The 144,179-nt window shown below is 34.8% G+C and overlaps 1 protein-coding gene and 1 long non-coding RNA gene across 2 annotated transcripts; both read right to left on the bottom strand.

Annotated features, from left to right (window-relative positions):
- Window positions 1–6,818: 6,818 nt before the first annotated feature.
- On the bottom strand, window positions 6,819–20,600 carry LOC145241549 (uncharacterized). Its single transcript, XR_013862572.1, has 3 exons — window positions 18,967–20,600; window positions 8,487–8,614; window positions 6,819–6,938 (listed from the first exon to the last, which is right to left on the bottom strand). It is a non-coding gene; the product is annotated as an uncharacterized LOC145241549 (long non-coding RNA).
- Window positions 20,601–34,691: 14,091 nt separating this feature from the next.
- On the bottom strand, window positions 34,692–141,039 carry LOC145241548 (pleckstrin homology domain-containing family A member 8-like). Its single transcript, XM_080104616.1, has 12 exons — window positions 140,913–141,039; window positions 73,864–73,980; window positions 68,223–68,378; window positions 61,229–61,356; window positions 58,977–59,141; window positions 53,021–53,055; window positions 51,388–51,672; window positions 48,985–49,070; window positions 42,921–42,979; window positions 41,135–41,262; window positions 39,745–39,877; window positions 34,692–35,708 (listed from the first exon to the last, which is right to left on the bottom strand). The coding sequence occupies exons 1-12, from the start codon at window positions 140,971–140,973 to the stop codon at window positions 35,511–35,513; spliced, it is 1,551 nt and encodes a 516-aa protein (XP_079960742.1). The 5' UTR covers window positions 140,974–141,039; the 3' UTR covers window positions 34,692–35,510.
- Window positions 141,040–144,179: the final 3,140 nt, after the last annotated feature.

Genomic DNA, 144,179 nt, shown 5'->3' with positions numbered 1-144,179 from the left:
AAGTACTCGCATTGGGATGCGACATTGCAGCAATGGGACAGAGATTAGAGCTCGGCCGACAGTGTGGGACTTATTAGATTTCAGTCTCTTTTTTATCCTGTCTGAGCGAGAGACTAGTGGTAGATGCATAAGCTCAGATGTGACATGGGCGAATTCTAGTTATGTAAAGATATGGGATGCTCTCTGGTGTGAATAATCTTCTAGAGGGAGCCCACCTTCTTTGAAACGCAATGTAACTGGTGAATTCTATCTAAACTTTTCTCTGTCTCATGACTTCTTCCAAATTTTCACCTTTCCCACACGCTTTCCTAGTAATGACCTTCATCAACTATTCTTACTTTATCTTGATCTTGATCTCACTCCTATTCTTGATTCCTATGTAATGTACCATAGGTTCATCTCCTAGTGGTACTGCTAAGGAGGTTACTTGCTGGCTTCTTGATGGAATTGGCAACTTTATTCCTCATCGTTACTTTCAATCCAAACCTCCTCCTCATTGGTTTTCATCTGCTCTGCTTCTACCATTACTCACCGTAACCATTACTTTAATCAGTAGCGTTAGGGTGGTTCTGATACAATCATACAGAAGAGCTCTCAATATCTATGTGTATATATAACCATTGTTTTGATGCGTAACACCAAGGGAAATAATTCAGTATATTTTCAAGTAAATGTCAATATCATTTATTAAATGCTTTCTTTTTAGATCTTTTTTTAATTTCTTTTGTTGTCTACTATTTTGTCTAATAACTTGTCAAAAATTGAACTCTTTGCTTACAGATTTTTTTACTTTTTATTTCTATTTATTTGTTGTCTGAAATATTTTCTAATAATTTGTCTAAAATCTGTGAGTGATCTGATATGTCATTTTTTCTTTTAGATCTTTCTTATTTTTTCAATTCATTTGTTGTCTAAATGTGCCTAATATTTTGCCTAATATTTTTTCTCATATTCGTGATTTGTCTAAGAATGAACACGCTTTGATTTTAGATTCTTATTTTTGCAATAAATTTGTTGTCTAAAATGTATGTAACATTTTTCTAATAATTTGTCTAAAAATATTGAACACATTCCTTTTGTACATATCTTCAGCAACTCAGTTGTCGAATATTTGTCTAATAATTTTCTATGAATTTGTCTAAAATATAAGAGTTATCTAATATTGAACACTTTCTTCTCCATCTATTTTATTTTTGCAATTTACTTGTTGTCTAATAGCTTGTCTAAAATGTGAGAGTTTTCTTGGTTTAATAATTTGTTTAAAATTTGTGAATTGTCTAAAATTGAACACATTTTCTATGGGATTTCCTTTATTTTGCAATTCATTTATTGTTTAATATTTTCACAAATAATTTGTTTATAATTTGTGTCTAATACAACTAGAATAAATCTGCACTTAACGATGGGAAAATAATTATGCTTACACAGTGTCCGCAGTCGCTATATATGCAGACTTATTATTGTTACATGATAAAAGGGCTGTCCTCTTTTCATGTAAGTAAAAAAAATAGGGAATTAGTTACATGTAAATATGAAATAGGATAGTCAAGGATTCGAACTTGCGAAGCCAGATTTGGAATTGAAAATTCTAATCATAAGTTAAAATAAATACAGAATGTTATTGAAATAAGGAATTGCAATTGTTTAGCTTACATATCTGTATATGGAAAAGGAATGTAATAATGAAATTTGTTTCTGTTAAGGAATTTAATTGTCAATTGAAATTGTAAACATATTTTGTAAAAATGTTATTTGAAAAATAGGTTACTGGACTCGGGATCATGTCAAGTTTGGCAACGTGATGCATGTCATGCAACGTGCTTTATGAGCACATGTTTAATCATGCGATGACGTGACGAGTTCTCAATATAGGTAGAGTTTTTAGATGCAGTCTGGAAGTCTGGGAGAAGAGTTGGAGAGAAGCAGAGAGGTTCAGACCGATTCTCTGTTAGAAGCAAGACACCCTCTAGAAGTGAGAGGGTTTTAGAAATAACCATTTGAATTTCTCAAGCGAAATCATGGACCGGTCATGAAATAAAGGACGTCATCATCTTTGTGTATCTGCGTCTTCTGTGTTCATCATTACAACCAGAAAGGTAACGTGTTTATATTATATGCACAACTGCCAAACATAAATGTCAAACGCACTATCTCTCGGTCTATCTATCAAGATATTCATAAATCTCTCATTGAATTGTTTCTCTTGTAGTAACATGTACACTGTCTATTATATATATACAGAACTCTCTCTCTCTCTCTCTCTCTCTCTTTATATATACCTGTTTATATCTCCAATGTGCTATCTCTTACAACATGAACATATTAAGACATATGAACACTCGACACATGAACACTCTTAAGACTGTCTCTATCACTCTAAGACTCTAATCTCTCACTAACATCTTCCTAAAACGAACAACAACAACAACAATACAGCATATACGTCATCTTAATACCACCAGTATATAACATATACACATATTTGGTGCCTACTAATAATAACCCACCACGTAACATTATAAAAACATTCATATACAATCATAGAATGACGGTAGTAATTGAATTTTTCATATATATAAATAATTATCATTTCTAAAGAAAAAAGACGCCATCATTTTCTTTATTATAGAGCGAATAATTTCTTTCCTATTCATTACATGTAGTGGGGTAAATCTGAGGTGATTTTCTGAATTGGTTTCTTTCACCATTTAAAATGATTTCATCCTGGAGTTAGAAAAGACACCCATCTAGTACTGCCATGTTCACAATTGATTTATACCAATTATTTAAATGATACGAATGGCGATCGTTTGTTTGGTATGTTTTGTTTTGTTTAATGAATTGATTCAAATTATAAAGAATGAAAGTTAAATGAAAAGTTCATCTTTATTTCCCTCTGTGTGCGTATGTGTGTATGTGTGTGTATGTGTGTTTGTGTGTATGTGTATATGTGTGTATGTATATGTATCTGTGTTTGTGTGGGTAAGTGTGTGTAAGTGTGTGTATGTGTGTAAGTGTGTAAGTGTGTGTATGTGTGTGTATGTGTGTTTGTATGTATGTGTGTATGTGTGTCTGTGTGTGTATGTGTGTAAGTGTGTGTATGCGTCTGTATGTGTGTTTGTGTGTTTGTGTGTGTATGTGTGTGTATGTGTGTATATGTTTATGTATGTGTGTATGTGTATGTGTGTGCGTTTGTGTGTGTATGTGTGTATGTGTTTATATGTGTGTATGTGGGTATATGTGGGTGTATGTGTGTATATGTGTTTGTATGTATGTGTATGTGTGTTTGTGTGTATATGTTTGTGTATGTGTGCATATGTTTGTGTATGTGTATGTATGTGTGTATGTGTGTGTGTGTGTGTGTGATACGGGCAATAGTTATATAAGCTGGCTTATCATAGTTTCTTTAAAAGTTCTTGATTACTTTTGCTTGTGTTTAAAAGATTAAAGCCTCAAGTTTATTTTTAAGTACTTAACACTATAGCTTTAGTAAAGGTGATTGTGTTTACACAAAATGATACATTTTCACTGAGATTTTTTTTTTTTTAATAATGAGTTCATTATATTCTGCCATCGTTAATTTATTAATTCTTAACATTTCATTAAAATTAGTTGCATTTTGGGGGAATTTTAAAATTAAGTGAAGGGACAAAATGTTTATACATTTTGGGGATCGGCCATTTATTATGAATAGACCTAACACACACACGCGCGCGCGCGCACGCACACTAGTCTAAAGTATTTTAACCGTTAATTTCAAATTTTCGTGACATAAAAAGTAGAAAGGCTGTAATATTGGAAGTTATTCCCCTTAGATTATGAAAAAGGGAAGTAACCACAATTAAATTCGTTTAGAGTAATTTCCCTTGTAAAGTCAGTTGACATCCGCCAGCTTTCTTTAGATTTATTAGATCTAAAGATCGTTTTATGAAATATAATTTATTGACCTTTTGCTTAACAATTTATTAGCATTTAATTTTGTACGCTTTATCATAAAAAAAAAACAATTCTGGTTGCTTTGCTGACGAAGACATCGTTAGATAAGAACACAATCGCATTTTGAAACGAAATCCAAGAATCAGACATTGTACAAATGAGAAGCATTTCCAGGAACGAGACCCAACAGACCGCTTATATGTTCCAGAGCATCTTCCTCATGTCATCTGCGACAAAGACATGTCTATTTTGATGTTGTCCAACATTATCTGGAGCTGGATTAAAAATAAATAAATAAATAAAATAAAAATTTGCCCTCGTATGGAGGCTAGTAAATTTTTTTTTTTTTTTAAATTTTGTTTGCCCAAAACAATACACATCATTGAGCTGTAAAAGTTACTGAGTTTAGGAAACAGATTTATTGCGAACATCCTAAGGAGGGAGTTGAGCAGTAAGATGATGTTAAAGTCATGTATAAATTTCTGCAACTTGGTATAATCGGAAGGGCGGAGAAAGAATACAAAAGGCAAGCGGTTCGAGGAAACAAACTATTAAGAGTAGATTGTATTCCAACATTTGTGTACCTCTGCAGTTGAGGTGTGTGATTTTGCTGTTTTTAGTCGGCTTTGTCGAGGGCATTTTATGTTGAAAGGATACAATTAATACAAGCACATTGATGCATATTGCATATAGAATGACAAAGTCTCATTCTAACATTTATACCACTTCATTGAATTGTTGGTTCTTCTCCAGAATTTCCCTTATATAAAAAATAAAAACACAGAAAAATCTGTATGATGTTCTTGTGACGAAACTAAAATATCATATTCCAAAAATCACGTAAATTGATCAAGTAGTTTTAATCTTATCAAGAAAATCATTTTTATGCAATTAATTGGAATTCGTAGACATTACAACAAAAGTCTCGCAAGTTTGAAGCATTGCTGAGTTATCTCCATTTGTTTTTGTTTTGTTTTGTTTTTTTCTTTTTAGATTGTTTTTAAAATGGCGGGCAAGACTGCCGCGCTTCGGTTACTCATAAAATTTGATTTTCTTATTTAAAAATAAAACTACTTGATCACTTTATATGATTTTTGGAATATGATACTTTTGTTTCGTCATGAATATAAATATCATACAGGTTTTTCTTTATTTTTTTTATATAAAGGGAAATTCTAGACAAGAAATGAGTCGTCTTTGTCTAACATGCAAATAAAAGGGGAATGAAAGAAGGGTGTTAATAAAAGAATACAGAAAAGAATGCAAAAGGTTAGAAAGTTCACGTCTTCGTAAATAAACGTCGCTTTAGTAATGAAAGGAGAACAGTTCATATACAGAGGATATGATGAATGCGTGTTTGTAAAGGAAAGAAAAATAGTTCGTATATGTGAATGTTTTTAACGTACCAGTCAAGCTGTGTGCAAGAGTTAAGCTGCTCCAATAACCATGTTGGGCCTGTGGAGTTTCTTGTCAACCCCTACAGTCAGACAGTCCTGATGGGGAGGAGGAGTATCTGTTACGTCCTAAAAGAGAAATTTGAAAATTGAAAGAAACGTTGTGGAATGAGTCAGCTTGTTGGTAGTCTCCTTGTAACGTAGTCGTTACATGTCAACAATCGGGACCAACACGTTGTATGCGGACAGTCGCAAGGAAACAAAGACAAGGAAAGAATTTGATTCACTTTTTTTTTCAGTTGAAACAACAGACATTTATTCATAGGTACTTCCAGAATAATGCCTTGTCTCTTGTTCAAAAGTTATATCGTACTCAAATGTGTTTAACGAGACTCTGCCATGTCGAACACGTGGCATCCTGTTTTTGTTCGGCCATGTTTAGGACACATCTTTCCCTGTCCTTATCGGGCCATGTGTGTAACACGTCTATTTTTCTCCTTCTTGGTCCACGTTTTTCTTTTTTATATACTCTTTTTTTTCCTTCTTCCTCACTGTGACGTCATTTCGAACACAGCTCGGTCATTTGCATACATTTGCTGTCCCAGAAAAAATAAAAAGTTTAGTTGACATTCTCTTATATCAACTGTATTTGTATTCTCTGCTGGTCTGAGAAATGACCTTTGATTGTACAAGCCAAAAAGGAAGTTAAATACTAAATAACTAATTAACGCCGACCTCAGATATTAAGCACCGATTCTAAAGCATAATGGCGACTCGTTGAAATCGGGGTTTTTTGCTTTCGCTCTTGCTGGTGTTGTGGCACGCCAGCTACGAAAGTACTTGTAATAAAAGCACACGAATGCAATATTGCGGTGATATTATAGGGGCTGGAGTTTGGTAAACATGTTAGAGACTCCTTTCGGCATTCTGTCGAAGATTGAGAAGGGCGGGGAGGAGAGGGAGAGAGAGACAGAGGAAGAAATACAAGTTTTTTTTAACAAATAATATTATTGCCGCAAAATCTAATTTGCATTTCTATGATTCTACAAAAGAAATCTACACAAAATAAAATCGCTTTACATGTACAAAAAAAATCAAATAATTTAAGAAGTTAAAACCGATCAAACACACAATAAATTTAAAGTAAATTGATGAATCAAGTTTGGTATATTTTAGAATAAATTGGATTCAGAAATAACGCTAAGTAGTGAGATTACAAAGATATTTGAGAGATGAGACTATTTGATGAAAATAGTAGTCCGAATAATACAAATAAAAAAAAAATACTAATTCTAATCTTAAAAATAAAAACATCTTAAACATGTGTGTGTACTTGTGACAATAAATGTACCTCTACATTCAAGAAATAATATAAATGAAATAAAAATGAGATCTTAAAAGGGGACGGCAAGAATACAATAACAAACGTTGATACAATTGTCGGTAAACAGTGTGTATATTTCACACGAAGAAAAGTGTTACCTTTTCCAGTTTGAAACTGGCGTTCTTTTTCTTTCTTTCTTTTTTTTTTTTTTTTTTAGTGAAGCCGTCGTCATAAGACGTATACATGAGTCCACACGATTATTTTAAAGATTCGTGTTAGTAAACCTACAAAAAAAAATAAATGAATAAAAAAGATTAAAAAATGGGTAAATTTAAAATTGGAATTTTAATGCTGAGTTGTCGCCCTTAGACGATGAATAAGCGAAATAATTACAAAAAAAAAATCGTTTGTAGTTATCTCCCTTGAAAAATCAGTTCACATTTCCAAATTTCTTTAAATTAATACGTTTTGTTTGTTTGTTTGTTTGTTTGTTTGTTTTTGTATTTTCATATCATTTAATTCAATCATTTAATGATTGATTTTTCATTCAACTATTTTTAGTATTTAATTTTGTCACTTCTTACAATGAATACAATTCCGGTTGATAACAAATGTTTTGCATAAAAACATGATAGATTTTGAAGCAAAGTACAAGAAACAAATAGAAAAGAAATGAAAAAAAAAAAGAATAACAATAATCCTCCACTCAATAAGTTGTATCTAATCTTTTCACCTGTTCACTAAATACCGTATCTGTTCTATCTTTAAGAAAATTAAACAAAGACCTAATGAATTACAGGCCAGTGAACCTCATCATCTCTTGTCTTGTAGCGCCTACCCCAGAACTAAAATTTGACAGGGACTTTTTGATATGCCACCGTTTCCGGAGAGCTCTAAAAAAGAGAACAAAAAAAAACTGTGGCGCAAAATTTGAGGTGTTTCTCTTCCTCTTTCTTTGCACTGGACTTCATGAGATAAGACGTGCTTTTCACTGCTGCGGCTGCGGCCTCTTTTCACACGCGCCCAAACCAAAGACTTTATGATAATTTGCTGGTCTGAGAAATGACCTTTGATTGTACAAGCCAAAAAGGAAGTTAAATACTAAATAACTAATTAACGCCGACCTCAGATATTAAGCACAGATTCTAAAGCATAATGGCGACTCGTTGAAATCGGGGTTTTTTGCTTTCGCTCTTGCTGGTGTTGTGACACGCCAGCTACGAAAGTACTTGTAATAAAAGCACACGAATGCAATATTGCGGTGATATTATAGGGGCTGGAGTTTGGTAAACAGGTTACAGACTCCTTTTGGCATTCTGCCCAAGATTGAGAAGGGCGGGGAGGAGAGGGAGAGAGAGAGACAGAGGAAGAAATACAAGTTTTTTTAACAAATAATATTATTGCCGCAAAATCTAATTTGCATTTCTATAATTCTACAAAAGAAATCTACACAAAATAAAATCGCTTTACATGTACAAAAAAAAATCAAATAATTTAAGAAGTTAAAACCGATCAAACACACAATAAATTTTAAGTAAATTGATGAATCAAGTTTGGTATATTTTAGAATAAATTGGATTCAGAAATAACGCTAAGTAGTGAGATTACAAAGATATTTGAGAGATGAGACTATTTGATGAAAATAGTAGTCCGAATAATACAAATAAAAAAAAATACTAATTCTAATCTTAAAAATAAAAACATCTTAAACATGTGTGTGTACTTGTGAAAATAAATGTACCTCTACATTAAAGAAATAATATAAATGAATAACAAACGTTGATACAATTATCGATAACAGTGTGTATATTTCACACTAAGAAAAGTGTTACCTTTTCCAGTTTGAAACTGGCGTTCTTTTTCTTTCTTTCTTTTTTTTTTTTTTTAGTGAAGCCGTCGTCATAAGACGTATACATGAGTCCACTCCACACGATTATTTTAAAGATTCGTGTTAGTAAACCTACAAAAAAATAAAAATAAATAAATAAATTAAAAAATGGGTAAATTTAAAATTGGAATTTTAATTCTGAGTTGTCGCCCTTAGACGATGAATAAGCGAAATAATCACAAAAAAAATCGTTTGTAGTTATATCCCTTGAGAAATCAGTTCACATTTCCAAATTTCTTTAAATTAATCCGTTTTGTTTTTTGTTTGTTTATTTGTTTTGTATTTTTATATCATTTAATTCAATCATTTAATGATTGATTTTTCATTCAACTATTTTTAGTATTTAAATTTGTCACTTCTTACAATGAATATAATTCCGGTTGATAACAAATGTTTTGCATAAAAACATGATCGAAGTACAAGAAACAAATAGAAAAGAAATGATATAAAAAAAAAAAAGAATGACAATAATCCTCCATTCAATAAGTTGTATCTAATCTTTTCACCTGTTCACTAAATACCGTATCTGTTCTATCTTTAAGAAAATTAAACAAAGAATGAATTACAGGCCAGTGAAACTCATCTCTGTTATCATGTAGCGCCTACCCCAGAACTAAAATTTGACATGGACTTTTTTGATATGCCACCGTTTCCGGAGAGCTCTAAAAAAGAGAACAGAAAAAAACTGTGGCGCAAAATTTGAGGTGTTTCTCTCTTTCTTTCCACTGGACTTCATGAGGTAAGACGTGCTTTTCACTGCTGCGGCCTTTTTTCACACGCGCCCGAACCAAAGACATTATGATATTTTCTTGTAAACAAAACATGAAAAAAATATTTTCTTTATCTCTTTGCTCCACTTTTTACACAAAATGCATTCACAAAGAAAAACATTAATTTCTCTTTTCTCTTCTAATTATTTTACGCTCAAAAGGAACATTTACCCAGTCCATAAGGATTTCTTTGTTTTCAATGGACACAAACATATGAGTGTAACGGAACGCAGAGAAATGTTAAATAAATTTATACTTCCTTTAATGTACCAAGTCTGAATATTTATTTTTATTAATTTTTCTAAAAATTATTATAAGGGAGTTGTTCGTCATTTTGTCTGGCGACCAGCTCACTTCAGTCTCAACCCCCATAGAAGTTCTATTAAAGCAAGTAATCACTGCTCATCTTACATCTACTGTTATCTCTCCATGGTTATATTTCAAAACGCCCAGATCTCACAAACTTACTTGTGATGGAAGAATGGGTTACAATGGACGATGAAGATACTAATGTAGGGGTATTTTGAACGGCAATGTCACCACTTTGTGAGGAGCTAGGTCGACATTCACCAATGCTTGGTATCATGGTCGTGATGTGAGCATAGGTAAACGTTTCCCAATCCCCAACAAAAATATGCAAATAAAAGGTTGCCAGAAATGGCATTAAGACAAACGCGAATCTTTAAAAGTTCAATACAATTTTTATTTAACAATATAAGAAAGACGAATGATGTTATTGTGTTGATGTATTTTATGTGTGCGTCAATGTGCTGGTTTAGCATGAGAGTCATGAAAGTGATAAAGCTAAAATGTTCAAGAAAAGAATATTTTGCCAATAAAGTTAATGTTGGTAACTTCTTGTATGGTCACTAGGACTATATATGTATTTCTATTTAATCTGATAGGTTTCATGAAGAGTTCGTTGATAGAGAGAAAAGTGTTCCAAGATAGAATTGACACATTGCTGGCCGGCTGAAGGAGACAATAGTTCCGTGTTCGCACATGTTTACAAGCAGTAGTCGTCAAAACAAAAGAAAAAGGGCAAAGTCCCCAATGTGTTGACGTGGGTGAGCACGAGTTGTATTGATGTATATTCTTTAGCGTGATAAAGAATGTTCGTTTCAGGGTACCGCACGTGGAAACAAATAGTCGTTAGAAGAGAAGTTTGTTTGGTACTCACGTTAGGCCTGGTGGCCAAAGCCCCCCGGTGATGTTTGCTGTTGGGCAGACCAGCTAGAAAGAGAGTTAATGGTTTCAGGTTTTGCCTTTTATATACTCTGTCACGTGATAGAGAGCTGGCTTATGATTGGACAAGCCAGGAGGAAATGAATTTCAAATCTCGAAGTCGTGAGATGTTGCCATGCTTGTTAGTAGCGGCTGTCGACTGTGTTGCTGACCAGGATATAAAATACCCTAACTCGCTACAAGAAAAAATAATGAAACGAATTGAATGAAGGAAACAAAGAACTCAAATGCTGGAATAAAATAAACACGTCGTTTATTTTCTGTTGAGAAATGAAAGTCTTCGGTGTACACGTGTTCATTCAGCCGTTGACGACCACGCGCGTGGAAGGAAAGGGGGGGAATGCAATAGAGGAACGCGAAGTGGCAAGCCGGTCTGTAGAAAGAGAGGGTTAAGCTCAGTAGAGCGTCGTGCACATGTCTGTTTTGATGGACCAAAGGTGAAGGGGAGATAGAGTGATATCAGAGCACGCGGTCGGTTCATCGACTACGCAGCTCGAACGCTGGTCTGGACGAAAAAGGGAAGTTAACAGGTTTTGTTGCCTTTTATACTGGAGTTAGTGTTCTGGGTGCGCATGTCTGGTTTTCACTTTAAAGGAAGTGACGTCACAGCTCGGGTGTGTGTGTGTGTGTGTGTGTGCGCGCACGTTAGCGTGTGTGTGTGTGTGTGTGTGTATGCGCATGAATGTGAGTGTGTGTATGAGGATGTGTATATGCGTGTGTGTGTGCATGTGCGTGCGTACGTGTGGGTGTGCATATGTGTGGGAAAACATGTTCGAACAGCTGCTACAAGTTTTTACGATCGCGAAAATTGCGTGTGTGTAAACCACGGATGTACGCGGAACCAAAATGTTGCTTGTACAATCACTTAATATTTGTAGCGAGTTGCTACAGTACTGATATTGTATTTTAGAGCTTTGGCAAAGCTTTGGATTCCATCAGTCATGGCTTACTCTATATAAACTCTACACTTATGCCTCAATGAATCGATTATAAAGTAAATAAGATCCTTTCGTGGTGATCGTACACACAGGATTCAGATAAATGGCAGATATGGATGCTTGAAGTGGTGTTTTTCAAGAATCCATGCTTGGTCCTATTCTTTTTATCAATGATATGCCGAAAATAATTGGTAGAAATGTGCTTCTATTTGAAGGTGACGTTAAATTAGTAACTTGTAGACGCAAAATTGAAAATCTCACTTGTAATCTTCAACGTGCCAGGAAATGATTCACTGAATGGAACTAATACCGTTGTAGCGGATTTGGTCGACATTTACCAACGCCTGGTATAATAGCTGTGGCGTGAGCATAGATAAATGTCTCCCAACCCCTAACAAAAAACAAGGCCGATAGCCATTATTCGCATGCTCTCGTGTAATGAATGAATGCTTGAATGTAGGATTGACATAAAATTCTTAAAGATAAACTAAAATGACCGAAAAATGGGCTGAAATGACTTAAATAAATAAAAAGTAAATGACTTAGAATGACTTTAATGAACTTAAGGATGAATTGAATGACCTTAACAATGACTTGAATGCTTAAAAAATAATTGGAATCCTTAAAAAACAACTTGAATGATCTGAAGAATGACTTGAATGCTTAAGAAGTCACCAGAAAATGTATAGAGTCACAGAAATTAAGAACTTGCAACTTCTCGAAAATTTATAATAGTGTAGTAAATAATGGGCAATCAACAAGTCACCTACTATCCAAAAACCTTGACATTGTCTGCACAGCAACTGAAAAGGCAAATCTGCTTGCCCAACGTTTTACCTCCAACTCTACTTTAGACCCAACAAATCATCTTCTCCCAAATTTCCCTTTGCGGACAGTAGCCACACTTGATGATCTGAAAATCCCCTCTTCCCTAATTTGTGATGCCATAAAAATCTAGACTCCTGGAAGGCATGTTGGCCTGACCTTATTCCTCCTTTATTACTTAAAAAAACGTTCCCCTGAGGTTGCTCCAGTTCTCTCTAAGCTCTTCAATAAATGCCTTAACGAATCTTGATTTCGAAACTGCTTGAAAATTGCTTCAGTTGTGCCTGGCGAAAGAACTGTTTTGTTTTTTTTTTTGTTTTTTTTATACAGTGGAAAAATTATTTGTTATGACACCGAGCAAAAAGTACCCATGTTTTAACTGAGGAAAGAAGAGAAGCTATTATTTAAAATGGTAAACGGGGGAGGGGGGGTCGGCTCTTTAGACTGAGTTATTTCCCCATGTCGGCCCTCCCTTCCTCGTGGTAGCTACTTTCAGCTCGCTGTCATAACATATTGTTTTTCCACTGTAAAAAAAATACTTTATCAATTTGAGTGAAATATTTTTTTTCGGAGAACTTCATTCCATAACGAGTACGCACAATATAACCTTTTTCAATACTTTCATTTTTTAATGTCTTGATTAAACTGTACAAGTGCCTATTTTTTTGTTATTATTAAATATTTATTAAATATTTTTACATGCACAAAAGTTATCCATGAACACATGTTTCTGGGTATCACCCATCTTCAGCATGGCTAAACTTTTAACAAGGATCAAATATATATATATAGATAGATAGATAGATAGATAGAGTTGTAATTTTGTACTTATAGGTTTCAAATTTTGTCTAATATCAAATTATACAGAGCTAGTAGCAGGTCTCCTGGCATTGCTCGATCGTTAATTATGCTTCAATATTATATTTTAATTAATGCAGATTTCGTATTTATTAATATAGAGCCAATTCTCTATTGATTATTGTATTGTACTCAATATATATAGTAATGATTTCAAATTTTTTTATGACTTCTGTATCATCAGCTGGAACCGAAACCAAAACATCCAGTCACAATCGTTATTTAATGCTTCATCGTTAGCATTACAGCTATCCCCAGATGGATTAAAAAAAAAAAAAAAAAAAAAAAGGCTAAAAATTAAAAAGACTTAAAGCTAAAAATATATATATATACGCATGCTCAGAAGTTAGTTGATTTACTTCTGGTAAAGTTAATTTTTTTTTTTTTTTTTTTTTTTTTTTTTTTAATTTTGACCCCTTAGTAGCTATATTTATTAAAAACCAAATAAAAAGTGTTCCCAAATACCCTATATTATATCATGTTTCAAGTCTGTGGACAAATATTCATCAGAAGAGTTTGGTAGAGACATTGCATGTATATATATATATATATATATACTAGCAAAAGTACCCGTCGTTGACTGGGTTCAAAAACAGCCTACAGAAAATGGACTCTGATTTAAGAAAGTATGATAGGTTATGAAAAGGAAGGGTTGTAAAGAGATAGCTTCGAATTTGGGGGTATCAAAATCAAAGCAAAATATGATGAAAGTAAAAATAAAATCGATAAACCCCATAATTTATTGTACCATACCTGTTCACACTGAAATACTTATCACAATATTCTGTGGATCTATATTAAAAAACGTTGTTAAACTTTGTGACATATTTCCATTCTATATTCTATGGAGGTCAGGTGCGAACGAACACCCCATAATTTTATTATACCATATTTCTTCAAACAGAAACATAATTATCAGAGTATACTTAGATAGATATGAAAAGTCATTATTAAAGTTTGTTCCTATTTCCATTCTATGGAGGCCAGGCGCGAACGCAGACCCCACAATTTTATTATGCCATCCCTATTTAAGTTAAAACATACTTATCAAAGTATTCTTATGTACATCTATATCAAAAACACTTGTAAGCGTTTTTTTTTTTAATTTTTTAATTTTTTATTTCCATACTTTGTGGACCAGGCACGAACGCAGACCCCACAATTTTAATGAACCACTGTTCTGCCAGATCAAACATACCCATTCCTGTGTCTCGATACATCCTCTATCATTATATGTAATCAGTTTTTTAAAATAGTCAACCATATAGGAGCCTATTCGTGACCAGACACACACATTCAGCTTTATATTATATATGTAGATAGATAGATAGATAGAAAAACATGTTAATGTACTAGAACTTATTCTTCCTAAATTCTATACAATTATGCAGAATGTAAAAACTATGCATAATAGTTAAATGAAATCAATCACTAATAAGAAACCATAAAAAATGAATAATTAAGGCTCGTTTTTCAAAGGAATATGCAAATTAGTTAACCTTCATGAAGTCGCTTGCATATCCATAACTTAATATATCAAGAAGTTTCTTTTAATAATTTTCAAACAGAAAAAGTAGGCTTTTAACATCAATGTCAGAGAGAGAAAACAAATCAACTTTATCGGTATATAGATAAATGCCTATCAGACATTTTTTGACTAGAAAGCTCAATGTATTAGCAGAACTTTACTTTATATAATAGATAATAATTAAGGTTAATATGGCATCACGAATAAGGAATAATCACATTTGACACACCGGACCCTGTCGGTGGGGCATTAGAATACGCCGACTGTTCCCCTGCAGAGGGTAAAAGTCCCTCAATAGGGGTCCTGGATATGACCTTAAACTATATCCAGTGGTGAGGCCCCAGCTCGTGGGTTTTGGGGAGTGTGGAGCCACCCTTTAATTACCATTGCTCCCAGGTCCTCTCTGACCCAGAGTGGTAGTACCGGTTAGGGTCCCAACTATGGGTTAAATAGAAACCGACGTGAAAACAAATATATTCTATTAAAAAAGTTTTTCTTCAAAATCTTTGGATTCGGTATTAAATAACCTGAAAAGGGTTGATATGCCGTAAAACAAAACCAACCAAACCAGACACACCGGTTTCCATCAGATCACCGAAGTTAAGCAGCGATGAGCCTTGCTAGTACCAGATGGGTGACCATTTGAGACTTCCAGGTGCTGTATGTGCTCTCAGTTTATCTTGACATTGTTTCCAGTCGTCCTGGACTTTTCCTTGGCACTGAACCCAAACAGTGCCGATTCAGGAGAGGTGTGGTTGGAGATTGTACAATCCTTGCCACACAATTACAAACGCAGATGCCCCTATAGGGGGTATCCTTTGTCTTTCAAAACTGAACGAAGTGTCTTGTATGTGCGTCCTTAACTGGTCTCCATGTTTTTTGCATTATAGTTTCTCTTTTGTGAATAATTGTGCACAGTGAGCCGCATCCTTCGAGGTTATCCTGTTAATATGCATGGGCATAGAACACAGCAAATCTAAACTCTGACACCAGATCTTGCTATTCCACAGGTAGCAGTAGTTTTAATTGCACTCATTAATGAAGTTCTGTTTATATGTAGAGAGGGCAGAACAATAAAATTGCCACCCTAAAGAAAACAACACTACAGTTTCATTTTAAAACTTATTAAAAAAATTATGTAGTAGAGCTGACATCTCTTCAATGTAGCCGCCTTTAGCCTCAATCACTGCCTCAATATGGGTCTAGAAGTGGGAGCACGCTTTTTCACATGTGCCAGCGAGAGCTCAGTGAATACTCGGCAGATGGCAGCGATCAGCCTGGCTATGGTGTTGTGGAAGGTCATGTTCATGATATTCTAGACGTATGACCAAACGAAGTATCCAGCAGATTCAGATTAGGGGATAGGGGGAGGGGGGTCAGTGAGGAAAGGGTACAAAATCGTAGCACTTCTTCTGAAGCCAAGCCTGGGTGTCTTTGGACTTGTGGGCCGGCACAGAGTCCTACTGCCACATCCAGGGTCTGCCAGTGACCACCTGATTACACCAGGGAATCACCACACTTCAGTATATTCAGGTAAACTTTGGTATTGACTTTCAAGCCGACTTCAAAGATGTGAGGTGGCCCTCACGTGAAACCACGCCAAAGACCATAACCGTGGGTCATCCAATGCGTTGAGCTGTGCCTTCAAGCATTAAACAGTCCGGGTGCTGACAATGGTCCTGTTGTCATAACTTGGATCAGTAGAGAGCAGGAGTTGTACAGCGGCACATCTCCAATCTCGCTCGTTGAACATTGTGTCACTTTCAGACATGATAGAAGGTTCTATCACTCTTCGATTTTGTACACAACTGGCAAAAACTAGTAGATGGTCTGCAACAAAAAAAGAAGAAAACCGGTTTTTCATCAAACGGAAATGGAATCTCGTCTTTTCTGGGGCAGAAATTTTACTGTTTCACCCTGTATATATATAATATGAATTTATTTTTCAAAATTTTAAAAGTTACACTTTAAAAGCATTTAAGCTGACATATCAACCTTCGATTCTGACTAACAAATTGTGGTTGAATTCCGATAAAAAATATATAAAATATATTACCATCATACACATGTCTTTTCACCACATCTCGTCTTTTGTGCTAACCACGTCGCTTTATGTCCCTCCAAGGCAGCCGACTCATTGATACACAAATTAATGCACCTATAACTACACAAAGTTTCATTTATTATTGTTGTACCATGTTATTGGCAACCTCCCTACAATTTTTTTTTTATTAAATACGTCTTTTTACTAAATACATAGTGCCATTTGGCTAACAAAATTACTTTTACAAAATTTATAAAAGTTAGACCTACATGCTAACATATCAAAACTTTCATCTTGACTAGCAAAGTTTCATTTATTATTGTTGCACCATGTTATTAGCAACTTCCCTACAATTTTATTTATTTATTTTTACAAAATATGTAGTCCCACTTTAAAAATCAAATTCAGTAACGGGGAATAACTCATATTTTTAATCTTATATATATATATATATATATATATATATATATATATATATATATAAAAGGCAAAATGTGTGTGACCATTTCGTGTATGTCTTCAAAAGGCTTTTCTCGCACACGGTCCCGGGTTCGTTACTATCGCTTAAAACTGTTTATATAGGTCCTCTATAATAATATCTAGGAATTAGAAAAGCGCGTAGCGTATAGATTTATTTACGGCGATTTTTACAAAATTATTGCTATTTTGGCTTCTCGCGTGTTGATCAGGCTTTTTAGTATAAATAAAGTGAAACTAAACTCAAACGACGTATTCTCGGCATCGCACCGGGAAAAACGTCCAGAAGCAATCAGCTTTGATCAATCTTGTATATCAGATTCAATCTGGACAATTGGGAGCTGCTTTCCCCTCCCCAACTGTTGGGGGGAAGAAACAGTCAAATTTGGATAAACAAACCCAAACGCTGCGTGACTTCCATTTGACCTTCTTAATTAGGTCAAATGGGAGCAGCAGAGTTAACTTTTATTGCGCACGCCTGTTTTTATAGTTAAATAAATAAATAAATTAAAACCTGCTTAACGTTGTCTGTCGCCGTGGCTCAATAGTTACCATAGCACAGTTTTTTTTTTCACACATTAATTTCCAACTCAAGGGTACGGGTTCGATTCTCATACTCACCTACCAAAACATTTTTTTATTATTATTTAACCCCCCCCCCCCCCGGAGTTTTGATTTACCTCAAAACACCCGGGCATCGCCGGGTACCCCCCGCTAGTCTATATATATAAAAGCGAAAATGTGTGTATGTACGTTTGCTTTTTGTGTATGTCTGCAAAAGGCTTTTTTCGTCGGCCTTCTCACTTCATCTTAAAACTTTTTATATCACGTCTAAATGATAATATCTACGACTTAAGAATGGGGGTCGCGTGGGTATTTAATTTTCCAGACTTTCATACACATTTTTTCCAGATATTTCGATCGACGCGTGTTTCTTTCGCTTTTCAGTATAAAACAAGTGAAAACTGGCTTGCAGCCGCGTCATGTTTCAAGGTCAAACATCACGCAACTTAAGTTTCTCACACCTATCAATTTCATTTTATAAACAAATTAAGATGGTTTTCATCCCTCTTCTCTTGTGGCCGAGATGGTTAGGTCCAGGGTTTTTTTCCATTTCATTTCCACGTCAAAGGTTTGGGGTTCAAGCCTACTTTCCTATTAAAACTTTTTTTTTTCTTTTACACCTCCAAACACCCGGCCAATGTTTTGTTTTTAAAACAGGGTTGTTTTGATCATCCCCCCCCACCACCAACACACACACACACCTACAAACACCCGGGCCACGGCAGGTACCCCCTCGTCTGTAATATAAATCTCACCTGTCTGTTCAAATACATGTATGTCTGCCTTAAACTTTTGACAGAGGGGATGGATCAGTATCGTTTTGAAGCTAGAACCTTCGAACACTAAATACCGAAAAATTGGCTAAAAACATTAATTCCCTGGACACTTTTCTACAGGGAGGGGTCGCTTTTTTCACCAATATTTTCGAAAGTCATCCCCTTTTCGATTGACTAACCTTAATTTTAACCTCACTTCCATTTTAGTGATGGACACAACAGCAAAGAGGTCACTTTTTTTTTCACATTCTTTTCCTCCTTTGCGGTATGGGTTCAAGCCTGCCTACTACCACTTTTTTCTTTTTGCTCAACACACACCTCCAAATACCCGGGCAATGCCGAGCACTCAGGCTAGTTGAATATAAAATAATTGATTAAAGAGTTTGCAGAAGATAATACCTTTTCACATTGTACTCCAAGGGTCTCTTCGAGTTGTCTCCATGCATCCCAACATTATGTTATATGCAAAATATAGCCCTAGATCATGACTGTTCGTGCATGGTAATGAGTCATACCCTTCTCAAGGTTACTCTTAATATTAAAGGTCAGCGGATAAAACACAGCGGATCTAGAGAAGTAAACTGTAACAACACATTATGTTATTTAGAGGTTTTTTTATTTACGGCATATCAACCCTTTTCAGGTCATTTAATGCCAAATCCAGTGATTTTGAAGACAAAGTTTTTAATAGAATATATATATATATTTTTTTTTAAAAGTTTCTATTTAACCCATAGTTGGGACCCTAACAGGTACTACCACTCCGGGTCAGAGTAGACCTGGGAGCAATGGCAATTAAGGGGTGGCTCCACACTCCCCAAAGCCCGCAAGCTGGGGCCTCACCATCGGATATAGTTTAAGGTCATATCCAGGACCAATATTTCACTGGTAGCAGTAGTCGCAGCTGCACTCAACAACAGAATGGTGATCTTGTCCCAAGAAAAGCATGACATCACAGATGATCATATTCATTTGATAATGGGAAAACATGACTGTTCCAGTTAGTAAGAGTACCAATGAACTATGCACAGGTTTCATGTGCCATATATAAGAACAAGTAGTTAATAAAACATGTTAAAAAACACTTTGAAAAAGAGTTTTAAAAAATATTTCATTTTAAAAAGGAAGCACAAAATAAGTGGATAGTCCTTAATCTGCGGAGTTTCGAAGAAATACTTTCCTTCTCATCAAAGGGTAGGATTTAGCAAAATGCAGGATCGGATTTTGCTTGCAAAAGTATTTGATGAAACAAGTAAGTCGTAGACCTTACTTGGTAACAAATAGTAAAGCAGAGGAAATATGGTGAAGAAAAAGGTGATTTCACGTGAATGGATAGTCTGGTGAAGGGTAAAATATCCAATAACGATAAAATCCAAAAACGTTGGTTAAGTTTCCATTTCCACAAGTAAAATCCAAGGGAATCGCATAATTGGAAGATGGTCCAAAGTAATCCAAAAGGCAGAAATACGTGGAATAATTCACAAATGGGGGCAAGGAAAAGGGAATGAGTTTTTTTTTGTTTTTTTTTTACATAGGCATCACCACATTATCAAGGCCAAGAGGCCACTCAAGGATAAGGGTTAAAGAGTGTACAGTAGAAATTGGACATTATAGTAATCATTAGTAATGAAAATTTGGTAAAGTTGATAACTTATATGGAACGGCTCATCAAGAACTTATTTACGTTAGACTTGAAGACAACCATATTGTAGTCAGCCAGAAAGCAGGAAAACGGAAGACAATTCCACAGGCGTGCAGTTTTAAGAAAAAAGCTTTGTTCATGGAATCTACGTTTAGGTTTAGGCACAGATAAAGAGTGGGGGGAATTATTGATAGTGTTTACAGCTAGACGAGTGTTTCTTGTGAAAGTTTGGCGAGGGGGGACCATAGATTGAAGCTCAGTCGAACACTTTCCATGAAAATAACGATACATCAGAAACAAACTCGCAACATCTCTTCTGTGAGATAAAGGTTGCAAGGAAGAGAAAAGGACATCTCCTACGAGGCTACGAAGTCTATTTTGAACTCTATCAAGGCAGGCCAAGTCCTTTCTAGCAGCTCCTGCCCAGATGTGGCAACAGTATTCCATCCTTGTTTAGGAGTTTAAATAATATTAAAAGGAAGATAAGATGTGCGGAGAAAAAAAGAATTTAAAATGACTGTCAAGGCTGGGCTAATTTGGGGAGAATGATATATATATATATAACTACTTAATTTACTCACATAAAATTAATATACGAAAGTATAGATTTATGCGTAAACTTTAAGTATTTACTTCAAAAGTGCTCAATACGTAGGTAGAGCTAGTTAGTAAGTTATATATATGGCGATTAAGCTACACTGAATATTCCGTGTTTCATCCCCTCTAGGACTCTTCAGGCTTATGACTATCTCAATAGAAGATGCACATATAAAAACGACAAACAACCACAAAATTCGCGCATAAGCCGGAAGAGTCCTAGAGTGGATGAAACGCAGAATATTCGGTGTAGCTTAATCGCCATATATATATATATATATATATATATATATATATATATATATTTATATATATATATATGAGAGTGAGAGAAAGAGTTGATTATGTGCAGGTTTCATATGCCGCACAAACAATAAGCCTTAAGAAAAAACATGACTTTTTACCATCCATTGACGGATGATTCAAGAAGATATACACACACACACACACACACACAAACACACACATATATATACATACATACATGAAACAATAAATATGAAATAATGATAAAAAATTTCAGGAATGCAAAATGATTCTTGTCCAGAATTCCCACCATATTAAAATCCAAAACAGAAAAAAAAAATCTGTATGATGTGCATACACGACAGAATGTCATATTCCAAAAATCACAAATTGATCAAATAATTTTACTTTTAACTCAGAAAATCAAATTTTATGAGCAAGCAAAATGAGACTACCTCACATCAGCATCTTGAAGAAACACAGACAGAAAACTCCACAATAATTAAAACTTGCGAGATCAGTCTTGTAATTTCCCATAAATCACTTAAAATCATTTAAAATGATTTTATTAATAAAAAATAAATAAAATAACTACTTGATCAATTGACATGATTTTTGGAATATGATCTTTTCATCCTAGATACATACATACATCAAAGATTTTTCAGTAATTTTGGTTTTTAATATAAGGGTAAATTCTAGAAAATTAGTGCATCGAAACATTGATAAGCAAGGCAGCATGTCAATAGAAATAAGAACAGAAACACACGATTAAAGTCGAACAAAGATATTTCGGTTGACCATATTCATTTGGTAAAATGAGTTTTATTAAACAGAACTCAACATTTTTAGGCAGTGAAATGTGACTGTATAAAATGTACAAATTTTGCAGTATAAAATGTACAAGCTCCACTGTCTAAAATGTATGAGCTTTGCTGTATAAAATGTACAAACTTCACTGTATAAAATGTTGAACTGCATTTAATCAATGAATATGGTTGAACACATTGGCTGAAATATCTTAGTTCAGCTCTAATGATGTGTTTGTGCCCTGATTTCTATATATTCGCATAAACATATACTAAAGATGGGAGAAATAAAAAAATGAGAAAGATGTATATTTTAATGGTTTCATTTTAAGGTTATGTTGATTTTTTTTGTCTATAGAGTGCTCAGTATTCTAATATACAGATCAAAACAAAAATATTTAATAAAAACATGCTGATTGCTGCAGACATTATTTGATAAACCATAAACTGCATTTTTATTTTGGGGTACTGATCCAGTTTATGACCTGATCTTTGGTAATTTCACGTCTGGCAGATTACATAAGCAGCTGAAAGATACTGAAGCACATACTGTCAAACAATTTAAAAACACAGAATCCTTTCTCCATATTAAAAAATGGCTATTTAGAAAGCCATTCTTAACATATGGAAAGGTTAAATTTCACATTGACACAGGATGTTGAAAGTTGTTTTCAGTTTTCAAAATTCATATTTAATGAATTTCATTTTTTTTTAACAAGGGAATCACCACTTATCAAGGCCTGAAGGCCACTCAAGGATAAGGTGTCAGATGATCAGCGAGACAACAGCATAGTGATCAGTAGTGGTGGAAGTTGGGTACAGTTTGATTATTTAAGAGGACGGCTACACAAGAACTTGTTTGCATTGAACTTGAAACTTGTCTTCCAAGTGATTGAATAATCACGTCTGTATCTTCCGGCTGCTTATGTAATCTTGCTGGAAGATGCCGACACAAAGTTGCCAGAGGTAAGGTTGTAGACTGAATAAGTAGTCATTTTTGTGAATTTGAAAAACATCATAATGAAACACGTATAAGATAAGTATCAGCATTTATTTTCTTAATTCAGCCGGGACTGTACAAAAAGAAAATGGAAACATTTGTGAGTTTTTGTTTTTTTTTAACAAAAAAAAAAAAAAAAAATGCAAAGAAAAAAAAAAAAAAAAAATGTGAAGATATTTTTTGTCCTCTTGAAACGACATAATCGAACCGATGATAGGCGATTGTAATACTTGAAAATTAAAAAAAAAAAAAAAAAAAAAAAAAAAAAAAAAATGGTTTCATATGAAATGATTTTTGTAGAACCAAAAATCTCCCAAACAGATAACAAGAGGGTTAGGGTTAATCCAATTGAAGAGGAATATGTGTGACTGTATTATTTGGATTCTTCAGACTATTTTGACTATGAATTGATTTTTAGTATTTACTTCGACAGTGTTCAATGTGCAAATAGAGCTCGGTATTAAGTTATGAAAATATATCCATGGTAATTAAACTATACACAGCCTTCTACATTTCATCCCCCATAGGTAATCGTCAGACACTTGTAGAGGAGCAGTAACTTGGCCTTTAGGGAGTGTCCTTAACTGGTTTCCATGCCTTTTTGACCCAGGTTACACAAGCAGCTGGAAGATGCCGAAGCAATTATCCAATCAGGATGGCTTGAATCAGTTTCTCCTATAAAATACATGGCATCCCTGATGAACACAGAAGCCAAGATAGTCATGGGCAGTTAGTCAGTCAGTCCCAGGACCAAGACAAGGCAAACACTGGAGACTTGTGGATTGGATGTATATTCGACATCGGCTTTGATGGTGTGTAATTATGTCTTCAGCTGACCTATTAAGTATCTTCCCCAATCTTGAGAGCGGTTCTAGAGCTATCACTTTATGATTGAACTGTATTTGCAGTGACGAACCAATGACATCTCCTCTTTAAAAATGCTTGCTTATGGGGGGGGGGGGTAATCCTGCATTGTGTCCAAATTTGGGTATTGGAGACAAATTCAAACTACTGTTCTCATCTTTAGTATTATTTTCATAACGTTTCGTCAGGTGATTAAATAATTCAAAATACTATGCAGATTTTTTGAGTTCAACAAAAACATTCCCAAGTTAGACAAGATACACCTGAAGAAGCTCGGTGGTTACATCGACCGAAACGTTGTTAAAATGACACTCAAGATGAGAACAGTAGTCTGAAGAATCCAAATAATACGAATAATCAATCCTCATCTCAAATTCAGAAATGCAACAACAGACAGTGAAGAAGTTTTTTTTTTTTTTCCACCTCAAGGACTAGAAACTGCTATGAAATCTTCGAATAAATAAAGCGAAAAATGTTTGTAAAGCAAAACAAAAACATCGATCCAAGTTTTGAGGTAGAAATAGATTTTTTGGTTCTTGTTCAAAGTTTCTCCCATATTAAAAAAAAAAAAAAATAAAATAAAAACTATGATATACATATCCATGATGAAACAAAAATATCATATTCCAAAAATCATATAAATTGATAAAGTAGTTTTATTTTTAAATAAAAAATAAATAAAATTTTTACAGTATCCAAAGAGTGTCTGTCTCACCATGTTGAAAAACATCAAGAAAGAAAGGGAGATAACTGAATTCACACTTACTAGATTTATGTTTTAATGCCATTGGTTAAAAATGATTTTCTTTATAAAAATAAAACTACTTCATCAATTTACATGATATTTTTTTTTTTTTTTTTTTTTTTTTTTTTTTTTACATGGGGGTCGCCGCTTATCAAGGCCCAGAGGCCACTCGAGGATAAGGGTTAATAGGTATACATTAGAATTGGAATATGATATTTTCGTTCTGTCACATGTACATACATTACACAGATTTTCCTTTATTTTTATCTTTTAACTTAGGGGGAATTCTGAACAAAAACAGATTTTTTTTCTTCACATACATTTGACTGCATCGTTATGTGTTATTGTGAAAAGTTATTGTGAAAAGGTGTTTGTTTTTGTCTTTTTAGTTTTAGCTGAATTAAGTTTCAGAGGGACATTTTAATTGAAAATATTTACAAGTCGAATTATCTTTGAATGGGAAAATAAAAAAAAAATGAGAAAATAGAAAGGGATAGAAAACAATAAGGGAGAAAAAATATGGAGAAATACAAAAAAAAAATAGGGTGAGAAAGAGGTGGGGGGGGATCAAAGAGAATGCATTCTTATTAACCCATTAGCATCCATGGTCTTTTTTTTTTTTTTTTTTTCTTTTTAGAGCCAAAAGAAGAATTAACCATATTTCAGCAACACCTGTATTTTTCCGAGATATGTATAGTTTGCAATAAAAATTGGAGTGTCTTTCAAATATTACACATGCTGTATGTATATCTTGACATCACAATGTCAAAATCTAGAGTGGAAGGATACAATCAGTTTCATCTATTATTAAATCAAATATTTGTTGGTAAATAGTCATAATAACCTAGTTTAATATATTTTGTATAAATGCTCTATCCAATGATAGGAAAGTAATTTCATCAAATATAATATTGTATTTACAAAGGATTTTTGGTCATAAATTAAAGAAAAATAAAATTAGTGGGCTAACGGATCAAAAATATTGGGGAACTAAGGAGTTAAAAAAAAAAAAAAAAAAAGTAGTGGATTAAAAATCACTGGGGACTAATGGGTTAAAAAAAAAAAAAAAATTGCTGGACTATTGGATTAAAAAAAAAAAAAATGCAGGACTATTGGATGTTTTTTTTTTTTTGTAAATGGCGGACAATTGGATTTTTAAAATTCGGGGGAGGTGGGGACCTAATGGATTTTAAAAATTCGGAGGGGGGACTAATGGATTAAAAAAATTCGGGGGGGGGGCTAATGGGTTAAAAAGATGAGGGGGACTAATGGATTAAAAAGATGAGGGGGACTAATGGATTAAAAAGATGAGGGGGACTAATGGATTAAAAAGATGAGGGGGACTAATGGATTAAAAAGATGAGGGGGACTAATGGATTGAAACAAATTTGAGCACTAGTGAGTTTATTTATTTGTGAGGAAAAAAATTTTTCAGTGATCTTTTCAAAAACGATGAAAAAAAAAAAAAAGTTTTAAACATTTTTTTTTTTTCAAGTACACCATTAAAATGTTTGTTCATTATATGATCACTTATGTTCCATTATTTGACATATTTATGTTGTCTTGCTTGTCACCGTGCATATTTTTAATCTGTACATAAATATTTTAGAGATGGTAGGAGGAAGGGCAAATGAAGTAAATATAAATGGATTGATAAGTAGTAGAGAAAATAAATAATGGAAATAAAAAAGAAAAAAGAAAGAGGAAAAACATAATAGATGTAAAAAGAAAAAAACAAATAGAAAAAGGAGAAAAAATATAAATAGAAAAGAGAGAAAAGAGGGGGAGGGAGAAAAGAAGAAGGGAGGGAGAAAAGGGGGAGAGAGAGAGAGAAAAAAAAAGGAAGGAGGAGAGAGAGAGAGAGAAAAAGGAAGGAGGAGAGAGAGAGAGAGAGAGAGAAAAAAGGAAGGAGGAGAGAGAGAGAGAGAGAGAAAGGAAGTAGGAGAGAGAGAGAGAGAAAAAGGAAGTAGGAGAGAGAGAGAGAGAAAAAGGAAGGAGGAGAGAGAGAGAGAGAAAAAGGAAGGAGGAGAGAGAGAGAGAGAAAAAGGAAGGAGGAGAGAGAGAGAGAGAAAAAGGAAGGAGGAGAGAGAGAGAGAGAAAAAAAGGAAGGAGGAGAGAGAGAGAGAGAGAAAAAAAAGGAAGGAGGAGAGAGAGAGAGAGAAAAAAAAGGAAGGAGGAGAGAGAGAGAGAGAAAGGAAGGAGGAGAGAGAGAGAGAGAAAGGAAGGAGGAGAGAGAGAGAGAGAGAAAAAGGAAGGAGGAGAGAGAGAGAGAGAGAGAAAAAGGAAGGAGGAGAGAGAGAGAGAGAGAAAAAGGAAGGAGGAGAGAGAGAGAGAGAAAAAGGAAGGAGGAGAGAGAGAGAGAGAGAAAAAGGAAGGAGGAGAGAGAGAGAGAGAGAAAAAGGAAGGAGGAGAGAGAGAGAGAGAAAAAGGAAGGAGGAGAGAGAGAGAGAGAAAAAGGAAGGAGGAGAGAGAAAAAGGAAGGAGGAGAGAGAAAAAGGAAGGAGGAGAGAGAAAAAGGAAGGAGGAGAGAGAGAGAGAGAAAAAGGAAGGAGGAGAGAGAGAGAGAGAAAAAGGAAGGAGGAGAGAGAGAGAGAGAAAAAGGAAGGAGGAGAGAGAGAGAGAGAAAAAGGAAGGAGGAGAGAGAGAGAGAAAAAGGAAGGAGGAGAGAGAGAGAGAAAAAGGAAGGAGGAGAGAGAGAGAGAGAGAAAAAGGAAGGAGGAGAGAGAGAGAGAGAGAAAAAGGAAGGAGGAGAGAGAGAGAGAGAGAGAAAAAGGAAGGAGGAGAGAGAGAGAGAGAAAAAGGAAGGAGGAGAGAGAGAGAGAGAAAAAGGAAGGAGGAGAGAGAGAGAGAGAAAAAGGAAGGAGGGGAGAGAGAGAGAAAAAAAAGGAAGGAGGAGAGAGAGAGAGAGAAAAAGGAAGGAGGAGAGAGAGAGAGAAAAAGGAAGAAGGAGAGAGAGAGAGAAAAAGGAAGAAGGAGAGAGAGAGAGAAAAAGGAAGAAGGAGAGAGAGAGAGAAAAAGGAAGAAGGAGAGAGAGAGAGAAAAAGGAAGAAGGAGAGAGAGAGAGAAAAAGGAAGAAGGAGAGAGAGAGAAAAAGGAAGAAGGAGAGAGAGAGAGAAAAAGGAAGAAGGAGAGAGAGAGAGAAAAAGGAAGAAGGAGAGAGAGAGAGAAAAAGGAAGAAGGAGAGAGAGAGAGAAAAAGGAAGAAGGAGAGAGAGAGAGAAAAAGGAAGAAGGAGAGAGAGAGAGAAAAAGGAAGAAGGAGAGAGAGAGAGAGAAAAAGGAAGAAGGAGAGAGAGAGAGAGAAAAAGGAAGAAGGAGAGAGAGAGAGAGAAAAAGGAAGAAGGAGAGAGAGAGAGAGAAAAAGGAAGAAGGAGAGAGAGAGAGAGAAAAAGGAAGAAGGAGAGAGAGAGAGAGAAAAAGGAAGAAGGAGAGAGAGAGAGAGAAAAAGGAAGAAGGAGAGAGAGAGAGAGAGAAAAAGGAAGAAGGAGAGAGAGAGAGAGAGAAAAAGGAAGAAGGAGAGAGAGAGAGAGAGAAAAAGGAAGAAGGAGAGAGAGAGAGAAAAAGGAAGAAGGAGAGAGAGAGAGAGAGAGAGAAAAAGGAAGAAGGAGAGAGAGAGAGAGAGAGAGAGAGAAAAAGGAAGAAGGAGAGAGAGAGAGAGAGAGAAAAAGGAAGAAGGAGAGAGAGAGAGAGAGAAAAAGGAAGAAGGAGAGAGAGAGAGAGAGAAAAAGGAAGAAGGAGAGAGAGAGAGAGAAAAAGGAAGAAGGAGAGAGAGAGAGAGAGAAAAAGGAAGAAGGAGAGAGAGAGAGAGAGAAAAAGGAAGAAGGAGAGAGAGAGAGAGAAAAAGGAAGAAGGAGAGAGAGAGAGAGAAAAAGGAAGAAGGAGAGAGAGAGAGAGAAAAAGGAAGAAGGAGAGAGAGAGAGAGAAAAAGGAAGAAGGAGAGAGAGAGAGAGAAAAAGGAAGAAGGAGAGAGAGAGAGAGAAAAAGGAAGAAGGAGAGAGAGAGAGAGAGAAAAAGGAAGAAGGAGAGAGAGAGAGAGAGAAAAAGGAAGAAGGAGAGAGAGAGAGAGAGAAAAAGGAAGAAGGAGAGAGAGAGAGAGAAAAAGGAAGAAGGAGAGAGAGAGAGAAAAAGGAAGAAGGAGAGAGAGAGAGAGAAAAAGGAAGAAGGAGAGAGAGAGAGAGAAAAAGGAAGAAGGAGAGAGAGAGAGAGAAAAAGGAAGAAGGAGAGAGAGAGAGAAAAAGGAAGAAGGAGAGAGAGAGAGAAAAAGGAAGAAGGAGAGAGAGAGAGAAAAAGGAAGAAGGAGAGAGAGAGAGAGAGAGAGAAAAAGGAAGAAGGAGAGAGAGAGAGAGAGAAAAAGGAAGAAGGAGAGAGAGAGAGAGAGAAAAAGGAAGAAGGAGAGAGAGAGAGAGAGAGAAAAAAGAAGGAGAGAGAGAGAGAGAGAGAAAAAGGAAGAAGGAGAGAGAGAGAGAGAAAAAGGAAGAAGGAGAGAGAGAGAGAGAAAAAGGAAGAAGGAGAGAGAGAGAGAGAAAAAGGAAGAAGGAGAGAGAGAGAGAGAAAAAGGAAGAAGGAGAGAGAGAGAGAGAAAAAGGAAGAAGGAGAGAGAGAGAGAAAAAGGAAGAAGGAGAGAGAGAGAGAAAAAGGAAGAAGGAGAGAGAGAGAGAAAAAGGAAGAAGGAGAGAGAGAGAGAAAAAGGAAGAAGGAGAGAGAGAGAGAAAAAGGAAGAAGGAGAGAGAGAGAGAAAAAGGAAGAAGGAGAGAGAGAGAGAAAAAGGAAGAAGGAGAGAGAGAGAGAAAAAGGAAGAAGGAGAGAGAGAGAGAAAAAGGAAGAAGGAGAGAGAGAAAAAAAGGAAGAAAAAGAGAGAAAAAAGAAAAAGGAGAGAAAAAAGAAGAAGGAGAGAAAAAAGAAGGAGAGAAAAAAGAAGAAGGAGAGAAAAAAGAAGAAGGAGAGAAAAAAGAAGAAGGAGAGAAAAAAGAAGAAGGAGAGAAAAAAGAAGAAGGAGAGAAAAAAGAAGGAGAGAAAAAAGAAGAAGGAGAGAAAAAAGAAGAAGGAGAGAAAAAAGAAGAAGGAGAGAAAAAAGAAGAAGGAGAGAAAAAAGAAGAAGGAGAGAAAAAAGAAGAAGGAGAGAAAAAAGAAGAAGGAGAGAAAAAAGAAAAAGGAGAGAAAAAAGAAAAAGGAGAGAAAAAAGAAGAAGGAGAGAAAAAAGAAGAAGGAGAGAAAAAGAAGAAGGAGAGAAAAAAGAAGAAGGAGAGAAAAAAGAAGAAGGAGAGAAAAAAGAAGAAGGAGAGAAAAAAGAAGAAGGAGAGAAAAAAGAAGAAGGAGAGAAAAAAGAAGAAGGAGAGAAAAAAGAAGGAGAGAAAAAAGAAGAAGGAGAGAAAAAAGAAGAAGGAGAGAAAAAAGAAGAAGGAGAGAAAAAAGAAGAAGGAGAGAAAAAAGAAGAAGGAGAGAAAAAAGAAGAAGGAGAGAAAAAAGAAGAAGGAGAGAAAAAAGAAGAAGGAGAGAAAAAAGAAGAAGGAGAGAAAAAAGAAGTGGGAAAATACAAGAGGGGTGGAAGAGGCGAAAAGAGAAGAGCAGAAAATAGGAGAGAAGAGGGACAGAGATAACTATGATATGATAAGAGTTTCATAAATATTTGGAAATTCCAAAAAATTATGAAATTGTTTCCAAAAATTTTCAGAGGACTCATAGCACAACGGATAAAGTGCTAAGTATAATTAGTTGTAAATGATAGTTCTCAGTATGGGTAATTTTAAGAACATAATTTACAAATTACTTCTACCTAGTCATGACCGACTGAACAAGAATAACCTACCCAAAGTTATCAAATAAAGAGTTCCAGTCAAAATTTTGTATAGATTCCGGAGTTCAACCTGAAAACTAATACAACACACCCGAAGAAGGTCAGAAGTTACATCGGACGAAACGTTGTGATAATGATATCCAAACGTGAACAGTAGCTTGAGTAACAAATAAAAAATGTAAACAGTCGTACTACAGTTTTAAATTGAATAAAATCAAATAAAACTCATCAGTAAACTAATTTTTTAATTTTTTTTTTTTTACTTTTCTGCACCCCTAAACAAGGCATATTAGCACTGAAGCATAAAGGACTACTGTAATAGGGTTCAGATTTATAGAGGAGAAAACTAGTTGGGGAATTGGGCAGCAAGCTGTTTGTTCACATTTAAATTTCTGAATGATGGTATAATCAGAAAAACTGTGCCCAAAGGTAAGTGGTCCAAGGAAAGAAGCTATTATAGAGTAGAAAATTTTCCGGTATCTAGGAAGCTCTACAGTGAAGGGGTGGGATTTTGTTGCTTGTTCGGTGGGTCAAGGGTATTTACATTGTGGGGCGGGGGTACAGGTGCAACAAATTATTATTAGGTATATTATTAGGTTATAAATATGTTTTTTTTTTTGCATCTTGTCGAAGAAAGAGAGGCTTGCGGTTGGAACATCAGCCCATACATGATAACGATACTCCATGCATGGGCGAATAGTGGCTTTGTAGAGATATAGGATACTGGCAGATGTTTTTTCTAGCCCAGTAAAGGGATCCCACTTTCTTTGAAGGAAACTTGACAGCATCTATGTATTTGTTCTAGTTCATGTCAGCTATGGGTGTTAGCTGAGGAGTTTTAATGTTGAACTTTCAAGTAAATTTCATTTAACCATGATAATCAGTGGTCGGAAATATTCGTGTTGAGGACACAAGTGTAGCAAGTTAGGCCGAGCACATTTTGTGGAAGTACTTATAAAACAAGTACAAGGATGACAACCTACGGTGATGGGACAGGGACTGGCGTTTGATAGACAGTATGGGACCCATTAGGTTAGAAGCTATTTTTTAGATCCTGTCTAAGAGAGAGTGACTAGTGATGCAGCAAAAATATTATACTAGCAGGCTACTCGGCATTGCCTGGTCATAAAATGTGCATAAATATTGTATTTTAATTCATACAGAAACTAAGACATGCGCATTATGTTCTCCTAAACAGTTCATTTCTTGTAAGTGAAAAAAAATACTCAAGCTGAGATCAAAACTAAAATCTAAAAAGACAGTGAGTCAAGTACGATAACCATTAGGCCAGCTTGTCATGATCTTTAAAAAGTATTTTTAAACATAACTTATTTTTAACATAAGGAATCTGTCATGTGAACGATTTATGCATGCACATTCGTGAAACAGTTGATAAACAGATAAAAATCTGATAAGCCCCACATACCAATTTTTCAATTTTTACCCTTTAGCACCCCTTTTTTCTGGATGAAAATCGATTAAAAAGTTTCCCACATGTCTGAATACCCTGTATATCAAATTTTAAGTCTTTTAAATCAAAAATTTGTGGAGTATATAGGTTGAGAATTGTCCTCTATCTCACACACATTCTCACTTTTATAGATATAGATTATTATAGCTTGGTATCCAGTGTGAGACCTATAAGGTTAGAAATTTATTTTTCTTCACCTTGAAGAGAGAGAGGCTTGTGGTTGGAACACCAGCGCATATGTGATAACAATACTCCAGGCATGGGCGAATGGTGGCTTTATAGCGATATAGGATACTGGTATGTGTAAGAAGTTTTCTAACCCAGTAAAAGGAGTCTACCTTTTTTGCGGCAGACTTGGCAGCATCTCATGTATTCATTCCACTTAATGTTGCCTGTCAATAGGTCAAAGAGTTTGACAGTTGAACTCACAAGAAGGATGCTATCAGCCACAACAAGAAACGGTTAGAAATGTTTTTCAGAGTTGTTAAAGGCAAAGAGCTTTAGCTTGGTAGCATTAAATGACGCCATTTATTTTGGCTCCATTCTACGACAGACTGGAAGTTATTTTCTAAGCTTTCAGCCATTGCCTTGCATGTATGGGCATTCAATTTGCTTTTGTAGCAGGAACAGAGTGTGGGGTCATCAGTAATCAGGAAGGAAATTCCAAAGGTAAGCAGTCCGAGAAGAGGAGCTATAAGAAGATAAAATCCTCAGGCATTTCGAAACCTTTACAGTGAAGGAGTGGGCTTTAGCAGCTATTCACGTGGGTTGGGGATATTCTCTGGAAATAGTTATAAAACAAGTACAGAGATGCAAGTGTGTGGCGATCCGACAGGGTCTGGAGCTTGAGAGACAGTGTGGGCACTATTTGGTAAGAAATTCCTTTCTGCACCCCGTCCAAGAGTATAATACTTCCTACATTGATAAATGGTGGCTTTGTGGAGATATAGGATATTGGCAGCTGCGAGAAGTTTTCTAGCCCAGTATAGGAAATCTACCTTCTTTGCAAGAGATTTACAGCATCTATGTTCTTATTTCACTTCATGTCACATGAAAATACCAGACCAGGGAATCTAAGCATTGGACTCTCGGGGGAGGTAATATTAGTCATGACAACCGATGATTGGAAAGGTTTCTTATGGTTGTTAAAAGAAAGGGGTTTTGTTTTAGTAAAGTTAAACGTGACGATTTATCTTTGGCCACATGCTACTACAGGCAAGGATTCGGCCATTGCCTTGCTTATCTGGGCATTTGATTTGATCTCAAGCCAGGAATAGAGCACAGCATCAGCAGAAAATGCACCTATCTCACACATGATTGCATCAGGGAAGTCATTTATGGGGATCAGGAATAATAGAGGTCCAAGTATTGATGCCTGGGGCACATTCATATTAATGTGGTATTGGTTGGATGCACGGATGTAAACAAACAATCAAAATGGCTTAAATCTGTACCGTTGGCCAGAGGGAAGTTTAGCATTTTCAAGGTGGTGAACTATCACCAGATTTATTAAGGCTTCCAAAATTTTCTTGAAGAGTAGAAAAAGACTGATGGGGGTGATAATTTTGAGAGTCTGTTCTTTCTTGAAAACTGGGATCACAAACACAATTTTCCAGTTATTAGGGAAACAAAGCATTTGTTTATAAAGCTTCAAGAGGACAAGAGATAGCTCAGTAAAGCACTTTCCTTTTTATTACTTCGAGGAGGGATACAATCTAGTGCACATTTTTGGAGGTGCCAAGGTTTTTTTTTTTATGATAGCCAGGCTATGATTAAGTCATCTAGTGCAATTTCCATTCATAATGGAAAATTAGGAAAGGAATGATTTGCAGAGTCTGTTTCCATGGAAATGACTTCATGGTAGTTAGATAATGAGTTAATTATTGATTACCCACTGTTCACCATACTTATAAACTGTGACCCGATTCGATTTTTAGCCATCCCAGTGTATTTACTCTCAGCTGTGGCTATTGGGGTGTTTACCGATATGTTTTTCATTTGGTTTTGCCTTCTATATTTTGTATTTAGGATTTCTCTACCTTTCCGTTTATTCTTTTTATATACATTGCTAGACTATCTTCATATATATATATATATATATATATATATATATATATATATATATATTATACATATGCATATGTGTGTATATCCAGTTAATGATTTATATAAATTCTGTTGATATTAATCTTAAGTTTAATCAAGAAACAACTTTAGTATTTTTTACAGAGTGCTCAATATTATTGATAGAGATGCACAATAGCAAGTCAATTTTTATGAAAATCTGAAGAATCATAATGTCAATAAAATCCTTGTTTTATGATTATTAATGTTCTGATTGTGTAGCAATGAAGAAACAGCTGCATTTTTGTTTTTTTAATAAAATCGATTTGCTTCCGACAAAATTTTATCATAAGAATCCGTTTCAATTGGTAATTGAGTAAGGAGTGAATTATTGACTGCCAACTTTTACCACGATTATAATTTCCCAGAATTTCTGTGATCCAATTTGATTCCTAGCCATCCCAGTGTACTTATTTTCAGCTGTGGCTATTGGTATGTCTACTGATGCGTTTTGTCTATATTTGATTTTATTGTCTATATTTGATTTGTCCAGCTTTCCGTTTATTTTTTATATACGTTGTCGGATTTTATCTTGATATTAATCTTGCGCACACACACATCCAATTATTCATTTATATACATTGTTAATATTAATCTTATACATACAAGTTTATATTCCAAATATTAAGAAAAAAAAAAAAAATCAATGCTAATGAATGATCATCCACTGTTGCAGTTTTATAAAATCAAGGAAGTAGGTATGATTAAATTTGATTAAAAAGAAAAAAAACTTTAGCTGCTCTGTATACAGTGCTCAATATTAGTGAAAGAGGTACAACAGCAAATCAGTTTTTCTATATATCATGTGAATAGCAATGTCCTGATTGTATGGCGATGAAAAAACAAACAGCTGTATCTCTTTTTTTTTCTTTTTTTTTTTTTAATTAAAACCAGTTTGTTTGATACAAGATTGTGTCATTGGAATCTGTTATAATTTATAACCACATGCATATATATTTAAAAATTTACCAATCTCAGAATATAAAAGACAATCGATTTGAAGGCACATCAGTAGACGAATATTAGTCTACGGTGTCCTCGATTTGATCTTATCTTTTATATTTTGGGGTTTGTCCATTTTTACATATATTTTTATATACATTCTGTCAGAAATTTATTCTGTTATTATTCTCTCAGACATATTCATTTATATACATTCTGTTGATACTAAGCTTATATATATATACACACACACAGTTGATGGCTATCTGTTCACTTACTACCCCTAAAAAGCTAAGTGACCATTCCTCCAGTTCCAAATGAAACTTGACCATTATTATTATTATTATTATTATTATTCTTGGCAGCAAAGTCAACTTGAACTCAAATACATGTAAAGAATGCATTGGGTTTTTTTTTTTTTCAGGGACAAACACACAATGAAATCTCAAAGATGAGGAAACTCACAAAATTGTTTGGAAAAAAAAAAAAAAAAAAAAAAAAAATGAAAAAATATCCAGACAATTGATAAGCAGAATGTGTGTTTCTTTTTGTCTTGTTATTTTGAAGTGTTTAAAATTCGAACACATGGATTTACACATTCAGCCATTTACCGAGTGAACATGTTGATTGAACATGCTTAGGGAGATTTTTTTTTTGTTGTTTTCTCAAACCGAGAAGATGAAGCAGGCTCTAAGTGGATTCATCAGTTCATCAAACTTGTTCATCAAAGTTCAAATTGTTGAGGAGGAAGAAATTATTCAGAGACTCGATGATGGGCGTCAAGGCCGACGTGTAAGCTTCCATTTGTGTGTAAAGTATTTGTTCAGATTTACGGATTGAACCAGAGTCATTGGCCGGACAGATTTGAGTGACAAAATCTGCATAGGAAGGAATCGCTTTCACGGCAAGCTGTACAAATAAAACAGAAACAATAATTAAAAATATATAATGTCGCGATTTCATATCTTAGCAGGTGTATAGGTATTTGTGTAAAATAAGGACCTTGTTATCAGAATTTTCCAGACAGTTTACATAAAACACTCTGAAAGTATTATATGAAAGTTTTTTTTTTTGGTGGGGGGGGGGGGGTTTACATGCAAACGTTGTCCAATTTTTTTTCAATGAAAAATATATTTCTGTTATTATGAAAATAATTCAATGAAAAATTAATTGAAAAAAATAAAAATAATATTCTTTTTGTTGTCGTGAAGAAAATACAATGAATAATTATTGGACAATTTTTAATGCAACTTTATTAAAATTAAAATAAATAAAAATGTTTATTGTAAGTTTCACAAATAACAATTTACTTTTTTGAACAACTCATAAAAGAACATTGACGTTCCTGTAACAGGTAACGACAAGTGATCCGCAAAACAGCGTCACCGTAAGACAAGGCAGTCTCGTCACGTAAGCCAAAATTAAAACATGTCATCAGGATTAGCCAATCAACGACCTTTATTTGTTTGATTGACGTGCGCAAGTGGACAACCTCCATGCCATGGATAACAGCACGTGCTGTCTGGAAGAGACACTTTTTTGCCGTCATCTGATGCCGGGAAGCGAGACAAAAGTTGCATGCATGTGAGAAAGACGAAAAGACAAAACTCCACGCGCGCTAATCTTATGATTAAAACAGAATAACCATTTAAGTAATCAAGAAGAGGGCAATTCCCTAACTGGATGGTACAAGACCATCAATGTGGGGTATCGAGAACACGAAACAAGGAGAGAGAGAGAGATGGAACGACATTTCAATCTGAATAGAATTAAAGGAATTAATTTGTTGCAACCTGAACTGATGGTTTTATGTCCTCCCCTTTTTTTATTTTTTTTTGGTTTGTTGAACTTTTGTGCTTTCTACTAACCTGCCAAAATTACCTGCCATTCTAGCTTTATTCTTTAACAGAAGCTCTAATTGGATATATAAGCACTTTAGCCCACACCTGACTCGGTATGATATGAAGATTTCCACCCCCATGGGTCTGACAGTTGATGAGATATAGTTAATGACTGCATTTCCAATGGTGGACTCCCCTTGATCAAGCTGGAACAAAGTGAAATTATATCCTAAATCTTAGTGTTGGGATTGAGGTCAATCCAAAACACTCAAAACTAGCTAAGAAATGTAATAACATTTTTTTTTAATTTTGATTTTTTAATATAATCTAAAACTTTTTCTTTGTTCAAATCATGATAAATATTTAGTTTTTTTTATATAATAAACCAATGATAGCAAATAAATATTTTGTTAAACGAAGTTGGATGCTGCGATTTCATTATTTACGACTCTCCCACCGCGAAGGGATGTGACATCAGGTTGGAAGATGTGAAAATGAGCCAGTGCCCTGCAAAAATAAGTCCCATTTGCATTGCATAGTAAGGGTGCCTCAGAAATCCGGGAGATAAAGCCTGGGAGGATGGACTTCCTAGGGCTACTAAGAAAATTTATTTCAGTCCAACAGCAAAAAGGCCATTGAAATGGCCCAGTTTCCGTCAAACTGATAAACTTTTCAACGTCAGGGTCGCAATTTTATTAGCTCAGTATTTCAGCACCATTCAGTGTTTTACATAAACTACCCAAAAAATAGCATGTTCCCAATTCTGCATAAGTATCGACATATCATACATCAAATTGAGTAGTCTCCTTTTATTAAATATGGCGGATCAAAATGCAATGTCTTGCTTCATTCTAAAACATTATTTTCTTAATTAAAATAAAAAATAGCTACTTGATCAATTTATGTGATTTTTGGAATATGACATTTTTCGTTCTGTTATGGGTACATACACCATAAATAATTTTCTATATTTTTGTTTTATAATTAAGTTAAACTCTAGACTTAATAAAGGAAAGAAGAAATTGCTAATAAGAATTTAAAAATTAATTACTTTTGTATGGATTGACTTTGCCATTCTTTTCGTTGATAAATTCTTATCTTCTAAAAATGAGATTATGTATTACAAAAAAATGTTCATAATGTTTTTGTTCAATTTAAATATTATTTGAATGATTCTGCCAGCTGTTCATATCTTGAATGCTATTCCAACATTTCCAGCAATGCAACATCTTCAGATATATCTTCTGAATTCTGTCAAACAGAATCTGTACAGAATTTCAAATTTAATGCTTTATTTAATCCATGGCAGGTAACTTGTTCTCATTCTGTCAGACACCACAGAACAGAAGTCTTAAGTAATTAAGAAATTATATTACTAGCATCACATGTGCTGAGAATCAGACATTCAAGTTCCAGAAAGTTGTAACTTTAACATGAAAGAATTTCCCTACTGTACCTCTTTTAAATTTCGGCCATCTCGCGGGACCTCTTTTAAATTTCGGCCATCTCGCGGGACCTCTTTTAAATTTCGGCCATCTCGCGGGACCTCTTTTAAATTTCGGCCATCTCGCGGGACCTCTTTTAAATTTCGGCCATCTCGCGGGACCTCTTTTAAATTTCGGCCATCTCGCGGGACCTCTTTTAAATTTCGGCCATCTCGCGGGACCTCTTTTAAATTTCGGCCATCTCGCGGGACCTCTTTTAAATTTCGGCCATCTCGCGGGACCTCTTTTAAATTTCGGCCATCTCGCGGGACCTCTTTTAAATTTCGGCCATCTCGCGGGACCTCTTTTAAATTTCGGCCATCTCGCGGGACCTCTTTTAAATTTCGGCCATCTCGCGGGACCTCTTTTAAATTTCGGCCATCTCGCGGGACCTCTTTTAAATTTCGGCCATCTCGCGGGACCTCTTTTAAATTTCGGCCATCTCGCGGGACCTCTTTTAAATTTCGGCCATCTCGCGGGACCTCTTTTAAATTTCGGCCATCTCGCGGGACCTCTTTTAAATTTCGGCCATCTCGCGGGACCTCTTTTAAATTTCGGCCATCTCGCGGGACCTCTTTTAAATTTCGGCCATCTCGCGGGACCTCTTTTAAATTTCGGCCATCTCGCGGGACCTCTTTTAAATTTCGGCCATCTCGCGGGACCTCTTTTAAATTTCGGCCATCTCGCGGGACCTCTTTTAAATTTCGGCCATCTCGCGGGACCTCTTTTAAATTTCGGCCATCTCGCGGGACCTCTTTTAAATTTCGGCCATCTCGCGGGACCTCTTTTAAATTTCGGCCATCTCGCGGGACCTCTTTTAAATTTCGGCCATCTCGCGGGACCTCTTTTAAATTTCGGCCATCTCGCGGGACCTCTTTTAAATTTCGGCCATCTCGCGGGACCTCTTTTAAATTTCGGCCATCTCGCGGGACCTCTTTTAAATTTCGGCATCATGTTATAATTTATTATCATGATAAAATGGTCATAAATTTAATGACCAATTTAATTATCACTTTTATGCAGAAAGAATTTAATGGACAGATTTCATGGATCCAGTCATCAATCAATTCTCAATTTCAGTTTAATTTATAAAATAATAGTTTGTGACACTCACCCATCTTTCCTGTAAATGGCCATTCTGGAATTTTGTCTTTTCAGTAAATGTTAGCCACACCTATAAGGCTTTTATTTTGCAAGAAGATATTTATCTCTGTAGCTAATATTTTTGGAATGGCATACCCCTTTGTAAGTGGTCTTTAATAAATCAACAATTATTTTTTTTCTAAAAATAAACTGTTTTTGTTCGATCCGGCCATCAATTTGTTTAGTTTCTTCCAGCCAGGTGCGTGTCAATGTCAGAAAAGTTTTATTTCTGCAAGGTAAAATTTCCAGTTCATTCAATCCAGACATTCTACACTACATACATTTAGCATAATCTGATCTTTCTGCTGAAGGAGGTCGGTTTTCTCAAATGATCATACAAAATTGATAATTTAAATTTTAAAAATGATTAATCTACTCATCTTTTAAATGTGGCAAAAATTCATCTTGTAATGATGGGAAAAATATATAGAGTAACATTATTCAAGCGTTTCCACAACACAAAAGAAAACTACTTACGCCAAACACTCCACGGACAACCCAACTGTGGAAAGGTTTAAGAGTTCGGTTGTAGGCTTCTGTGGTTGCTATGGTCAAGTCCAATTGGCCATTTAGGACTTGAACTAATAATTCTCGTATAAATTCCAGTGATCTGAAAAATCAGAACGCAAACTAATATAACAATTACAAATGTGCATTTCGATGCGAACGTGTATTGTATGCATGATCATCTGCTTGTTGTGTTTGCATGGATTCAGGGTTTTTTTTTTGGGGGGGGGGGTTATTACATAGGAGTCACCATTTAACTCCAGCAACTTACGTCCACCGCTACAATGAACAAGAATCCTAACAAATAAAAATAACATTTTCAATGTACTTCGAATGCCAGAATTTATTTACAAATGAAATGATGAAGTTGCAAGCATACCATCACACACACGTTTTTTAAACCTTCTTTCATTATATCTAAATATTTTTTTAATCTATCAAGGTCCAGAGGCTACTTAAAAGTGTGTACAGTAGTCAATTGGACAATATAGTAATCGTTAGTGTACATTCAATCAGTAATCACTGAAAAATTTTACTTGAATTGAAACTAAAATCTGAGTGCATTTTTTTTTTTTCTTTACTTTTAGTAAATTAAGAATTGTCTCTTTGTTTTACCTCAAATGATGATGTGTTATACTATTGATGTTCTCACCTCAAGGAAATAAAAGAAAAAAGAGGATATAAGTTTATCAGCAGAATAACTAACATGCACAAAAGGAAACTGAAAGAGGATTGTTAATCAAGGTGTAGCAGACAAAAGACCAGACATAAATATGGTTATATTTAGAGTTAGTTCACGAGTACTTTGAGGAGTGCTAATGAGTTTTTGTGACATTTTATGACAGGAACAATTTATGAACAGTCTTGGGTTTGCTACAGTTAAGGACAGTTGCAAGTTGGATATGGTGGAAGTCAGGTTGTGATTTGGACCAGATATATAGAGCTAACATCAACTGACAAACACGGCCTAGACGGAGAGTGCAGATGTGGATCTTAGCATGTAGAGGGTCAATAGTTTCTCTCACTCACTCACTCTCTCTCTCTCTCTCTCACTCACTCACACTCACACACACACACACACACACACACACAGTTGATATTTTGCACAATGTGTCGGAGTTTGTGTTTTTCGCATTTTCTTTTGTTGCTTTTGCATAATTTTTATATTTGTGTGCCAGTACACCTCTTGACAGTCACCAATGTGTGAGAGACGACGACAAACCCAGAACGAGAAAAGAAGACAAAGGAGATGAAGAGCATGGGAACAACGTTGCGGTCAGCATTTATTATCGAGCGGGGAAACACATGGTCTTATCACAAATAAAAGAAAGCCAAAGATAGAGAAAAATGAAAGTGTTACCTTTTCAACCATAGAATTGCTATTGTCGCAGAATTTGAGTTCTCGTGTTGGCAAGATTTCATTTCTGACTGGATGACTTTCTGTAACGTTATTAACTCTGCATCTGTTGATTGTTTTGCTTGAAGTTTCTGGAAAAAGAAACCAAATATTTATATCAATTCATCAATCATTTTCATTTGACCAAACATGGCAAAAACAACACGGGTGAACACCACTAGATCTCAACGGGAGCTCTCGTGAAGATGCACCATATGATCATCCCATACGTTGTTTCAGACCATTTATTCAATGCTGCAGCAAAGAATTTGCATCCCAAGCAAAAAAAAAAAACAAATCCAATTTATAACAAGGTTGAATGGCAGATTTGTAAATATTTGCTCAACCAAAAATCTACACATAAAATATGTTATAAAATTTTATGTAAATATGTGAAATAAATATATTAATATTTATTGAAAAAAATATATAATTTTCTATACATATAATAAATATGTGAAATAAATATATTAATATTTATTGAAAAAAAATATATAATTTTCTATACATATAATAAATATGTGAAATAAATATATTAATATTTATTGAAAAAAATATATAATTTTCTATACATATAATAAATATGTGAAATAAATATATTAATATTTATTGAAAAAAATATATAATTTTCTATACATACAGACACTAGTGTTTCATGCTTTGCTAAACCAGACCCACACACATAAATTTACTGAAATGGAACTTTGGAGGCTGTGACACATTTCCAACTGATTTTGAGTGGACACATCACAGCCAACTTCCTAGATGTCTTTCTCTGAGTTCACTTTAAAGACAGATCACAGGCATGGAGAGCCATGATAGAATAAAAGGAAGTCAGAATCCTACCTTATTTGGTTTATAAAGATGTCATAGACAAATTTGTGTTGCGCCTCAAGAAATGTATAGGGATAAACAGGTCATCTGAGACGTGCTTGACGACTAAAGGAAGAAAGTTGATGCTTTAAATGTAATAAATCAATTATCAGTTTTCGAGTCCAATGTAAACAAATTCTGGTTGAACTATCCTATTAAACAATCAAGTTCTACCCCATTTCCATAACTACCCATCATTACGGTGTTGTCTCGCTGACCTTCTGACACTTAAAACTTATCTTCAAGTGGCCTTGGCCTTGATAAGCAGCGACTCCCTTTTAAAATAAACGACTTAATAAAATTGAGATTTAATAGGATTTTAAAAAAAATTATTATTATTTCTTCTTTTTTTATTGAAATCATTTGAGATAAAGTAATTTGTGGATTTATTTATTTGTGGATTGTTATCCTCATCTTGTTGTTTCACCACGTTTAGGCCAACTCATCCTTTGGCCTTCTTTAGATGATTAACCGCGACGAGATAGAAATGTTGAGTCTTGTAACTGTATCTCCATAGTTGTTGTCTCACCACATTTTGGTCAACTAATCCTCTGGCCTGCTTTGGGTAGGATTACAACTGCTATTTTCAGACAATGCTCACCTGGAACCGTAGAGATTCAATGCCACAGTGAGACAACTATGGAAGGCCGTAATTACTGGGGATACAGTTATAAGACTTAAAATTCCTATCCCATCGCGGTTAATCATCTGAAGAAGGCCAAAGAACAAGTTGGCCGAAATAACAACTATGAAGATGAGGATAACAGTTCGCAAATAAATAAAAACTAATTAGGTTTTATTAAAATTCTTTGGAATGAAGTTAAGAAAAAAAAACTTTAAAAAGAAAAAAATTGTGAATCTTGCAAGAAAAAATTACCCGAAGATTTCCTGAAAAATCCATTTTTATTGGTGCAAATGCGGTACTATTTAGTTTATCTGGAAAAGAAAGAAATATGTACAACAAAATAAGCAGAAAGAAAATAACATAAAACATTCAAAAAGAATCAAAATTTACTAAAAGTTTTTGGTGATTATCCTTGATTCATAGTATAAATATTTGTGTGTGTGTATATATATATATATATATATATATATATATATATAAAGTTGAAGTCCAATCTAAACAAATTCAAAGTCTAATGTGCAAGTCCAATCTAAACAAATTCAAAGTCCAATGTAAACCAATTCAAAGTCTAATGCGCAAGAGACAGGAAAGCGGTTCGATCAGTACACACACAGACACGGTGACACGCCACCAACACGATCCAGCGTACACAATTACCAACCGGCCGTTCTTTCCTCTCACCTTGCCTTCCAAAACGACCTGAATTTATAGTTGTCAAAGACCAACTGATTTGCATATATGCACGAGATTTTGCGAGAGTTTCCGAGATCATACCATTACAAAACGCCGTCGGCGCCATCTTGGAATTCTTTTCTTATCCTAGCTTCGCAGCGATGACAAAGCACACACGCACATCTAGGTCGTTTGAACGGTAAGCCCTCATTTTCACAGCTTTTGCCACAATACATATATACTGTTACGTTTAAATTGTGCAACAATTAAAAATATGGACAATATGAAATATGGTTTCCGGAAAATGATATTTTCCTTTATTTTCAACAATAACAAAATAAACAAATAAGCTGATTCACAAATATTTACAACAATAACAAAAAAAAAAACAACGACAAAAAAAGGTCAGTTAACAAAAATATAGTTATTTTGGATTACTACCATCTATCACAAATTAAAATACGGCTTGTTGAAACACGAGGTCGACAACTGGAACGAGGAGGTGGAGGATTACAAGGGTAAGGGAGGAAGTCCAAATTAAGAACGGCTACAGGCCAGTCTTCTAGTGATTATTCACGCTATTAACAACAAAATTCAATGACTAAAAAGTTCTTTTTTTTTTTTTTTTTTCTTTTAAAAGTTTGGTCAATGAGATTATTTCAAAATTTTATTTACCACTAGTCCAGAGGGCTTTTTCTGCAACTTTCTGTGGGTTGGAAGGATGTAATTTTTTTCTTTTTGGTTTGGATTCTTTCGGCTGGACGTATCCGTGAATCATAGACCGGAGTTACCTTGACGGGACCAAGTTGATAACTGGTTTGTTTCCCTCTCCACTTTCATTTATATGACATCTTAACCCATTCTAGATTATTGCCGAACCCTCTGGGATTTTCCAAATACTTCTACTCTTTCTAACTATACTCTGGCCTTTAAATTATCTCGTGAATTAAAACTTTCGAGGTTTGATCATTAGGGGTGCTTAGAATACGATAGCACACATTTTAAACGGTTTTATTGATTTTTTATTATTTTATAGAAATGCGCGCCACACGCGCCGCGCGCGCGTGCCACACACATGTCACCTGATTGTAAATAGGTTTAAATATGATATTTGAATTCATGCAGATTTGATATTTATTATTATAGAGTAAATTATCTATTATTATATTGTACCCAATATATAGTAGTGAGTTCAAATGTTTATATATGTTTGTATTTTAAAGAACAATATATATATGCCGCTTCCCATTTGGGGGTCCCAAATTGGTTAAAGGGAAAATTATTCCCAACTCGCATTTAGGTAAAAATGCACTTTCATAAATAATTGAATTCCTTCAAAATGTATCGCAAAAACCAAACAAAAAACATTATATATATATATATATATATATATATATATATATATATATATATATATATGATTAGTTTTTTTTTTTTGGGAAAAAGAAATCCAGCAGAGTGCTCAATTAAAAGGAAAATCCGAAAAATAAGAGCGTATTTACATTTTGTATTTTATGTACAGAAAGTTGTTAGACGAGATAAGTCATTGGTACCGGCGGTTTCAAGCCCGATAATTAGGACCGTTTTAGATATCCATATCAAGCTCTCTTCAGCCAATACTCATCTATTTTTATAACCGGAAGTGGAAAATATATATACATCACAAGTTCACGTTTTACTCTCGTTTTGCTATCCCACCCCCGTTTATTTATCAGATGATGATGATGATTTCATCTATAAATATAAAAGCGAAAATGTATGCATGTATGTATGTATGTATTTGTGTTCGCTTTTTCTGTATGTCTACAAAAGGCTTTTATCAGAGAAGCGGTCAGTCGGTTCACAACTTTTAAAAGTTTTTATATCACATATAAATCGTAATATCTCAGAGTTAACAATGAAGCTCGCCTGTCTATTTAATTTGCTCGACTTCGGGAAGATAAATATTCAGCATTTGTCGCTCGCCGCATGTGGATTAGTCTTTTTCCTATAATAAAAGCGACACTAATTCTGGCAGTATTTTCCGTCTATCGGCGGAAATGTCCGAAAGCAATCAGCTTTGATCAATGTGGAAATATTTTCCATATATCAAACAATTGCTATTCAATTTGGACAAGGGGGAGCTGTTTCCCCCTACCGCTAACGTCTTGGGAAAATAAAAAAAAAAGAAAGCCTTCCCGCACTAAATGAAATGCTACCCGGCAGTCAAAAGGTGACCTCATTAAGTCATTAAAACGTGCACCTGCCAAATCCAAGTAATTAAATAAATTCAAACGTGTTTCCATTAGCATCTTGCGGTGGCCCAATGGTTAAAACCGTTGCACTCTTTTTTTTTTTCACACTTTAATTTACAACTTTGCCTCAGGGGTTCGGGTTCGATCCTCATACCTACCAAAACATTTTTTTTTATTTTAACCCCCCCCTCCCGGAGTTTCCACACACACCTCCAAACACCCGGGCAACGCCGGGTACCCCTCGCTAGTTAACTTTAAAATTTGAATTATTTTAATTTTAAAATTTAATTTCAATTGAAATTTTTTATATAAATTTTTTATCTATATATATAAAAGGCAAAATGTGTGTGACCATTTCGTGTATGTCACGCAAAGGCTTCTTTCGCACACACTCCCGAGGTCGTTACTATTGCTTAGAACTGTTTATATACCCCCTATATAATAATATCTATGATTTGGCAACGCATGTAGCATCTAGATTTACTTACAGCGACTTTTACAAAATTATTGCTATTTTGGCTTCTCACATGTTGATTCGGCTTTTTTGTATAAAAAGCGAAACTAATTCAAAGCTAACACGTTGTTCTTGGCATCGTGCCAGGAACGTCCACAAGCAATCAGCTTTGATCAATTTGGGGCTAAACTCCTTATACCAAACAATTGCTAATCCCCTTTCATTTGGGGAGCCGGTTTCCCCCCACCATCATCTTGGGGAAGCGAAAACTGACCCGCATTGAAACAAAGTAAACAAAACCCCAAAAAGCTGTCCCGCATTAAATAAAATACTGCTACGTCATCTCGTAACACTCCTGCGATGACCTCATTTAGCGGCTATCTGTCAATCAAACCTCTTTCCCTCGCTTTATAAGCCTTATTTTGACACTCTAATAAATTCCTCTTACTCCTGGCCTAGACGGTTAAGTGGTTGGCGTTTGTTTCACCTCCGCGTCAAGGCTTCCGGGTTCAATCCCGCCTCCCAACCAAAACTATTTTTTTTTCCTTTTACATCTTTAAACACTCGGGCAACGTGTTTTTATGTTTTACTTCGCTTATTCTTTAGTTTACCTCCCCCCCCCTCCTATACAGACAGCGTTTTTTTTTTTTCACTATTTTTTTGTTTGGGTTTTGGTTTTTTCCGATTTTTTTAACATCGTTTCAGGGTTATTATTTACCCCCTCCCCCCCCCCCATACACACACCTACAAACACCAGGGCAACGCCGGGTACCCCCCGCTAGTATATATATAAAACGCCTTCAATTTTAAAACAATTTAATTTAAAAATCTAATTTTTTTTATATATAAAAATTCAAACTTCAAATTTATATCAATATCGATTAAAACCGTAAAATTTCATTAAATTATTTCAAAATACGTTTAAAAATTTCAACTCTTTCAAGGTTTGGGGAAGTGAGTATTTATCTATAAATATAAAAGCGAAAATGTATGTATGCATGTATGTATGTGTGTTCGCTTTTTCTGTGTGTCTACAAAAGGCTTTTTTCAGAGTAGCGGTTGCTCGCTTCACAACTTTTAAACTTTTTATATCGCATATAAATCGTAATATCTCACAGTTAACAATGAAGCTGGCCTGTCTATTTAATTTGCTCGCTTTCGGGAAGATAAATATTCAACATTTGTCACTCGCCGCATGTGGGTTAGTCTTTTTCCTATAACATCTTGGGGAAAAAAAAAAAAGCGCTCAGCAGTAAATGAAATCCCGCAGTCAAACTTAACCTCATTAACTCATTAAAACGGGCAACTGCTAAATTCAAGTAATTAAATAAATTCAAACATGTTTCCGTTTGCATGTCGCGGTGGGGCAATGGTTAACATCGCACTTTTTTTTTCACACTTTAATTTACAACTTTGCCTGAAGGGTTCGGGTTCGATCCTCATACTTACTTTTTTTTTTAACCTCCCCCCACCCCCGGAGTTTCCACACACACACACACACCTCCAAACACCCGTGCAACGCCGGGTACCCCTCGCTAGTCTATATATATAAAAGCGAAAATCTATGTATTTATGTATGTAGGTCACGCAAAAACTTTCGACACAGGCCACGGATTTTCGCCAAATAGGTATTATTTTCAAGCTCGAACCTTCGCCCGACATATCGAAAAATTGGGCAAAAACATTAATTCCTTCACCCTAAACTGGACCCTTTTCTACAAGGAGGGGTGCCGAAAAAAATCGTTCCTTCATTTTCTCTCCTCCTGCTACTACGACAATGACATCATGTTTGACCTAGAAAACATTGACGTTAGTTTAAACCACCTGCAAGTGTTTTTAAAGGTTTAATTTTATCCGTTCTCAATTGTATGTCTCTTTGGCATAGGGATAACGTGTCAAGCTTTTTTTTCGCCTTAGCCTCGATGATTTGTGTTCAGGCCTATCTTCCTACCTAAACTTTCTTTCCTCTTTTACCCCTTTTTTTTTCATTTTTTTTTTTTTTACGTTTGTTCGCCGTTTTGCTTTTTCCAATTTTTTTTAACATTGTGCTTTTCTTATATTAAAACAGGGTCACCCTCTCCTACATACACACCTCCAAACACCCAGGCAACGCCGGGTACGCCTGCTAGTCTCTAGTCTAGCCTAAGGGATTTTCCTAGTATATTAACACTATTATATTTTTCCTATAGTTTTAAAACTGAAACAGATTGTAAATTACATTTATAAAGTATTATTTCTAAAAAATTTATATAATACAATAATTTAAAATCTATAATACAATTACGATTAAAATCCAATTTTACAGACTAAAAACAATTATAGTGTTTAAAAGTTTAGAAAGTTTTAGTTTCTTTTTTTTTTTTTTATACATAATCAAAATCTAGGTTTTGTCTTTTTCACTGACCCAGTTTATTAGGAGTGCTTTCCTTCAATTTTTCAAAGATTCACTCCTGACATTTAAACATGGATATATAAAACGGTCCTAATTATCGGGCTTGAAACCGATGGTATCAATGACTTGTCTCATTTAACAACTTTCTGTACACAAAATACAAAATATACATATAACTTGTATGCCATCAGCTAGAATTAAAACCTAATGACGGATGCATATCAAAACTTGACAAATTAACTAAGTTACACAAAAACTATTTATGCATGTATAAATTACACCTGCACAGTTCAAATTTTGTAAAGAACACGAGAGAAAGAGAGAGTAAAATATATAAATGACAGGAGAGACAGTAAAACGACAGGAGAGACAGTAAAACGACAGGAGAGACAGTAAAACGACAGGAGAGACAGTAAAACGACAGGAGAGAGAGAGACATTAACAGAACAGGAAGCAGAGAAAGACAGTAAAACAACAGGAGACAGTAAAAGAGGTAGACATGTATAGGGGTAGGTATTATCTAATACAACTGAGAGACAGTAAAATCGACAAAAAATAACTTACCAAATATCGGTAATATTGAATTACATAAATTTAGGAATGGCTCGACAAGAACTTCTTCATTTTCATTGAACGTCCTTTCTGAAAAACTAAGAAAAACATTTCAATTAATAATTAATTAAAAACACAAAAGCAGAAAATATAATTAATTTTAATTAATGAATATGTAACTAGCCATAGAAATTCCATGGTGCTTTCTATATTCTCTATAATTTGCTGTTAATAATAATAATAATAATAATAATAATAATAATAATATACCTTTAGAAATAATGTCTGAAGTTCAATGATATAGAAATAAAGATGACTACCATCCATAAAAAAAATTGTCATTTTCAATTAAACAAATCTGTGTGCGTCAGGGTGTGTAAGTATGTTTGCGCGTTGAAAAAATAGTAATCTTCCAAATCCCAAGGGAAATGTAAATGTTGTTCTCTTGTAAACTATGCACTGATGTTTTTTTCCAACTGATTTTATCACCAAGAATCTCAGTTTAAATCACATCTTAGCAGCTCCAAATGCATTACTTTTGCACGGGAAGGGATTTTAATCACCTAGATGTGGCAGATGTAGTTGAAAATATTACAGGATTTTTTTTTTCGTTTTGTTTTTTGTTTTTTTTTTTGCTAAATATGGTTCTGGAAGCCAGTTTTGTAAGAAAATTTTAATTTCTCTTTTATAAAGTCAAAAGTGACTTTTTGACTGGGTTCAAATCTCCTGACCAGCAGTAATTTTTTTTTTTTAAATTACATTTTCACCCTAAACAAGGCACAGTGCCATTTTTGATGTAAGGGGCTACTATCAGAGACATAAGTTGCAGGGATACTGTATAGGGAGTTGAGCAGCAAGAGGTCTTCACATTACATTTGAACTTCTGAACTTTTGTACAGTTGGGGAAGCAGGAACCAGGAGGGGAATTCCAGAGTCTACCAGTTCTGGGGAAGAAACTATTAGAGTAGAAGGCTTTCTTACATCTAGGGATCACTACAGTGTAGGGGTGGGACTTTGCTGCTTGTCAGGTTTGATGGGGGTATTTACGTCGAGGGGGCACAAGGGCTTGTAGTTCATCTGAGCATCCACCATTAAAATACTTGTAAAATTATCGATTATCAATCACTGATGATTGCATAAGCGTGAAACACTCATGTCTGAAGGTATAAAAATAATTGTTAATATTTATTTTAAAATATACTTATAAAGCCCCTTTAAGAAATTAAAGTTGAGCCCTTTCTAGGGAATTACGAAAAACTTTAGCACAAATGTAACATTCCAGTTTCCAGTTGTTGAATATTCTGATTGTTTACTAGGTATCCCTGCTGACTTGGCATTTATAGGCACTTAATTTCCATCAATTCTTGGGTTAATTGTAGGTGGCTTTGATCTAAAATACCAGTCTGCAAAATCAAAGGTAACTTTGTGACTGAGTTTGAATCTCTCAACCAGCAGTAATTAGCACTTCTTATACTGATGATTGCGTAAGCATATAACACTACTGTCTGTAGATATAAAAATTGTTAATATTGCTTTTCCCCTTTTTTTTTGTACATAAGAGTCACCACTTATCAAGGCCCAGAGGCCACTCAAGGATAAGGGTTAAAGAGCGTATAGTAGTCAATGGGACAATATCATAGGAATGGTTAGTAGTGTAAATTTGGTAAATTGGATAACTTAAGGGGAACGGCTCATAAAGAACTACTTTACATTGGACTTGAAGACGGCCATATTGTAGTCAGCTGGAAAGCAGGCAAATAGAAGAGAGTTCCACAGGTGTGCAGTTCTAAGAAAGAAGCTTTGTTCATGTTCATTTAGGTTTAGGCACAGATAAAGAGTGGGGGAAATTATTGATAGTGTTTTCAGCAATAATACTCTATCCTTGGACATACCTGGGTCTTATATAAGCAGAGAATTACATCAGCAGTGAGATATCTACTGATTCCATAGAAGGATCCCACCATTTTTCCAGCGACCTAGGCAACGGATTTGATGTACATGTTCCATTTCAGATCTGAAGTAAAGTCAACCCTAGAAGCTTGTCAAAACATGGAGCCTCCCCAAGATGAGAATCATTCATTTCAATTGATGCCAGATGGGGATCAGAGCATTGATGATGTAATGATAGAAGCTTGGTTTAAAAGTATTCTAGCTAATTTCTTTTTTAGATATGATTTTTGGGTATAGCTTGTATATTTTAGCCCTCACTGTCCGTCATTTAGTATTATGGGATTCAGATATATATTAATCCTAAAGATTTATATTTGTAGACAGAAACAAATATAAGTCATTTTCAATTAGAAATTGGTTTACTTCTATATATATATATATATATATATATATGTTCATATATTTCTATCTATAGCATTCATAGTAAGGAAGGGGGGGATTAAAAAAAAAAAAAAGGCTCTAAACCTGTATGGCAAGGCTGAAACGAATGTTGCCGAATCTGATGATGGGGAAGCAGGTGTTAGATGATTGGGTTTGGAATCATTTTCAGGTGATGTTGACATCTTCCGAGAGTCTGATGTCCGGCTACCATCACTGGAATCTTCACAGCCAGACACTTGACAATCCGAGGAATCAGAGGTCAAATTGTCCAGTCCATTTGTCGTCTTGTTCGATAAGCTTTGGTCACTCATGGAATTGTTTAGAATGGATTTCATTTCTTGGAGGTCACCGGAAATCGACTTCATGGATCTGAAGGGATAAAAAAAAGAAATCATAAAATCAAAAGGAAGCAATGGTTTTATTATCATCTTATCCGGTCCCTATTTTTAGGTGTACGATTTCTATTTTATGAAACTTTCTGATCTGAAATGGGTTCTTGAACTTTGATAACTTTTTTATTTTTATTTATTTTTATTTTTTTACTTCTCCACTCCAAACACGAGCCATGGAGACCTAAGAGACTTTTGTAAAAGAAGGGCCACCATATCTATAGAGGCATCTCAAGTGGGGAGTCGTGCAGCAAGATGTTTGGTGCTTCTATATTATAATAACAAAAGAAATATTGAATTTCAAGTAAAACAAATGATAACTATGTAATTGTCACATCTAAAATAATAACATATCCAAAAAGTATGAAAAACGATAAGGTAGAAAAATAATTATTCATGAAAAGCGGTTCCTATAAGGTTAAAAACAGTTTGATAAAGTTACATGCTAGGTTGGACATATTGGGTCACGTGACGTAAACAAAAGGGGAAGTAACTCAGTTGAAACAATTTATATCAAACAATTTATTCAGAAAATAAAAATAAACATGACACATATGAATAATTTGTGAATTTAAAAAAAAATTTTGAACTTTTTTCAAAACTTATCAAAATTGCTTTTCTGAAATTGGTATAAGATTTCTGAGAAATAAAAACTTAATTATCTTCCCCGTTAACTCTAATTCTATAGATTTTGAAACCAAATTGCTAACTTTTTTACACATCTTTTTTTCATGATTAATTAATTTTCTACCTCAGCGTTTTTCGTAATTTTTGGATATGTTACTATTTGAGACCTGACAATTATTTGTTCTTGAAATTCAATATTTTTTTTGCTATTATAATATAGAAACACCAATGTTTGTTCACTATAAAAAAAACAATAGAATCTGCCATTTTCATTTTATATACTGCACATATTAAATTATATTATTGATGCCCTTCATCCCAGTCAAGATCTTCTTGAACGCTTGAGACAAGAAGTCTCGCAGTTAGTGATCAGTTTAGGAACAATCAGCAGGAGTGGCCGATAGGGAAAGCAGAGAAGTATAACTGATATCTACAAAAAATGTGTCAAAGTTTGTGTTTTCTCTTCTTCATTTTCATGGTTTCATTTTTTTATACTTGTAAACCAGTGCTCGCTCCTTCGGTGACTACCAAGACAACACAGCTAGAATGCGAGAAGAGATGAAAAGAAATGGAAAACTATGGAAAACAACACTGGATTAGTGGCTGTTGATACAGACAGCATGATTGTATAGTTGTTATTCATTTTTTAAAATCAACAACACAAGTTATGAAAACCATATGAAATATAAAAACTGACTTACCTGTCCACAGACCTTCGGATATGATTTTGTGATCCCTATAAATAAAAAAATAACAAACTTCTATAATGCATATAAAGAAAAAATAATAAACTTATATACAGTAAAATTCCTTTAATTTGAACTTCCTCTCATTTGGACTTCTTCTAAACCTGGACTTTCTCTAAACTTGAACTGTCTCATTGAAATTGTATTAGCATATTTGATGCGGAGTTGCAGTAAAACTATTTACATGGTTTAGTCAGATATTGCGCAGAAATGTTTATATTGGTACTATGTAATTAATGTACACTATCTATTGATAATTAATTTACACTAACTGTAAATGTTTTTTTCAGATTGCTATATTTAAAATAGTGTAAAACAACCCATCACAGTGGCTTGCAATTCTAAAAGAAAACAAGTGACACTGACTTTACTCGAAAAACGTCAAATTATAGAAAAATTAGATGCTGGAGTTGAAAATAGCGTTATATTGAGAGATTATAAGATTGGAAGAAGTACACTGTTTTACATCAAAAAGAAAAAGGAGGAAATATTGAAGGCTGCTCCTTTCTCTCCAAATAAAAGACATGTCAAAAGAAGGACTCTTCGCAGACAAAAGCAAGTTGAATTCGATCGAATATTGCATGAGTGGTTTGTAGCAAAACGGAATGAATGTGTAGCAATATCTGGGCCCATGTTAATTGCTAAAGCAAAATCTCTTAAGGAAGAGTTAAATATCGCAGAAGATATGAAATTCAGTGAAGGCTGGCTTAGGAGCCTTAAGAGTAGACATGGTATAAGACAATTAACAATGTTAGGTGAACAACGGTCTGCTGATACACACGCAGCATACAATTATTGTGACAAATTCAAGACGATAATTGACGATTATGGTTTAACACCAGAGGATGTTTACAACGCTGATGAAAGAGGCATAAATTGGAAGTGCTTACCTACAAAAACATTAGCTAGATTCGAGGAGCAGAAAATAAAAGGATTCAAATTAAATACTAGAAAGAAATACTAACAGTGATGGTATGCGCTAATGCTTCTGGAACTCATAAACTTAAGCTTCTTGTTATCGGCAAATCAAAATGTCCCCAAGCATTGAAAGGAGTTTTGCCTTTGCCAGTATCCTATTATTCTTCCCGAAATGGATGGATGAATCAACAGTTGTTTAAAAAAATGGGTTTTGCAAGAATCTGTGCCAATTGTCCAGAGGCGTTTTCTTGAATTAGGTAAACCTGATTCAAAGTGCTTGCTTCTGTTGGACAATTGTAGAGCACATCCTCCAGAGTCAGAACTAGTGTCATCTTGCGGGAATATTTTTGTGTGCTACTTACCACCTAATGTGACTTCACTCATTCAACCTATGGATCAAAGGATTATTTGGAACTTAAAATGTTTCTACAGAAATGATTTCATGATGAATATGATAAATAGTACCATGAGTATAAGCGATTTTCAGCGCCATTTTACTATCAAAGATGCATTATTTTCTCTCACAAGTGCATGGAATCAAGTTCGAGCAAGCACATTAACAAAAGCATGGGGTAAATTATGCTCAGCACCAAAGGCTTCTGAACTGAAAGAATCAGAGAATACATCTGGTCTAGAAAAAATTCTTGAAACCAAACGGTTACTGACCAACCACGCTGTTCTAAAATCACTTAATGCAAATGATGAAATGTGGATGCAACAAGATGAGGAAACTACTGATCAATATCCTGAAGGCAGTAATGGTGATGAAAATAGTGACAGCTCCCATTCTCTTGACCCTAATGTAAATAACCAAGAACACTTTGATGAAGCAATATCATGGGATGATGCAGAAAAGTTTATGGAGACGGTTATAAAATTTCTAGAGAAAAGTCTTATTTTAGTGACAACTATGTTTTGCAAGCAATGTCACTCCGAAGAGATATAATCATAAAGAAGCTACAGAACCAAGAAATTGTAGATTTTTGTGATCGCTTATGGAATACAATGGCAGCACCTGAGAGCTCAATCGATGAAAATAGAAACTGCAATGAGACTCATTCAATGAATAAATAAAAAAAAAAAACTGTATTTTACATAAATGTATGATTTCTGTAGATGATAACTTGGGTAATAAATACTTAAGAGTAGATTTAATTTATTTTCAATGTTTTTGTTCCTGGTAATAATATTTAACAATTCTTACTTGCAATATATCGTAAACTCAACTTAATATATACTTAAAGTATCATACAGCAATGAATTTCATTTACTATTTCTTAATTCTTAGAAAATTAAAGTTAACTGCAGCACATTTTTTCATCACGAAACTTGAACAGCATCCTCTAATTTGAATGAAGCGGATGTTCAAATTATAGGAGTTATACTGTAATACATATAAATAAAAAAAATAATGAACTTATTTGATACATATAATAAAAAAAATAATGAACTTATTTAATACATATAAATAAGAAATAATGAACTTGTTGTATAGTCGGTTCATATTGAAAAACGAACTTTCATTAATTACTTATTAATTATTACGGTTTCGTATTAGATGATTGGTTTCATTTAACTATTACTCTCACTAATACATAGTTTTCACATTATGCACAGATGCGTAGCATTTAGAATGAAAATGTTCTAGCATATGCACACACACTCTCAAACACACAAACATATATATATATATATATATATAGTAATTTATAAAATATATATGGCGATTAAGCTACACTGAATATTCTGTGTTTCATCCAACTATAGGATTCGTCAGGCATATAAGCCTGACGAATCCTATAGTTGGATGAAACACAGAATATTCAGTGTAGCTTAATTGCCATATATATTTTATAAATTACTAACTAGCTCTACCTACGTATTGAGCACTTTTGAAGTAAATACTTAAAGTTTACGCATAAATCTATACTTTCGTATATTAAATTTATGTGAGTAAATGAAGTAGTTATATATATATATATATATATATATGCATTTGCATGTATGTTACTTCTTTTTTGTTCATCATTATTATTAATAGGAGACTGATAAATACATTTATACAATCTTTTAACTCATCAAAGAGGAGATACTTCTTTATGATGATGATGCTGGGGACATGCAATACTTGAAAGGAGTTATACAATAAGCTCATTCACAGATGATAGACAAAACACAAACAGGTTACAAATATAAATGATGATCCTTTTATTCTTTATTCAACCAGCTGGTTGATTGATGAATCAGGAACTCGAGCTCTTATGATTACATGGTCTCCTCTTCCCCACTTTGCCTCGAAGGGGCGTCAGCTCCCAGTCTGATCGACTTGACTAAGTTGCTCTCTCTGACACTCACTCTACCTTCGGACCCTGTCTCAATATATTGAGGATGTCAAAACATGTCTCGCAACATGAAATTTATTTGCTTGGATTTTACCTATGTATGTCCAAACACGTTTTTGGCAAACAAAGAAATTCCTAATTTGAATTGTTCAATATCTAACCTATTCATTAATCATTATTTCTAAACTGCATTGTTCATATGTAACTCTGACATAAATAATATTTAGTTATTTCCAAGAACAATGACAATCGTTCTACATTCCTAGGGTTTCAAAATGTATTTTTTTTTTTTAACATTTCTTACTGGGTTCGATTCTAACCTTTTCCAAACATCATTTTCAAATTTATCTAGTTTGCTCTTTTACTTACATGAGAAGGGGATAGAATACATATCAATAAAAAATAATGAACATATCAATAAAAAATAATGAACATATCAATAAAAAATAATGAACATATCAATAAAAAATAATGAACATATCAATAAAAAATAATGAACATATCAATAAAAAATTAACTTATAAATAAAAAATTAACTTATAAATATTAATATTTAAAGAAAAAATACTGAACTTAATATACATGAATAAAAAATACTGAACTTAATATACATGAATAAAAAATACTGAACTTAATATACATGAATAAAAAATACTGAACTTAATATACATGAATAAAAAATACTGAACTTAATATACATGAATAAAAAATACTGAACTTAATATACATGAATAAAAAATACTGAACTTAATATACATGAATAAAAAATACTGAACTTAATATACATGAATAAAAAATACTGAACTTAATATACATGAATAAAAAATACTGAACTTAATATACATGAATAAAAAATACTGAACTTAATATACATGAATAAAAAATACTGAACTTAATATACATGAATAAAAAATACTGAACTTAATATACATGAATAAAAAATACTGAACTTAATATACATGAATAAAAAATACTGAACTTAATATACATGAATAAAAAATACTGAACTTAATATACATGAATAAAAAATACTGAACTTAATATACATGAATAAAAAATACTGAACTTAATATACATGAATAAAAAATACTGAACTTAATATACATGAATAAAAAATACTGAACTTAATATACATGAATAAAAAATACTGAACTTAATATACATGAATAAAAAATACTGAACTTAATATACATGAATAAAAAATACTGAACTTAATATATAGGAATAAAAAATACTGAACTTAATATATATAAATAAAAAAAATACTGAACCTAATATATATAAATATGAATAAAAAAAATATTGAACTTATAAAATATATATAAAAACAAATAACATAACAATGCAACTAATAGTTATGTAGGACATATGACCACAACATTATCATGCCGCCTCTCATGTCATAATGTCGAATCTAGTGCCATCTTCCAAAATTTACATAAAAAACATCACTGACCTTCCCTCAAATTTCAGAGAAATTCTAGTTAACAGCAAAATATTACATCAGGAAACGAATGCAAAAAACTCAAAATATTAGAGGCTATATATATACACATACATATATCAAAACGCAAAAACCTACCTTAAATCAGGTCTCATTTCAGAATAGTGCCAATATACTCAAATGCTTCGCATAACTCCTTTCTACACACCCACCCATCCCTGCCACTCACCCTAGAATTGCAAGCTCTCCTCACTCCCCCCTACCACACCAACGCCTCTACCTGTCAGCAGCCCAATGACCCTCTCTCACACCCCATTTATTACTATTTATGTAAATCTCCATAATTCCTAATCGAGACCAACACACTTTCTTGAGGATGTGAAAAAATTTGACGAAAAGTTAAAACCGCAGACACTTTGAGAAGAAAAATGCTTGGACCTTACATCCACACGTTGGATGTATATACAAAAAAGATACAAAAAATTGAAAAAGTAAAAAGGCATCACTAAACAGAAGCTTTCACAATGTATTCTTGAATAAAAAAAATGCTGCCTAAATACACGCAAATACAAAATAATGAACTTGTATAATATATAAATAAAAAATAAACTTACTGTTTATACTTTTTTTAATGCTCATTTTATTTAATACTAATGCACAACCTTCAAAACTGATGGAATAAAAAAATTAAATTACTATTGATATTTGTATTATTTGAATTCTTCAGGATACTGTTCTTATTTTGAGTGTCATTTTCACAACGTTTCAGTCAATGTAACCTCCAACCTTCTTCAGGTGTAAATTGTCACACTCTGGAATGTTTCTGTCGAACTTGGAAACTTGGATGGAATTTCGAACGGAATAGAATACGAATAACCAATCTTGTAATATTATTGTTATTGATAATATAAATATTGATCAGGATATTGATGACGAAATTATTGATACCATACTTTGGGGTAATTGTGCGAACTAAAAAAAGTGCTCTTTATATGGATGGTTGCCAAAAGAACACTTTTAGCTAGTTGGCGCAATTACCCCAAAGTATGATATTGATAATTATATTGTTAATAATATTGATGACATAGATAATATGAATATACATGGGGATATTATTGATCGTATCAATAATGATGCTGACGATGCTAACTACAACTGAGATTCAGATAAACGTTGGTGAATAATGTACATAAACTGATGATCCTACCATTTTGGAGTTGCTTTTTGTGGGTGACAACAGTGGCAGATCCATTGTAGAGTGGGGAGGCACTTCATAAGAAATTGTGGCGTTGGCTATTTTCATGCAATCTTCAAGAGTTTGAATGAATGTATCACAGGTAGCACTCAGTAACGAGGTGGCATCATTTAATTTCTGAAAAAAATTCAAAATAAATAAAATAAAAAAATGAAACATGCATTGATCAAAATGACTACATATCATGCAAAATGCACAAAGTGTCAACAGTAAATCTTAGTTAAGGTTCAGAATCAATAGAGATGCAGAGAGATGTACATAAATGTCCATCTCTGTAATCATATTCAGCTTAATGTCTGTTTAACATGCTGGCAGGGATTTTTATCCTCAGGCCTCAAAATCAAATTGCTATCCACTTACACATACTAACAGAACAAAGCTGGGCCACACATACACACTGTCTATTACTCTCACACACATATTGTTGCCAGATGACAAATTAGTGGGCCTAAGATGGCGGGTTAGCCTGGTAGGTACTTGGTTTTTGCAATTGTACATTGAACCAATGAAAGAGTTCATGATAATTTAAATTGCATAATTCAAAATCAAAGTTCTGAGTTGGTTGTTTCAACAATTGTTGAGAACATAGTAAATAACAATGGAATTCAACAAATTGATGAGAACATGGTAAATAGCATTTCAATTCAATAAATGGAATTCAATAAATTGATGAGAACATGGTAAATAGCATTTCAATTCAATAAATGGAATTCAATAAATTGATGAGAACATGGTAAATAGCATTTTAATTCAACAAATGGAATTCAACAAATTGATGAGAACATGGTAAATAGCATTTCAATTCAACAAATGGAATTCAATAAATTGATGAGAACATGGTAAATAGCATTTTAATTCAACAAATTGTTGAGAGCATGGTAAATAGCATTTGAATTCAACAAATTGATGAGAACATGGTAAATAGCATTTCAATTCAACAAATTGTTGAGAACATGGTAAATAGCATTTCAATTCAACAAATGGATAGGTCGGTTGGTTGTTTTTGTTTTACGGCATATCAACCCTTTTCAGGTTATTTAATGCCAAATTCAGTGATGTTGAAGAAAAGTTTTTTAATAGAATATATTTGTTTGTTTTTTTTTTCAAGTCAGTTTCTATTTAACCCATAGTTGGGACCCTAACAGGTACTACCACTCCGGGTCAGAGTGGACCTGGGAGCAATGGCAATTAAAGGGTGGCTCCACACTCCCCAAAACCCGCAAGCTGGGGCCTCACCATTGGGTATAGTTTAAGGTCATATCCAGGACCTCAACAAATAGAATTCAACAAATTGTTGAGAACATGGTAAATAGCATTTCAATTCAACAAATGGAATTCAATAAATTGGTAAGAACATGGTAAATAATATTTCAATTCAACAAATTGATGTTCATATTATCCAACAAGAGAAATTATATTCTTGAGGGTAAAACCCACCACAATGAAGAGAATACAAATGTGAACAGCAACTTGGCTCATGTCAGTTTTCTCCAACATCCTAATCTAACTTATTATTTTATTGATGCTGGCGGTTTAAAAAAGTCTCGCTTAATTTACCTTCAAAAATTGAAGAGTGGAAGTGAGATTTGTGAAGGAGGAGGAAATGTAAGTCACGTCTTTGCAGTACAATTTCTGACAAGGGGATCAACTATAATCTCACACAAAGAATTTGAATGCAAGACTCTCGCATAAGGTGTATTAGCCGTAAGTATTGGTGAATCAAACCAAAGTGTGGCGGTGGTAGAATGGAGGAGAGGTAACATAAATAATCAGACGAACATCAACCAGATGTAAAAATTCAAACATTTTTGAAAAGAAAAAAAAAAAAGAAAGAAAAGGAAAAAAGAAAAAAAGAAAAAAAGAAAAAAGAAAAGAAAAAAAGAAAAGAAAAAAAGAAAAGAAAAAAAGAAAAGAAAAAGAAAAGAAAGAAAAGAAAAAGAAAAGAGAAGAAAAAAATGAAAAAAAAGAAAAGAAAAGAAAGAAAAGAAAAAAGAAAAGAAAGAAAAGAAAAAAGAAAAGAAAGAAAAGAAAAAGAAAAGAAAGAAAAGAAAAAGAAAAGAAAGAAAAAAAAATGAAAAAAAAGAAAAGAAAAGAAAGAAAAGAAAAAAGAAAAGAAAAGAAAAAAAAAAGAAAAGAAAAAAGAAAAGAAAAGAAAAAAGAAAAGAAAAGAAAAGAAAAAAATCATTGATGCTGAACTTCCTCACCTGAACATCTGGCATTTCATCTGTCGACGATATCGACTGCTTTACAGAATGAACCTGTTCCATCAAGAGATCACAGTAGAGACGCAGTTCGGATTTCTTTGTTTTCACGATGTCAGGTGACATCTCACCTAAAGAAAAGAATGGAAATGTAATTAAGAAAGACAATTTTAAGCAACTGATTAGGTCGCTTTAATATCAAAATGGTCAAAAACAGAATTGTTTGCTGGCACAAGCAAATGTTTTCTATTTTCTATGATAAACTGATCTGTTAAATGTAGAACCTGTTAGCTTATTGCTGTTGTTGATAAAAATTGTAATTAAAAAGACATTCATGGGCCGAGACCTTCGGAATGGGTAACCATGTGGAACACTACTCATGGTACTTTAGAAATCACATAGGTGTTTCCAAATATGATGTTAATAAATATTTGAATTAGAATTGAATTAATAAAATACCCTTTTTGAAATAGAAAAAAAACTAGTGATAGAATGAAAAAAATCGAGAGAGAGGAGACTGAGACAAAAAGAGACGAAAAATACAAAAGAGACGAAAAATACAAAAGAGACGAAAAATACAAAAGAGACGAAAAATACAAAAGAGACGAAAAATACAAAAGAGACGAAAAATACAAAAGAGACGAAAAATACAAAAGAGACGAAAAATACAAAAGAGACGAAAAATACAAAAGAGACGAAAAATACAGAAGAGACGAAAAATACAGAAGAGACGAAAAATACAGAAGAGAGGGAGCGGGAAGGCGAGAAGAGAGGGAGAGAGAAGGCGAGAAGAGAGGGAGAGAGAAGGCGAGAAGAGAGGGAGAGAGAAGGCGAGAAGAGAGGGAGAGAGAAGGCGAGAAGAGAGGGAGAGAGAAGGCGAGAAGAGAGGGAGAGAGACGGCGAGAAGAGAGGGAGAGAGACGGCGAGAAGAGAGGGAGAGAGACGGCGAGAAGAGAGGGAGAGAGACGGCGAGAAGAGAGGGAGAGAGACGGCGAGAAGAGAGGGAGAGAGACGGCGAGAAGAGAGGGAGAGAGACGGCGAGAAGAGAGGGAGAGAGACGGCGAGAAGAGAGGGAGAGAGACGGCGAGAAGAGAGGGAGAGAGACGGCGAGAAGAGAGGGAGAGAGACGGCGAGAAGAGAGGGAGAGAGACGGCGAGAAGAGAGGGAGAGAGACGGCGAGAAGAGAGGGAGAGAGACGGCGAGAAGAGAGGGAGAGAGACGGCGAGAAGAGAGGGAGAGAGACGGCGAGAAGAGAGGGAGAGAGACGGCGAGAAGAGAGGGAGAGAGACGGCGAGAAGAGAGGGAGAGAGACGGCGAGAAGAGAGGGAGAGAGACGGCGAGAAGAGAGGGAGAGAGACGGCGAGAAGAGAGGGAGAGAGACGGCGAGAAGAGAGGGAGAGAGACGGCGAGAAGAGAGGGAGAGAGACGGCGAGAAGAGAGGGAGAGAGACGGCGAGAAGAGAGGGAGAGAGACGGCGAGAAGAGAGGGAGAGAGACGGCGAGAAGAGAGGGAGAGAGACGGCGAGAAGAGAGGGAGAGAGACGGCGAGAAGAGAGGGAGAGAGACGGCGAGAAGAGAGGGAGAGAGACGGCGAGAAGAGAGGGAGAGAGACGGCGAGAAGAGAGGGAGAGAGACGGCGAGAAGAGAGGGAGAGAGACGGCGAGAAGAGAGGGAGAGAGAAGGCGAGAAGAGAGGGAGAGAGAAGGCGAGAAGAGAGGGAGAGAGAAGGCGAGAAGAGAGGGAGAGAGAGAGAAGGCGAGAAGAGAGGGAGAGAGAGAGAAGGCGAGAAGAGAGGGAGAGAGAGAGAAGGCGAGAAGAGAGGGAGAGAGAGAGAAGGCGAGAAGAGAGGGAGAGAGAGAGAAGGCGAGAAGAGAGGGAGAGAGAGAGAAGGCGAGAAGAGAGGGAGAGAGAGAGAAGGCGAGAAGAGAGGGAGAGAGAGAGAAGGCGAGAAGAGAGGGAGAGAGAGAGAAGGCGAGAAGAGAGGGAGAGAGAGAGAAGGCGAGAAGAGAGGGAGAGAGAGAGAAGGCGAGAAGAGAGGGAGAGAGAAGACGAGAAGCGAGGGAGAGAGAAGACGAGAAGCGAGGGAGAGAGAAGACGAGAAGCGAGGGAGAGAGAAGACGAGAAGCGAGGGAGAGAGAAGACGAGAAGCGAGGGAGAGAGAAGACGAGAAGCGAGGGAGAGAGAAGACGAGAAGCGAGGGAGAGAGAAGACGAGAAGCGAGGGAGAGAGAAGACGAGAAGCGAGGGAGAGAGAAGACGAGAAGCGAGGGTGCACATACTTTTTTTTGTAAATTGCTTGAAAATGTCAAGTCATGTCAAATGTTAAACCATCGAGTTTCTGTGTTACTGGTTTGGCCTCAAACAAAGTTGACTCATAAAATGAATTAAATTAGCAAACACTCAATCTCATCTCATTGATGAAGCACCCAGCTTAACAGAACGGATTAGAAAAGAAAGAAAAATGCTTCTATACAAGTATTTCAAGTTGCAGTTGTTTTTGTTTTTTTTTTGTTGTTTTTCCACATGTATTGCATGTGGATACTCAGCAAGCACAAAAACACAATCGAATGTTTGTGTGTGGATATCACACTCACATCAAATCTTTACTCCATATTCTATTTCATACAAGTCTTACATACTAGCAAATGGTAGGCCTTTTAGAAATTGATTTTGAAATTAACCTCTCTCTCTCTCTCTGATCAGAACTTTATTCATCCCTCTTAGTTTTTACTTGGGAGTCACCACTTATCAAGGTCCAAAGGCAACTTAAGGATAAGAGTTAATGCATGTAAGGTGGTAGTGTAGTAATCATCAATGGTGTAAATTGGGTAGGCTTTGATTATTTATAGGGACCGCTCAATAATAATTTGTTTACATTGGATTTGAAGGCTATTATGTTACATTCAACTGGGAAGCAGGTCAGCAGAACAATGTTCCACAGGTGGACAGTTCCAGGAAAGAAGCTTTTTTCATGAAATCTGCATTTAGATTTAGGCACAGATAGAGCGTGGGGGAAATCGTTTATAGTGGTTGTAGCTAGTAGAGTGCTTTTTGTGAAAGTTTGGTAAGGGGAGACCATAGACTGGAGCTCAGACAAGCACTTGCCATGAAAATATTGATAGCGCAGAGACAGGCTCACGATGTTTCTTCTGTGATAAAGAGGTTGCAGAGAAGAGAAAAGGGCAAGTCCATCCTTATCACTTTGTTCCATGTTTTTCGTGGCTCTTCTTTGTAGGCTGACTTTGCTATTTTAACTCTTCTAAACCTAAGCAAAGATTTCTCATTCATTCTTTCAATGTGGCCAACGTCTCCTGTTGTTCACACACGTCTCTCTACATTGTCCAGATTTAATTTTCCTCTGAGCTCATCAGATCTAAGTCATTTTTTAAGATTTGCATAACACATCCATCATGTATTCTCATATCATTTCTCGATATACAATGCAGATTTTCAATGATCACTGGCCAGTTTTCAGCTTTATATGTAACTAGTGAGGGGTACCCGGCGTTGCCCGGGTGTTTGGGGGGGGTTAAAAAAAAAAAAAAAAAAAAAAAGTAAGTATGAGGATCGAACCCGAACATGAACCGTTGAGACAAAGTTGTAAATTAAAGTGTGAAAAAAAAAAAAAAAAAGTGCGATGTTAACGATTGCCCCACCACGAGATGCTAACGGAAACACGTTTGAATTTATTTATTGCCCGTTTTAATGAGTTAATGAAGTCAAGTTTGACTGCGGGATAGTATTCATTTACTGCTGAACGCTTCCCCCCCCCCCACCCCCAAGATGTTATAGGAAAAAGACTAACCCACATGCGGCGAGCGACAAATCTTGAATATTTATCTTCCCGAAATCGAGCAAATTAAATAGACAGGCGAGCTTCGTTGTTAACCGAGATATTACGATTTATATGTGATATAAAAAGTTTTAAAAAGTTGTGGACCGACCGACCACTTCTCTGAAAGAAGATTTTTGTAGACACACAGAAAAAGCGAACACACACACATACATACATACATACATTTTTGCCTTTATATTTATAGACTAGCCTGGGTGCCCGGCGTTACCCGGGTGTTTGAAGGTGTGTGTCGAGCAAAAAAGTGGTATTAGGCTGGCTCAAACACGTACTGTAAAGGAGGAAAAGAATGTGAAAAAAAAAATGTGACGTCTTTGCTGTTACATCCATCGCCAAACCAGAAATAACAAAGGTTTAAATTAAGGCTAGTCAATGGAAAAGAAGGGATGACTTTTGAAAATATTGGTGAAAAAAGCGACCCATCCCTGTAAAACAGTGTCCAGTTGAGGGTGAAGGAATTAATGTTTTTAGCCAATTTTTTTTATATTTGTCGTCCGAAGGGTTTAGCTTCAAAACGATACCAATCTCGTGAAAATCCATCACCTTTGGTGAAAGTTTTAGGCAGACATACATACATACATACATTTAAACAGACAGATGAGATTTATATTATAGATCTCTACGGCTATGACAAGAGAATATTCATTATTTTTACTATCGAGTATATATCAGTTAATATCTTACAGGTTTTAGATAGCATGATGTGGTTCTCGATTGATTAACTGTCGGATATATACTCGAGAGTCAAAACAATGATAAGAATATTCTCTTTTCGTAGCCCTAATAATCACACTGTGTATACACGCCTGATAGATTCCTCTCTTGGTCAACAGCAGTAACACTTTGCTGGTTAGCAATGGTAAAAGCTCCCCAGACTCACTTCATCGATTCTTGCCATCACAAGCACCTGCTCCACCCTGTTCTCCAATGGTTAACACCGAAGTAACAAAATTTCTAAGAAAAAAAGATACAAATAAAACCAAACCTGAAATATAATGTGTGCCACTAATAAGAAATCTGTTAAAACTACGATTAAGAGGAGGTAACTCTTTCTGTTTCAGTCAAGAGTGTGTTCCATATAGAAATATTACGTTGTGATTTGGCTTTCAAGCACACTTGATGCAGATTTTATTTTATTCAAATTAAATCAATGTTTCTATATGGAACTCACACCCTTGACATTATTCTCACGTTGTCTACGCACTGTTCCAACATTTCAAAATACAACCGGTGAGATACAATGCGCGGTTCTTTACAGACAGACTTCTCCAACTTTACAAGAAAGAAAAAACATACTGAGGATGGAGTATAGTTCCGAAATATATTTATGCTATAAATTTCAAACAAGTAAAATATTTGTTTCCTAATATTACTTGTGATTTGGCTTTCAAGTGCACTTGATGCATATTTTATTTTATTTATATATAAGTTTTTTTTTTGTTTTTTTTTCATACGTTTGGGTCGGTTTTCATTCAAGCTGATGCACCCAAGTCATATGGATACATCGTTTGTATTTTTGAAATCACAACTTTATAATATATAAAAAAAAAAAAAAAAATTTTTAATTAAATTAAAAAAAAAAAAAAAAAAAAAAAAAAAAAATCGATAGAACATTCACTCTATAATAATACTAGACTACCTGTGACCCGTTGGGTCAGTATGTTATATTAGCTATGGAATTCATGTATGAGCGTGACACTTGTGACGTAAAGAAAACAGGAAACATTTCTATGAAAGTATATTAAAATGAAAAATCACGGACGGATCACTCAAACATGAGAAAAAAAAAAGCCTCCCTATTCGTGTAAAGTTACCTATTTTTCTGAATAATCGCTCAAAAATCGAAAATTAAACATGATTTTCCTATGAATCGAATGCCGACGAAAATCATTTTGCAGCAAAAACGCACATGAACCTACCAATGAGAAATATAAGAATGAAAAACCCATGTTGGAATCCTTCAACCAAGTTATAGAAACTTAAAATCTAAAAAAAAATAAAATAAAATAAAACCTGAAGCAAAAAATAAAACCTATATAAATAAAATAAAACTAATATTGAAATAGATTAGTAAATGTGTCAACAAATTCACCGTTCTCAAACAACTATTTTGTATCTAGAAATGTAAAGAAAAAAATAAAAAAGAAGGAAGGAAGGAAAAGGGACGGCTAGAGAGTAGTAGCAGTAGTCTTGGCTTTACAACAATTGTTCTTATGTTTGTCAACGGGTTAAAGTTGTTTAGTTGTAAGAAAATAGCGACAGTATAGTTGTAATAAAGAATAGTTGCAAAACACCCCCATGTTAAATAATAATTTCGAAATAACATTAATATTTCAGTGCGCAGGTCAAAATTTGCAAAAGAAGCGATTTGTGTTTATTTGTTTACGTTGTTATGGGTTAATGCTTATGCGCGCATGCGCAACCGGATGTCGTAAACTGGAAAGTGGGTTACATCACTTGTTACAAGGTCATTTGAGTTTTATAATTATATAGATATGAAATCTGCAAGAATTAAAATGTATTTAAACATACTTTATGACTGGGCTACGCCAGGCATATCTGCTAGCTTAGATAAATACTTTTGCAGTTTTAACAAAAGAGCTACAATAATATCAGAGCGTCTCCATTTACGCTGAACATCCACAGAATGCCAACATCAATATATTACATATGAATGAGTCTCCTGTGGAATTTCCACATGTCCCGCTAATATAGCATTATTAACAATATAAATTAATAATATTTAACGAAAACATAAAATTACTTTTTATGTCTAAACAGATTTTTCTTGTGTTCTGATCACAAACTTTAAAAAAAAAAAAAAAAACTACTGCTGCAAGTTTGATATATAAATAAATGAAAATTACAACCTCCCGAAGAATATAACTTACAACTGAATTTTACCAAGAACTTTATCCATTATGGCACAGGTCCTTGCGGACAATTATAGTATGTATTTCAGAAATTACATCAATCGAAACGTAAAAATAACACCCAAGATGAAAACAGTAATCTGCATTATCCAAATAAGACAAATTATCGATCTTCGATCTTCAAAATTAAAATCAGGAGCACACACACACACACACACACACACACGTTTGATATATAAAAGCTTCTCCAGAAGGAAATGAACATAGACGCACCTGTTTCTGGAACAGAACGACCATTTGTGAGGCAGGCTTTGGATGTTCCGAGGGCGATCAACCATTGCTGCCGTTCATGTGGGGTAGAGGCGCGCAGGTAAAAATGTTGCTCTGCAGGAATCACTAAATCCAAACGTGTCGAATCGGACGAATGTACTGAAAAAGAACGGGGGGGGTGAATTTAAAAAAACTTTATCAGAATTCATTTTTCACATTTTTTTTTTTTTTTGACGATGTTTAAGGAGAGTAAAAAGGTCGAACTTGGGTTTACTTTTGAACGGCTTTTAACTCTAGCTTCCCTTTTTGTCCTTTAGTCCTCACATTATATGAGCACGGTGTTTTTAACAAAAGGAGAAGAACTGATGTTTTCTGAGTCATAACACTTCTTTGTTAGATTTTTTTTTTTTTTAACTCTTTACATTACATGGCTTCATGCCTTGGCAGGGGCAATTTTCATAAAAAGTTAAAATTTCACAGATGCAGCATCATTACTATTATTCACAGGTGTTTGTTACTGATGATTTGCCATCTATCGGAGCTAAAAAAAACAAAAAAACTTGAGGATAAGGTTAATGAGATATGGGCACAACCTCTCATTTGAAAGTCCAAATATTTCAGATTTGCATTAAATTTGAACTATTGTCATTAGACAGCAATTAAGAAAGATTCCCTGATGTCAATTTTGTATTAAAACTCCTTATGCTTAAGTCAAAAATTTTAGGCATTTTCTAAAATCAATCATGTAATGGATTTTAAAGAAAACTAAAACAAGGATTCTAGACATACGATTTAAGAGTATTATATTTTTTATTTTTTATTTTATTTCAACCTTTGTAAGGGGACATAAAGGTGGTGCAAAATTGTTTTGTTCGGAGGAGGTGGAGGAGGATTAATTTTATCGTCCTGAGATCGGTGTTCTACTACTACAACAACAACAGTGTAACCCGAATATAAGAGACTTTCTCCAGCTCATATAGCTCTTATATCCGGGTTACACTACATAAACATGGGCTCTAATTTGGGACCAAATAAAAATCTCTCTTATATCCGTTTTTCTTATATTCGGGTCTTTTATATCCGGGTTACATTGTAATTAGTTATAATTAAAATGTGCCAAAGAAATTTAATGACAGGTTGTATGTATGCATTGAAATTAGGAAAATAGAAAACGGTTGAAACTGAAAAACACTGCCATAGAACTCCCCCCACCCCCACCCTGCCTGCGTACTTGCACAAGCACACACACAGGCAAGATGTTGCATGTATTTCAATACTTTCAAGTTTTTACTTTTTTTTTCTGGGAGGAGGGAGGGGGGGCTTAAATCTTTACAACTTCCTGACACAGGAAAAAAAACTGATTAAAAAAACTGAATAAAAAAAAAATCTAAGTCAACAAATCAGCAGACAGGAAATCACAGAAGGTTGTAAAAAAAAAAAAAAAAAAAAAGCTGGGAAAGACGGGGAGGGAAAGGTAGATTTCAACACTTTTCCTATAACATTAGAAATTGACTTCTTTATACTTTAGCTTTTTTATTTATCTTAATTATACATCAGATGCACTGACCAGATGTTGTCTGGGAGTCTTTTGCCTTCAATTTTTTTTTTTTTTTTTTCAAGGATGTGTTTATTTTGCGGGGAGAGGGCGGGTAACAATTTAATTTTTATTTTTGCTAATCGAATTTTGTAACATAAAATGTTACTTCATTTTGTTATAAAACTATTAACCCATTAAGCCCCAGGTTATCCATCCCCCCCCCTACCGAGTTGAAACTAATGACTAGGGCTACGACAACAGCATATTCTTTTCATTGTTTTTACTCTCGAGTATATTTCTGATACAGTTCATCAACAGAGAACCACGTCACTACATAAAAACATAAGATATCAATGGATATATACCTGAAAATCAAAACAAGGAAACGAATATGCTGTTGTCATAGCCCTAGTAATGACTAAATACCATTTAAAAAATTAATTAAATGCCGAAAGCCATGACGAAATTCTGTTCTACTTATATAATAAGCAGAGCCCCTCTCCCCTACCACTGCATATTTTATAATCTGGAAAATTGGTGTTTATGTGGATGTATTAACTTATTAAATTCCATAGTAATGAATAAAGCAATTCACACAAAAAGTTACTTTGCACTTTTGTCAATAATACTGCAAATTCATACATCATCGAACAAATAGAATTGTAGCAAATTTTACAAAATATTTTAAGAGTGTAGGGGAATTTAGGCAAAGAATGCCGGTTTATATAGACACCGGAGAGTGACTTCCCTTGACACACGCACAGAGAACGAGTTTGAGTGTAACCACTGACCAGCCACGGTTTGAGCATCAAAAAGGGAAGCCACGGTAACACTCAGTGAACATAACGTCCACAGGAGAAACACAAATGTTTCGGCCTTGACAAGAAATGCAAGGTTTTACCCCGGTGTCCCACTATGAGACAAAGTAGGACTTTAACGACTTCTAAGTGAGTACCAAATTATTGTTGCTCTGTATTGGGATGTTACATGACTTTCATGTTTGTCAATTGGTAATAAAATGTGTATTTATGTACTTGTGAACTATCTGCGTTTGTTAAGTATTTCTGTTTGTAAGCATTTCTAGTTTCAGTGATTCAACCGACTATGAAACCCCTAACGTTTACAACAAGAGGATTCCAACAATCGTGGAAAAAAAGTTGGGTTTGTATTACTGTAAACATAGATTCGAAAAAGTTGTCAAAAAACAAATATATAACAAATGTTACCAAAGACAAGATAAGTTACTTTTCTACCTAACTGGATATGCTTTCAGTGTTTTTATTTAATGTAACATGTTTATTCAGCTCGAAAAACATACTGTGTTTACCGATGTATAGGAAAATTCAAAATGACACCCGACTCTCTATTTAACACGGTAAGTTTGGGAAAAGGTGCTATAAATATAAAACTAGACAAAATACTGTTAGAAACTCGCTCAATATATGTTACCGTGACATAGGTTGACATATTCGGCGGGTTTTTAATAGTATTTTGTCTAGTTTATTATTTATAACACCTTTTCCCAATCTTACCGTGTTAAAGAGAAAGTCGGGCGCCATTTTGAATTTTCCAATACATCGGTAAACACTATGTTTTTCAAGCTGAATAAACATGTTACATTGAATAAAAACACGAAAAATATATCCAGTTTGGAAGAAAAGTAACTTATCTTACCTTTGATAACATTTATTTGTTATATATTTGTTTTCTGATAACTTTTTCGAATCTATGTTTACAGCAATACAAACCCAAAAAGTTGAACATGAATTTTATCCTTTTTTTTTTTCAGAATAATTATGCAGTAAGTAGTATTATCATATATCTCTATTATTATATAAAAGTCACTTTGTGTGTGTGTGTGTATGTAAATTCCAAACCAGCTGGGGCTACCTTTTGCAAATTTCACAAAAGAAAACTCATTTATATGTCTGGCGGTGTTCTTAGATATGTTTTGTGCAGAAATTCATCCGATTAGTATCAAAAATCGAAAATATCCGATCTTAAAAATAGTCCCTCTTATATATAAAAAAAAAATTTTTTTACAAGGGGGGAATATTTTACGTTACACTGACCAAGGGAAATAAAATCTCAACAAATCATTCCTAAAAAAATAATTGTCATCTGGAGATATAGCTCAGTGGTAAAACATTCAACTACAGATTGAATGATCCCTTGTTCAAGCCAGAGTGTACTTCACCATTTTATTTTAATTTTTTTCTGTTATTGAGAAGTTCAATTTACAATAAAAGAAGAGGTACCATGTAAAATCGCCACAAATCCTCTTTTCGTTTGTATATTTTAAAAGTAAGCATTAATCAGAAGCGACTTTTCCAAGGCAGTCATCGTCAAGCAAAATATCAGCTGACGTAATGTAAATAAACAAACGGAATTTTTTTTTTTTTTTTTTTTTTTTTTTTTTACAAGGGTGTCACCACTTATCAAGGCCCAGAGGCCACTCAAGGATAAGGGTTAATAGGTATACATTAGTCATTGTGATTTTAGCATAGTAAACAGTGGGAATTTTGAAACTTGGATTACTTAGGGGGGACGATTCAATTAGAACTTGTTCACATTGGACTTTTTTTTTTTTTTTTTCATAGGTATCAACTCATTATCAAGGTCAAGAGGCCACTCAAGGATAAGGGTTAAAGAGTGTACAGTAGAAATTGGACAATATAATAATCATTAGTAATGAAAATTTGTTAAATTTGATAACTTATATGGAACGGCTCATCAAGAACTTATTTACGTTAGACTTGAAGACAACCATATTGTAGTCAGCCGGAAAGCAGGAAAACGGAAGACAATTCCACAGGCGTGCAGTTCTAATAAAAAAGCTTTGTTCATGGAATCTACGTTTAGGTTTAGGCACAGATAAAGAGTGGGGGGAATTATTGATAGTGTTTTCAGCTAGACGAGTGTTTCTTGTGAAAGTTTTGCGAGGGGGGACCATAGATTGAAGCTCAGTCGAACACTTTCCATGAAAATAACGATACATCAGAGACAAACTCGCAACATCTCTTCTGTGAGATAGAGGTTGCAAGGAAGAGAAAAGGACATCTCCTACGAGGCTACGAAGTCTATTTTAAACTCTATCAAGGAACGACCATTTTTTTTTTTTTTTTTTTTAAATTGCGAATTGGCCACCGGGCAAATTATTCCTCATAATATATAATAATCAATAGAGGACTGATTCTATAATAATACATACGAAATCTGCATAGATTAAAATTAAGCGTATTTTACGACCGGGCTACGTCGAGCGTCCCTGCTAGCTTAGATGAATACTTTTGCAGTTTTAACAAAAGAGCTATAATAATATGCTGAACATCCACAGACTGCCAACATCAATATATTACATATGAAAGAGTCTGTGGAATTTCCACAGGTTCCGTTAGTTACATGTATTTAGTTTTAGTTAAATTAGATCACATTCATATTGAAGTCCATCCTGATCTGCACTCAGACTATCTTTTTAAACAGCCGATATTTATCAGTTACTCACATAAAGTCTTAGGTGCTTCAAAATGGTATGATAGGTACTCTTTAAATAAAAAAAAGTAAAAACATTTATATAAAAAAAAGTAAAAATATAAGTTAATAATTAGGTTTCGAAGCTCTTATAAAATGGTCTGATGGAAAAGATAAAGATGTCATGGCGTGGTTGTTGCCGGTACAAAAAGATAAGTTGATTATTTTTATAAAACAATGCATTCACGCTCCCCTATTCTCCACATCCCAATTTTCACGCGTTGTAATCTCGAGACCAAATTTCTTGCTCTACTCGACCCCACCCCCATAAAAAATAAATAAATACAATAAATAAATACAAATTACTCATCTCAAAAGATTCCAATTAAAAAGAAATATATAATTGTATTTAATTGTTCTAATTAACTCGTCAAATAACCTCTTACTATCGCCCTCACCACACAGTTTAATTCCTTCTTATTTCATACAATATCTATTATTCTCGCTTCTGTTATTCTCTCTCAGCTGTAGTAAAAGGTAATAAAGAAAGGAAATAAAATAATTGAAATCATTCAAATTTTTGTGAATAAAAAGTTGAGAAAAAAAAGATAAAAAAATAAAAAAAAATGTGCATACCGACAACATCACAGACGGTCATTTTTATCGAACCTTTGCAACCATTGTTCACATCTTCCTGCGATTTGTAATATGACAAGACACCATTGTCAAGGATAAACCATCGCGGCTGCCAACCTAAAAATTGTGGAGAAGATAATTATTTAAATCATCGGATATACAAAATCATTTTAGTAAAAGAAAAAGAAAATATCAATATCTATATATTAATACGATAGCGTGTGTATTATTTATTTTGTGTGTCACGCTTACATCTGAGTGACTGTCGTTTAATTGTTATGGACTTCTATTTCTTGTAATAAATAATTTTACCAAGAATTATTCATAAGTTTTAGTGTCGATTATAGCTCAAGAAACTTAAGTTTATATATATATATATATATATATATATATATATATATTTTTTTTTTTTTTTTTTTTTTTTTGAAATCGCAATTTTTTTTTTTTTTTTTTTTTTTTTTTTTAAATCGATAGAACATTATAATATAGACGAAATCTACAAAAATTGGTAAATAATATTTAAGCGTAATTTACGACCAGGCTATGCCGGGCGTCCCTGCAAGCTTAGATAAATACGTTTGCAGTTTTAACAAAAAACTTGGCCTTTTGGTCAAGATCAAAGTGTAGTATCTGTCAGAACAGATACTGCACTTCCATTTCTTGTTCTCTTTCGATGGAGGATCAGTCTTTCACGACTGAGACAATTTTTTTATTTTTGTACCTTTTCTCCACGTTAAAAAACGATCCAGGTGTCTAACTGTCCCGTGGGGAGGCATTGTAAATAGGTACAATAATATCAGAGCGTCTCCATTTACACTGAACATCTACAGAATGCCAACATCAATATATTACATATGAATGAGTCCCCTGTGGAATTTCCAGAGCCCGTTAGTTAGTATGTATTATAATATTATACAATATAAATATAGATTATATGCATGTATTATACAACATACGTAATACATTATATATAATATATATCTCTACTATTATGGAAAAGAATTTTGTGTGCGTGTTCCTTACTCCTTTGGAATTAGATAATTGACCTATTAATATATTCTATAGTTGTAAAAACTTAACGGTTTCATTGAGGTTTTTCGTAATTGTACGGAGTAATGTGCCTTCAGTTGAAGGTGCTAACCCTAAGTCCGAATGACGGTACACGGAAATTAACCTAATGACAACGTGGGGCATGTGCCGTTGTCTTGGACTCAAGAAGATCGATTGCATCACTCATGGACTTCAAGAAAAAGAGTGAAAAAAACTGGAGGGACCAATCAACCTTGCGCCCGTGTAGACGATCAAGGCCGGACTATTGTGTGGTGGGAGTTGTTCTGAGTGACTTGACTTTCTTGGATGTTCCGTGATCGGAAAGGCCTAAACAAACTCACATACCAGCAAACCTCCCCACTTTGGGGCGTCGTCCTGTTATATTTGCATCTTATCTTCAATGATAGAACGATTTCATCTTTTAAAATCGCTTTTATATATATATATATACTAGCAGTTCAACCCGGCTTCGCTCGGGCCCTATGTACTGTTCGTAAAGTTATGTGCATATGTATATATTAAAAAGTGTGAATATGTAAAGTAAGGCCTTTCTGTGTAATGGTCTTCCTTAACTACCATAGAGAAAAGACAGGCAGACATTTTCACTTTTTTAGATATATAGATAGATTGGATGCAATATATAGTAATGATTTAAAAAGTATATAAAAAAAAAAAAAAAAAACTCATGCGCCACCACCAAGAATCGAAACCAAAACGTTCAGCTCACGATTTATTTTGCCTCTGCCATCAATGACTGGGCTATGAAAACATGTTTACTGCAAGACTAAAAATTAAAACATGAACCAATAGCTACTACATTATGCATTCGTAATGCCGGCGTTCGACCTTCACCTGTCAAATTTCATTTTTTTTTTTTTAAATTTTCACACCGATTTTAAAGTTTTGCATGGATTCAAATACCTTATATATGAAGTTTCATGTCTGTAGACCAAAAACTATAGGAGGAGTTTGGTAGGCAAAATTTGTTGAACAAAAATATATACGTATACATAAATATGGAACCAATTTTGTGTTTACTATAAACATTTTACACAAATATTATGCAAGTATAAATCATGTAGAATATCTGCATGAATATAATTATGCGTAATAGTTAATTTAAGATGATTATCCTATTAGAAAACCGGAGCAACTAATAGGGAATTAATTAAAATGAATGTTTAAAAGAATATGCAAATTAGCTAGATCTTTTGCAAGTGAATTCAATTCCACAACCCATATATAAGAAAATTATCAATACACACACAAAAGAAAAACGAATTTATAGGAGTGTATATATATATATATATATATATCTGGATGCCCGTTGCCCGAGTGTTCGTATTTATCTAAGCTTGCAGAGACGCCCGGCATAGTCTGGTCGTAAATTACGCTTAAATATTATTTAGCAATTTTTGTAGATTTCGTATATATTATATATATTGATTATAAAAAAAAAAAAAAAAAAATTTTTTAATATATTATAAAATTGCGATTTCAAAAAAAAAAAAAAAAAAAAAAAATTTTATATATATATATATATATATATGTATATATATATATATATATATATGACTTGCGTGCATCAGCTTGAATCAAAACCAAAACTTATATATATATATGGGTGCCCAGCGTTGCCCGAGTGTTTGTAGGTGTTAGTTGAGCAAAAAAAAATAAATAAATAAGTTACAGTAGGCAGGCAGGCAGGCTCGAACTCATAACACAAAGGCGGAAAAGAAATGGGGGGAGTGTAAGGATGGTGGTTGAGGAAAAACGTGATAGACAGGCAGGCAGGCTCAAACCCGTACTGCAAAGGAAGAAAAGAAACTGGAAGAAAAAAAAAAAAAAAAAAAAAAAGTGACGTGTTAGCTGTTGGTGCCGATCACCAAACCGAAAGTGACGTAGGTTTAAATTAAGGTTAGACAATCAAAAAGAGGGGATGACTTTTGAAAATATTGGTGAAAAAAGCAACCCATCCCTGTAGAAAAGTGCCCAGTTGAAGGTGAAGGAAATTATGTTTTGGGCCAATTTTTCGATATTTGTCGTTCAAAGGGTCGAGTTTCAAAATGATACTGATCTCGTGAAAATCCATCGTCTGTCTCTTTTACAAACTATCGATACATAAATACATACATACATACATTTAAACAGACAGATGAGATTTCTATTATAAATGAGTGGGTGTGGCTCAGAGACTAAGGCATGGGGGTGGAGATTTGTATATTTTGGTTTTAATTATAGTTGATGGCACTCAATATATCGTTTTAGTTTTGATCTCACTACCATATATCAGGTTCCATATAATAATCGATAGAGAATTGTCTATAATAATAAATATGTAATCTGCATCAATTAAAATATCATATTTAAACGTATCTAACTAGGCAACGCCGGGCAGCTTACTAGTACAATTTAAAGTTGGCAAACCAAAATGACACTTACCAGCATGTCCAGTTGACAGAACAAAAACTCTTGCATGAAACAATATTTCTACACTAGAATGTCAATTCATGAACTGGCAACAAATTAAAAATCAGAGAATGGACTTTCTAGTCTATAAATATTGCTTTGTTCAAGCAAGAGTTTTTTTGTTTTTGTTTTTCTGTCAACTCGACATGGTCGAACCGTTATATGGATAAGTGACATTTTGATTCAACAAATATAATACAGGGGGGGCGTGTTTGAGTTTAAAAAATTTTAAAGGTCAAGAATCAGAAGGTGAAGCCAAACGAAAGTTACGAAACCATATGATCTCCAAGTACACGCTCTTACGGAGCCAGATTTCAAGCAGAGAAGACCTGTCACGCAGCAATCTCCACTGGAAGGGGTGAGAGGTAGCACGGACTATTACTGATGTAGAAATACTTCATCTATTTCTCTTAAGTATAAATGTTGTCTCTGTTTTTTTTTTGTTTGTTTTTTTAGTATTTTTTATAGTCACCTGGGTGTTTATATACTCTAATACAAAAATGTTTATAGTGTTATTTTATAAAATATAGTTATCTTGCTGTTTTACGATATATCTACAGTCCTTGTTTAACAGTTTGAATCACTTGTAGCTTGTAATTGTCTGTATTTTTGAGATGAGGTGTTTTCATTGATTGAGATTTTCGGACTGACTTCCTCATCTTGGTTGTTATTGTCACAACGTTTCGGCCGTTTTGCCCTCCGACGTTCGTGCTGAGTTCAATCCTGAACGAAGGCAGTGAAAAAGTAACATTGAAAACAGAATCAGCAACTATGTCCCAAAGCCTAGCTGGAGTCCGAACATGGTACCCCCGTAATAATAATAAAGGTTTGGGTTCGAGACTCCTAACAAACGGTTCACCTGACGAAGGCCGGAGGGCAAAACGGCCGAAACGTTGTGACAATAACAACCAAGATGAGGAAGTCAGTCCAACAAGCTCAATCACTTGTAGCGTGTTGAGATTTATTTAAAACTAGCGAGGGGGGGGGGGCGCTTTGCCTGGGCGTAAAATACGTTTAAATATATTTTCATTTGTCCAGATTTCGTATATATTATCATAGTCATGATTTCAAAAGTAAAAAAAAAAAAAAAAAAAAAAAAAGGATTTGAGGGCCATCAGTTAGAATTGAAACCTAAACTGTAGCATTCAAAGCTAGTAACATTGCCACTGTGCCGACGTGACACGCATATGTACTGATGAAAAATTAAAAATAAACCAAGATAAATGTTCAAATGTACAACGATTTTTCAATTTTGATTCATTTTGACCACTTAAAAACTATTTTAACTGGCTAAAGACCCAGAAAAGAACAGCTCGTAAAAAATCCAATCATTTGAAGCCTCTAGTGCCACTCTGAAACTTTTAGTTTCGGAGGAAATAGAGTTTGAAAATCTGGAGACAAACAGACAGACATATAGCCGTTTCTATATTAGATAATACAGTAAAATAAAATATAAAACTAAGGAAAAATAAAAAAAATCTTAGATTTAGATCACATTTAAAAATACCCACAGAATACATCAGTTTGTGTTATTTTTTAATATCGATGGTGAACGCAAAATGTTTCCATAAATTGAAATAGCAAGAAAAATGAATACAATTATATTGCATAAACATTACCTTTCAATCTGATTCACCTCCAAGGAAAACCGAGATACAACTGTGTCATACCACATACGTTATACCCTCACTGAGTCAGGAGAGTACTGAGAGGGAGGAAAAGAAATAAGTTTCCAACTAAAAATTATGAGCATTTAAGCAAAATTGGGGTAGCAAAACACCCCCATGGGACTAATGCAGGGGTTAAAAACAAACACCAGCATTCACGTGAGCGTATTTACAAACAATCAATAATCTGGGTTCAAATGATGACAAGCATATATTTTTTATGATAATCGCCCCAGACAAGACATGAAGCTACTTGGAAGGTTGGTTGGTTTGGTTGTTTTACGGCATATCAACCTTTTTCAGGTTATTTAATGCCAAATCCAGTGATTTTGAAGAGTTTTTTTTTTTTAGTCAGTTTCTATTTAACCCATAGTTGGTACCCTAACAGATACTACCACTCCAGGTCAGAGTGGACCTGGGAACAATGTCAATTTATGGGTGGCTCCACACTCCACAAAGCCCGCAAGCTGGGGCCTCACAATCGGATATAGTTTAAGGTCATATCCAGGACCACTTGATGGAGGGAGTTAACAAAAATGAAAGATGATTAACGCAAAGACAAGAGATATCTATTGGTCTTGGTCTTTAAAAGACCAGGGCTTTAAGTAGGAGGAAAACAGTCAGCAAGTAGAGTTTTGTAAGCCTGTAGCTCTTGAAAACAAGCTACTGGAATGCGTTATCAAGTGAATTGATGGAGATCACAAAACTAAGGAGTCAAACAAAATGGAACAAACGCAGCAAAAACAAGTGAAGCATGCATGGTCCCCTGTGAGTGTACAGTGAACGAGGCATAAAAAAAAAATGACTAAGTTCAGCATTTGCCCCCTCCCCCATTTAGCCCCAAAAGTCCCCAGGAGACATCAAATCCTGGTGAAAATGAACAAACGCTGCAGTTTTAGGCTTTAACATATATAAATTTAAGTTCTGCACCATGCAAAAAAAGAAAAAGAAGTGACTAAGTCCATCATTTGCTTCCCCTTCCCACTTTGCCCCAAAAGTCCCCAAATCCTTAACATATTTAACTTTGAGTTCAGCACCATGCAAAACTGCTAAATAGGCATACACAGAAAATTTTGAACAAATATGGTAAAATAGTCCCAAAAATGGAGTGTTTTATTAACCTTAAAAGAGCCCCTGGGCACACCCAAGAGTTATCACGAAATATAGACAAACAAAATTATATAGAAATCAGTTAGTTACAACTTTTCAGAAAGTTTTATAAAAATCCAAACTATCAACTTTTAATAAGCACAAAAGTGTCAATTTTAGCCAAAGGCACCCCTAGGGTGGGGGACAACCAGAGTTTTCCCAGAAAATCCGTTCTGTTACTTTTTTTTTTTTTACTCATATCATGTTTAATGTTTGCGCAAAATTTCAAAAAATTCTAAGGAATAGTTATTGAGAAAAGTGCGGACAGACGAACGGGCAAATGGACAAGGGTGAATTTACAGGTCCACCTTCCTTTTGTCAAGGGACCAAAAAAAAAAAAAAAAAAAAAAAATCAGACAAAACTACATGCGATAATAGTATTTATAAAAAAAAAAAAAATGACTGAACGATTTGAGATTTACTGTTCAGAAAAAAAATATTACAAATCGTATCACACTTAAAAAATTTGTCTTTTTTTATTATTTACAAGTTTTCAGGTGTTAACTACTCTCTAATTTTACCACTTAATCTTTTTATACATTAAAAACTGGCCAGTTTCAATGAAGAATTTCTTTCAAATGCGTTTTATATAAATTGAGTTGACTTTTTTGTTTGTTTGTTTGTTTTATATAAATTACATTTTTTAAACGAATTATTGAGTGTTAATTATTCTGTATCTTTTACTGGTTCTTTTATCAACTAGTTGACCAAAGAAGAATCACCTGATGCTACCAGATCAGGCTGTCTGAAGATATTGGCTTCCTTGAACGAAATGTACCCAACATTGATGCTTTTTGTTTTTCTACTTCCTTTTGCAAAGCGTAATTATATTCTGTAAAACCAAAAACAACCACCCACCTTTTTCCCTTTCTATCTTTCCCACTTTCTTACTGGTTTCCTAACTTAAAATGTATCAAATATTAAGTTCTTTTGCAAAAACAAAAACAACAACCCATCTTTTCCTTTTTCCCCCATTTCTCCCCCACTTCCTGACTTGTTTCCTAACTTAAAGTGCATCAAACATTAATAATGCGACCCTTTTCCCTCTCGCATTGCAAAACTCATTCATGTTCTGCAGAGTAGAGAACAAAAACGATAAAATCCACTACAAAACAACCAAACCAAACACTACAAACTATCGATTGAAGATACAAAGAACTTGAAGAATAAAAACCTACAAAATAACTGGATGCAACATGAATACTATTTCCAAAATAACTGGATTCGGCATTAAATGACCCGAAAAGGGTTGATATGCCGTAAAACAAAACTACGAACCAAACAGAAAAATCACTGTTAAAAGTGGGATAGTTGTGATCAGCAATTAACGATTTTTTTTTTTTTTTTTAATAACAACTCCCCAGTTCAGAAAGGGGGGGGGGCAAAGTTAATAATTGGGAATTTTTCACAAGTCCAGCAAACGTAATCTTTTCCAGCCGATTTAGAATCTATGTTCGAAGGGAATAGGATTTTTTTTTTTTTTTTTTTTTTTTTTTTAATTGAATAATGTCATCATTAAGAGTTGTAGAAATTAAATAATACATTTAGCAAATCTGTCAAAAAGACATGAATGCCTACTGGAGAGAACTTGAAAATGCTTACTAGACACTGTCCTCGAGTGTCTCAGGTATCTGTCAGGGCAATCAGGCACGAGGATACTTCTCTCTAGAAGTAAACCATGACTAAATATTCAAAATTACATAGTATTCATGGTGCTAATAAGATCTCATTATGGTTAACTCACACTATCTCCAGGCCAAGATCAAAGTGTAGTATTTGTTCTTCAGATGCTGTACTTAGATTTCTTGTTCTCTCTCAGTGGAGGAGAAATCCTTCACGACTGAGACAATTTTTAATTTTTGTTCCTTTTCTCCATGTTAAAAAACGATCTTTGTTTCTAACTGTCCCGTGGGGAGGCATTGTAAATAGGAACTCGCACTAGCTTTTATGCGGAATGGTGCACTTTCTCCAAGTGATGTTGCTTCAAGTAACAGCACGAAAATGGATACTCCACCAGACTAGATGAATTATTTTCCTGGAATCCAGTAAGACTAAGAGACCACAGGAAAGAAATATTATAACGTACTTAAATGATCAATTAAGAAGAGGAAAATTATGTTCTCAGCCTCTTTACTAAAAGAGTGTTTGAGATGTAAATGAGAATTTCAATGGAATATGCGAATATCTATGTGTCTCATATAGAGATCAAGTGTTTGCCCCAAGGAAGGGTTGGAGTGTTGTTTTGAGAACTTCAGCTGAAGTAAAATGCAACAAAAAAAGTAAAAAATTGACCAACTTTTGCTAGAAATGAGATCAAGGTGTGCATGTGTGCGTACGCTGTGAATGCACGTTAAGTGACTACTTGGCATATTGTTAGAAAAATAATTACATCAATAATATAAAGTCTGCAAGGACGCAAGATTAACAGCTGAGATGCTGACTGTAATATCACACAAGATCAGTGAATCTATTGACAGAGGCTTCACTTCTAGAACAATAACTCTGGATATGTCAAAAGTCTTTGATAGTGTTTGGAACACAGGTCAACTTCAAACTTTCTAATTATTATAGAAATTATTATAGGAAAGGTCTTCTCAACCATCAAATCTTTTCTCTCTTATTTCTAATCTATATATAGAAAAGCGAAAATGTATGTGTGTATGTATGTGTGTATGTTTGTGTGTCTGCTAAAAACTTTCGACAGACTGAACAAAAATTCAAAAACTTGGTCTCATATGAAAGCCCCATCCTTCGCCCGACAAATATCGAAAAATTGATCAAAAACGTTAATTTTTTCACCCTGAAATATACAATTTTCTACAGTGAGGGGGGGGGCAACAAAAACCGTCCTCTCATGACGAGATCAGTTCTACACATGCGTCAGACGACGTCATAACCGGATTTAGTTTAAATAGTTGAAGAACTGACACAATTTCATATACGTCATGTTAGCTCAGTTGCTTAGAGCGTTGGCTTATTATATCTAAACTTTTTAGGTTCGAATCGTGGTGGGAGATGTCTTTCTTTTTTTTCGATTTTTTAAATTTTAATATTGAAGCAGGGTTATTTAAGCCATTTTTCACATAACATTCACTTTTCTGTTTTTTTGTTTTTTTTTACTTCGCTTATTCTTAGGTTTTCATTAAATCCCCCACCCCGTCAACCACACACACCAAAAAAAAAAACCGGGTACCCACCGATTTTTTAAATTTTAATATTGAAACAGGCTTATTTAAGCCATTTTTCACGTGTTTTTTTTTGTTTTGTTTTTATTTTTCAGAACTTTTAACGTTCGTTTTTCTGTTTTCTATTGTTTTTGTTTTTTCGATTTTTACATTTAACATCATTCGTTTGCCTTACGTTAGTTTTTTTTTGTGCTTTTTGTTTTGATTACACCCCCCCCCCACTTTATTTTTCAGATAAGTTTTAATGTTCGTTTTTCTGTTTTCTTTTTTTACTTTGCTTATTCTTAGGTTTTCATTAACACCCACCACCACCCCCGACCGACCACACACACCTCCAAACACTCGGGCAACGCCGGGTACCCCCCCCCCGCTAATATTATATAAAAGAAATTCTGTGTGTGTGAAAGAGAGTTCCTCATATGTTCCGAAACAGCTGAGGCTATCTTTTGCAAATTTCACACAAAGGTAATTTATGCCTGGCAGTGTTCATATGTTATGTTTTGTACAGAAATTCATCCGATAAGTATCAAAAATTCCAAAACTGATCTTAAAAATAGTTTTTCTTTTCTTATAGATAAAAAAAAAATAATAATTTTTACAGGGGAATATTTTACATTAAACCGGCCAAGGGAAATAAAATCTCAGCAAATTATTTCTTAAAAGATTTATTGCTATCTGGAGATATAGCTCAATGGTAGAACATTCAACTACAGATTGAATGATCCCTTGTTCAAGCCAGAGTGTACCTCACCATTTTATTTCAATTTTTTTCTTATTATTGAATTCAATTTACAATAAAAGAAAAAAGGTATCATGTAAAATCACCACAAATCATTTCTTCATTTGCATATTTTAAAGCTAAACATTAATCAGATGCGACTTTTCCAGGGCATTCATCATCAAGCCCAAATATCAGCTGATGTTATATTGTAAACAAACACAGATGGAATTTGATCAGAATGATTTTTTTTTTTTTTTTTTTTAATTTCTTTTGTGAATTGGTCTACTGCGCAAATTATATATAACATTCAATAGAGGATTGATTCTATAATAATACATATGCAAAAATTAAAATATCATGTTTAAGTGTATTGCAATGCCGGGCGGCCATCTAGTAGGTTTATAAAAGTAGTCTTTGATGGACAGAAGTCTGAAACACATTGTATCAATACTGGCAATCAATTTTGGGCTCAACCTACTTCCTGATTTTCATCAATGATCTCCCAAATCACATTCTAGGATAATTTGTTAACATTTATGCAGACAACTATCTATGGTAACACTTTGAAGAGCATTAATGATCACGATCTTTCCGATTCCTTCTTTTCACCTGAAGTATGTTGTGCAATGGGGCGGGGGTGGCTGGTTATTTTTAATGCGTCTAAAACCAAGCTTCTCTCCTTTTGTTCTCAACATTCGTATCCTCACTTTGACCCATTTAAAATGGATGGTGATTCCCTTTTGATAAACTTTTAGGATTGAAGAAATAGGAATATTATAGTTTAGGAAAGCCAAAACGATATTTGAACTTTCACTCCACTGGAAAGGTTTGATGTGGTGGTCTTGTTTTATGGCATATCAACCCTTTTCGAGTTACTTAATGCCGAATCCAGTTATTTTGGAAATAGTATTCCTGTTGCATCCAGTTATTTTGTAGGTTTTATTCTTCAAGCTCTTTGTATCTTCAATCGCTAGTTTGTAGTGTTTCGTTTGGTTGTTTTTTATAGTGGATTTTATCATTTTTTTCCCTGCCCTGCAGAACATGAAGGAGTTTTGCAATGCGAGAGGGAAAAGGGTTACAGTATTAATGTTTGCTACATTTTAAATTAGGAAACCAGTGGGGGACATAGAAAGAGAAAAGGGAAATGAGGAGAAGGAAAACGGGGGAAAAGGTGGGTTGTTGCTTTTGGTTTTACAGAATATAATTAAGTTTTGCAAAAGGAAGTAGAAAAACAAAAAGCATCAATATTAATTGCATTTCGTCTCGGGAAGCCAAAATCTTCAACCCATATAAGAACTAGATACGTCCCAAGATAAAGTACTGTTGCCATATCTCAGAAGATGCCGCATACATAACTTTCTCTTACCTTACAGTACAAAATCAGTTTCGAAATCTAGTGAGAGATACCCTCTACTCTTCCTTATGACCTCTTTTTCACAGAAGAGACGTTATTTCTTGCTACTCGATTATTATTTTCGTGGTAGGTGCTCAACTGAGCTCCAATCTATGGTCCTCTTGTAAAACATTCATAGCAAAACCCCATCTAGCTACAACCATTGTAAATAATTTCACTTTTTTTTTTTCTGCACACAGAAAAATAAAAAGAACTTCTGTGAGTGAAATTTCCTTTCAAAAGCTACACATCTGTGGAAGACAATACCATGGGATTCCCCCCCCCCCCGGCTGACTGCAACATGATCGGTTTCACGTCCAATGTAAACAAATTCTTAAATGATCAAATTCTGCCCAGTTTCAACCACTGTTACCAATGCTCATGGTGTCATATCAGCGTCAACCTGACAAATTCATTAACCCTAATCTGCGAATGACTTTTGGAATAAGCAGCAACTCAATGGTATATAAAAAGATAAATAAACAGAAAAAAAAATTGTGCTTTATTTTAATGATGTTATGATTGGAAAGTATATGAACTATGACTATGGCGAAGATACTAAGAGGAAAATTTTGCTTGCCAGTCACCAAAACAATATGCATGGTGATGACTAAGCCTGTGACAACAGCATATTCTTTTCATTGTTTTGACTCATGAATATATATCTGTTAATATGTTTTTATACAGACTGATGTGGTTCTCGATTGATTGACTGTGTCGCATATATACTTGAGTCAAAAGAATGAAAAGAATATTCTGTTGTCACAGCTCTAGTAATGACATGCATAGTGTGTGGGTGTAAGCAGACCCAGCTGCAGCAATATTTGATCCTGGACCTCAACATTGTCACAGAGTAAAATACACATAAAATATTTTGTTTACAAAGGAGTCACCATTTATCAAGGCCTGAAGGCAACTTGAGAATAAGGGTTAACGAGTGTAAGGTTATTGACAAGACCACAACATAGTGATCAGTAGTGGTGGATTGGTTGGTTGGTTGGTTGGTTGGTTGGTTGGTTTTATTTTGCGGCATATCAACCCTTTTCGGGTTATTTAATGCCGAATCCAAAGATTTTGAAGAAAAATTTTTTTAATAGAATATATTTGTTTTTTGCAAGTCAGTTTCTATTTAACCCTAAATCTGACCCCCAAGATCGCCATGGGCATGGAATATGTGCCTACATTAAGGATGGCTTCCCGTGTGGCAGGGATATCTCTAGAGAAGATCCTAATTTACCCTATATGTGCTTCAGGGTTGCACTTGCTAACACCACTGCATTTATATTTGCCCTCTATAGGCCCCACAACAGCGGAGTTACTATCTTTAAGAGCATATCTGAGAAAATTGACCACATACTGTCTTCACATCCCTCGGCTAACATCCACATATGTGGTGATTTCAATGTCCATAACGTGGAATGGCTGACCCATTCAAATAAGACAGACGATGAGGGAAGGTTTTGTCATGATTTTGCCATTGCTTATGACCTCACTCAGATTGTTCGCGAACCCACCCGTGTGCGCGATACACCCGGTCAATATGCAAACCTCTTAGACCTTTTTCTCTCAACTTCCCCTGAGCTATGTTCATGTTCCGTTCATTCTCCTCTAGGATCCTCCGACCACTCCGTCGTATCAGTTAAGATAAAAACGAAATGTAAGAAGCCCCCAGACGTACCCCTCCACCGTACTGTATACCGATACTCTATGGCTGACTGGGATAGCTTCCATACATTCATATCTGATTTACCTCTGCACTCCATGTTTAAAAAGGATGTGTCCTCTATAGTATCAGATCTGACCGAATGGTTAATTGTAGGCATAGACCAATTCATACCATCCAAAAAATTTCAACAAAAACCTAACAGCCAGCCATGGTTCTCCCCAGAATGTGCCGCTGCTATCGCGCACAGAAATCACTTTTTCCATAGCTACCAACGTAATAGATGCACTGAAACTAAAGCTGCTTTCAGGTCTGCCAGCAACCACTGTAAAAGAGTAATAAAAAATGAAAGAGAGCTATATGCTCAGTCTGTTAAATCCAAGGTAGCTGATCAGCGGCTTGGATCCCACCAGTTTTGGCAAATAACAAATAAGATCCTGAACAGAAGTGTGCGTTCTATACCAACCATTATTAATGGACCAGAGGTCATCTCGTCAGCGTCACACAAGGCCAAACTATTTGCAAAGAACTTTGCAGCTAATTCTACCCTATGCGACGAAGGCCATCAACTCCCCATATTTCCTCCTATAACACAGAACAAGCTGGGTAGCATACAAATATCCGTGCATGAGGTCGCCAAGCTAATAAAGAACCTAGATTCCAGTAAAGCAACTGGCCCTGATGGCATCCCAATTATAGTGTTAAAAAAGCTTCAACCAGAACTTGCTCCCATACTTACGAAACTAAGCGATGCTTTAAGGAGAAGTGCTTTCCGACTCCCTGTAAGACCTCTTCAGTTTGCCCTATATTTAAGAATTCAGTTGATAAGTCATCTCCCTCTCAATACAGACCTATAAGTCTCCTGTGTGTTATGAGTAAGTTGCTGGAATCCATATTAAATAGAGAAATAGTCAACCACCTCAGCAGGAATAACCTTCTTAGTGACACACAATATGGTTTCCACTCTGCAAGATCTACCGCAGATGTGCTGACAGTTATATCCCACAGGATAAGTGAATCTCTTGACAAAGGCTTTCTTTCTAGGGCAATTGCTCTTGACATATCAAAGGCCTTTGACAAGGTATGGCATAAGGGTCTACTTCACAAGATTTCCAGCTACGGTATAACGGGAAATGTTTTCTCAATCATTAAATCATTTCTCTCCGATAGGCTCATAAGAGTAGTGGTCGATGGACAAAAATCGGAGGCCTGCAATATAAATGCTGGAGTCCCCCAGGGGTCAATCCTGGGCCCAACTCTCTTCCTGATCTACATCAATGACCTCCCTAAACACATAAAATCATTCGTTGACATCTATGCTGATGACACAACCATCTACGGCAACACATCAAAGGCTGTAAATGATAAAGTTCTCTCTGATTCTCTCTCCTCTGATCTCGAGCGCGTGGTTCAGTGGGGGAAGATGTGGCTGGTTACCTTTAATGCATCCAAAACCAAACTCCTATCCTTACATCATCAACGCTTAGATCCCCAGCTGGCATCAATTGTGATGGATGGCTCCGTGTTTTGACAAGCTTCTGGGTTTGACCTTTACTCCTGATCTGAAATGGAACACGTACATCAAGTCTGTTGCCAAGGTCGCTGGAAAGATGGTGGGATCCTTCTACCGCTCCAGAAGATATCTCACTACTGATGCAATTCTCTATCTATATAAAAGCCAAGTACGTCCAAGGATGGAATACTGTTGCCATATCTGGGCAGGAGCTGCTAAAAACAGCCTATCCTGCCTTGGCAGAGTACAAAATAGACTTCGTGGCTTGGTGGGGGATTCCCTTTTCTCTACCCTGCAACCGCTCTCCCACAGAAGAGACGTTGCGAGCCTGTCCTTGTTTTATCGTTATTTCCATGGCAGATGCTCGTCTGAACTCCAATCTCTGGTCCCCCCTCGCCAATCTTTCACGAGAAACACCCGTCTAGCTGAATCCACTGTGAAAAATTTCCCCCACTCTATATATGTGCCTAAATCAAAACGCGGATTCCATGAACAAAGCTTCTTTCTTAGAACTGCACGCCTGTGGAACTCTGTTCCGTCTGCCTGCTTCCCTCCGGACTACAATTTGGATGTCTTCAAGTCCAATGTTAACAAATTTCTAATGAACCGCCCCCTTAAGTAAACACTTCAGCAAATCTCCTCACTAACTTAATGTACTTGCAATAACCCTTATCTCTGAGTGGCTTCCGGGCCTTGATAAGTGGTGATCACTGTAAAAAAAAAAAAAAAAAAAAAAAAAAAAAACCATAGTTGGGACCCTAACAGGTACTACCACTCCGGGTCAGAGTGGACCTGGGAGCAATGGTAATTAAAGGGTGGCTCCACACTCCTCAAAGCCCACAAGCTAGGGCCTCACCACTGGATATAGTTTAAGGTCATATCCAGGACCCCCATTGAGGGACTTTTACCCTCTGCTGGGGGGGGGGGCAGTCAGCGTATTCTAATGCCCCACCGACAGGGCCAAGTAGTGGTGGAAGTTGGGGAGAATTTGATTATTTAAGGGGACGACTGAATAAGAACTTGTTTACATTGGACTTGAAGGCGACCACGCTGTAGTCAGCTGGAAAACAGGTCCGCGGTATAAAGTTCCACAGGCGGCCAGATCTAGGAAAGAAAGTTTGTTCATGGAATTTGTGTTTATATTTAGACACAAAAAGTGAGGGAAATTGTTGATAGTTGTTGTAGCTAAAAGAGTGCTTAGTGCAAAAGTCTTACAGAGAGGGGGACCATATGTAGCAAAACAAAAGGTCTAACAAGACGCAAAGCAAATTTCACTACACGAGTTGTATCAAAAAGTCTGACAAGACGCAGAGCACTATTCACTGGACGCAGGTCTGAACGCTTCACCCTAACTCCTCCAAGAAACCTGCTCTTATCGTATCCGGGCATGCCGCATTAGCAGGTGTGTCATGTGCATGTGAGAGATAGAGGGCTTTAAAAGATCACCGACGCCATCTATAATCTCTTTGATTTTTTTCCTTCTCAGCCCGCAGGACAGACAGACATAAGGACACTTCCAAGGGGAGTGTTGATTATTGTTTGTACAGCCACACAAGGCACAAACGCGTGGCTGCTTGCTTCTTTGATGAATATCACACCATAGATTAAAGCTCAGTCGAGCACTTACCATGAAAATAATGACAGAGTAGAGATAGACTTGTAAATCTCTTCTTTGGGAAAGAGGTTGCAGGGAAGAGAAAAGGATATCACCTACTAGGCTTTGATGCCAGTTTTGAACCCTGTCATGTCAGGAAAAGGTGTTCCGAGCAGCTCCTGCCCAGATGTGGCAACAATACTCCATTTTAGGACGTTAAATATTATTGTTATGGATGAATCAAATCACGAGAAGCCAAGTCGTTGAACGATATACGATTTGCGTATGCATGATAGCAAGAGACTATAAAATATAGTGGAATTATGTCGACGTCAGAACGAGAAATGCGTTTGTGTAAATGGGACAGCTTAAAAAACAGATGCGAGAGAGAAAACGTCCATTGATTACAGGTCGCATTACTTTCTAGATTGTGACAACACAGACAAGATTGTGCCAAATTATTTTCTTTTCTTTCTTTTTATTTTAGATTGAGAAAGATTTAGCATGAGATTTAAATCGATGGAACGAAGAAATGACAATTGCTTGGCTAGACAAAGCTTAACAGATTAGGATTAATAAGCTGAACAGTTCAACTCCATTAAGAAAATCAACAGCGGTACTTTTTTTTTTCATCTTGTTTTGCAGGTTGGAAATCATTGTTTAAAGCAATAGACCTAGAAACCCCACATCTTCGATGCATGAGGCATTGTTTTCGATCTGAAGGCATATCCACAGCATCCCTCAAGTTTTTTTCTGTCGCAACCAACTCTCTCTCTCATTTTTGATCTTTTTTCCATCAGGGGTCCATTGGAGAATTTGGTTAGCAGTTCTTTCTGGATCCAATCTAGGGCATGTCTGTAACAGCGCACAGACACACATATGCAAATGACTTTACATGTGCGAAATGACGTTACAGTAAGGAAAAAGAAGACTATAAAAAGAGAGAGAGCATGTCCGAGAGCATGGTCGAAACAACGTTCAAGAGGAGAGGTTAAAAAGAAGGAGTGCGATCACAGTTTATTTGGAAAAGTATTTGGAAATAAATGCTGTTAAAAAAAATAAACGAGGAGTCAAGTTATTACTTGTTCTCTGTTCCTTGCGACGCACTTTGTTAGGTGTTGAGTCCCGGATGTCTACAGGTTAATGCGTGTGTAAATAACTAATATTGTTACATGCCCAAGCCAACCTAGATGTCATTTCCAGATTATTGACGATACGACTTCTTCATTGGGAATTCGATCACTATTCAGTCCCTAGAATCTTTAAGGCACTTGAAATCAAACGCATCTAATTTTTTCTTTTGGCTGATTCTGAGATGCTAAGTTTCATTTCCATATACAGGGCACTAGAGACAAATTTCTCTTTAGTTGACCTTTGACAACTAAATATTTTTGTTTATTAGCCAAATAAAAAAGTTACTAGCCAAACCCACATGATTTTTAGAATATGACATCTTCGTTCTGTGATGAATATCTACATCATAAATATTTTTCTGTTTTTTTTTTAATAAGTGTAATTCTAAATATACAACAAATTTTATGTTGATACTTGAAAGTATAAACATTCTAATTTCTTCAGATGTTTTTTTTTAAAACAGCTTTCGATAAAAAAAAAAAAACAGTATATTGTTCAAATAATTTAACTTTTTTTTTTTTTTTTTTTTTTTTTTTAAAAAAGGCAAATGAACCTGCTTCCAGTTCCTGTTGAAGAGGAAAGACTATCACCTTTCGAGGTTGTTAACAGCTGTTTACAGAGGCAAAACGGGCACTCCTTTTTGCAACCGAATATCTAATAAAATTTGTATTGAATTTTAAGGAAGGCCTTCGTTGTGTTTGTCTTATTTTGTCACTGTCATGGAGCGAAAAGAATATTCTATTAAAGTTCTCATTCACCTATCAAGCACAGAGTTAAGTTGAGATCATAATTTTTCTCTCTCCAATCGACCTTTTAAGTATGTTATAGTATATTTTTCTTGTGGTCTTATTTTATTTCTAAAATCATGTTAATAAACATTAAACAAAGTTTTATTTGTTATGTTTAAAAAATACAAAAAAAATTTCACGTGCAGAATTCATTCCATTAAATAAACATATTTATTAAAACTAAATTCGATATTTCGATTTATAAACAATCTTTATCAGGAAATATAGTTTGTTTTTCGAAGGGTTTTTTTTTTTTTTTTTTTTTTTTTTTTTACGTACCATGACGATGGTAATGCTTTGCACATTTTCCTTCAGGTGTTGGTGAAGTGCAAGTTTTAAATATCCGATATAGTAGAAAACGCCAGTCGAGCGTGTTTGTGTTAAATAGAAAATGCACTGTTTATAGCACTGTTGATATGAAATGCAAAATTCAAACATTTAACGGTTTAAAGTGCAGAATCTCTTTCAATAAATAAACATAACTATATTTGCTGATGAAGATTCTGTTTTGTTTTTGTTTTTTTACGTACCATGACGATAAATATTAAACAGGCCGCTGGAAAAATGGTGGGATCTTTCTATCGATCCAGTAGATATCTCACTGCTGATGCTATTCTCTATCTATATAAGAGCCAGGTACGTCCAAGGATGGAATACTGTTGCCACATCTGGGCAGGAGCTGCTAGAAAGAACTTGTCCTGCCTTGATAGAGTTCAAAATAGACTTCGTAGCCTCGTAGGAGATGTCCTTTTCTCCTCCTTGCAACCTCTATCTCACAGAAGAGATGTTGCGAGTTTGTCTCTGATGTATCGTTATTTTCATGGAAAGTGTTCGACTGAGCTTCAATCTATGGTCCCCCCTCGCCAAACTTTCACAAGAAACACTCGTCTAGCTGTAAACACTATCAATAATTTCCCCCACTCTTTATCTGTGCCTAAACCTAAACGTAGATTCCATGAACAAAGCTTCTTTCTTAGAACTGCACGCCTGTGGAATTGTCTTCCGTTTTCCTGCTTTCCGGCTGACTACAATATGGTTTTGTTCAAGTCTAAAGTAAATAAGTTCTTGATGAACCGTTCCATATAAGTTATTAAATTTACCAAATTTTCATTACTAATGATTACTATATTGACCAACTTCTACTGTACACTCTTTAACCCTTATCCTTGAGTGGCCTCTGGGCCTTGATAATGTGGTGATGCCTTTGTAAAAAAAAAAAAAAAAAAAAAAAAAAAAAAAAAACCTAAAGTAATTAAAATTGATGAATCATATTTTAAGAGAAAATACAAAAAAGGGCGCGTGAATATGAGGGTCTGTGGGTGGGTGGGTGGGTGAACGATAGACATTTGATGGAATTCTTGTGGTGACAAAGAAAAGTTTTTCCACGTATCATCAAATGCATCTGAACAATACTGTTTAAATTTTACAACCTTACTAGCAGGCTGCCCGGCATTGCCCGGTCGTAAAACACGCATATTATATTTTGAATTCTTACAAAAACTGAAACATGTGCCTGCGATTACTATGTTTTTTTTATTTCTAAACAGATCACTTATTGTAAGTAAAAAAAAAAAAAGAAAAAATACTCGAACTGAGATCAAAACCAAAACTTAAAGACAGCAAGTCAAGTACGATATAAATACAAGCTTGACACGATCTTTAAACATTGTTTTCAAACCTACTTATTCTTAACATAAAAAATCTGTCACGTGACCCATTCACGCATGCACAATCATGAATCAGTCGACAAACAGATAAAAATCGAATGACTTCCCACATACCAAATTTTCAATTTTGACCCCTTTTTCTGAATGAAAACTGATTAAAAGGTGTTCTACGTGTTTGAATACCCTATATACTAAATTTCAAGTTTGTAGATCAAAAATTCGTTGAGTATATAGGTTGAGAAGTGCACACACACACACACACTTTTATAGATATACTAGCAGGTTGCCCGGCGTTGCTCGGTATTAAACGTATCGTAAATTGCTTAATAAAATAAAAAAAAAAAATTAATAAAAACTGATAGTCATGGAATATTGTTTTATCTACACAGTTCACTTCTTGTAAAAAAAAAAAAAAAAAAAAAAAAAAAAAAAAAAATACCGAAACCTAAAAACAATGAGCCAAGTACGATACCCATTCAGTCGGCTTGACAATATCTTTAAAAAATGTTTTCAGACTACTTATTCTTAACATACTGTGAACGACTCGTACATGCATATTCATGAAACAGTTAGCAAACAGATAAAAATCCGACGGCCTCCATTAACCAAATTTGCAATTTTGACCCCTTAGAAACCCTTTTTTTTCCGGAAGAAACCACAATTAAGTTTTCCACATGTCTGAATACCTTATATACTAAATTTTAAGTCTGTAGATCAAAAATTGGTTGAGAAGTGTCCTGACACACCTTCATCGGTAGCTATAACAACCGTGCTACTTCGTGTATATTAAGCACTAATTACAATCACTAATTATAATTACAATAATTACTAATTATAATCAATTACTAATTATAATTAATTTTTTCAGAAGATTTTTCGGTATTTTTTACGACCTCCCCATGTTAAGAATAGCTTTCGGAATAAATACCTTCCAACCTCCCCATGTTAAGAACGGCTTTCGATGTGGGGGAGGGGTATTCCGAAAGCCATTCTTAACATGGGGAAGTGGGGGTGTTTATAATATGTTGAGGCACGTAAAACTTTACCGATTTTTCTTTTGAATTTTCGTATATTTAAAAAAAAAAAAAAAAAAAAAAAAAAAAAAAAATCACCGAAAGCACAAAATTCTTTTGTACATTGTTTCATTCGTTGAAATTAAAATATTTTAGTTAAACCTACTTATATTATTACAATGAAATATTTATTACTACGGGGCACGAAAAAAAAAAAAAAAAAAAAAAAAAAAAAAAAAAAAAGCTAATCGAATTTAAATACCATTTTAATTAATTTCAGTAAAACAGTGCTTAATTAATGTACACGAAGAAAGATAGGCAGACCGTGGTTCGAGAGATAGGTAAGAAAATATTTAATATTAAACGACTTGAAAAAATGAATTCCATTTGGGCATGCGCAGAAAGTAAAAATATGTCGGCAAGTTTAAATGAACAGTTTGCATTTCAATTTGCCGATTGTAGGGGTGCAGAAGTTTTAAGTAAAATTAAATCTCTCTGCACCCCCCCCCCAAAAAAAAAGAATTAAACAAAATGACACCTTCTGATTTAAAATGCACCGCATTTATTTTTTTTTTTTTTAAACAACAAGGTGAATAAACAAAGGTCCGATCGGTGAAAGTTCTTTCGACGTCATTATGATTAGAATGTTAGATGAAAGTCCTTCGTGGAATCAAGGAGTTCAGAAGGTTAAAGTCTTGTGTGAAAATAATGAGATTATTTTAAAGTTTGTGTTTTATCCGGCGAAGTTCGCCTTACTTAAAAGTCACACGAGGAAAGTAATTCGTTGTTATTAATTAGAAAATGTGCGGAATGGACGCGGGTGTGCATAAGTGATTTCTGAGTGTCTGCATGGCATGTGTAATCATGGTGTTGATGGCTTCGGCAGCGACGATCTTGTGAAGATGCGAGGCATGTTCTCATGTGTCGCCGAAGCGAGAAGAAAGGAAAGACTGAATGGACGAAATGAATTCAAACTGAAGTTTAGAAAACTGTTTGATGCGTTTTTATACATTTTGGGCTCCAAAAACAAGATTGCTACTGCTGATATTTTGGTTTTTGGAAAAGCGTTAAAAAGACAATCTTCTGAATTTTCTTATTGGTCGCTTGTGCCACGTGATACTGTCGCCAACTAAGTCCGACAGAAATATGTTCATTTTACTTTTTGTTGTTGTGAGAAAATTGAAATTGTGCCGTTGCTGGAAGAACTTATTTTGTGCAAAATGCGCGGGGAAATTGAAATGAAAAAGAGTGTGTGTGTGTGTGTGTGTGTGTGTGTGTGTGTGTGTGTGTGCGCACACACACACACACAATATATGTCTGTATGGGCTATTTCATTCATCCAAACAAAGATTTTACTCGTTATAAACCATCCTTGGTGTATGATTACTATTTCCTGTTAATTTCAGTGTTATGTGACCAGTAGTTTAAGAGTTTATCGGTTAAATATTTACAGACCTACACACATCTGTTAGTTATATATAAAAAATAAATAAATAAATAAAAAATGGAAAAAATAAAAAATTTTAATCCTGCATTTGTATAGGTGAAACAGATACATTATTTACAAAATCACAACACACACATTAGAAGCGTCGAATACGCTGTAGTTTCTGGGTCGCTTTATTATCAGTTAGTGTAGAAGAGGCGGGAATGGTGGTAATTGCTGTGTAAAAATGTTCGGGTCAAAATCTAATCACTCCCTGCACACCAGCTGCGTCTAGTTGACCCAGTTATTACGCAATAATAGTACGACAGACAGACACGCGCGCAATCAACTTTTTCGCAACGCCACCCAACACCAATTTACGCATGCACGTGCCACCGAGTTCAACGAAATGTCAGCCGACAAAGCAAATTAAAACTTGACACTTTCCAACTGATAAATTGGGAAAAAAATAAATAAATAAAAAATGGCAGTCTGGGAGTGAGGAAAAGAAACAAGAAAGGAATCAAATGTTGCTGCTGCTTAGTATTAGACCACGTAGCCAAACATTTTTTTTTTTTTTTTAGTCAAAAGAAAAAAATTCAAACCCCTTTAAAAAAATAAAAAGCATTAAAAAAAAAAAAAATACATTTTTTGAAAAAAGAAAAAACACGTAACATCTTTTTCCTTTAGAAAAAAAAAATAATAAAATAAAGCCCACAGTCCATTTTCTTTTCCTTTAGTTTTTGAAAGGAAAAAATACTCTGTGTTTTTTTTAAAAGAAAATAACACATATATATATATATATATATATATATATATATATTCATTTATTTATTTGCAGACTGTTATCCTCATCTTCGTAGTCGTTTCACCATATATCGACCAACTCATTCTCCGGCTTTCTTCACGTGATTAACCTCGGCGAGATTGGAATACCGAGTCTTGTAACTGTATCCCCAGTAATTACTGCCTTCCATAGTTGTTGTCTTATCAGGTTTTGGCCAAGTAAACCTCTGGCCTACTTGGTTAGGATTGAAACCGTTATCTTCAGACAATGCTCATCTGGAACAGTAGAGATTCAACGCCTCTATCCACTTCACCAAGGGTTTAGTTGGCCAGAACATGGCGAGACAACAACTATGGAAGGCAGTAATTACTGGGGATACAGTTATAAGACTCAGTATTCCAATCTCACCGCGGTTAATCACCTGAAGAAGGTAAGAGGATGAGTTAGCTGAAACATAGTGAAACAATAACTATGAAAATGAGGATAACAGCTCTTTTCTTCTTCATATATTTGAGACGATTTCTTCAAACATATCAATAATGGTATATAACATCCGCTATTGATGTTCCCCCCCCCCCACATACACACCGCCTTTCTTAAGGTAATTGACGAATAACATATCTTGTGCATCATAAAATATGTAGGCGGGCAAACCTTGCCTGCATCTTCGGTTGCTTTGAACGGCTTTATCTGGTGCTATCCACTCAGACATATGGTATAATCACGCTGACACATTGTTTCTTGCTAGATCACCAAAGTTTAGCAACGTTGAGCTTGGTCAGTACAAAATGGGTGACCATTTGAGAATACCAGGTGATATACGTGCTTTCTGCTTATCTTGCCATTGTTTTTGGTCGTTATGGACTTTTCTCTGCCATCAGAATCATTCAATGTCAATTCAGAAGTGTAGTTGAGGATTGTGTAAGCCTTGCCTCACAATTACACGTGCAGCTGCCCTTGCAATGGATATATATTGTCTTTCAAGACAGAGTGGAGGTAATATATCCACTGATTTGACTCTAGAGTCGTAGATTCAGGTTTAAGGAGTTATTTTGTTGATTAACTCATCACCCAGGTTGGCCCTTTATTAAGCTTCTTCATCTGTTTTTGGCATCAGGGCCAAGTGCACGTTCAGCCATGTCTTTATATCAACGAAATGCATTTCAAGTAAATTTTGATTAATAAACCTTCAAATCTGGTCTACATTCCATATTTTATTTGTATTTAAAAAAAAATTAAAAAAAAAAAAAAAAAAAAAAAAAGAAAGGAAAGATGTAGGAAGTATTATTCCCTGTCAGAAAAGAGTACTCCTACTTCTACTCTTCCAACAGACGAAACTTTATTTTTTTTGGGGGGGGGGGAATCCTGGAGAACCGGGAATTGGGATTTAAGTAATCCTGGACACCAGAACCGGAATCCTAGGGGCCGGGATCAGAATGCTGTGGACCGAGGTCAGAATTTGGTAGTCGGACATTATATCTTTCAACTCTGTAAGCCTATTATTACCACTCCCAGTGAGATTGACATGGGTGTAGTAGCAATTAAGGAGTAACTCCCTAAAATTCTCAAAATAAGGTTGCATTAAAGTCAGATTCACGATCATTAATGAAAATTTTAACCTATATTAATTACACATATTTAGTTTTAGTTTCATGCGAGACTTTTCTGAAACGAGAGAGAATTAAATTGGACCACATTCGTGTTGAAGCCCCTCCGGCAACTCAGTATTTTTTATTTATTTTTTTTAAACAGCCGATATTTATCAGCGACTCACAGAAATCTTGGATTCTTGGAAACGGTATGATAGACATTCTTTAAATAAAAAATAAAAACATTTAAGTAAAAACATGAGTTAATAATTAGGCCTTGAAGCTCTTATAAAATGGTCTGATGGAAAAGATAAAGATGTCATGGCGTTGTTGTAGGCGGTACAAAAAGATAAGTTGATTATTTTTATAAAACAATGTATTCACGCTCCCCTATTCTCCACATCCCAATTTTCACACATTGTAATCTCAAGACTGTACATCTTCAACAAATTCCTTGCTCTACCCGAACCCCCCCCCTCGCCGCCCCCACCCCCGAGAACGAAGAAAATGAATAGAGTTTAAAGTTCAACAACATGGTCATCAGCACTTATCGATGTGGCTCACAAAAAGGATATTCAAGAAAAGTGCCCACCTTGCTGCCAGGGAAGATATGACTCAATGATTAGAGAAAAGGATTAAAGGTTCATTTGTTCGTGGCTAAGATTTGATAACTTTAAACGATAATAAAGTTTAACAAGTTTTAATAAGAATTAACCAAAATACGAAGTGGGTTTGTTTTTTTATTTCACAACGTATCAGCTCTTTTTCAATGTATTTAATGCTGAACCCAGTAATTTTGAATAAAAAAATGTATTTATATTTAAAGTTCTTTATATCTTCAAATATTTATTCATGGTGTTTGGTTTGGGTGTTTCCTGTTATATCAACCCATTTTGGTTAATTTAATGCTGAATCCACGAGTGAAAAATACATTAATTGATGAATTCACGATTAATTAAATTGAAGAAATAGTCCTTTCAATGAACATTGTCAAGAAATATTATCTTAAAACATATCCTAATTAAAAAACACTAACCTATTTGTAGTTTAACAATTACACGAAGCTTGGTGACAATTATAAAGTAATTAACTTGAATAAAATGATAAAATTAATTACAATGAAAATAAAAGAAAATAGAAAAACAATGCCTGTACATATATATAGTACATACCGATGCAATGTAGAAAATCAGCAGCAGCCGAAGCATAACTGGCTAGCGAAAATAGTAACAGCAGCAATCGTTAATGCACATATGCAAATTAGCCAGTGTGCGCGAGCTTGCATCACAAAAAAAAAAAGGGGGCGGAGAGAAAAATACACCACGTGGTCAAGGGGAGAAACAAGTTGCATGCCAGGCAATATACACGTGTGAAGTAGAGGGCGAGAAAGCATTGGCTAACAGCCAGCAGGGGGTGGCGAGGAGAAAGACTTAAAAAGCACATGCATGAGCAAAAAGACTTAAGCAAGATAATGAAATGTGTTGTTTTGGAAGAACCATGAATAAACGCATTTTATTTGCACTTGAAAATGTGTAGAGTCGCATTTTTATTTCTATTCCGTTTTTATTTGTTTGTTCCTTTGCGACAGTGCCAAACAGCGTGTGGGTCCAAAAGTTAAAGTGTAACGACAGCTAAAAAGTAATGACCACGATACATTACACACACACACACATATATATATTATATACTAGCGAAAAGACCTGATGTTGCTCAGATTTGACTAATGGTCAACGAATGTTTCACACTCCAATATTTTTATTGTTATCAAAATCGGTAAAATCACCCATTTTTCAATCAAATCTGTTGACTATCTTATGTAGTTCTCTTTAGAGAACTACATAAGATGGTCAACACAGACTGTTCTTGCAGGCCCAAGAATATGTGCCCACTAGAAGGTAATTGTATGGCTGAATCCCTTGTATACTACGCTACTATCACTGACCAGTCTACAAATGTGGCTGAAAGATACATTGGAATAACACAAGGTTCATTTAAACAAAGATTTTATTCATATTTGAGCGGTTTTCGGGTGAAAATAAGGATTAAAACAGCCTTAGCAATCTGCTTGTGAGCGCTAAAAGAAAAGGGGTACCACCTTTTACCATCATCTGGAGGAAAATTTAGCACAAAACCTCATACTTCATTAATTTGAAACCATGCTCGCTTTGCAATGCTGAGAAATACAATATTATACGGTTAATTAATGATCCAGGAAAAAGATGCTTAAATGTGCAGAACGAATGCCTGAAAGGTTGTATACACAGAATGAGAGCACTCCTTATAAACTGCAACGAAAAAAGACAATCTGCTTTCAAATTTATTAATTTTGAATATCTTATAAAAAAATAAATAAAATATTAAAAAACAAATAGGAATATAATTTTAGGGTTTCTATTGGTATAGTGTACCATTTTTCTTAGGCTTCTGGATAAGCATTTCCAACAAAAACAGATTACATTTAAATTTTTAAATATAAATTTTAATTTTAAATTTTGATTTAATTCAAATTTAATTTTATTTTAATTTTAAATTTGTCCAATCTGATAGATTCCTTTTTTTTTTTTTAGAAAAAAAAATTCAAGGAGTATTATTTAAAATAGATGGGTTTCTTTTTGTTGCGTAAAAGATGGGAATATGACACTTTTAAAGAGAGGCATCCATTTACCTTCTTTTTTTTTTTTTTTGTCTTTCCAATCTTCTCAAATGGTTGGAAATCGTTGTATACATTACGTCTAATTCAGAAGCAAGTTCTTAATTGATCATTATCAACATCTAATGACTGACCATTACACTCATCTTCAAGACTCATCGCCACCATGAAATTTTTTAAACTGTGCACTCAGTAGTGGTTCCTAGGCCAAACACCGTTGATATCGCAAGCTGTTTCAGAAGTTTTTTGGCCTAGCTTGAATTGAAATAAGAAAATTGTGTGAATTTGCTTTTTTTCCATTTTGTATTTAATGTTCTGAAAAGACAATTGCTTTAAAACGATTGTAATTTAAACGATTAGATAGAGCGAAAAACGCTCTTTAAAATGATATATAAAGTAAAGGTATTATAATGAAAACTTATTTGAAAATACATCATTTGAAATTAAATTAAAACCTCCGCAATAACTTTCTTAACCTAATATACACACACACACAGCACTATTGTCAAAGGAAATAGTAAGGCACCTCCTTTCCTTTACTAGCCTGTGAAGAGTCTTAGTCAAGACCGAGACTTATTTCAGTCCTCTCCCTCTTCCCCCATGATCAGAGTGACATGAGGTCATAGAAAGCAGGTGACCGATGTAATACGGAAGCAATAAGGAATAATTCTGTTCATGGTTTCATATTTCATTGTGTTGGGCAGAAGATTCTTTTGGTTACAACGGTCACAACAATCGGCCAGTATGGACACTACTCGGACAGAAAGAAACTACAATAGCAAAGAAAACTGTAGCAATGCATCAAAATACGGTTGAGAAGCAGCATAAATGGGGAGGGGGTCTGAATGATGAGCAACAATGAATTCATGAATACCTCGAGGGAGATAGAGAATCATAGTTGTCAATGCTAATACCAGGCAAGACAACACTTGAATGAAATACATATTGAAGTTTTAAAGAGAAAAGTTCCCGAAATTTTCCTACAGAAAATCATAAATCAAAAGAAATTGGTATTTATTTTGCTTCTAAAACCGTGTAATAATCACTAAACTAAGCTGCAGTGCTCTGTAGTGTAGTGGTTAGCGTGCTGGACAATTCACATTATATTTTCACGTTTGCGCCGACCTACCGTAGTCGTTTTTTTTTTTTGTTTTTTTTTTCCTAAACAACTGGAATGGACTTTTCTTGGTGGCCGAACTGTTAACATTGCAGATGTTTTTTTTTGTTTTTTTTTTTTTGTTTTTTCACACTTTATTTTCCTACTTTTAATCATGACTCCGGGTTTGATCCTTCCTACTTACCTAACATAATATTTTTTAAAACTCCCCCCCCCGTCCCAGAAACAAACACTCGGGCAACGCCGGGTACCCTTGCTAGTATAAAAATAAACTTAAATACATCTATATATATATATATATATATATATATATATAAATCTCAAACGTCTGTGTGTATGTATGTTTGTTTGTAACGCTAAAACTTTTGACAGACACAACCAGAGTTGACAAATGTGGTATCATTTTGAAGCTCCATCACCCGGATGACAAATATCGAAATTTCACGTCAAACGGACCACTAAAAGTGGGTCAACTGATCAGTTTTCTTCAAGGGGGGGCCCCCAAATCCCAAACATCTGTGTGTATGTAGGTTTGTATGTAACGCTAAAACTTTTGACAGACACAACCAAACTTGACAAATTTGCTATCATTTTGAAGCCCCATCACCCGGATGACAAATATCGAAATTTCACGTCAAACGGATCACTAGAAGTAGGTCAACTGATCAGTTTTCTTCAAGGGGGGCCCTCCAAAAACCTGTCATTATCTATATATATAAATCTCAAACGTCTGTGTGTATGTATCTTTGTTTGTAACGCTAAAACTTTTGAAAGACGGAACCAAACTTGACAAATTTGGTATCATATCGAAGCCCCATCACCCGGATGACAAATATCGAAATTTCACGTCAAACGGACCACTTGAAGTTGGTCAACTGATCAGTTATCTTCGAGGGGGGGCCCCCAAAAAACCTGTCATTATCTATATATATAAAAGACAAATGTTTGTTTGTAACGCTAAAACTTGAGATGAAAGATTCCTCTCCCCTAAGAATAAAACATATGTTCAATATCTGCTTTTGTTTTTTCATTGTTTATACGGTCCCGAGCAACGCCGGGTAGCCCTGCTAGTATATATATATAAAAGCGAAAATGTGTGTATGTGTGTCTGCTAAAAACTTTCGACAGACTGAACAAAAATTAACAAACTTGTATCATATTGAAGGTCCATCCTTCGCCCGAAAAATATCGAAAAATTGGCCAAAAACGTTAATTTTTTCACCCTGAAATCAACAATTTTCTACAGGAGGGAGTCAACAAAAACCGTCCTTTCATGACGACGACCGGTTCTACGCATGCGTCAGATGACGTCATGACCTGATTTTGTTTAAATAGTTGAAGAACTGACTAAATTTCATGTACGTCGTGTTAGCTCAGTTGGTTAGAGCGTTGGGTCATTATCTAAACGTTTTGAGGTCGAATCGCGGTTTGAGAGGCCTTTTTTTTTTTTCAATTTTTTTAAATTTAAATATTGAAGCAGGGTTATTTAAGCCATTTTTCACGTAAAGTTCGTTTTTCTTTCTTTTTTTTTTTATACTTCGCTTATTCTTAGGTTTTCATTAACACCCCCACCCCGACCAACCACATACACCCAAAAACACCCGGGTACCCACCGATTTTTTAAATTTTAATATCGAAACAGGCTTATTTAAGCCATTTTTCACATGTTTTTTTTTTTTTGGTTTTGTTCGTTTTTCTGGGTTTTTTCGATTTTTACATTTAACATCGTTCGTTTGCCTGACGTTAGTTTTTTTTTTTCGATGTTTTGATTACCCCCTCCCCCGGGTACCTCCCGCTTAAATTTCAACGTTCGTTTTTATGTTTTCTTTTTTTACTTGGCTTATTCTTAGGTTTTCATTAACACCCCCACCTCCTCCAAACACTCAGGCAACGCTGGGTACCCCCCCCCCGCTAGTCTATAATATAAATTTCGCCCGTCTGTTTAAATATATGTATGCATGCATGTCTGCCTAAAACTTTCGACGAAGGGGACGGATTTTCGCAAGATCGGTAAAATTTTGAAGCTGGACCCTTCAGACGACAAATATCGCATAATCGGCCAAAAACATTAATTCCTTCATCCTCAACTGGAGGGGTCGCTTTGTTCGCCAATATTTTCGAAAGTCATCCCCTCTTTTCGATTGTTTAGCCTTAATTTAAATCTATGTCACTTCCGGCTTGGCGATGGATGCGACAGTAAAGATGTCACATCTTTTTTTTTCATGTTCTTTTCCTCCTTCATGGTACGGGTTCGAGCCTGCCTACTACCACTTTTTTTTTTTTTTTTTTATTTGCTCAACACACCTCCAAACACCCGGGCAGAATAAATTCATTGATTGACACAATAATTACATAAATGATTCTGCTCTACAAAACAGGTGCTGTCAAGAATTGTACGTTTAAAGTACTAAAAGAAAGAAACAGCAAGATGGTCAACATCCTGAAATTTGGAAGATATAATTGGTCATTTATTTGTATATGCTCTATAGTTACATCGAGCTTGATAAATTAAAGGACTGGTATAAACGAAAGGCGAAATATAACTGAATAAACATTATATATTAGTGATGGGACAATTTCAATAATCCCCCCCCCCAATTCCGATACAATTACCGATTTTGATTCTTTATAAATCACTAAATATTTAACTGTAAATTTGTTATTTTTCTTCCCCCCCCCCCCCCCAGATAAAAAAACACATGTTAAATGTGCATTTGGTTGTTTTTTTTTTTTTCAAACTTAAAAAGCACACTTGTGGGACAATCTATCAATTTTAGTTTTACTGGTGGTCCAAAAATTAATAAATATTTATTATTTCATTATTAATACCAGCAATGGAAGATTCTGTTTTACACACAAAAAAAAAAAAAATAAAAAAATAAAAAAATAAAAAAAGATAAATAAGTAATCGTTTTTGGCATCGGAAAATAGGCCAATTTTTATCCCCTTCCAATACCCCAAAAGTTCCAATTCCCAATTAATCGTTCCAACATTTCTCCGCCTCTGGTTTTCTAATTGAACCCTTCCCCCACCCCCCTTCCTTTCTACCTCTATCACTTTTTATCTCTTATATTTCCTATATTTTTTCTTTCTTCTTTTTCATAAGATTACAATTGGAGCTAATGTTTTTGAATTTGTACCTTTTTTTAAAAACTTCTTCCCCATAATAACCTTTCAAATCTGTAAGGTCTGACGAAATTATCGGACCGTTAACTATTCTGATAGTGGAAGCGTGTAACTAAGCAGATAAAAAAAACGGTAATAAAAATTTTTTTTTACTCTACGATAGTATTGAGCACTTTTTCAGGTTTTTACTACTTACCACTTTATTATATATGCATATATATATATATATATATATATATATATATTAGATTTTGTTGTTTTTTTCAAGCGATACATACGGTTAATATTGGCTCCGCCTCGGAGCTCATTTTTTTTTATTTACTTAGAAAGTCGCCCTTTTTAATTTGGACGTATATAACATTTTTATTTATTTATTATTTTTAAAACCGTAATCTACGTACACGCGTGTTTCAAGGTTGTTACCTCTCGTCAGCGTAGTTCAACTTTTTCTAGGGATCGAACCTCAGACCATGTTTATCACAGTCCGGTGCCTTAACCGTTAGGCCATAATCCCTAGATTAATTATACTGTTTATTTTTATCGCTTATAAATTTAGATTTTGTTATTGTTGTTTTTTCTTAAGCGATACATACGGTTAATATATATATATATATATATATATATATATATATATATATATATATATATATATATATATAGTAATAGTATTTTAGAGAATTTGTGTGTATGTGTATATATATATACACACACACACACACACACACAGATACACACAAATTCTCTAAAATACTATTACTGATGATCAAAAGTGCTACAGTGTCAAAAAGCTCAAGGCCACATAATCTACTAACGGAAACCAGAAAAATTGCTCATCGTGTCACGAACATAATATAATCTACAAAAGAATTCCATGATTTTCAACTAAACTTGCTTAAAATAAGGACTTGTTGCAAATAGATAGCTACACATTTTTTTTGTTTTTTTGTTTTTTGCTTGATTTTTCTTTTTTAATTTTCTTATCAGTTTGGTCAAGCAGGGGATGGAGTACCCTACCGGATGCTAAACCTTCACCCACTAACTCGCGTATTCTAATAGAGAGATCTTTAAGATTTTGACAGTCCTTTTTTTTGTTGTTTGAATCTCTTGCACTTGGTTCACCGGGTATATTTGACAGGTAGTTTTTTTTAATTATTCTTTCTCAGAGTCCAGCTGCTACTATAATAACTAATGATAGAGATCTTCCTAAGATTCCAGTTTCTTTTCATGTCATAGATAAGACCTTGGCATTTCGTTATATTTGTCCCCATCCAGCATCATTGGGGGCACTAATTTCTAACGAGGTTGCTTCTTTCTCCTTATCACATATCACTATGTTAGGTTTGTATGTGTGATCCGAAACATTTTCATAATTCAATGACTCATTAACCTAGATATCGATTTAGATATGGGGAGAGGGAAGATAAATGTAACAAAATAAAAAAAAATAAAAAAGTTATCTATTCAGTCAAGAGGATGTACTGCAGATTGCAGTTTTTGATGCGAACAAACAAACAGATTAGTGAAATCACAGAGCATATCGAAGGAGGGGGGGGACAAAACAAAAACTTTAACAATGAATTCGCTGGAAAAAAAAAAAAATTCAAGTGCAGTCTATTGTTGATTCCCCGTTTATTCTGGAACCTCCCAACATGTAGAATAGAGGGGTGAGGGTACTAAAGAATTTTTTTGTTTTTACATCACCCTGACCGTAGAGGGTGTGGAAGGTACTGGGTTCCCCCAAAATTGCTCCACGTCCTATCTAAGGGAGAGAAAAAAAAAAACTGTTTTTAACGACGTTTTTTTTTTTTTTTCAACTTAGAGAATTAAAAAAGGTACTTGCACAGAATATGTATCGTGCATTTTTTTTTTTTTAAATAGGATTTTCAAGTTCAATCCAATTATTACCGTATCTTTTGTTTATTAAATTGTTAGGTGAAAGTACAGAATAGTTTAGAAAAAAAAAAGCCCCACCCTCTCCATATTAAGAATGGGATTCTAAATAACATTATTTTAGCACAGTCCATATTCTGCATAAGCACCAAATTAAGAAACCAAGAATACTTATAACCTCAAAACTTTTTTTCTCCTATTTTGATAATTTTTAAATCATTATCATATTCAATTTAACGTCCGTTTGGCATGTGTTGGGTGACTTTTAGAAATTGGCTTTCAAAATAACCCATCTCTGGTTAACTCTAAACTACATCTTTTGAAATGTGATCGATTTTATTTCAAAGTCATTTCCTTAGTTGAGGATATATACATTATAATAAATCCGTATTCCTGTCTGCTTGTTCACGATGATGTCACAGCATATATGTGCGTGTGTGTATGTGCTTTGACATAGTAAGTTTAAGGAGGAGGGCGACTAGAAGATCCCTCGGGCAACGCCGGGTACATACAGCTAATTTGTATATGTAGTAATCAATGTTTACACATGGACGTACAAAATCAAAATGCATAAACGCGTTTATAAACATGTCGTCTGCGCATACACTATCCTGAATAAAAACAAATAATTATCTTTCGGACCAATCAGAAAACTTTCTGAATTTATTTGAAATGGTCTTTCTTGGAGCTACCTAAATCCTTTAAAAGCAAGGTTTTTTTTCTTCAATAAACCAGTGGAACAGAGTTGACCCGAGTCTATGGATCGGTGTCGCCAAGCGCTCTACTGTGGGCGCTCATCTCTGCAGTATTTCTCTCCACTCACACACACAAACATTAACGAACACCCAGCTCACTACATTATCGTCTGTCAAACTATATAAACAAATATAACATAATAATAATAATAATAATAATAATAGTAGTAGTAGTAGTAGTAGTAGTAGTAGTTGAAGGATTAACTAATATCAAAAGAAAAAAGATAATACTATAATTGTGTAAAGAAAATAAAAAGACAAAAATAAAGAAGATGGCGGATAAATAGTTTTAACAATATTTTATGAGAGTTTATCATGAAGGAGGGGGAAGATGATGACGTCAATGTTGTCATATTCGCAGTAATTATTTAGCTCTTTGTCAAAACTCACACGGACAGGTGTGATTTTGAGAAGACAGCTCTGCCCTTAAAAAAATTAATTTTTAAAAATACCTGAGCAGCCCTAGTAGGTGATTAACAATCAACTAATTTTTCAGAGGGTTAAAACAGAATCATATCTCAGCCTGACAACCATAAAGCCATCGTCAGAGTGATTTGTAGCCTAATTCTAAGATACTTTCTATGAAGAGAGAACTTGAATGCCTATGAGACACGATCCACGAGGGTCTAAGGTATCTCTGTACAGGGGTTTGTCAGGACAATCTGGCATGAGGATACTTTTCCATACAAGTAAGCCCTGACTAAATATTCAAAATAGTATTTGCAGCCCAAATAAGATCTCCTTTCTATTGTTACCCCACACTAGCTTTTTACAAGGAATCATATACCTTCTTCAAGTGAGGTTGCCTCAAGTAAAAGCATAAAGCAGGATACGCCACCAGACTAGATGAATTATTGTTTTGGAATCCAATAAGATCAAGAGACCACAAGAATGATATTGAATTGAAAGCCATGTTAATTTCAAAAGAGTTTCTGATGGGCAGCTATTCTGTACGAGTCCTGGAGATGAAGAGTGTTTGGTGGATAACTGTTTTGCACAAGTGCTGAAGATGAAGAGCTTTTGGTGGATAACTGTTTTGCACAAGTGCTGAAGATGAAGAGCTTTTGGTGGATAACTGTTTTTCACAAGTGCTGGAGATGAAGAGCTTTTGGTGGATAACTGTTTTTCACAAGTGCTGGAGATGAAGAGCTTTTGGTGGATAACTGTTTTTCACAAGTGCTGGAGATGAAGAGCTTTTGGTGGATAACTGTTTTTCACAAGTGCTGGAGATGAAGAGCTTTTGGTGGATAACTGTTTTTCACAAGTGCTGGAGATGAAGAGCTTTTGGTGGATAACTGTTTTTCACAAGTGCTGGAGATGAAGAGCTTTTGGTGGATAACTGTTTTTCACAAGTGCTGGAGATGAAGAGTGTTTGGCGTGTAGCTGTTCTGTATAAGTCTTGGACTTTATAATTTTGCAAGCAAAGAGCAAAAGATCTTTCTCATGTTGACACAAAATATTATGTGCCGGAATGCTAAAAGATTCAATATTTTTATGAAGTAATTCTGATTTCTGATTAGTTGTCAGCAGGACGTGGCTCCATTTGATTGGTCAGTTCCTATCACCAGTGTCTAAGTAGAACCTAACTTTCAGTAATCATATCCTCCTCTTATATCAAAAATCTTGCAACATATCTACATAGTCAATTGGGGAGAAAGAATTAATGTTCTTAACTGTTTACGAACTCAGTATTTGAGGGCTAAAAAAGAACTTTAGTAGACTATTCCAATAGCTATATATCTCGGAGATATACAGATCATGTTAGCCCGAGGAAGTGGGCCTCTTGATTTCTGAGAACTTTGAAGTAGGTAGAAGAGCAACTTTCCTTGTTCGTGTTAACATTTTTTGTTGCTTTTTTTTTTTCGTCACCCTTCTTCTGCTGTTGGGAATTGCTAAAATAAAACCCTTTTACACTATTGCATTTTGATTATTTTAAATAAATTTTAATAAAATTTTCAAGATTTAATACGTACTTATCAAAGTTACATCAACAAGAGAAATTCACGCACATAATTTCATTAATATAGAAGTCAGAAAAATAAACTTCCTACGTTTAGTAGCTCAACCAAAAATGTGACAGAATGGTGCTTATCCAGTTGTTTGCGGTTAAAAAAAAGACATAAAACAGATCATGAATTTTAATGGTACATTCTAATATCTATGTATCTCATGGAGATCAAGTGTTAGTCCCAGGAAGATTTTTTGAGAACTGATGTAAAATGAAACCAAAAGAAAGAAATTACAATGTTAACTATATAACAAGTTTGACATGCTTCTCCTGACAGATGAAGAAAGATTGGCCCAAAATCAAATTTATGACAAAGCAAAATTACTCCTGATTCTCTATTCATATAGTATTTAGGACCAACAAAGACCAATCCTCTAATGATCTGGTCCCTGTGGATTTTGCAGTGGGAGCTTAGTTCTATGCAGTTCTAGGAAGCCCATCCTCCCAGGCCTTGCCTTCTCTCTGAGAAGGGGGTTAGTTTATTGCTAATCGTCAAAAAGTTGACAATCATACACAGCAGTAAGTCCTGGGAACATGTTTACCAGAAAAAACAGTTGGAAATAAGTCATACACCATTCACTATGAATATGTAATTCCTACAGCTCCGTACCTTAAAAACGAAGCTATTAAACCGGACATAGTAATATGGGGCAAGAAGAAAGTAGCAACCTTACTAGAAGTTAGTGTCCCCAATGATTGGTGGGTTAAACAGAGCTGAAAGGGAAAAGAGACTATTCTAATATCTATGAATCTCGTATAGAGATACAAGTGTTAGCCCTAGGAAGTGGGCCTCTCGATTTCTGAGTACTGTGAAGTAAAATGAAATATAAAGAAATGACAATGTTAACTATATAACAAGTTTGACGTTAACGAAAAGAAACAATGAAGGAAAGTAAAAAACGGACATTACGTTTACTTTCAGCAGCCCCTTGCTTCCCTTATTTTACATTCCATAAGCAATGTTTCTGACAAAGAGGGAAGAATTGCTGTTTTCTGGAATTAAATTCTATACATCTAACACGCATCAGAGATTAATTTTCGACTTAAAAGCAATGTTTTTTGTTGTTGTTTTTTTTAACTTAACTGGTCTGGAGTGATTTCTATTAAGGAAAAAAAAAAAAAAAAAAAAAAGCTTAGGAAAGGAAAATTTTATTTTAAAAATTTATGAACACCAGAAAACAAATCACAAAAAAATCTCTTTAAAACAAAACAACTAAAAGGTTTATTTAATATAACAGGTTGATCTGCAAGTTAAAGGTAAGCTGTTTTGGTGGAGAGGGCTGATATGCCCAAGAAACCAGTAAGTTGTTAACTTCTACAGTGAGAGTAGAGGGGCTATTGTGTCCGGTGAATGTTGACAGAAGATAGAGAGATGCCTATCTTACTCACCGATCGAGTTCTCTCTGCTTGTAGACAGTAGTTTCGAAAACAGTCTAAAGAAGTTTGGTGCAACTTTAGTGTCGTCGAAAAAAAAATGCATTTCAGAGAAAAACGTTATGCACTTATGTGTTAAGCTGAAATTAGTAAAATTCAAAAAATTAAAAAAAAATGGTTCAGTAGAAAAATAATAAGTAAAGACAGAAGTTTGGGAAGTTGCTTTTATTCACATTATGTAAATTAACCCTTTAGAAAATCAAAATCAGGGGAAGATAACCACATTCTACTGTTTTAGTTGCTTTGCGCAGAATCTGACAATAATATCTTTCAGGTCGGCCATCTTGCTTTTTATCGATATAGTGCACGCTTTTCCAGAAAATTCTTCTACTTGACTATTTTTCGGAAATTTTGGAATTTATACTAATTTCAACACGATACGTAAGTACATACTAACGTTTTTCTCTGAAATGCCTTTGTTCGAAAATACACAATTGGGTCGGACGATACACGATAGTAAAGTTGCACTAGAAGTTCTTTAGGGGGACAGATGAATCAATGCGCCCCACCAGCTGATTGGTTTGTGTGGCTGAATCACTTAACCAGAGGTGGGGGGGGGGATTCACAAGAGAAAATAGGTCATTATTTTGTTTGCTGTTGCAGATTTATAAGTTTTCTTTAACCATACAGTTCATAAGGCAACGGCCTATAATATCATCCGTATCAGATGATCCCTCTTTCGCTGACATAGCTTTGAATCTTGTATGAGTCTCAGTTTTCATATTTGGATTATTCAAACCATTGTTCTCATGTTAAGTTATTTTCACCTCTCCAGGTCTAACTTGTTGAACTCAGAAATCTGCTCAAAATTCCTAACAAAACCCTTTATTTAATCCACAGGAGTAGCATGCTCTCATTCCGCAAGCCATGACTAGGTAGAAGTAATTTGCAATTTTGAATGATGGTGGCCTAGTGGCTACCGACACGAACTGACAACCTGGTGCCCTAAGTTCGAATCCAGTTTGTTCTACAAAAATAGCTTTTACTTAGGATGTTGGCAACCTTCACATGGTCCCTTCCAAAATCCCCGATGTCTTTCTAAAAGAATTCAGACTAGGAAAATACTGGGAAAACCAATGCCAATAATAGAATCTTCGGATTCATACGATATAATATCTGTACTGAGGATTAAACCTCCAAACTCAAGCAGAGTGTCACAACTGAATTTACCAAGTACTTTATCCATTACGCCACATCAGTTTTCACTTTTTGTTTTTTTTTCTGTTTATTTGCGAATGAAATCTTAAGATTTCATTCGCAAATAAAAAAAATTGTCTAGTAGGCAGGAAACTTGCTCAGAGTTTGACAAAGATTTCCAGATTCAACAAGATACACCTGAAGAAGGTCGGACGCTACATAAAACGAAACGTTGTGCGAATAACACTAAAGATGAAGACAGCAGTCCGAATAAAACAAATAATAGAAATTAATCATCTTAAAAATTCAGAAAAGAAAAATATAAGTTTTGTTTCAAGTATCAAGTATTTTAAGTAGAGAAAGTTACAAAGCAATAGCGAAATGGCAAAGCTATCTGGTCCTTATATGAACAGATTGGATGTGATTTTTGTGATAGTAAACAAACCCAAGCAAAAGAAAGGACACAGAAAACAGAAGGGGATAGAAGGAATACATGTACATATATGCATACAGTCAATGATAAAATTACTCACACCCATGAATATTAACTTGAATGCTAGCATACCGCACGGTGTTGCTCAATCATAAATAGTCATGACAACAGCATATTCTTTTCATTGTCTTGATTCGAGTATATATCGGACACGGACACAATCAACAGAGAACCACATCACTCCACATAAAAACATAGGATATCAATGGATATATACCTGAAAATTAAAACAAGGAAAGGAATATGCTGTTGCCATAACCCTAGTCATAAACTATATTTAAATATGGTACTTAAATTGATGCAGATTTTGTATTTATTATTTTAGAGCCAATTCCCTATTGATTATTATATTGTACCTAATATATAGTCGTGATTTCAAAAGTTAAAAAAATAAACATTGCATTCCATCAGCTAGAATGAAAACCAAAACATTTGGGACTCCAGCGTTATTCATTACCATCTGAGTTAAGAACAAATGGATATCAAAACTTGAAAAATTAACCGACTTTAACATATAAATGTATACTGTAGAACCCCGGGATACGGCATTAATCCGTTCTGACGTTGGGATCGTAAAGTGAAATCGCCGTATGGTGAGTCCTAAGCAAACTTTTATACAGTACATATCAAAAATTAGTAACAAAATACAGTACAGTATATAGTACAAATGTATATAATCAAATAACATTATAAATAACAAATACCATAATCAGGGGCCAGAAAAACATTGTATTCCACATCATAACCTGGAAAAAAAAAAAAAAAAAAAAAAAAAACGTATCCTAGGGTCACTGTATCTCGGGGTTCTACTGTATTTGAATATGCGTAGCAGAGCACTTTAAAATCAACTTACGCCTGCCAGGTTTCAACTCTTCAATTTTTACCAGCTAAAAACAAAATCAAATTTGTTCCACAGGTCTGAATTCCTTATATATCAAGTTTCAAGTCTGTAAACCAAAAACTGACAGAGCAGATTGGTAGAGACCATGCCACATACAGAGAAGGTCACTTTTATATATGCGTAGATATACAGACAGACATACAGATAGATATTACAATTTTATTGGTGTCAGTGTGATTCCATCATTGGCAACAGTTTCCCTATACACGTTTGAACATCGAAACGGTTAGAATTTTAAAAAGATCTCTTGGTTGGAGTGACTGAAATAGTGAGAATGTCTGATATCTGGTAAGATGTCCCATCTCCATATAAAACAAAACAATTAGAAAATTAAAACTATGGAAATATATATATACTAGTAGGCTGCCCGGCATTGGCGGTCATAAAATATACTTAAATATGATCTTTTAATAAATGCAGATTTCATATTTATTATTATATTAGCTGTACCTGCCCGGCCACACGTTGCTGTGGTTCTGTCTGGTTAATGTAAGTTTAGATTAATTTGTATTGCAGACACATGCATGCACGCACGCACACACAAGCAACCACACACACACTTTGTTAACAGTCAGAAACAGACTACTTTAAGGCTTCAAAATTACACAGGAGACTTCAAAATCTTTAAACTGTCAATTTATTCAGAATAAACAAAAGAATTTTTGGCTTATAAACGTGTCGACAAACATTAATAACATCTATGATTTATTGATACAGAAGAGATTTATTTAGCGCAAAAGAAAAAAATGTTAGTCAATCATACTTATTTACTTAGCATAAACAAATAAAGAATTAATGGCTTATAAACATGTACCGATGTGTCGCAAAACATTTAGTAACAACATCTACGATTTGATGATACAGAAAAGATTTATCTTGCATAAAAAAATAATTTTAGTCAAGAGCAACACCATTTTGGGGAATTTTTTTTTAAGTATTCGCTTATGTAGGCAATACATTCAATCTGGAATAAAAGAATGTCAGATCTCAACCAATCAAATTAGGCGGAATATGGCAGAGAGACATTATTATTTATTAGTCGGAAAAAGGAAAGCTAATGGTATGTGTGTATGATCAATGTATGAAGGGTGAAACCCCATATCTGTCGAAAGTGCAGAATTCCTCCCGGTGTTGACTGGGGGTGGTAGGAGGACTTCATATTTAGAGAGAAAAATAGGAACTACTTTCTCTAAAGATGGTTGTCATTGTGATGGTGTTGCTTCTAGGATGAAATGTAGGATTTTATTGTCACGTCTAAATGTGTCTAAAATGGTGTTCTAAAGTTACATAAAATAGTGGCTAATAGTCTAAACATAATAAATTTTTATGTGGCATCTGTTGTTGCAAACCTATGGTACTTTAGTCCAGAGGGAAATTTCTGCAATCAAAATATTACATAGATTATATTGGACCCAATATATAGTAATGATTTAAAAAATAAAAAATGACTCATGTGCCGCCACCGAAAATCAAAACCAAAACATTTAGCTTATGATTTACATTTTTTATGTTAATGCCTAAGCTGTGAAGACATGTTAGCTGCAAAGGCTAAAAATTAAAGCATGAACCAATAGCTATTACTTTACGCATGCATATTTGTAATGCTGTTGTTCAACCTTCATCTGTCAAATTCCATTTTTTTTAATTTTTTTTTTTTTAATTTTCACTTTTGCACCGATTTTCCCCCAGCTAAAACCCAAATATAAAGTTTTGCATGGGTTTGAATACCCTATATATTAAGTTTCACGTCTGTAGACCAAAAACTGACAGAAGTTTTGGTTGGGAAAATGTTTTATAATAATATAATTCTATATCTCACAATTTCCCCCCACTCTTTATCTGTGCCTAAACCTAAACACAGATTCCATGAACAAAGCTTATTCTTAGAACCGAACGACTGCGGAACTCTTCCATTTTCCTACTTTCCAACTGACTACAATATGGTTGTCTTCAAGTCCAATGTGAACAAGTTCTTGATGAGCCATCTTCTTAAGTAATCCAATTTAACCAATTCCCACTACTAACGATTACTATGACATTTTCCCATTGACTATTGTACACTCATTAACCCTTATTCTCGAGTGGCCTCCGGGCCTTGATAAGTGGTGACACTTTGTAAAAAAAAAAAAATAATAATAATAATTCCTAGCCTCTTTATCTTCCCATCGTGTTATGCTAGAATAACAATGGCAGTATTATGTACAAGATGATATTCTTTGCTGGAATTATCACAAATATTCGACTAGAAGGCTTCACAGATAAAATAATCAAAGATGTAAGAAGCCAATAGCAAAACAGAGTTGAAATTCAGATAACATTCCTGACGAGGGTGGGAGGCTATGGTTCACTTGTGCATGTGTGCATGCATAGAAAGAGAAAAAAAAACTGATGCGTATTCAGAGTTCAACCTAATTAAAAAAAAAAAAAAAATTAAGATAAATTTATGAGGTACATGTACCAGTCACAAAACAAATAAATTGATCAAGTAATTTTTTTATATAGTAAATCATTGATTTTTAGAGATTTTAATAGTAAATCGTAGCCATTACAAGGCTGATTTTGATAAATATGGATGATCAAAACAACGTTGCAAAATATTTAATTTTTTTTTAGTTAAAACAAAATTGATCAATTTACGTGATTTTTTTAAATATATTTTAATTCCATGACAGGGTACGTCCTAAAGATTTTTCTTTATTTTTGTTTTTAATTGGGTTGAACTCTGAATTTGCACCAAAACATTTCCAATCGGTTTAAACTCAGAAACAAAAGTCAACTGATTCTCCTACCCACTTCATGACTCGTTTGAAGTCTTCGCCCTCACGGCCAAATTAGAATTTTCAGTTTTCAGAGAGAACTGTTATAAGGAAAAAGAAGGAAAGGCAAAAATGGAGAGATAAAGAAACAGGCATAGAGAAAGAAAGAGAAAGCGAGAGAGAGAAATAAATTCTAGCCAAACAGAAACAAAAAAAAAAGCATATTTTGACCCAAAAACAGAACCCGTATTCATGAAAGACTAGCGGGTTTTTTTTTTAATCCTTCAAAACCAGAAATAAGTTTTACAAATGTAAAAGAAAAGCAAACACGACGAGCGTATGACCTTCATTTTTTTTTTTTTTTTTTTTTTTTTTTCCTTACGAAGATGATCTGAAGTGCCTTCTATTTTCTTAACCCAATTTTCTAGTGCAATACAAAAAGCCAACATTTGCTCACAATGTTTAAAGAAAGGCAAGTGTAAAAAACTTCAAGGTTTTAGTTTTCTGCAAGCTATTTTGTTTAGCTTTAAAACAAAATTCTTATGTCATCATCAAAAGTAGAGCAGGGGGGGGGAAGACGACATCTCAATGGACGTGTAAAACCAGTTTTTAATTAACCACATTGCAACAATTAAACCAACCTGGGAGACCAAGAGAAATGTCAGTAAAACTGACGCCATCTTTATAGGACCTTATTCTTGTTGCAATACAAGTTAAAAAACAGACAAAGACATATGCACAGCAAATTATTGGGATTACTCTGACGACTATCCTCATTTTGAGTGTTATTTTTACAACAATTCGGCCGATGTAACCTCTGACCTTCTTCAGGTCTATTTCGTCGAAATCTAGAATCTTTCTGTCAAACTCTGGAATCTGCACAGAATTTATTTAATCCATGGATGTTGCATGTTCTCAGTCTATGTATATAAAAAAAAAAAAAAAAAAAAAAAGTCCGTCAGCCATGACCAGGTAGAAGTCTTAATTCGCAATTATGTCCCATGTATCGCCTGCACTGAGGTTTGAACCTTTAACATCCAGAATGGCACTTAGAACTGAATTTTACTTAACACTTTATTCGTTACACCATAGGTCTTTGCAGAAATTGTGAAAATAGCATTTAAGATGAGAACAATAGTCCGAATAATACAAATTAGCAATCATCTCAAAAGTTCAGAAAACGTTTAAAAAATTTTTTTTCACTTTTATCTGCCTTAAATAAGGTATCTTGCCACTTAAATGTAAGGGGTTACTGTGGTAGGGGCTAGATTTATTAGTAATCTGGGCTGGAATTTGAAATTTTCTTTTTTTAAATGTCCTGGTCACAATGCAATATAATGGACCAAAGAAAGACGTGAAGAAAAGCGATGGCAGAAGGAAATGACATCCAACAATGAACAGGTACGAAGAACGAACAATGTACAACATTCTGCCAATCACCCACACATGCATTGCACGCATAGCAATTGTCTGCAGCCTTTAATCAAACGCCACAGCTTACTGTGATTTTGTTCCTCTGTTTAAAATCACTTCCAGAGCAACCTCCTTTTTAGTTGGACTACACAGGAATATGTTAGCAGAGGACACTGATAAAAATGGTCAGCAGAAATGCAAATGGATGTCAAATGACACGGTCATCCGAGGGCCACTTGCTAAATAGTTCGAACCAGTAATACTGAATGTATTAATCCTGCTCGCACTGTCAGCTTTCTCTGAATAAGGAAATTTATAGAGAATATGAAATTCACAAGCAGCCCCAGCTGCATATATATCCTGGTTATGGAAAGATAACATACAGTGACTAGCATTCAAATGGTCAACCATCCGATAATGACCAGGCTTCAAGTCACTTAATTTTGATGACCTAACTAGAACCAATGTGTTTATGCCACATATCATGTCAAACTATTACATGAGCTGAAATTGACTTCTGACACAAAATTTGCCCTTCAGGTGGTCCTTATTAACAGATTTAAAGTGTATTAATTCTGATTGTGTGGCTATTTTCCATTATCTTCCCTTCCGCTTGCCAAGAGTGGTTAAACTGCATGCCTGCTACCTCACTTGAGTGTGGTAGCCATTCCACTTGCTCCCTCTTCAGAAACGAACACCAATTCTCCTGCTACCTGCAATAACCATAGTGGACACTTAACAAACCGTCGATAGGATAAACTTTCAAAAGACCCATCACCAGGCATGAAAGCCTAGGAGATCGACCAGGAAACTAGTAGTGAATAGAATTAAACAGCACTCCCCCTCTCCCGTTTCCTGTAATAAAGCATTTAACCATTGATAGGGTGGACTCTCGAGAGAGACCCGTTACTGGGTATGAAAGCCTGTGTGATGGACCAGGAAATGAGTACAAACAGAAACGGTTTTTTTTTGGGGGGGGGGGCAAGGTCCAGATAGATTACATCCAACAATTTTACGGGCTGTTGCACTGAAAACTATCTGAATCTTTAGCAATCCTTTTGCGACCTTCCACTGACTGCCAGAGTTTTTTCTGCTGATTGGCAGGAAGCCACCATTCACCCTATTCTTTACAAAGACCAAATGAATTATAGACCAGTGAGCCTCACCTACATCATCTAAAAAACGATATTCAAGTGAGTAATCATGGGTCATCTTACATCTACTGTTATTATCTCTCCATTTCAAAATGTTCAAATCTCACAAACTTACTTGTGATGGAAAAATAGATTACAAGTGTAATGACAAGAAAGATACTGTTGAAATTGTCTTTTAGGACTTTGTATAAAGAGTAAATGGTGATTGACAAACTCAACACTTATGGTTTTCATGAATCAGTTATGAAGTGGATAAGATCCTTTCTTGGTGATCGAACATACAAGGTTCAGATAAATGGCAGTCTACCATCTGAAGTGAATGCTTGCAACAATGTTCCTCAAGACTCCATGCAAGATCCTATTCTTTCTATTGATGACATGCTAGCATTGATTGGTGGAAACATGCTCCTATTTGCAGATGATGCTCGTAGAAGCAAAGTTAACAATCTCAAGTCTCACCTTCAACATTCCTGCAAATGGTCCACGGAATGGGACTTATACTATAATGTTGATAAATGCTACTAGCTGACACCACATGACCCCCACAGACAATCCACTGCCCCCAGATGAATTTTTCATTCATCTTATATTCTTATGGCTGTATCATCATTTTCTCACTGGCAATCATTGATGGGGGCATACAGGTACACAAGTAGGAAACTAAAACAAAACACAGGAAAAACACACACGCTGATGCTTCACATATGTCAGTTGGACTATGGATACGCGAGTTCTCATCAACCCTCTATGGGCTAAGGCCAACATCTTTGTCCTGTCGAGGCTAGGTGCATCTGCCATCAGTTCATCTCACTCGAGAACCTTAGAGCAAATAACCGTCCTTGGTCATATCCAAAATCCAACTGCCCATCTCCGCGTTCAGGCCTCAACTAAGCATTTGACTGCCCCCCCCCTTCAAGTTTTTTTTTTTTTTTTTTTTTTTTTTTTTTTACATAGGCATCACCACTTGGACAATATAGTAATCGTTAGTAATAGAAATTCGGTAAATTTGTTAACTTAAGTGGAACGACTCATGAAGAACTTGTTTACATTGGACTTGAAGACAACCATATTGTAGTCAGCTGGAAAGTGTTGTTCCTATTGTTCCCTTGACACAGTAACCCTCCCCCTAAAATGCCTACTGGCCCATTGTTCTCTACCTATCCGTCATGTTTAAATCTACCCTTATTTCTCTTTGTGTTAAGAACAAATTATATCTATTGTCTATTAATAAGTTCTTTTATTACTCACTAAACCTTCTTCCTTTTCTTTTGTTATCTATTCCTTGGTTCTTTTCCTTCTTTCCCTAGAACTCAATGACCTTAGTCAAACATAGCCAATAGTGCAGTGGGTTCTCCTGATTCAGCTCTTACTTTCAGCGATGTCATTGCTCTACTAAAGACAAACAAGACAAAAGATCTTGGACTTTTATTTTTAACATAGGAGTCACCACTTATCAAGGCCTGGAGGCCATTCAAGGATAAGGGTTATTGCGTGTACAGTAATCAATGGGATAATATTGTAGTAATCGTTAGTAATGGAAATTTGGTAGATCGGATTACTTAAAGGGGCGGTTTATCAAGAATTTGTTTATGTTCGACTTGAAGACAACCAAGTTGTAGTCAGCTGGGAAACAGGCAAACGGAAAAGAGTTCCACAGGTGTGCAGTTCTAAGAAAAAAAATTTGTTCATAGAATCTTCGTTTTGACTTAGGCACAGTCAAAGAATGGGGAAAATTATTGACAGTGGTTTCAGCTAGATGGGTGTTTTTCGTGAAAGATTGGCGAGGGGGGACCAGAGATTGGAGCTCAGAGGAGCACTTGCCATGGAAATAACGATAAAACAAAGACAGGCTCACAACGTCTCCTGTGGGAAAAAAAGTTACAGGGAAGAGAAAAAGGCATCCCCCCCACTAAGCTACGGATTCTATTTTGTACTTTGTCAAGGCAGGATAAGTGCTCCTGCCCAGATGTGGCAACAATACTCCATCATTGGACGGACTTTGTTCTTCAAGTCACCTAAACATTGCATTTAGGCTTCAAACAAAGCAAGAAGGACTATTTCTCATTCAACATTCGTTTTTCAAACTCTTGAAAAAATATTTCTCCCACTTTATAACTCTGCCATCAGACCACTGTTATAGTATAGCGTCCAAGCATTTGCTCCATATCTAATGATATCCAGTATCTGCAGAGAGAGTTCAAAGGCTGGCTATTCAAATGGTGCAAGGTCTATTGGATCTGTTCTATGAAGGTCGACTCAAGAAACTTTACCTTTTCTGCCTTGATTGCTCACAATTATACGGTGATCTGATTTTAGTCTACAATTTCATCAATAGTCATTAGGATATACCTTAGCGTCGCATTGTTGATGCATTTTTTAAAATGTATCAACACCGTAATTAAACGTGTTGGGTTACTGTATACTTCTCTGTTTAAATTTCTACCACACTTTCTCTACATGGCTACTGTCGAATGCTAGTTTTATTTATTTATTTACTAGCCTAGGTGCCCGGGTGTGACGAGATGTGTGTAAGGGGGCTGGTTGAGTTACCAAACTCCTAAAAATAAAAAAAATGAATTAAAAAAAAAAAAAAAAAAAAAAAAAGTGTAATAGACAGGCTCGAATCTGTAACACACAAGGGGAAAAAGGGGAAAAAAAAAAGCAAACAGTCTTATCGATGCACCCACCACGATTGTGACGTCATAGGCGTTCGAAATAACCTGTTTTATGTGACATCGTTCATGCTAGGCTTGAATGACTTACAAAAATGTTGACGGTCAAGGAATTAATCTTTTTGACCAATTTTTCTATATTTGCCATCAGAGACATCGATCTTTGAAACGATATCAATTTTGTCACGTTCCGACATATGTACATACATTTTGCCTTTTCTATATTAGATTTTTTTTTTTGCCTAAGTAATTGAATTTAGAAGAAAAATAATCACAGATGTTCCGGTTTTAATTAAATTTCAAGTTAAACTCCATTCAAAATATTTTAAAAAAAAAAAATCAAAAATTAAAAAAAATAAAGATAAAATGACAAAAAAAACATTCTTGGTTTGAATGGACCAAAAAGATAAAACACAATAAAATGAATCTATGCTTGTCATGTGATAAAAACATTCAATTATGATAGAGGGAGGGAAGCTCGTTGCTGTTAGTAAATTTTAATTGCACTTTCTTTGTCAAAGAATTAGCTATTAGCTTTCAATTTAAAAAGAAAATGGTAGAGTGTTAATTCGAAAAGTAAGATCTAAAATATACTAGTAGCTCTGTAAAAAAAAAAATGTTTCATTTAAAAATAGCAGTCATTTTTGGAAATACAAAAAAAAAAAAAAAAAAAAAAAAAATGGCTACTTGTTCTGTCTTATGCTATGTGGTCAGGAATTAGGTGACTATTTTATAATATATTAAAGTGAATTGCACTCAAAGTCGAAAATATACTCATTAATATTTCTAGGGTGTTATAAAAAAATTAATACAATTTAAAAAGTAAAAAACAAAAACAATGGTGCTTATTCAGTATAATATAATTTCAAACAAATGCATTTCAGGTAAAAACACTATCACTTACTTACGTGTCATGTCAAAATTAGAAATTACAAAAAATTATGAAAAATGATCCAGTAGATGTCCTCGATATATTTTTCACACACACATACACAAAAAGTGGTCAGACATTTTCTATTTTTTTTTCAATGGCATATTTCAGGGAAAGTAAGGGAGATAAGTCAATTTATCATACAGAATTGGTCGCATAACTTCATATTATAAAACTTGATAATTTCTTTTTCTACTGGATCATTTTTTGGAATTCATACTAATTTCAACATAACACTGAATTATTTGCAAAAAAAATATAAAAGATATTTTTAACAAGTTAGACACAAGGCCATCAAAAGTGTAGAGAAATGGAGGTTGTTGGTTATCCTTTGTCTAGTCTAGTCGTGTATCCTATCATTGCAGTTACCAGAATACCACATTTACACAAAGGGCAATCTAACTTCCCCACGTGTTGAGAAATTAAAAGTTGTACTCATAAAACACACACATTTCTTGTATCCAAATAAAATGTTATGAGATATTTTTATGTATCGATTATCACTATTTACTTCAACAGTGCTCAATATGTGAATAGAAAGTTATGAAAACATGTCAATTAAGGTATACAATCTTCTAGGTTTCATACCCATAGGAAATCAGGTTAAAACGCATGGAATTTGTTTATATATGTATATATGTGGTGTTGAGTTTAACTAGCTTACTGTCTGCAAGTTAATGTTCCCATGAGACAATGACTGGGCTTCACTCAGACAAAAGTTCAAATGAGTTCTACTTTCTACATATAGATTTTTCTTTATTTTTGTTTTTTAACAAGTAGGAAATCTGGAGAAGCACTAAAAAGGTCTTAGGGAAACACGTTGATTAACTCAGCTTGAATAGAATCTATAATATTCTACTTGTTGCTTCCTTAGTTAATCTGTACATTACAGATTAAAATAATTTTTTGAAGCCAAACTGCTTAAAAAATTTTTTAATAAAAAATTAAAAAAGTCAAATTCACAAAATTTGACATTAAAAAGGCAACCCTGGATAAGAATATAAGAGTGACCTCCCTTTGATGTAACTTAGTTTTCGAATATCATAATAATATATGTTAACTAGCATGGGAGCCCGGCATTGCCCGGGTGTTTGGAGGTGCATGTTGAGCAAAAAAGAAAAAAAAAAAAGAAAAAAAAAAGAAAAAAAAAAAAAAGAAAGTGGTAGTAGGAAGGCAGGCTCGAATTCGTACAGCGAAGGTGGAAAAGAACGGGGAAAAACGTGACGTCTTTGCTGTTACGACCACCGCCAAACAGGAAGTGACATAGGTTTAAGTTAAGGCTAGACAATCGAAAAGAGGGGAGGGCTTTCAAAAATATCGCCGAAAAAAGCGACCCCTCCATGTAGAAAAGTTCCCAGTTGAAGGTAGCCAATTTTTTGATATTTGTCGTCTAAAAGGTCAAGCTTCAAAATGATACTGATCTTGTGAAAATCAGTCAGCTCTGTTGAAAGTTTTAGGCAGACATGCAAACATATATACATTCATATATTGGTAGCTCAAGTTTTCGACTCAAATCGATTAAAAAGCTTGCCATATCTGAATACACTTTGTCAAATTTTAAATGTTTAAACCAGAAATTGTCCGAGTAATTCGGTAGAGACCGCAGAGGTCAAATTTTTTTTTAACTTTGACCCCTATTATGGCCCCTTAACATTTATTGTTTTGGGCTCAAATGAAGTTATTAAGTTAGATCCATGTCCAAGGAACCTAGCCAAATTTCTGGCCAAAAACCTGATTACAAATATTTCCCCAAATCTCAGTACTCTGTATATCAAATTTCGCGTCTGTAGACTAAAAATTGACAGAGTTATTGTGTAGGAAAATAGACACACAGACACTTTTACTTTTTATAGATATATAGAAAGTTGTAATAGTGTTAGAAAGGAACTCTCAGTAATTTCGACGTGTGGCAGTTCTTCACCGAAGTCAGTCAGAAAATGTTATGTAAAAAAGGAAACATTAAAAAGAAACAGGATATCAAAACAAATTATTTTTAATTTAAAAAAAAAACATTGTCTACCAAGAGATGCTAGACTGAAGGAGTAAATTAAAGATTGTCTCTCATAATATTTTATTATTTCCATTGAACTATGTAGCACAATATTACTTTCTGCATATTTATTAATTTATCTCATTTGGATTATTAGTTCTACATTTAAAATACAATGGACACTATTTTCATAGAAATGAAAATCTCACCTGATACAGGTTATTGGTTTTTCTGTCAAAAATAATTTTTTGCGTTATCCAGAAAAAAATCTCAGTTTTATCAAAACATACATGTTGATAAAATATATTTCTTATTCTGTGGAATTTCCACAGGTCATACTAGTAATAATAATGATACACTATAACAGGTTTCTGAATTTTGGGGGATAAGGATTGGTTATTCTCTTTGTAGAACCCCGGTGTGGATGTCAAAAAATTCAGTATCCCCACCTGGCGACCTGACCATTGCTCAAGTGTGCTCATATAGCATCAAGATAGCATTAATGACATCATTTGGAATGCCATATGCTTTTAATATGCTGGCCATTTTCCCTCTATGTACGGAGTCGAACGCTTTGGAGAAATCTACAAAGAGCATGACTGCCTCAATGTTTTTGGCTGTGACTCCTTCAATCAGTCTCCTGACAGTAAGTATTTGACTAGTAGTAGAGCGATTCTTTCTAAATCCATTCTGGTTCTTCCTGAGCACTTCTTCGATCTTTGGTTGGATACGGTTAAGAAGCATGGCATTGTAGATTTTTGCTGCAATTGGGGTGAGTGTTATTCCCCTGTAGTTGCTTGGTATGCTTAAGTCACTCTTCTTGGGGAAGGGAAGTACGCATTCTTCCCTCTATATATGAATAACTTTGATTATATACAGCATTGCATAAATCAAGAAGGATGTCATTGAAACCACCTGTCTTCCATACTTCAAATGGCATTGTCTTATCCACATTAATGTGGAGACCAAAGTTTATGACTTTCAATGTGGAAGGAGAGGTCAGGGCTCTGGTTGGATCAATACTGAAAGCAGTCGCTGAGTTTACGTATTTGGGCAGCAACATAGTTTCCACACAGAGAGATATCGAAATTCGTATTTCAAAAGTATGGGCCGCATTAGATGGGCTACGTTCAGTATGGACTTCAAAGCTAACTAACAAACTGAAAAGGCAGTTCTTCAGGGCAGTGGTAGAATCTGTTCTTTTATACGGTGCTACAGCCTGGATACTTACCAAAAGATTGAAAAGAAAACTAGACGGCACATACACCCATATGCTACAAACAGCATAAAATATATCTGGGAAAAATCATCCCACGAAGCAGTAACTTTATGGCAACCTACCTGCCATATCTAATACCATCAGGGAGAGACGCCTATGATTTGCCAGTCACTGTCTGAGAAGTAAGCATGAATTAGTGAGTGATGTATTGCTATGGACTCCACGACACGTACGCGCAAGCAAAGGACGACCTAGATCCATCTACATCCAGCAAATAGCACACGACGCCAATTGTGAACCTGAAGATCTGAGGCAGCTGATGGATGACAGGAAACTCTGGAGAGGAAGAGTCATGTTGGTCTGGGCAAGGAGCCCGTCCTGATGAGGATAATGATTGTTTATTCAGACTATTTGGATTCTTCAAATAACTGTTCTCATCTTCAGTGTCATTTCCACAATGTTTCGGTCAATCTAACCTCCAACCTTCTTCAAGTATATCTTGTCGAACTCAGAAATTTGGATGGAATTTGAAACGGAATCCTTTATTTACTTCACGAGGGTAGAATGCTCTCATTCTGTCAGCCATGACTGGATAGAAGTTCTAAGTAATTAGCAATTGTATTTTTCGGTCATCCACACTGAGAATTGAACCTTTAACCTTCAAGAGAAGTACTCTGATCACTCCGTGATGGGTCCTTGTGGAGCGAGAGTATGCTACCCCCATGAAGTAAATAAATGGTTCCATTCAAAATTCTGTCCAAATTCCCAAATTTGAGAGAAACATTCCCCAAGTTTGACAAGATACAGCTGAAGAAGGTCAGAGGTTACATCGACCAAAACATTGTGAAAGTGACACTCAAGATGAGAACAGTAGTCCGAAAAATCCAAATAATATGGACACTACAACATGGTTATCTTCCAATCCAATGTCAACAAATACTTGTGTATGACCAATAAGTAAGCAAATTTTATTCTGTTTACCATTTTCAATCCTCTCATAATATTCTTTAGCATTCGTCTGGCAATACGTACATCTCATTAATCCTTATCCCAGAGCGGCTTTTAGATTTGATGAGAAAAGGTTATGACAATTGAATTAAATGCTAATTCAATGACAATTATAAATCAGTTCTACTGTCACCATGTGCCAGCTCATCACTCCGATTTTGTAAACAAAACACACCGGCCAGAGACAGACTTGACACTCCCAGAAATAAGTCACAGCCAACAACCGTGCTAAAAGTAGCAGCAACTTTATCTTCAACAACAACAACAAAAAAAACCCACAAAACTTAATTTTTCACAACAAAAACTAACAGACTTTATTTTTGGACATTTAGTCATACCATGAACTAGCATAAATAACTTTCCATGAAACAAGGGGCTTCTAAGCAAATTTTCGCCTCGACCAGGAAGTTAGTAGTCTCATCCCGACTTGGCTCTCATCAAGTAAGCAGACTCAGTTGCCATAGGAACTAGGGTTGTTAGCAGCAGCAGTGCTCAAACAGCCTTTTTCAAAGTTACTCAACAAAATATTAATGCATATCACAAACTAGCTGTGTGCTATACACATGCCACTGTCCACTGCTACATTCCTCCTGGACCTCCCCTTCACAGCCTAAACCTTCTTCAACTCTGGCTCACTTCTAGGGACTCTAGCGCTTCCAACCACCAGTTTCTGTGGCTCTCGACATCTGGCTACTGGTTTCCAGTGCCCACTATGTCCAGCTACCTATTCTAGTGCCCACTGATGTTCGGCTATCATTTCCAGCATCAGACTCCAACTATATGACTCAGATCAGCCTGAGGCACATCATCTGACCTCAGAGATGCAATAATTTCAACACTGCAAGACACTTTGGTCTCCATTGCCATTCATTTTGTATTTTTCCGTGGTAAAAATAAAATATGATGCCAATCGTCTGTTTTTGACATTTCTCTTTGCTCTTGCCATCACTTTCCTTGCCTTCTGTCAACTTCATTAGTTGTATGGTTGATTATCGATTTCAACTCACAGAAACAGCACCACCAACAAGTGCTCCATTCAAAATAACAGATAAAAATGGAAAAATAAATAAGTATATATATATATATATATATATATATATATATATATATATATATTAGTGATGAGACGATTCAAATATTTTAACCGATTCCGTACTAAATTTCCGATTGTTTATAAATCTCTAAATATTTTACTATGAAATTGTTGTTTTGTCCCGATTACTGTAAAAACACATCTTTAATGTGCATGTATTTTCTCAAACGTAAAAACACTTGTGAGGGGGCGATCTAGAGATTTTAGTCTTACTGAAAGTTTAAAAACAATAAATATTTATTGTTTTATTATTACTACAAGCAGTGGAAGATGTTTATAAAAACAAAATTAAATAAAATAGGTAATTAAAAGAATCTATTTTGGCATCGGAAAATAGATTCAAATTTTCCCCCGATTCTGATACCGATACCCCAAAAAGCTCCGATTTTTCCGATTCATCGTCCTAACACTAATATATATATATTTATATTAGCCTGAATGCTCAATGTTGCCCGGGTGTTTGGAGGTATGTGTTGAGAAAAAAAAAAAAAGGCAGGCTCAAACCCGTACCATGAAGGGGGAAAAGAAAGTGAAAAAAAAAAAAAAAAGTGACGTCTTTGCCATTACGTCCATCGGCGAACCGGAAGTGGCAAAGGTTTAAATTAAGGCTAACTAATCAAAAAGAGAGGATGACTTTCAAAAATATGAAAAAAGCGACCCCTCCTTATAGAAAACTGCCCAGTGGAGGGTGAAAGGAATAATGTTTTCGGCCAATTTTTTTATATTTGTGGTCTGAAGGGTCGAGCTTTAAAACGATACCAATTATTATAGATGTTACCTTATCTGTGTGTGTGTGTGTAACGGTCTACCAAATTGCTCTTAATTTTTGGTCTACAGACTTGAAACTTAATACATGGGCTATTTAGATGTGCAACGAATTCGATTTAGTTTTTTAGAAAAAAAAAATGTTAAGAGGGTCAAAATTGAAAAATTGGAACTTGTTAGGCAGAAGATGGTCTAATATATATTCTTTACACATGCACAAATATACATTTATATGTTTAAGTTGGTTAATTTGTTAAGTTTTGAGAAGCATTTGGTCTTAGTTCAGATTGGTAGCAAATAATGCTGGATAGCGAAAGGTTCTGGTTTCAATTCTAGCTAATGGCACCTAAGTCATTCTTTTTAACTTTTGAAGTTAATACTATATATCAAGTGCAAAATGCTCTATAATAAATGCAAAATAAATTAAAATATATTTAAGTGTATTTTCAACCGGACAATGGCAAGCAGCCTGCTAGTACATAAATAAAAAATACCTACTATACTTACCCGGTGTTGACGAGGAGTCTTAACTTTTTGTTTCATTTACCCGTTTAAATAGACGTTAGAGTATCATTTATGAACACTTCTCTCATAACCCAGTGACAAAAGCTGCTGACCTGCTGACTAGATGGTCGAAGGTTCAATTCCTGGCTTGAAAGTGGTGCTAGTCTAGCCACACTGAAGAACTGCGATGCAGCGAAACAGTATCTGTGAATGACTAATATATGTGCGTGTATGTCTATATTATATTTCTCCTTGTTTGTATGTCAGTCTATCTATTCGATTTTTTCTCGGAAACATGGACTTTTGCTATGATAAAATGAAGCAGACTAAGTACAATGGTATTCGTTTCACGCATGATTAGGGATTAATAGAGATCAGTATTCCATACAAAACGGAGCACAAATTTAGCCATATTCTACCATCAATCTGAAATAAAGCACTCATTCTAAATAAACGGGATACAACTTTTGCCCATTTTTAACAGGCTAAAAAGTCTAATATATATATATATATATATATATATATATATAACTAGCCTGGGTGCCCGGCATTTGGTGGTGTGTGCTGAGCAAACAAAAAAAATAAATAAATAAATAAAAATAAAAAATGTGACGCCTTTGCCGTTGAGCCCATCACAAAACCGGAAATGGCGAATGTTAAAATTAAGGCTAGTTAATCGAAAAAAGGGGAGGACTTTCGAAAATATCGAAAAAAAAAAAAAAAAAAAAAAAAAAAAAAAGCGACCCCTCCCTGTAAAAAGTGCCCAGTTGACGATGAAGGAATTAATATTTTTAGCCAATTTTTCGATATTTGTCATCCGAAGGGTTGAGCTTCAAAACAATACAGATTTCGTGAAAATTGATCACTGCTATAGAAAGTTTTAGGCATACATACATACATACATACATTTAACAGGTGAAATTTATATTACAGATTACTTGTGAAAGAAAAACATACGAAGAACTTTTTCATTCTCTGAAGAAGGATAATTTCATCTAAAAAAAACATTTCAATTTAAAAAAAAAAAAAAAAAAGTTTGCATCTTAACGTGTTTTCCAAAACAGTTTGTTTATTCAAAGTTTCCAAATTTAAAGATGCTTAAAAGAGTTTACATATTTTATTTTTACAACCTCTATCCTCGACAACTAGAGACTGTACCAAACCCCATGATGGCAAGTAAAGAAAAAAAGATGCATTCCCTAAACTTTCTTGGTGAGAGCTTTTGGTATAAGCCAAAAATTAAAAAATTTAAATCGATAAATATTTATTCAAAAAATAAAAACATACGCGTCTGACTTTGTAACCGTCATGTTTTGAATTTCATTTTCACCGTGCTTGTTAATGGATTTCTATTAATTTGGAGATTTATTATATTATAGGTAGTCCAGGTTAAGAATGTATTTATATAAAAATCCAGGGAATGAAAATTTGTGTGCGTGTGCGTGTGCGTGTGCGTGTGTGTGTGTGTGTGTGTAAGAGCAAACAGTTAATACAATGTTAAAAAACACTTTGAAAAAGAGTTAAAAACATATTTAATCTGAAAAGGAAACACTTAAGTGGATAGTCCTTAATCCGTAGAGTTTCGAAGAAATACTTTCCTTCTCATCAGAGGGTAGGAATTAGCAAAATGCGGGATCGGATTTTGTATACAAAAGTATCTGATGAAACTGCAAATAAGTCACAGATCTTACTTGATAACAAAAAGTGAAGCAGAGGGAATATGGTGAAGAAAAAGGTGATTTCAAGTGAATGAATAGTCTGATGAAAAGTAAATTATCCAATGACGGTAAAATCCAAAAATATAAATTCAAGAAAGTTAATTAAATTTGCATTCGCACAAGTGAAATCCAAGGAAATCACGCAATTGGAAGATGGTTCAAAATAATCCAAAAGGACGAAATCCGTGGAATAATTCACAAATATGTACAAGTATATATATATATATATATATATATATTTTTTAAAACTAATAAATAAATAAAATAAAAAATACGCCCAAATAAAAAATGGGCGACTTTCTAAGAAAACACCGGTTCTATAAGGTGGAGACGTTAACTTTAATATTGTTTAAAAAAAATCAATAACAAAAACTATGTAAATAGATAAACGATAAAAACTAAGCAGTATGTCTATGGCATCAGAGCGTGGTGGATTAAGGCGCTGAACTGAAATATATAAGGTCCTGGGTTCGAGTCCTTACAACAGTCAAGCTATGCTGATGAGGGGTAGGGCCCCGAAACACGTGTTAATTTTAATATCATTTAAAAAAAAAAAAAAAAACTATATATATATATAAATATATATATGGTTCTTGGCCTTCAGGTTAAGACCAAAGTGTAGTATCTGTTCTGATGCTGCATATAACTTTTCACTTTTTTGGTCTCAGTTAGTAGAGGAGAAATCCTTCATGACAGATACATTTTTTTATTTTTTGTTACTAACTAACTTTTGGGGAGCTGTTTTCCTCCCACATTAAAAACTGACCTTACATCTAACTCTCCCCTCGCAGGGAGGCAAGTAAACAAAAAGAAAAAAAAAACATTGAAAGAATTCCACCAGATTTATAAAATAGTTCTCAATAACAAATAGAGTTATATAAATATTTATTCATACATACAAACTTTGCTACACTGTTATAACAATGTTTCAGTTCCTATTTACAATGTCTCCCCATGGGACAGAGATACCAGGGTCGTTTTTTAATGTAGAAAAAAGGAACAGAAATAAAAATTGTCTCAGTTGTGAAGGATTTCTCCTCCACTGACAGAGAACAAGAAATTGAAGTGCAGCATCTGAAGAACAGATGGTATTTATTTGCTCCCCCACCGAGCAAATTAGGCACAAGGCCGATTTTTAATGTGAGGAGTGAAGGGAGGGGGAAGGGAAAAAGGGGACCAGCTCCCGAGAGGTGGGAAATGGGAGCTGGTTAATGGTCAGGCATGTGGGGTTGCCCCCTGATCTGGTCTTTGCTAGTCATAGCTTGCAGCATCTGCCGGAACAGATACTACACTTCGATCTTGACCCGAAGAGTTAAATAATTCAAATACCTAAATGAGAAGAGATTCTTTTGTCTGACAAGATCTTAGTTTCTGAATTTTTGAGATGAGGATTGGTTATTCGTATTATTTGGATTTATTGGACTACTGTTCTCATCTCGAGTGTGATTATCACACTCGAGATGAGATCAGTAGTCCGATGAATCCAAATAATACAAAGATCTTAGTTATTAATAACTACACCTCAAAACATTGCCATGCCAATGTAGCAATTAAATTCTCTCAACTTCAACCCCCAAAGCAATGGCAATAGAAACTGCAAAAGACAAAGCATTCACACTATCATCATTCAAGTCATTCTTACTAATAAATGGCATGGTGTTGATGATAGCATAAACAAAGAAACATTTCACACTATACATGCCAACCGTGCAAAAGTATAACTAGCACACAAGGACAGCATAATTTTCAAAAGGCACTATATAGTACTGTCTGAGACACTACAAAACATAGTTGCAAAAATATTACACAGTAGGCATTAAACGCATTGTGAAATCCATGATCCTTCTCTTGAAAAAGAGGTCTGGTTCAGAAATATGTATCCCTTAACTGCCAAATCAAATCAGTACTCACAAACTGAAAAGAGCAACTGCAAATGGAAGCCACTACCAGCATCCTTACGGACAGAAGTCAGTACCGATTTTGGACACCTCCAGCACGAAAAGAATCTTCTGGTCACAGATGAATACTCGCACTATGTTGTTGTGTCGATATCTTAGATTCCATCTCAATAACATCAGTCCAACATGTGTCTGGAGAAGATATTCATTGAATTTGAGGTACCAGTATTTCTCAAACGGACAACGACCCACCATTCAACAGCTGCGTTTTTTTTTTGTTTTTGTTTTTTTACAAAGGAATCACCACTTATCAAGGCCCGTGGTTAATGAGTGTACAGTGGTTAAAAGAACAAAATCATAGTAATCATTAGAAGTGCAAATTTGGTAAATTGGATTACTTAAATGAAACGGCTCATCAAGAACTTGTTTACATTGGACTTGAAGACGGCCATATTGTAGTCAGCTGGAAAGCAGGTAAACAGAAGAGAGTTACACAGGTGTGCAGTTCTAAGAAAGAAGCTTTGTTCATGTTCATTTAGGTTTAGGCACAGATAAAAAGTGAGGGAAATTATTGATAGTGTTTACAGCCAAACGAGTGTTTTTTGTGAATGTTTGGCGAGGGGGACCATAGATTGGAGCTCAGACGAGCACTTGCCATGAAAATAACGATAAAACAAAGACAGGCTCGCAACACCTCTTCTGTGAGAAAGAGGTTGCAGGGAAGAGAAAAGGGCATTCCCCACTAGGCTACGAAGTCTATTCTGAACTCTGTCAAGGCAGGATAAGTTTTTCTAGCAGCTCCTGCCCAGATGTGACAGCAATACTCCATCCTTGGATATACATGGCGCTGATATAGGTAGAGAATTGCATCAGCAGGTAGATATCTACTGGATCGATAGAAGAATGTACGTATTCCATTTTAGACCAGGAGAAAAGGTCAAGCCCAGAAGCTTGTCAAAGCATAAAGCCTCCCAAAGACGAGAGCCATTCATTTCAACTGATGCCATATGGGGATCAGAATGTTGATGATGCAAAGATAGAATCTCTTGGTTTTAGATGCATTAAAAATAACCAGACACTTTTTTCCCCATTGTACCACATGCTCAAGATCAGAGGAGAGAGAATCAGAGAGAACTTGGTTGTTTACGGCCTTTGATGTGCTGCCATAGATGGCAGTGTTGTCAGCAAAAATGTCTACCTGATCTAAGGATGTGATTTGGAAGATCATTAATATAGATCAGGAAGAAGAGAGTTGGACCCAGGATGGACCCCTGAGGGACTCCCGCATAAAAAAAAAATAGGGAAATGGAAACTAATTGCTATGGAAAGAACAACGAAAAAGTTTGAAGAATTCAGATAATTCTTCAGATTACTGTTCTCATCTTGAGTGTAATTTTCACATTTTGGTTGATATAACCTCCGACTTTCAGGCGCATCTTGTCAAACTCTCGAATTATTCTGCCAAACGTGGTAATCTGCACCCAATTTCGAACGGAAGCCTTCCACGAGGATAGTCTCTCAAAAATTCAGAAAAAAAAAAAAAATTTTTTTACTTTCTTTCCACCTTAACACCTTTAAAATGGTAGAGAGCAATTTAGAAACAATTCAATTAAACAAGTTGCTTTTCATGTGTGTGGCTATTGATTAAGGTCTGGCCAAATAGGATCAAGACTGGGGATACACCAGTGGTACAGTGTGCCATTGTTTGGTAGTCCGACAGGAATTTGAATGATTCCTGCTTCGACCTTTGGATTTTTTAAAAAAGGTATATATTTTTTACAGTGTACATAAAGCATTTTGTTTAGTACTGACCTAGGGTCATCGGGTCATTGGGGTATTATGTTTGTGTCTGAATCTGATGATGGAGTCATAGATTAGTTGTGACATACAAATATCTGTGCGTGATGTTGTCAAGCTAATCAAAAACCTCAATTCCAGTAAAGCAATTGGCTCTGACAGCATCCCAATTATAGTACTCAAAAAGCTTCAACCAGAACTAGCTCCCATATTTACAAATCTGTTTAAATGTAGTCTTAAGGAGAATTGCTTCCAACACCCTAGAAAACCTCATCAGTATATCCTGTATTTAAGAGTTCAGGTGATCGGTCATCTTTCTCTCAGTACAGACCAATAAGTCTACTGTGCATCATGACTAAGTTACTGGAATCTGTTTTAAATAGAGAAGTAGTCAACCACCTCAGCAAAAATAACCTTCTTAGTCACATGCAATATGGTTTCCGTTTTGCTAGATCTACAGCAGATGTGCTAACGGTTATATCTCATAGGATGAGCGAATCCCTCGATGGAGGCTTCCTTTCTAGGGCAATTGCTCGACATATCAAAGGCCTTTGATAGGGTATGGCATAAAGATCTACTTCACAAGATCTCCAGCTATGGTATAGCTGTAAATGGCTTTTCAGTTATAAAATCATTTCTCTCTGATAGGTCCATAAAGTAGTGGTTGATGGACAGAAATCAGATGTTCATAGTGTTAATGCTGGAGTCCCTCAGGGGTTCAACTTTCTTCCTGATCTACATCAATGAGCTTCTAAATCACTTAGATCATTCATAGACATTTGTGCTGATGACACTACCATCTATGGCAGCACATCAAGGGCCATAAATGACCAAGTTCTCTCTGATTCTCTCTCCTCTGATCTTGAGCATGTGGTACAAGGGGGGGAAAAGTGGCTGGTTACTTTAATGCATCTAAAAAAAAAAAAAAAAAAAAAAAATCAAGCTTCTATCTTTACATCAAAGTTCTGGTCCCCATATGGCATCAATTGAAATGAGTGGCTCTCGTCTTAGGGAGACTCCATGTTTTGACAAGCTTCTGGGCTTGACCTTTACTCCTGATCTGAAATAGAACAAATACATCAAATCTGTTGCCAAGGTCGCTGGTAGATATCTCACTCTTGGTGCAATTCTCTATCTATATAAGATCGAGACATCTTCAAAGATGGAGTATTGTTGCCATATCTAAGTAGGAGCTGCTAGAAAGACTTATCCTGCCTTGACAGAGTTCAGAATAGACTTTGTAGCCAAGTAGGGGATGCCCTTTTCTCTTCCCTGCAACCTCTTTCTCACAGAAGAGATGTGGCGAGTTTGCTTTATCGTCATCTTCGTGGCAAGTGCTTGTCTGAGCTCCAATCTATGATCCCTCACTCACCAAACATTTGAGAAACACTCGCCTAATTGAAAATCATTATCAATAATTTCCCCGATTCTATATCTGTGCCTAAACCTTAACGTAGATTCCATGAACAAAGCTTCTTTCTTAGAACTGCACACCTGTGGAACTCTTTTCCGTTTGCCTGCTTTCCAGCTGACTACAATATGGTTGTCTTCAGGTCCAACGTGAACATCCTCGAGTGGCCTCCATAAGTGGTGATTCCTTTGTAAAAAAAAATAATAATTTTTAGAAAATCGATCTGTTGACTATCTTACCAAGCACCGAAATTAATAATGGAATTAAATTGTTATAAAGCTTATTTCTATTTACTCACCTCCTCACGAGAGTAAAGTTAGACAAAAGGTCAGTTTTTAATGTCAGAAAATCCAGCTCCCCCAAAAATGGTAATCCGGATTGGAACGAAAATAAAATTGCAAAAATCTAGGAGGACTCGGTCTTTCCTAACTGAGAACAGAAAATAGTGTAGCAGGGTTTGTATTACTGTACACATAGATTCGAAAAAGTTGTCAAAAAACAAATATATAACAAATAAATGTTATCAAAGGCAAGATAAATTACTTTTCTACCAAACTGGATATAATTTTCGTGTTTTATTCAATTTAACATGTTTATTCAGCTCGAAAAGCATACAGTGTTTACCGATATATTGGAAAATTCAAAATGGCGGCCGACTCTCTCTTTAACACGGTAAGTTCGGAAAAAGGTGTAATAAATAATAAACTACACAAAATACTGTTAGAAATTTGCTGATTATATGTTACCGTGACATAACTTGACATATATTCCGTGGTTTTTTAATAGTATTTTGTCTAGTTTATTATTTATTACACATTTTTCCGAACTTACCGTGTTAAAGAGAGAGTCGGCCGCCATTTTGAATTTTCCAATACATCGGTAAACACTGTATGCTTTTCGAGCTGAATAAACATGTTAAATTGAATAAAACACGAAAATTATACCCAGTTTGGTAGAAAAGTAATTTATCTTGCCTTTGAAAACATTTATTTGTTATATATTTGTTTTTTGACAACTTTTTCGAATCTATGTGTACAGTAATACAAACCCGATTTTAGAAATACGTAAATAAAGTAGGGTTTTTTTATAGAGAGAAAACGGCAATTCGAAAGCGTAATTCATTGTTCTAAGGGAGGTAACTATTTTACTAAAGTAGTTGAAAAAAAAATCGGTGCTTATGCATTTGTTATCGCGTTATTTTTATCGTATTTTCGAGTTAAATTCAATTTTTACGATATTTTTGTTTATTAAATTGTTAAGTAAAAGTACATAAAACACCCTCTCCTCCCCATATTAAGAATGGATTTCTAAATAGCATTATTATTTCAACACGTTAACAGATGCATAAGTAACAAAAATCATGTTTTATTACGATTACTCGAATGTTTTGTTTACGAAAAAAAAAAAAATATATATACAATTTTACATTGTTTTTGTTATTAATGGTCAAACAGAATTACCTCCCTTAAAACAATGAGTTAAGTTTCCAAAATCATTTTTAAGCGATATATGGGAATTCGTAGGCATTACAACAAATCTTGCAAGTTATCTACGTTTGTTTTTATTATTATTAGAGTTTTTCCTAAATGATGGACACAGCAGCAGCTTCTATTCCATTACTCATAAAAGTTGATTTTCTTATTTAAAAATAAATCTACTTTATCAATTTACGTAATTTTTGGAATATATTTTTATTTCGTCACGCGAACCCGAACGAGCTTCCCCACCCCTGCCGTAAAATTAATTCCTTTTTACGTTTTACTTATTTTTTTCTGCGGATTATCGTCGATAACTGACTTAACTTTCATAATAAAAAAAAAAAAAAAAAATTTTTCCTGTTAAGTTTATTGGTACTTCTGCAGTATGTGGACGGCGGCCATTATTAGGGGGCGATAACTCCAATTTCTTTTTGGTCAAATAACACGGCAACAAACAAGAATTTTTTTCCCTCCGAACAGAAAATATTTGAAAACCAAAACATTTATTGTACCAAAATGTATAAAAATATAATTGTAAAAACATTTATTTAAAAAAAGTCTGCGTAAGAAAATAAAACAATTTTGGGTACTAGGGTAGAGAGTGTCCGCGCTATTTTTTTAAATCGTATTTCCAAGTTTAATTAAAAGTTTTATGTATTTTTTTTATTCAATTGTAAGGTTAAAGTATAGAATAGGTATAAAACACCCTCCCCTCCTCATGTTAAGAATGGCTTTTTAAATAATAACGTTATGATTTACGTCCGGATCACTCTCTGCACTAGTACCCAATTTTGTAATGAAAGCAACATTATTTTTTTTAAGTAAATAGTTTTGTTTTGTTTTTGGAAACAAATAATTTTAAACGAAACATTTTTCCGAATTAAATCAACATTGGATCCCCCCCCCCCGAAACATTTTTGAATTGAAGTAAAATTGTCCCCTGTTCTTTGACTGAGAAGCGCCACCTGGCGACAATTTAGTGAAACGCATCTAAAAAGATGGGCGCCGTCGTCCGCATACTGCAGAAGTGCCAGTTTATGTAATGAGTTAACATGGGGGATCACTTTTGAATTATATCGTTCTATTAAATTGATACTCCACTTTTCGGTCAATCAGCAAAACTCTCCTTATTAAGCTATTTTTGTGTAAATAAAAAAATAAAATAAAGAAGAAGAAATTAATAGAACGTTATAATTTAAAAGTGATCTCCCACGTTAAAAATCATTAAATAAATGTTTGTTTGTTTTTTAATTTCCCTGCTGATCTTTAAAAGTAAAGTATTATTTTAGTAAAGTCTAATAATTTTACGGCAGGGGGAAAGCTCGTTCAGGTCCGCCTGGATTTTTATTTATTTATTTTTTAGGGGTGATTCTGAACAAGAACTTGTTTTTATCAAAAGCTAAAAATCTATTCATAAATTATTGGACGCAAATAACTTCAAAAAACCTTTCATCTCTTAAATTTGGAAATTACTTTCGATTTCAGTTTAAATGCTTCTAAATTATTTTAAAATGTCATTTTTTTTTTTTCAATTAATAACAAAAAGATTAAAACGCATTACTTATTTATAAAGAAAACAAGGTATTTATGCAGAATACGGACGGACCGTGCTGAAATAACATTTCGAAACCCATTCAGAAGATGGAGAGGGGAGCCCCGAGCGCGTTTTATAACTATTCTGTACTTTCACCTAACGATGTAATAAACAAAAATATCGTAAAAATTGAAAGTAACTCGAAAACCTTATCTAAAAAAAGGGGGGGGGGCACCAGCACCACTACAGTACTACACTGCACTAGCACCCTTTTTTTCTTTTTTCGCGGATCAGTAAGTGCACTTACTCTGCGCTATTTTTTAAATCGTATTCCCAAGTTTAATTAAATTTTTATGTTTTTTATTCAATTGTAAGGTTAAAGTATAAAATAGTTACAAAACACCATCCCCATGTTAAGAACGGCTTTTTAAATAATAAAGTTATTATTTCAGCACGGATCAATAAGTGCACTCACTGCACTAGTACCAAAAAATGACACGGTTCGAAAACAAAACGCATTCTGGCGGATACAATTTGGCAGCTACGTTAAATAGTGTTTTTAATTTCCGTTTTATTTTTAAGGTGTCGCACTTTACAGAGTAAATATAGAAAAGTTTTCTATATTTACTCCAAGAAAAACAATAAAAAATTTATAAATCACGTAGATACGAGAAATACGCCGACACGCAAATTGTTGTTTTAAAATTTTTATTTATTTACATTGTCACTTTTTTTTCGTTTCATTCAAAAGAAAATAATTTTTAAAAGTGAATTATTTTTGTTATTTTTTTTTGTTGTTTTGTTTTTACGTGAAGGAAAAACTACTAAAAATATGTTGTTTTTTTGTTTGTTTTAATTTATAAAAACATTAAATGTAGAACATGTTTTCGTTTCAAGAATTATATATATTTTTTTTTAATTAAAAAAAAAATCGGATGAACCTTTGAACCTTGTCTTAAAATTCGGTAGTAGTCGTCATCAAGAAATATATACAGATAGGGAGATATATACACAAGGCTCTTTTTTTGTAAATTGGTTACCTAATATGCAATTTATAGACAAGAAACAAATAAAAATGCCCACTTTTTATATATATGTATATGTACATATAAAACAAACATTTATTAAAAAGAAAATATAAATAAACGTCTCTCAAACTTAAACTGCACAACGTATTTCGCTTCTGGTTTCTGACACAAGGAAGTCGGGGGAGAAAATAACAGTTGTATACAAATAAGAGTTCAACTAAGATTTGCAACGAAAAAAAAAAAAAACAACGACATTCCGGAGATAAATAAAAGCAAGTTTGCCTTTAAGGTGTCCACTAGGGATTCAGGGTGGACTTAGAATTGATGAACTAGAAAACGAAGAGGAAGAGAAGTAACCTACCTGATAAGTAATTGGTCCACTTATACAAAGTACCTTCCATGTTTGTTTGCGTACGCCACATCAGCGAGACAAATCCAAAGACGGTTTCGTACCATTTGACGGTGTCGAGGGAAAACTTGTATACTATATATAAATGTTCCGGGTTCATTCACTCACATTAAGTATAAACATTTTTTACATTTCTATATCTTTAATCAAATACAAATGAAAGCCTTTATGCGCTTACGTTACTGTGATAAAATAATAATAATAATAATAATATTTAGAAAGACATTCTTAACATGGGAGGGGAGAGAGGTTTGTAACTATTCTGTACTTTCACCTAACAATTTAAAATAAAAATATATCATAAAACTCGAATTTAACTTGAAAATACGATTTTTAAAATAGCACGGTAACATAAGTGCATAAGAATCAATATTATTAAACATTGGTTATCTTTACAATTCGTGTCTAGACTTCACTTCCGGTTATTCCCTCCCTATGTTAATAATGGCTTTTCTAAATAATAACGTTTATTATCAAGAAAAGTCATACTTGACAGATGGGATGAGGTATAGATTTTCTTTTAATTATTTTGTACTTTTTTCACCTAGCACTTTAATAAAAAAAAAAAAAAAAAGTACTGTAAAAATTCAGTTAAAAACGAAGCAGCAACCGGAAATGAAGTAGGGGCACGAATCGTAAAGATAACCTAAACATGTGTATTTATTAAACATTTATCTATTTATTATTAAATTAAACACTCTCATGTAAACTCAGTAAGGATTCTCTGGAGTCTTACCCAATGGATGTAAACTAAAAGGGACAATGGGGGAAGTTGAGCAACAAGGTGTTTCTTTACATTACATTTAAATTTCGAAATTTCATACAAAGGTACTATATGTGCCTGGTAGTGTTCTCAGATAGGTTTTGTATCAGAATGTTTTTGATAAGTATCGATAATCAAAATAATCCGATGAAAAAAGGAATGAGCAATTTTGACCAAAGTTAACACCTTACACAGCCTAACATCACAAGTGCTTTTGAGAAGCTTTATTACCACACAAGTCGAAAGGCCTGGCATATAAAATCAACAGTATTTTCTTTGATATGACAGGGACGCATTCAACATGAATATTTTTGTTTAAAGCACAAATGCACTATGATATTTGACTTTTTCATTTTAAACTTAAATTCAAGCCATTACCACAGCACAAGTGTTGCAGGAAAAAGGGCTGTCCCTTTCCATGTAAATAAGAAGAAAATTAGATAAGTGAAAATGAGATTAGGATAAGCCGAGACTCGAACCTAGTAAGCAAGGTTCAGAAATAGAATGTTAGAAACCGGAATGTTAAAAAAGGCCTATTGTTAAATTCTATTATAAATAGTTATATATTGTTTGTATCGTAAAAAGAATTGATTGTTCATTCTTTTACAAAACTGAATATTAAAAATGTCAGCTAAAAAGAATGAACAATCCTAATTAAAAATACATAGGTAAAAAAATAGGTTAGGTTAAAAAAAATAGGTTAGGTTAAAAAAAATAGGTTAGGTTAAAAAAAATAGGTTAGGTTAAAAAAAATAGGTTAGGTTAAAAAAAATAGGTTTGGTTAAAAAAATAGGTTAGTTGAGAATTCTTTATTGTTAAAAGTGTGTTTGGAAAAACGTGTGCTTAGCCACGTGAATTGGTCACATTTCGAAACACGCTTCTGACGTCATAACAAAAAGGGGGATTCTCAATATAGGAGCTAGAGTTGGTCGGATCAGGGCAGTTGAGGTAGAAGAGCTGGAGTCAGTCTGTTAGTCAGTCAGAGAGAGAGTTGGAGTCAGAGTTCTTTGGAAGCAAAGGAAAGAACATTAAACTATGTAGATCCCGAATTTGAATTCTTGACGTCAGCAGCATTCGACCGGTCCAATGAATAAAGTATCATCCTTGTGTTTTTGTAAAACTGTTGTCATGTGTCATCATTCAACACCCAAAAAGGTAATGTGTCATCATTCAACACCCAAAAAGGTAATGTGTTAATCGTTTTATTATAAACATTGCGTAACTCTTCCAAGAATATGAATCTCTCCTCCTCTCTACATGTGTTACAAGAAATACAAGACCTGTGCATCCATCACCTCATCACCCTCAGTATATATATGTCCCCGCCATCTCTCTTCAATATGAATCCCGTCTCTCCTTTAATATGTACCTATGCAACACAAGCAGTAAGGCCAGGCATATAAAATTAACAGCAGGTTCTTTGATATGACAGGGGAGTGTTCGACATGAATGTTTCTGTCTAGAGCCCAAGTGAAGCATGGTATTTGATTTTTACATTTTAAACTTTAATTCAAGCCATTATATAAAAAAATAATTTTATAAAATCAACAGTACATTCTCTAGAGTGCAATGTAGACTATAATGTATTGTGAACTGCGGGGAGGCATGTGAAGCTTCCTCCTGGTGCATCGCGATGGGTCCCCAACTTGAGCGGGTAATCAATAGATTTGATGGACGATTTCACTGATTTTGATGACAATAATAATATGGAAGTGTGAAATATTCGTTGATCATTTTTCAATCCCAAGCGACGTCGGGTTTCCCTGCTAGTGCTATATAATACTTGCTTTTGATGGTTCTTCCTTTATCAATCGATGAACAAAATATCTGGTGTATCTCAAAACTTTGCTTTCTGCTATTGTTGTTGTTGACATTCATGCAGATGACGCAATCATCTATGGCGATGTCGTGCAATGGGAAAAAAGGGTGGCTGGTTAGTTTAAAGACAATCTAAAGACAAGGTTCAAAAGAGAGTCGCCAATCTGATAGGCCCTGAACTGGCATCTAAGCTTCAGCCTCTGTCCCATCAACGAAACGTTGCATCCCTCTGCCTGTTCTACAAGTATTTTAATGGTGAATGCTCTGACGAACTGGAGACACTTGTGCCCCCACGACGTAGACACCCTCGACAAACCCGACAGGCAGCTAAATCCCACCCCCACACAGTAGAGATCCCTAGATGTAAAAGATCTTTCTGCTCCAGTAGTTTCTTCCCCAGAACCGCTAAACTCTGGAATTCCATTCCAGGTCCCTGCTTCCCTAACTGTACTGACATGCAGAAGTTCAAGTGTAACGTGAACCGACATCTTGCTGCCCAAATCCCAACATAGTGCCCCAGTAGTTGCTGCCGCTGATAGTAGCCCCCTACACCAAAGTGGCAATGTGCCTTGTTTGTGGTGAAAATGTAAAAAAAAATTAATTAAAACAAAAAAAAGGTAAAGCTTCCACCCTTTCAC

This window comes from Euprymna scolopes, chromosome 20, assembly GCF_053919585.1.
Source record: "Euprymna scolopes isolate OS-2025 chromosome 20, ASM5391958v1, whole genome shotgun sequence".
Taxonomy (NCBI): domain Eukaryota; kingdom Metazoa; phylum Mollusca; class Cephalopoda; order Sepiida; family Sepiolidae; genus Euprymna; species Euprymna scolopes.
Note: the sequence above shows the minus strand (reverse complement) of the source record. Positions and strands in the feature narration are given on the sequence as shown.

Coding starts and splice junctions, on each gene's coding strand:
- LOC145241548 (XM_080104616.1), bottom strand. CDS start 140,973: ATGTGGCGTACGCAAACAAACATGGAAGGTACTTTGTATAAGTGGACC. Junction 61,357..68,222: donor TCGTTCTGTTCCAGAAACAG/GTGCGTCTATGT, acceptor TCTTTTCTTTAG/GTGAGATGTCACCTGACATC. Junction 41,263..42,920: donor ATTTTTCAGGAAATCTTCGG/GTAATTTTTTCT, acceptor TTCTTTTTCCAG/AAACTTCAAGCAAAACAATC.